The 134411-nt window shown below is 62.9% G+C and overlaps 6 protein-coding genes and 1 long non-coding RNA gene across 25 annotated transcripts in view; 2 read left to right on the top strand and 5 right to left on the bottom strand.

Annotated features, from left to right (window-relative positions):
* The window catches only part of GPR35 (G protein-coupled receptor 35), a 6410-nt gene extending 1517 nt beyond the window's left edge, over window positions 1-4893 (bottom strand). For 2 of the 4 annotated variants that reach the window (XM_086720136.1, XM_086720137.1), the window contains exon 1: window positions 3250-3634. In XM_086720136.1, coding sequence (XP_086576262.1) covers window positions 3250-3506 — 257 coding nt within the window. In that variant the 5' untranslated portion in view covers window positions 3507-3634. Of the gene's footprint in view, window positions 1-2837; window positions 2990-3249; window positions 3635-3758; window positions 3915-4071 lie in introns of those variants that run through there. The other 2 variants (XM_086720138.1, XM_086720139.1) reach the window with 2 other exon arrangements.
* Window positions 4894-18095: 13202 nt separating this feature from the next.
* CAPN10 (calpain 10) lies at window positions 18096-29840 on the bottom strand. Of its 3 annotated transcripts, XM_086720134.1 has the most exons (13): window positions 29501-29840; window positions 28004-28056; window positions 27146-27277; window positions 25843-26039; window positions 24835-25052; window positions 23097-23238; window positions 22228-22394; window positions 21606-21886; window positions 20920-21122; window positions 20516-20771; window positions 19025-19224; window positions 18762-18807; window positions 18096-18490 (listed from the first exon to the last, which is right to left on the bottom strand). In XM_086720134.1, exons 1-13 carry the CDS (start codon window positions 29823-29825, stop codon window positions 18461-18463), a joined length of 2250 nt encoding a protein of 749 aa, XP_086576260.1. In that variant the 5' UTR covers window positions 29826-29840; the 3' UTR covers window positions 18096-18460. The 3 variants fall into 3 exon arrangements, with proteins under 3 accessions (XP_086576260.1, XP_025768154.1, XP_086576261.1); XM_025912369.2 differs by lacking the exon at window positions 28004-28056 and having other exon boundaries at window positions 29501-29715; XM_086720135.1 differs by lacking the exons at window positions 18096-18490; window positions 18762-18807 and having other exon boundaries at window positions 19089-19224; window positions 20516-20595.
* Window positions 29841-36819: 6979 nt separating this feature from the next.
* On the bottom strand, window positions 36820-46695 carry RNPEPL1 (arginyl aminopeptidase like 1). The gene is made up of 11 exons (XM_086720132.1): window positions 46044-46695; window positions 42551-42691; window positions 42065-42216; window positions 41455-41571; window positions 41041-41276; window positions 40644-40757; window positions 40036-40148; window positions 39651-39759; window positions 38433-38663; window positions 38216-38358; window positions 36820-37755 (listed from the first exon to the last, which is right to left on the bottom strand). The coding sequence occupies exons 1-11, from the start codon at window positions 46584-46586 to the stop codon at window positions 37468-37470; spliced, it is 2187 nt and encodes a 728-aa protein (XP_086576258.1). The 5' UTR covers window positions 46587-46695; the 3' UTR covers window positions 36820-37467.
* A 387-nt stretch (window positions 46696-47082) lies between these two features.
* Window positions 47083-96906, top strand: ANKMY1 (ankyrin repeat and MYND domain containing 1). Of its 14 annotated transcripts, XR_015255663.1 has the most exons (20): window positions 54251-54472; window positions 54918-55071; window positions 57876-58062; window positions 60690-60833; window positions 66640-67112; window positions 68837-69053; window positions 69160-69423; window positions 72045-72508; window positions 73635-73806; window positions 74083-74115; window positions 74939-75079; window positions 75468-75608; window positions 77103-77210; window positions 78632-78763; window positions 81976-82089; window positions 82471-82636; window positions 85737-85815; window positions 86564-86724; window positions 89890-92145; window positions 96370-96479. XR_015255663.1 is itself a non-coding variant. In XM_086720121.1 (19 exons), the coding sequence occupies exons 2-19, from the start codon at window positions 54935-54937 to the stop codon at window positions 96510-96512; spliced, it is 3276 nt and encodes a 1091-aa protein (XP_086576247.1). In that variant the 5' UTR covers window positions 47083-47741; window positions 54918-54934; the 3' UTR covers window positions 96513-96906. The 14 variants fall into 14 exon arrangements, 12 of the variants coding, with proteins under 12 accessions (XP_086576247.1, XP_086576252.1, XP_086576246.1 ...); XM_086720121.1 differs by lacking the exons at window positions 54251-54472; window positions 89890-92145 and adding an exon at window positions 47083-47741 and having other exon boundaries at window positions 96370-96906; XM_086720120.1 differs by lacking the exon at window positions 89890-92145 and having other exon boundaries at window positions 54251-54426; window positions 96370-96906.
* Window positions 49658-51748, bottom strand: DUSP28 (dual specificity phosphatase 28). Its single transcript, XM_025934501.2, has 2 exons — window positions 51251-51748; window positions 49658-50863 (listed from the first exon to the last, which is right to left on the bottom strand). The coding sequence occupies exons 1-2, from the start codon at window positions 51650-51652 to the stop codon at window positions 50708-50710; spliced, it is 558 nt and encodes a 185-aa protein (XP_025790286.2). The 5' UTR covers window positions 51653-51748; the 3' UTR covers window positions 49658-50707.
* On the top strand, window positions 61433-65214 carry LOC147578782 (uncharacterized). Its single transcript, XR_015255665.1, has 2 exons — window positions 61433-63060; window positions 63285-65214. It is a non-coding gene; the product is annotated as an uncharacterized LOC147578782 (long non-coding RNA).
* Window positions 96907-97427: 521 nt separating the features above from the next.
* GPC1 (glypican 1) lies at window positions 97428-125616 on the bottom strand. Its single transcript, XM_086720133.1, has 9 exons — window positions 125179-125616; window positions 104522-104680; window positions 102461-102852; window positions 101485-101650; window positions 100660-100790; window positions 100454-100573; window positions 100217-100350; window positions 99715-99890; window positions 97428-99362 (listed from the first exon to the last, which is right to left on the bottom strand). The coding sequence occupies exons 1-9, from the start codon at window positions 125342-125344 to the stop codon at window positions 99133-99135; spliced, it is 1674 nt and encodes a 557-aa protein (XP_086576259.1). The 5' UTR covers window positions 125345-125616; the 3' UTR covers window positions 97428-99132.
* Window positions 125617-134411: the final 8795 nt, after the last annotated feature.

Here is a 134411-nt window from a genome sequence, read left to right as displayed (position 1 = left end):
AGAGGCCTGAGGGGGGCTCAAGGTCACACAGCAGCGAGCCCGCCCAGGGCTGGGACTAGATCTCCTGGATGGCGAGGAAGGTGGGAGGGGCTCAGGGGCTCGGTCTCCACTGGCCAGCGCCCAAATCCTGAGGGCCCCCCACGGTGCCAGCTCTCAGGACAGGGAGCCCGAAGGGCAGCCAGCCTGGCCCCAGCCCTTGCCGCTCTCAGGTGGCCCCAAAGAGAGACCTGAGGGCCATCCCCTGCCCCCTCCCCCCTCCCCCCACCCAGTCTCTGGCTGCAGGGGTGCTGACGTGCCGTTTAGGCAGCGGGGCTGCGGCTCAGGACAGCCCCCCAGGAAACCCCAGAGCACCCTTGTCCCCCCTCCCTCCCTCCCGTGCCACCCTGGGCACCACCACCTTCCGAGTGCCCGCCCACCCCAGTGCTGTGCCCTGGGGTCCACTTGCAAGGGCCCCTTGAGCCCTCTGTGGTCAGAGGTCCAGACCCACGGTTCAGAACAGGCCTCCGGGTGGCACTGGGGCGTCCCCTGCTCCATCATCATCAAGGCCACTGTTAAGGCCTCACCCTCCACCACCCATACTGTCCCCTCCCTCCCTTGGACAAGCTCCACGACAGGGCCCAGGAGGGCTGGGACCGGTCCCCCAGGGCCGGGGTGGACCTGGTCAGGGGTCTGACACACAGGGCCTGGCCTGTGATGTAGGGATTGGACTCTGGACTCACCCGAGCGCCGGGTGAGCCTTGGCCTCCCGAGCACAAAGGGGTTCTGGTGTCACACATGTGGGGTCATGGAGCACTTGTGTGAGTGACCGGTGTGCCAGTGCCTAGCACAGGGAACACACTACCAAGCCCCCACCTCACTTCCCCCCCGGCTGGAAGGGCCTGGAGGGGCAGGGTGGGCGTGGCCTCCCCGCCCCCAGGAGCACCAGGCCCTGGGGGGAGGGGTGCTCCCTGCGCTTGGGGTGATAAGGAAGGGCGGGTCCTGGGCCAGCTCTACTGCCTTGAGCCCTCCCCACACAGGAAGAGAAGAAATATCTAGAACCATTAGGTTCATTAGTGCCTGCAGCCGGGTGGGAGGGAGGGGGACTCGTTTCCTCAGCCGCAGCCCCCTGGGAACCTCCGGACCACAGGCCTTTAGGGAAGCGGGAGCACAGATTTCAGCTCGAACAGAAATATTCCACCAAATCATCCCATTTTATCTCCGGGATTTTCAAAGGGCGGCCCTGCCAGCAACCAAAGCTTTATGAGCCTTCACCACGGTTTCCGCTCTCCGCGCCCCTGATGAGGGGCTCTCCTTTTTTTGTTGTTTTTAAGGAGGCTGCTCTTCTCTCTGTTCTGTGAGTGACACCCAGGTTCTGAGGCCCCTCAGACCACAAGCCAGCCAGGCTCCACAGGCCCTGAGCCCACCACCAGAACTGACCACGGGGATCCTCCCTCCTTGCCCGCCCCGCCCTCGCGGCCGCAGCTCCCCCCCCCCCAAGCATGTGTGAGCTTCCCAGGGGCTCAGTCAAGGCCCCCCACCAGCCCAGATTCCTCAGAACCTGCTGGGAAGGTACCTCAAGGCCCCACAGAGTCACGGTGCCGCCGTGGGACCCCCCCACCCCCCACCCCAGACGGGTCCAGCAGCGGTGAACGGTTGCTGCCCTTCTGGCTGACCTTGGGGGGGGGGGGGCAGGATGAGATGCCCGGGGCCGCATGCGGTTGGGTGTCTGGGAGTATGACTCAAAGGCTGGCCTCGGTGTGGCCCAAGCTCTCCTCACCATCCCAGACAGGGCTTGGCATGGTTTTGAAGGTACCCGGTGGGGTCCTGAACACTTGGCCAGATCGGGGGGCCCGCATCTGTGTCCTTGGGGCGCCTCCCGTACAAGCCCGGGAAGTCAGGTCGCGGGTCCAGCCCAAGTGGCACGGGGCCGTCCGGAAGCCACCGATGGCACCGCATGTCCTGCCTGTGTCTGGCCCTGGCGTGGGGACCTGTGTCCAGAGCAGGGCCCCTGCTGTCCTAGTGTCCTAGTGGCCCCACTGCCGCACGGCCAGCGCAGAGCGCTGAGTGACACGGGCTGGGAGCTTCCTGCTGGGGGGTGGGGGGGGAGGGGAGCGGCACCTCCCGGGTACCGCTTCCTTCCTGATGGCGCCATCAGTCTGCCTCCTCACGCCAGTGGAAAGGTGTCCTGGATTCTGCACTGAGGCACCTCTGTAATGACCCGACAGGGGCCTGGGGTCGGGTCTGGGAGGCCGGCCCACCCCACGGCCCCGGGGCCCCACAGACGCCTTGAGCGGGACCTGGGGCAGGGACTGGGGTGCAGACCCTGGGGCCTGAGCACCGTAGAGGCCTCTGGAGCCGGGGCCCTGTGCAAGAAATACTCCAGGATCCAGGACGGACGCACGTGGGTGACCGAAGCGTCGCGGAGCCAAGATCCCCGCGGCGGGAATACGGCGCGCAAACATTTTCTGTTCTACTTTCTCAAGTGCCGGTCCCAGCCCACAAAGTGGGTTTCAGGGTCTCGGATGAGGTGCGAGTCCCGGCCCTGGAGGAGACCCCAAGTTGCTTTCCATTTGTTGCCCACGCTGGATGCCCCCCCACACACATGGAGGGCGGATCTCCTTTCCAGATCATCGTCCTCACAAAGCACCTCTGGCAGGATGCTCCCCTGAGCTCCCCCCCTCACCCTTCTGAGACCCCACCACAGCCTCACCCCCTCTGAGACCATCATACCCTCACACCCACCGAGACCCTCCTCACACCCCACCCCTTCCGAGACCCCCCCATTATTTCCTCACCCCCTCTGAGACTCCCCCCACCATACGCTCACTCCCTCTGAGACCCCCCCATCACCCCCTCACCTCCAAGCTTCCCGGCTCCAGATGGGAAAGTGGGGGCAGCCCTGGCCGACTGTCCCCCGACCTTAAGGCAGGCAGGTGGCAGGGTTGGCGGACGACAGAGCGCAGGTGCCGGGACCGCCACCTGTGCCGGCTCAGGGCTGCCGGGGTAGTTTCTGGGAAGGGAAGTGGGGGGTGGCATGGCCTCCCCAGACACGGCTGCGGAGACGGGGCGTCCTAGGAACAACCCGAGAGGGAGCGAGACCGCCCCTCTGACCCCAGCCTCTCTACCCATCCACCCTGCAGAGTGAGGGACCTTTCCGGGGCAGGGCCCCCCGGGGCTGCAGGTCGGTGTCCCCCGCCCCCAGGGCCAGCATCCCCCGGCGGGAAGGCCACACGCGCAGGCACCCTCCAGGGCACACCCGCCGCGACCCACCGACGTGCGTGGGCACAGAGGCTCCTCCGGGCCGGCGGTGCGAGCCCAGACAGGCGACTTCCTGCGGCTCTGCGCGCGCAGGGGCGGCCCTGCTCAAGGGGCCTCCTGGGGCGACCTCCCCACTCTGAGCTCACGCCGAGCCTTCGCGTCTTCCTCCCACTTAGCCCGGCGCGGCACGCACAGCGCGGCAGGGACCCGACTCCCCGTCGTTGCGGCTTCTCTCTCTGCGCCGAGCCATCACCACCACCCCTGCTCATTGGCGGAGGCAGCAACCGAGGCCCCCAGAAGGCAGCGGCTGGGCCGGGCCTCCTGGCCCTGTGACCGGGGCCCCCTCCCCCACCACAGCAGCCCCAGGCACAGCCCTCCAGAGCCCGCCTGCCTCCCCCTCCTCCCCCGCCTCTCTGCCCCTCTCTGGGGGCCCCACCCTCTCCTAGCGCCCCGTTCGGTCTGGTTTTCCTTATAGAATTTCTCATGAATTAGAAGAGCTCTTCCGTGTACTCAGTTCTTGCCTGTGGCTGGGGCCCGCCTGCTGTCGGACACGTCAGTGCCTGGTGTGGAGTGAGGCCTCCCTAAAGCGTTTTAACCAGCGGGCGGCGGCCTCGAAGGGAGAATCCAGCTGGCGACGCGTGCCGAGGAAGAAGCCGGATTCTTGGCTCACGGGCATCCTGTAAACAGTAGTGGCCTCGACTCAGAAAGCGTCTGCCCCGGGTGGGCTGGGGCGTCGGAACCTTCCCTCTGCCAAGCTCCCTCCCTGTGCGGGGCCGGGGCCGGGTCCTTTCCCCCTCAAGCCCCACTGGACCCCGCGGGTTCAAGAGTCCTGACCTCACAGGGCAGGCTCCAGATGCCAGACCAGGCCCGTCCTCTGGCTGCCGGGCCGCCTCGAACCATAGCGACGGGCCTCCGCAAAGCAGCGCTTGCGAGGCCCCGATCGCTGCCCCGAGACCCACCGCGGAGCCCCTGAGAGCCTCCACCAGCCGGGGCACTGGGGCTCAGCGGACCTGCACCCCCTGGCCGCCACCCCTGCCTGGGGTCCCTGTCCCCGCTCCTGCTTTGCACGTGCAGAGCCCACGTGGCAACCCTCGTGTGGTGGATCCTTCTTGCCCCTTCCTCCTGGCCCTCGCCCCTCCGAATGGTTGGGGTTGGAGGCAAAAGGGCCACTCGGCTGTCAAGATGACACGTCACTGCCCTGCTGAGAGCCGGGAGCCTCCAAGGGAAGTGAGCCCGGGAGTCTGAGTCACTCCGCAGGAGGCTGCTGGATGGGGCCCAGGGGCGGGCCCAGGAAATGCTGAGCCCCTGCCTCCGGGGGGGGCTTCCCTCCTTGGGTGGGAAGCGCGCCCCTGCCCACCTGGGTCACGTGGAAACCAAGTGCTGAGAATGGGGGCATTCAGGACCCTCACCTAGGAAGAGCGCAAAGGATCCTGAGGACACTGGGCAATGCGGCCGCCCAGGGTCGACTCCCTGAGCCAAAATGTGCGTCCACTCTGACCTAAAATGACCGTCTACTCTTGGTCTGCTCCCTCTTCCGCACCCACGCTTGGGCCCTGCCTGGGCACCACGCTGGGCACAACGCTGAGGCAGGCGCCCCAGGAGCGGGACCCTGCACTCACATCGCCTCCGACTCCTGGGGGTTCACAGAGGGCAGGACCGGAGGCTTCTAGGAGGAGGTGGCCAGGGGCAGGGAGGGAGCAAGCTGCAGGAGGAGCAGGAAGGGAGCCTCAGGCGGACAGTGGGCAGGGGCGTGGCTTGACTGTCTGCACGGAGCCACGGCCCTTTCCTCTGGTTTCGGGGGTGGGGGGGGGGCGGGGGGAGCCTGAGCGGAGCCCCGAGAAGCAGAGCCGAAAGCTGGCCAGGGGGCCGCCTTCCGAGCCACACTGGGGGTTCGGGTGCGTCTTTCACGACCTCCTGGTCCCCCCACGTTGGAACCTGAAGCCGACGCACGCCAGGCCCCCCAGCCTGCCTTCACCGGCCGCGCTCACCCTTTGCTCGGTGGGTTTGCGCATCAGCCTCCGAGTACGAAAACGTGGCACCAGAGCATGGTTAATCCTCACGCCCGAGTTGTCGGCAGCCCCTTGGATGCTGTGCCAGAGGCCAGCGCCTCACCCCTGCCCGGCCTAACCCCAGGCACCTGGGGGTGGAACCAGCCGGGCCTCTGGCACGGAAGCCGTTGCCACCGCTGACACTTTCTGTTCCCCTGTCCCCAGCAACTGTCTCTGGGAACCTCCTCCCCCTCCCCCGGTCTGGCCCAGAGCCAGATGAGGACGCCAAGGGGCTGGAGGGGTCCTGGGAGGGGTCAGCTGCCCCCAGCACCCCTGCACCCGAGTCCCCCTCCCCTCCTCAGCTGGGGGGCCCGGCCTTGGGCCCCCCCCCCCACTCTTCTTCACAGACCCTTCCAGCCCTGTCCCCTCCTCAGGCCCCTCGGGCCCCTCCTCCACTTGGCAGCCAGGGTCCCTCTGCCTCCTGGGAAAATGAGGGCCTGTCACTTGCTAACACTCTCGAACCGCATGGGCCTGTCCCTAGGTCACCCCCAGGCACTGTCTCCCATTAAGAGGGCTTCTTCTTTCCCAGTGTCCTCAGCCCGGGGTCTTCCCTTGGCATTCAGAAACCAGCCTCGACTCCCCAGGGGGAGGAAGTGGGGGGGGGCGGTGACACCTTCCTGGCCACACTGCCCCCTTGACATCCCTCCCTCTGCTCCCTCTGGCATCCACCCTGTACCACAGGAAGTGGCCGGGGTGCAGGGAAGGTCAAGGATAAGAGCCTCCCACCCCCCCGGCCTCCAGCCAAAACCCCAGGCCCAGGCCCGCGGGGACAGGCCGTGAGGGGGCACCGGAGGATGGCCACCCTGTTCCCAGGGACCCGCAGGCACATCTGGGGTGGCAGAACAGCCTTACGGGCCTTGGGCCGGACAGCCGGCGCTCAGGACACAACTCGGCCTCCGGCCTCTCGCGCTGCCGATGACCAGTCGGCACACGCCGACACCCCACGGACAGAGGCCCCGCCTCCGGGATGCGCACCCCGGAGCCCTGGGCGGGCAGCCCTGGCTGTGCCCGGCGCGGTGCTCCTGGTCTTGTTCCCTGCGTTTCTCCTCGGCGTCCCCTTGTGAACCCTCCGTGCCCCAGACAGACCCTGCCTTCAGCCACATTTGCCCCTGGAGCCCCTTTCCCAACCCTTGGCCCTGGGCCCAGGAAGCGCCTCTGCTCGGCCTCCCTGGGACAGAGGGTCAGGGCCAAGTCAGGCGCTCAGACAGCACGTCCACAGCCCTTCCTGGACAGAGATTTGGCCCAAGCAAGGAGGGGAGTCAGACAGGAGAAGGCACCACAGCACAAGGGACACTGTGGCAACTTGGGGAATGTGAGGGCATCTTGAGAGAGTTCTCAGGGGGGCCTGAGGGCCTGAGGGGTTCCTGGGGGGATCCTGAGAGAGTCCTGGGGGGGTCCTGAGGGGGTCCTGAGGTCTGCTGACCTTGGCTGGGCTGTTCCCGCCGGTGACATCCTAGGGCCTGTCCCTGGCTGGGCAGCAGGGGCACAGGGTCCCCAGGGGTCGAGGCAGGCTGCTCTCCTGCCCCCACCCCCACCCCACAGCCTCACAGATGCACAGGCTCGGCGAGGAGCACAGTGGGTGCCGCCCTCCCTGCCCGTCCTCCTGCCTACCCCACCCCTTCAACAGCAGCGGTGGGCAGCCTCCCCCGACCTGTGCCCTTGGACACTCAGGGACCAGGGACCCGGGGCACCTCCCGCCACCTCTGCTTGTTTTGCCCCGAGGTGGAAGATGCCTCGGGACATCTGGACACTCGAAGATGACAAAAGTGCCCCATCGGCAGGCCGGCCACTGCACGCACGGGGCGTGGGGGATGGGGGTGAGCGGGGACCCGGGCAGGTGTCGGCCTCCAGCTGCCCGGGACAGCTTGCTCACTCCGACAGCTCCTGCTCCCCTCCTCCTGGGCTGGCTCCTTGAGGAGCCCCTGGGGGACCCGGGGGTGGGGTGAGTGGTGGCACGCTGCAGGTTCCTCTCCGCCTCTTCCTGCCCATGCTGACCCCTGATGTGCTCCTCTGCCTTCCCAGGCACCTTCCCCTTTCTCAGCCCCAGACGGCTCTGAAGGCAAGGCTGGTGGCTGCCCCCTCCCCCAGGTTCCACGCCTGGGGCTGCGGTCTCCCTGCACCCCACCCCCCCCAGCCGACCTGGGCCCTGCGCTCCCTGCCCTGCCTGGGGAGTCCTCCCCACTCCCTGCGGCCATCCTCCAGGGGATGGCTCCGTTTTCAGTCAGTGCTGCTGGGGCGCAGGTGGGGGGGTGGGGGGGCTCCATGCCTGTGGACCCCAGGCTGAGGATTGAGATGGGCGGAGAGCAGCGGCTCACCCCTGCCCGAGAGTCAGCTGTGAAGGTGCAGCGCCGGCCGCCGAGCCGGGGAAGGGCCACCTCCCTTGAAAGCGGCTTGTCTGGAGGGCTTTTCCCTGCCTCCCCTCCTCCAAGGGCAGATGGCCTCCGGCTTGGGTTCGCCTGAGCCAGTCTGTCTGGGGCGGGCCAAGAAGCGCCCGCTTTACCAGCGCCAGGTGATGCCGGGGCAGGGAGCCGCCCCTCCCCCCCCCCCCCCCCCCCCCCCGCAGCGCTCTGCCCAGCATTCTGTGTCAGCCCCTGTCCTTGTCTCCGCCCAGGACCTCTGCCTTTGGAGGTCGGCGAGATGCCAACAAGAGACAGGAACAGACTCACAGAAAAGGAGATGTGAGATGCAGAGGACTCACTGGAGATCTAAAAGGGGCCCACGCACTCATCAAATGAGAAACGTGAACTCAAAGTGCACGGCAATTCTGCTTCTCCCCGTCAGATAAGCTAAGTCCCAGCACTCGGCAGCGATCGAAGGCGGGGAACATCATCAGATACGGCCCACTGATCTTCCCCGTGGAGAGGGCCTGGCAATCCTGCAACGTTGGAGATGCCCTGCCCTTTGACCCGGCGACCACACTTCCGGGCATCTGTCCCACGACAGAGCCGTGGGGTTCTGAAAAGGATACTCGAGGGTCTACCCTCGCGGTGCTGTAGTGAAGCGGGGCCTGGAAACCACCCGGACGTCAGTCCATCAAGCCCTGGAGGCATGAGATGCTTGCCGTCCGCACCACGGGGCACCAGGAAGTCGTAGAAAAGGAAGGAGAAATATTTCTATCCATTACTCAGTGGTTTTCTCCAGGATCGATTGAAGAACGAAAAATAGTGTTGATGCACATTTATTATAGCACACCAACAGCTTATATTTTACAAATGGAAGGATAAGCCAATACATTTGTTTAAAATTAAATCATTACCTTTGAGGAACAGGTGGGGGGGAGGGGAAGGGAGCCAGGAATAGAAGCTCGACCTCGAGGGGCCCCGGGGTGGCTCAGTCAGTCGAGCGTCCGACTTCGGCTCGGGTCATGATCTCGCGGTCCGTGAGTTCGAGCCCTGCGTCGGGCTCCGTGCTGGCGGCTCGGGGCCTGGAGCCTGCTTCGGATTCTGTGTCTCCCTCTCTCTCTCTCTGCCCCTCCCCTGCTCACGCTCTGTCTCCGTCTCTCAAAAATAAATAAAGGTTAACAGAAGTTTTTAGGTACGTAGCTCTGAATTTGAGTGAAAGGTATCAGTATATCCTTGCACTGTGTTCTATCTTAAAAAGAAAAGTTAGTATCTTAATTCTGTCCGTTGACAAGACCTAAAAGCAAGCACCTTAAACATCCAGATGTTGGTCTGTAGGTGTCATTTCTCCTGAAGAGAAAGAGGGGCTCCTGAGGGCAGCGGACGCTCTCAGGCCTGGGTCAGAACGTGTATAAAATGAGCCTGGAATTGTGTTTCGCCCCACAGAACGAAGCAGATCCAGACTCTTGGCCACTGTCTAGAGGACTCAGGAGTGACCTCGAGTTCGCTCCCACTGGCCAAAGATAAGATGATCTGAATATCAATAGGAGGGTCATTTCCATGAATTGGAACTCAAAAAAAAATCGCTTAAATCCATGAATTTGCACTTAAACTTAAAAACAAACGACCTGTCACGTCACGTGTCAAGTAGCTTGCCAAAAACAAACATCACACCTGAACTTGAAGAAGCGCCTGGAGCTCGCCACCTGTGACGAGAGCCACAGAGGGCGTGGGACACAGTAAGTGACACCCCAGGGGTGCGAGCAGCAAACCCCGGTGTGGGGCCGCTCTGCAGGGCAGGGCATCAAAGGCGAGAGTCTGGAGGGGAGTCCGGAGGGGGGCCGGGCTGCCTCCATCACCCACCTGGGCACCAGCCTCCGCAGCCCCGGCTCCGAACCTGCACCGCCCAGGTGGGAAACTGAGGCCCAGGTGGGGCAGGGACTGGCCTGAGGGTGCCGGGGTGAGCAGAGGAGAGGACCGGAACGCCCAGCCCGGGCTCTTGCCCAGCACGGACTTGAGGATGCGGCACGCACCTGGGGCGACGGCCAGGGAAGCAGCAGCGAGGGCGCTGAGCTGACCCTCGGACACGGGTGGGCCGTGGGGGGCGGGAGGGCCACAGAGGTGGGGAGGGGGCGCACGGTCGGGGTGTGAGGGTGACGGGGACTGGGGAAAGGGAGGAGAGTGGGCCCCTCCAAGGTTGAGGTCGGGCCTAGGGCCGGAGCGAGGGGGAGGTCAGAGGGCGGTCAGGGTCAGGGTTAGGACTGTGTTAGGGCAGGGTTGGAGCCGAGCATTAAGGAGTCGTGAAGTAAGCCTTGAGTTTTTACTTGATACTCGCTTATTCTAAAAGTCTGGAGTCCGAGATTCTCTTTCCAGAATTTTGTGTTGGTTTTTTGTTTTGTTTTTAAATGTTCGTTTATTTTGAGACAGTGAGCACGGGTGCGTGAGCAGGGGTGGGGCCGAGAGAGAGAGGGCAAGAGAGAATCTCAAGCAGACTCCGTGCTCGGCACAGAGCCCAACACGGGGCTGGGTCCCACGGACCATAAGATCACGACTTGGGCTGAGATCAGGAGTCAGACACTTAACCGCCTGCACCACCCAGGTGCCCCGTGTGTGTGTTTTGACGAGAGACAAACTCTTTAAAGGCCTGATATACAAGCGAAGCCATTTTAGATTTCTTCTTAGAAAGAGATCAAGCTTTGGTTCACACCAAAAAGCCTGGCTTGTGGCCCATGTTGTGCACTTGCCTTGTGAGCAAGTACCTGCAGGAAAACCGTCTCGTCCCTCACGCATGGACCGATGCTGCTACCTCCCGCATCTCTCGATGGTAAAACTCAGGATTCCTGCTACGCGCTAATCTCCAATCTTTGGAGCTTTTACAAGATGTGAAAAGTATATAACCCTGTAAAACCGTTCATTCTCTAGACAACTTTCTTCCCTGCGAAGGCGTGTTGCCCGGCAGTTGTTCTAACTTGGGTTCAAGCAAAACTCTTCTTTTAGAGACTCCAAAAGGTTTGTTCATTTTGCACCTCTCTCTCTCTCTCTCTCACACACACACACACACACACGCACACGCACGCGCACAGTTTCATGGGCCCTGCTCTCAGATCTGCTCACCCTCACCTGGAGCACCCCACCTCTGCTCTCCCCTCCCTGCCTGCCCATCCTGCAAGTCCGCCCATAGCAGGCTGCTCCTTGCCAGCCCCACCCGTGCCCACCCGTCCACTTTAACTTCCTCCAGCACGTATGTGCTGAGTGGGGTCCGGCCTCCTCTTCCAGGCCAGCTCCCGCCACGGTGGGGCTTGTACTCCCGGCAGCCAGGTTGCAGGCTTGTGGAAAGCCACCCCGTGTGGCAGCCAGAGGTGCAGTCTAGATGAGAGACCGGACCTCCGCCGTGGTCCCAGCTGTCTGCCAAGCCCTGCCAGAGGACCGTGTGATGGCGCAGGTCAGATCCTCCTGAAGGAGGCGTCCTCATGCACAATCTAGCTCCTCGAACCCCTGCGATGCTCAGACACTGAGGTCCGGACCCCACCGTGGGCAGTCCGCACCCCGGCAGGCACCTAACGGGCACCGTCTTGACTCCCAGCGACATTTGGCAGAGTGCTTCATTGTTCAGTGTTTTAACAAAGTATTGAATAGATTTAAATGTACAGTCGCGTGCACGTTCACAAATTAAGAAACGGAGCTTCCAATGACCTTCAAGCACCCCTGCATCCTGCCCCAGTTCTGAAACCCTCTCACAGCGCCCCCCAGGGGCAACTGGAGCTGCCGCCTTCTTTGGTTCCAAGGTGGCACGCTAGACGGTTCTGCTCCTTCCTCTCCGGACTCTCCCCTCACGCCTCTGTCCCAAAATTGGAGTGCATGGGGCTTGGTCCTGGACCCTTTTCTTGCCCCATCACACACTCTCCATAAGCAGATTCACCCGCTGCCATTGGTTCACCAATTACCAAATGCCCGACTCCAGCTGCCAGCTCCAGCCCAGACTCCTGGACCACACGTGGAACTGCCCCTCAGGCATCTTCCCTTGGATGCCCTAGAAGCACCTCCAGTGCAACTTGTTCAAAACCGACAGGACCCCCCTTCACCTCCTGCTCTAACACTAATCTTCCTTCAAAGTTCCCCATCTCAGAGAATGATCCCCCCCCCCTTGCTTCCCAGGCCAGATATTTGACTACCATTCTTGACACTCAATTTCCTTCCCTTCTTCCCCCCCTCCCTTCTATATCCCATCAGTCATCAATAAGTTAAATATGCATACTGTAAACCTAATATCACCCATTGAAAAAAATAAAAGTTATAATAAATAAGCCAATAGAGGAGATAAATGGAATACAAAACAGAACATTTGATCCCAAAGAAAGGAGGAAACAGGTACAAAGAACAGATGAGATAAATAGTACACAAATGTCAGGGGGTAGATTTAACCCAACTGTATCAACACTCACATTAAATGTAATTGGTCTGCTGTTCCAATTAAAAGGTAAAGATTTTCAAACTGGATGAAAGAAGCAAAAGATGATAATATACTGTCTGAATGACACTTTATTATTGTTTTTTTTAAGAGACAGAGAGAGAGAGCTCAAGAGAGACAGCTCACATGTGAGCAGGGGAGGGGCAGAGAGAGAAGAAGAGAGAATCCCAAGCAGACTCAGCGCTGTCATCACAGAATCTGATGCAGGGCTGGATCCCACGAACTGTGAGATCAGAACCAAGCCAAAATTAAGAGTTAGACACTCAACTGACTGAGCCACCCAGGTGCCCAGAACACACACTTCAAATATAAAGTTAGGTTAAAAGTTAAAAAAAAAAAAAAAAAAAGTAAAATGAAAGAATGGAGAAAGAAAACGCCAATGCTAATCTCAAGAATGCTGGAATGAGTAAATTAATATCAAAGTTGACTTCAATACTGGGAATATTACCAGAGATTAAAAGGGACATTTCATACCAATAAGAGGATCAACTCATCAAGCATGTCTAACAGTTCTAAATGCGTATTACCCAATTTCGGAGGTTCAAAATATGGGAAGTAAATTAACAGAACTAGCAGGATAAATAGAAAAATCCACAACTGCAATGGGTTATCCTGACACTTTTCTCTCAGTAACTGAGAGAAAACGAACAAGGATATAGCTGACTTGAACAACAATCGGCTTGTCCAAGCTGATACTTAGAGAACGGTGTGCCCAAAAAGAGTATGTAATCCTTTCATGTGCACATATGAACATTCTCTAAAATAGGCCAAACACTAGGCCACAACATATGTCTCATTACAATTAAAAGGAATTAAATCATATAGAGTATGTTCTCTGAATATGATGCAATTAGAAATAACAAAAAGATAGAAGATATCTGAAGAATGCCCAAATATATGGAACTTAAACAACATAATTAACTCAAGGGCCAAATAAATAATCAAAGGGAAATTAGGAAATATTTTGAACTAAATGGCAATGAAAACACAATTTACCAATATTTATGAGACAAAGCTAAGGCCATGTTTAGAGGAAAATGTGTAGCTTTGAGGGCTTATATTAGAAAAGAGAAAAGGCCTAAAATCGTTGATCTAAGATTCCACTTTGGGAACCTAGGATAAAAACAACAAATTAAAATGAAGTGAGAAGAAAGGAAATTAAAAAAGTAGAAATTTAATATAATACAAAAATAACAGATAAAATCAATAAACTGAAAGTTGGTTTTCTTGAGAAGATCAATGAAGTTGATAAACCTAGGGCTACACTGATCAAGGTAAAAAACACCCCACAAATTACTAATATCAGAAATGAAAGAGAAAGCATCAATTCAGATCCTACCGACATTAGAATAATAAAAGAACGTCATTAATAATGTCATGCAAATATATTTGACAACTCAGTTGAAATGCACAAATTTATTTTTTTAAGTGTATTTATTTATTTTAAGAGAGAGAGAAAGCAGGAGAGGGGCAGCGAGACGAGAGAGAGAGAATCCTAAGCAGGTTCCCTCCTGTCAGTGCAGAGTGGGGCTCAGTCCCACTCACGGTGAGATCATGACCTGAGGTGAAATCAACTGAGTCACTCAGGTGCTCTGAAATGCACAAATTTCTTAAAAGTCACAGCTTGTCAAAATTTGTACAAGAAATAGAAAATTTGAATAGTCTATATTTATTAAAGTTGTTGAATTCATAATCTAAAACTTTCCCACAAAGAAACCCCCAACCCCGATGGTGTCACTGGTGAATTCTACCAAACATTTAAGAATAAAATAATATCAATCCTTAGCACTTTCAGAACATAAAGAAGGAGAACACTTCTTAAAACTCGTTTTCAAAAGCAAGGCATACCCTCATTCTAAACCTGAACAAAGATATTACAAGAAAACAAAAATACAGAACAATATCATGTATGAACACAGATATAAAAATTCTTTAAAATACATTAACTGAATCCAGCAATGTATAAAACAAATAATACATTGCACACAAGTATCCTGAGGACATAAGGTTTGTTTTAACATCACAATGCCAACCAATATAATTGACTACATTAATAAAGGGGAACATTTATATAGTCATCTCCTCCGATCTTCCTTGCATTTATATAATGGAAGAAAATCACTTGATAAAATTCAACATCTGTTTCTGATAGAAACTCTCAAAAACTAGGAATAGGGGGAAATTCCCTCAGTCTGATAAAGAACATCTACAAAAAAAAAAAAAAAATCATACCTAATGGTGAAAGACTGAGTGCTTTCCTACTGTGATCAGGAACAAGGAAGGTGGCTCTCATCACTTTTACTCAAAATGGTATTGGAGGTCCGAGTCTCCAGAAATAAAGCAAGAAAAAAAAATGAATTCAGGTAAGAAAGGAAGAAACAGAGCTTTCTGTTTTCACATGTGACGTAATTCTGTATGTAGAAAATCCTAAGACATTTACAAATCAAAACCAAAACCCAACAAAAACCAACAACCCAACCCCCAAACTATGAATAAGTGAATTAATAAGGCTATAGGACACAAAATAATGTACAAAAAATGTATTCCTATATACTAGCAAAAAAAAAAAAATTAGAAAAATGAAACCTAACATACAATATCATTTGCAAGTGTTGGAAAACAAAGTAGGTAAGAATAAGTGCAAAATATCTATGCTCCAGGACACACAATATTGCTGAGAGAAATTAAGGAAGACCTCAAAAAATGGGTAGGTATACCATGTTCATGGATTTGAAGGTATCAATTCTCTTCATGTTGCTCTAGGCGATCAATCTAATTAAACATCAAGCATCATGTTCTGCTGCTTTTGCTTTCTAAATGTACCTCAACAGTGACCTCTTCTCTCTGCCTCTCCTACCTCCCTTCTGGACAGGACACCATCATCTGTCTCTTGATGTCTGCAACAGCCTTCTATTTGGTCCCCTCCCCATCTAGAGACTTCGACCAGAGAGAGAAGTCACATATACACCTATCAGGTCCTGCTTAAAAACTGTGTAGTGGCTCCTTACTACCCAGGATGTAAGACCCAAGCTCCTTAAATGGACCTCAAGACCCTTACCTACTTTTCCAGCCTTAGCTCCTGCCACAGGTGCTGAGCCTACTTGCCACACTGCAGGCACAGAGAGCTTCTTTCCATTTCCTGAGGCTGCTCAACTCCTCTGCCAGCCCCTGCTTGCCCTGCACTGCTGACCCCAGGCTGATCAAGGGCCACCCCTACACATCAATGCATCATCTATCCCTCATCATCAGGACCGTCCAGATGATCTGTGTGCAGACAGTCCTCAAGGGCAGGGTACTGGGCATCTGAGCCCCATCCACAGCACCCCACACACACTCACAGAGGGACTTCAGAATGAAGGGACAGGGGATCAGGGTAGTGGAGAGGGATGTGTTGGTGCTGGTGGGTCTTCTCAATAGGCCTTGGGGGATGAGGGATGAGACCACATCAGTCAGATCGCCCGCGCGCGTGCGCACACACACACACACACACACACACACACACGTCATGGTGCCCCAGCGTCACACCTGCCCAGGCACCAGGAACCCACAAGGGACTAGGACTGGCCCCTGATAGAGCAGCCAGCCCAGTCCAAGCCAAAGCTGTTTCCTGATCCATCAGCCTCCCCTCTTGGGTGATTTGTGAAGGGACAGGCAGCTGAGGATGTGTATGGCCTGAGCCCCAGCCCTGGAGGGGAGGTGCTTTAGGGAACCAAGCATAAGCATGGTCCTGACTAAAACTCCATGGTCTGAGTTCCCCAGGACGCTGAGTGAGCCGGCTCCCAGGCCAGACTGTCCTGTCTGTGCAGAAACAGCCTGTGCTTGCTGGGAACCAGAGGAACAGCCAGAGGGTCCCAGCCAGTGCCCTGCATCTGAGGTCCCCTGGGGAGGGACGGGGCCCCAGAGCCGCTGAGTTGAGTACTCCTGGGTGCTGGAAGGCCCAGCCTGCCCCTTAAAGTTCATCCTCAAAACCAGCAACGACCCTCTCCTTGATGGAGCAGCCACGTCCAAGGCCTTGTGTTGGGGTCCAAAAAGCCCCCAGAGTGTCCCTAGGGAAAAATGACTCTCCCATTCCTTTCAAAAGGCAGCATCTCTAGCTTAAATCTGTTAAATATTACAGGAGAAAAAAAAATCTAGTAAAACCAAATGATGCAGACATGGGACACTGAGTGAGAAAAAAATGATTATTAATGGAGACAGAGACAGAGAGGAAAGAGGCTGGAGCATCTGACAACCTTGGCCCCGTCTGGCTGGCCCTGTCCCGTTCACTCCAGCTCTGTCCTTCCTCTCACCCCGGAAGCCCAGACCCAGCCAGGCCCTCTCCCTGACTACCGCTCTGAGGACACCAGGATCTTGATACTCACCCCAGGTCCCCTGCGGCCCCCAAGGCTGACCCAGGCCCAGGGGAAGGAGGGCAGGCGAGGACAACGAGGGCAGACCCAGGGCCAGGACTGGGTAGGACACGGCTCCCATGGAGAAGGCACGGTCCACCTGCCCCAAGCAGGAAGTGGAAACGAGAAACCAAACAGGTGGTGTGGGGCAAAGTCTGCTGGGAAGGCCCGAAAAGGTGGCGTTCCCACATGCACACACCCAGACCTGCCCGTCAGGGGTCTGCCAGGGCCCCCGGACACAGGAGGGAGGCCCTTCACCCGGGTAGTCCCCCACCGGCCCGTCCACAGAACCAGGCCTCCAGGGCGTGGCTGGTTGCTGCTGCCCAGCTCCCCGGGGCCACAGGCTGGGTCCGAGGCGGGGCTCAGGTCAATACAGAGGACGGGTGAGACAGCAGCGCACCGGCCCGGACCCCGTGGGGTCTGTGGTCTGCAGCCCCCCCAGCTCACACCGGGCTGGGTGGGGGGCCAACGTCAGGTGGCTGACGGAGACTGGAAGTCGCCCGTGCATCGGGTCCTCCTGTGGGGTGGGAGCGGGTAAGAGCCCTCTTTCAGTCACTCTTGTCCTCAGCAGAATGAGCCCCGCTGGTGCCCACCCCACAGGCCCTTCCAGGCCAAGGACTCCAGGGCAGACACGGGGGCACACTGAGTATGGCCAGGGCTCAGACACGTGTTCAGCAAGGACATCGAAGCCCAGAGAACACAAGCTACTTCTGGAGCTCACTCGGTCAGAGGGAGGCGGCCACGCCCAGGACAGCCGGGCCTGCCTGCCTGTTGAGGATGCCCTGGGGGTGAGGTCTCCTTCAGCTCTGCCTCCCACGAAGGAACCATGCGAAGGAACCACAAGCTGGCACAGGCCCAGGGGGCTGGCGGCCAGGAGGGCGTGAGCCTCCTCTGGTGCGGGGGCCACGGCCCGTGCCCCACAGGCCCAGCCGTGTCCTGGAAGTCCAGTTAGTGTCTGGCTGCCTCTGCCAGGCTGCCTCTCCATCCGTGGCACCTCCAGATCCTGGAGCCCCTCCGTCCTCCACTCGACCCCAGAGAACTGGTCACCGCGAGGGGTCTTGCTCACACGTGAAGGGGCGTGGGGCAGCGAGGTCTTCCTCGGGCCTGTGTTGCGGCCCCCAGCCCTCCTTTGGAAGGTGAGGACGGCGACGCCACGGCGCTGGCCAGTCAGGGAAGCAGCGGGGGTGGGGAGAGAGGCCCGGCCTAGACCAGGGCTGACTGCGTCCAACCGGTCAGAGGCCCGGGGCCCCAGGGGACGCCTCCTCCCACGTCAAGAGCGAACGACTGCATCTGGCACCTCCAAACGGAAGGGAGGCCGAGGCCGAGAGTCCCTCCGGACGCCCAGGTGGGGTAAGGCCCAGCAGGGACAGGGCGGACGACGTGGCCGGCACCAAGGTGCTGCCCTGGGCTGCTCCCTCCTGCTCACGTCACGGGGCGGGCACCCACGGCCCCTCCACGACCCTCCAGGCTCCCACCACCCACTGCGTCCTCAAGCAGCCTGCCCGCCTCACAGGCCAGCAGGGCCCCGAGGGAGCGCAGGGCCCGGGTCTTCCCCTGCTCCTCAGGGAGAGCGGACTCGGCCTGCGGCTCCCCGAGACGAGGCTCCGCAAACCGCTCAGTACTCACGTTTATTCATAAAGTTTCTTCCTAAAAACGTCTGCCGTAATAACTAGTTCTAAACAAGATTTGTCCTGATACGCTCTTGTCCCCTGTGAGGCCTCTCTCCGGAGCCAGGGACAGATGCCGCCGAGGGTCTCTGGGAGGCTCTCCGGCCTCAGCGCCATGGAACAAGGACGCCCGATGCAGCGGTTTTTGCTTTTCCGAGGCACCTGCTTCGCCCCACGGCCACCTCCCTGCAGGACCCGCGGGCACGTGCAGCCATCCGACTCGGGGCTGTGAGCCACAGCACGGAGGCTGGTGGCACCGTGGGAGGGGGCCTCTCACCCCCCAGTCACCGGAGCCGACACGGGGGTCACCCAGTTAGGTTTTCATAACTGCCATGAAGGAGGCCTGCAGGACGAGAGACGGCGAGGTCTGAGCAGGGCCGCCCTCCTCCGAGCAGCACTGCCAGGGGCTGGGACTGCAGCCCCGGGCTCTCGGTTGCTGAGGGGCTCTGCCTGGTGGCCCCCATGTTCACACACCGGTGTGCCGGTGTCCCCGGGCACAGCCTGGCCTGCAGCCTGGCCTCCGGGAGGAAGCTGGGGTAATTCAGACCCCAGGGCGCCAGGCGGCCTCAAGGCAGAGTAATGGGGTGGCCCTCTGCCCTAGGCCCCACACGTACCTCCTGGAGAAGCTGCCCCAGCCTTTCCTGGCTGTGAATGGAGCGCCTGCGGGAGAGAAGACACGGTCGGCCTCCTGGCCCCCAGCTCGAGAGCAGCCACGCTCCCCCCCAGACTCCCAGGCAAGGAGGGGTCCCAAGGCTCACGCCCTGCCCGCTGCTGCTCTGCGGGGACAGACAAGCGCTGGGGCGAGCAGGGCAGGCGGGAGAGAACAGGCAGGTGAATACTAAGACACCGAGGGCCACCCCCAGCCCCGGAGCCCCACCTGTCTATTCTGGTGGCGATGGTCACCGTGAAGGCCCCTTCTGTGTCTGGCAGGTAGGTGGAGGGCACAATCCTGTAGGTCCCCGCCGACAGGTGGCAGAGCCGGCTCACTTCCTGGGCGTAGCAGTGTGGCACACAGCTTAGCAGAGGGTCCTGGAGCAGCAGGCGGGACGCGCCCTGGCTCCCGCCATCCACCGGAACCTGGCGGAGGCGTGGGCTCAGACGGGGTCGAGGGGTGGGGCTGTCCGCTGGGCTGCCACGGCCACCAAGTCCTTCCCAGTCTCGGGACTGCACTCCCTTTCCGAGGCCGGGGTGTCCAGGGTGGGGAGGCGCCCGGTGCAGTCTGCCCGGATCTCACATCTCCCACGTCACACTCCCTTTTCCAGGGAAGAAGGGCCACCAAGCTGGAGAAGCTGGGCTCACACTCACCGAGGCCCCACCGCCCTTGTCAGGCGGGCGGCCCCATCAGGCGTGGGGGACCGCCATGACCACCACTGCCCAGGCCTCTGTCCTGAGGGTCGTCTGACCGGCTCCTGGCACTGGCACTTGTATCGAAGCTCCTGGGTGCCCCGGCTGGCAGCCCGGGGGCAGCGAAGCTCCAGAATGAGCCCTCAGCTCTTGGGGAGCACAGTGTCCTCCCAAGGGTACAGAAGCTTCTCAACCAGAGAAATTCCCACCCTTCCTTCACATCATCTGCACCCCGGGCTCTGTGTGCCCACCCCACGACGGCGCCCAGGGCACGGCTCCAGGCTGCCCTCCTGGCCCATGCCCTCCTCGGCACCCAGCATGAAGCGGGGCCCCCAGGAGGGGCACAAATGTGAGCTGGGAGCCACTTCATCCCCGTGGAGTCTGGGCTTACGACCCCTGACCTCCGGCATCGCACTTGTCCCCCTTCCTCCAACTACAGGTCTGCTGGGCTTGTCCCGGCTGCGTTACAACACAGGGCGGGCAGACTGAGGTGGAGGGAGGTTTGGGGTGGCGTCTGTGACGTGCTGGCCCTACTCCGGCCTCAACACAGCCTCCTCTCCTCCCGCGGGGGGACAGCTCTCTGCTCTGAGAATCACCTGAGCAACTGCGATCGGGGGCATCTGTCTGCCAGGCCCTCACGCTGGCTCTGTGGGCGGGTGGGCTCCCTTTCCTGTTCTTCCCCGCGAACCTGTGCCATGAACTGCGTCATGGCTTCGGGGCGGCTCCTGGCGGACCGCCTTTCCTGGGGCACGCCGTCGGGTCTCCTGGGCGGGAGGCACGGTTCTAGGGAGCAGACCTGACCTCGTGACGCTTGTTCTGAGCCAGGGTTCTAAGCTGACCTACGACCCCAGTGAATTACAGACTTCACGAAACCCAGAAACGGATCTTGTACGGGACCAGCCAGCCTGGCTGTGCCCACGTGACCGCGTCCGGGCCTCTCTGTCCGGCCTGGCCGCCTGTGTGGACCAGCCCCCCCCGAGGGCCGCCCTGTGCCCGCCTACCCCCAGGGACAGGAAGGGCTTGCCTGGAAGACGTGGAAGCCGATGGGGTGGCACTCGCTGTCACGGCAGTGTTGGCGCAGAGTGATTCGGATGCAGCGGGGCCCTGTGCCCTCGGGGACCGAGAGGGGGAAGCAAGGGTTGGTAGGGTAGGAGGCGAAGTTCCTGCTGCCCCCCGCCGTCTGGCCGATTCTCCAAGAGCCCCGCAGCTGCACGGTCTCCCACTCCCCTGCGGGCAGGGCCTCCCCGGAGGCAGGGCTCGCGGTCGCCGGCTTGATGGCACTGCCCGGGGGAGACACACAGGAGGACCCGGCTGTCACGGGCCGCAGACGCACACAGACCGCCAGGAAGCTGCCTGGGCCGCTCTCCCCCTTCCTCCACTGAGGCCCTCGAGGGAGCGCGGCCTGGAGACCCCACTTGCCCCTCTCACCTGAGGGAGACTCTCCCACTGGAAAAGACCCGGAGCAGAAACTGCCCCGGCACGTCCTTCAGGAAGGTGCTGGGGACGGCCAGGTAGTAGCCGGGGCCGAGTTCACAGCGGAGGTGGACCTCCCGGTCGTAGGCGTGGCACACAGTGCCAGCCACGGGGGGCGTGGACAGGACCCTGGGCAGGCTGACCCGCCGCTTCTCCACCTGCAGAGAGGGGGCCCGCGTGCCAACGTCCCGAGACCGGCCTGCCGCCTTCACCCGGCACAAAGAAACCGCCCGGACCTGTGGGCCCCGCCCCAGCACGGCAGGGGACGGCTCAAAGCGCCCACCAACCCAGGGCTCTCACTCGGCCCCAGGGGTCAGGGGCCCCGTCCCAGATGTCAAGCCCTCCCGCTCTGGGGAGAGCAGAGGGGATCGAGACAGGGCTCTGGGGAGAGCAGAGGGGATCGAGACAGGGCTGTGCCCTGGTCCCTCCGGCCGGTTCCGCCACCGGCTGCTTTTCTTTTCGTTTCCCTTTGTCTGACGGATGCCGGCTGGGTTAGGCGGGGCCGGGTCTGTGGGAGCGCCAGCTGGTGTATGACCCTGGGGTAGGCGGGGGACACCTGAGGCTCCTGGCGGTCACCGGTGTCACTCTTGTCCTAGCGCCCCTAGGCCCTGAGCAGGGAGCCGGGACCAAGGTAGAATTACCTTCCAGATATGCAGGCCCACGGCCTGGTAGTCCTTGCCCAGGAGGCTGGCCGGGGTCCATGAGGCGCGGTCGTCCCTCAACGGTGCCCGAGCCCGGCCTGCCCAGTTTGCCGTGCGCACCCTGGGTCTCTGCAGGACGGTAACATACACCTCACTTGGTTCCGAGACCCGCAGCCAGAATTTGGGGTTGCTGGGAAAGCCGCTGTTGTTCCGACAGCCTCCTGCAGACTGCCCCTTGACCCAGGCCCCCGGTAGCTCCTGAGTGTGGCACAGCTCCTTTTCTAGACGGAGAACCAAGCATCGGCTCCAGGAAAGGGCTCCCACGCCTCCTTTCCTGCCCCTCTCACCAACACCAGCCACGGCACCCTATAGGAGGGAGCCCCGTGTCTCCCAGCACCTTGAGCTGCCAGGGACGGGAGGAAGTGGAACCATCTCTCTGCACTGAAGGAAGTAGATTGGGGCCTGTAGCCAGGCTGGTGCCCAGGGGCCCCCAGAGGGACGCGGGCTCCGCTCAGCCCTGACTTCCGAAGGCAGAGCCCATGCGGCTTGCCCCCCCCCCCCCCACCAGGCCTCCCCCAGGGTGAGCGTGCGGGCTTCCCCCAGCGTGCGGGCCTCCCCTTACCTGAGTAGAGGCTCTGTAGGTGTCCAGCCTCCGTGATCGGGAAGCCCACGGTGACCTCATCAAACTCCTGGAGGAACTCCTCCTCTTCCACCCAGAACTCCCCTTCCTGCAGCTGGGACAGCAGTGTAGCCTCATCCGCCGGGTCCACCCGGCTCCACCCTTCGCCCCTGGAAGACACTGCACTTCAGAGGGGCCTCTCATCCGAGAGCGGACGACACTGACCGAGGAGCCCTGTGCCCTGCCAGCTCGGGTGGCTCCACGCTGGCCCTTCCGCAGCCAGTCACCTCTGTCCTTCCCCGAGGGCCCCCGTCTCTAGACACATCTCCCCAGAGCGGTGTCCTCGAGCAGGTGAACGAGAGATGTGCTTGATCGACTCGGGTGGAGCTGCCACCAGCCTGGGCTCGGGGGCAAGCGTCGGATCTGCTGACCGGCCACGGCCGGCCACGGGGAGCGGGTCCAGCACCCTCATTCAATCCAGGTTCCCAGCACCAGTGAAGGTCAGAAAGCTGAGCACTCACATGTCCCTGTCACCCGCAGCCCGATGGGGCACCTACCATTCCACGGGCACCCTCGAGACGGGACCCCAGGGTCTAGGGTTGCCTTGGTCCCGGCACCATGCACGACACTGGCCTCCTAAGGTTGTCTGGGGCCGAGCACAGGACTCAGGGGACCAGAGGTGGTGCCAGGAGGGCCTTGCTGGAGACCAACCATGCACCGTCCTGACCAGCTACGAACGGTCTGCCACGAGCCACGGCACCAGAGCCCGGGACACACACGGTTGTGACACACACAGCTCTGAGTTGCCACTCGGGGCCCCACCCTCCCGGCCTGCCTGACGGCAGTACAGTTCTGGCCTCGCCCATACTCACCCCTCTCTCCAGGGCCCCTGCCAGCACCGCCGGCCCCAGGGGTTCTGAATGCGCAGCAGCAGGATGGCCTGGCCAGTCCGCCCCCGGAGCTCTCGCAGATCCGACACAATGAAGGCATGAAACTCCCCCAACTCCCTGGCACCTGGGAGAGACACAGCTGGGATGTGGGCAGGGAGTCCCCAAGCCGAGCAGACCCACGGGTCTGTCTCCTTCCCCGCGGGCTGCTCCAGCCCACCCTGCTGCGGCCACACCAGCACCCAGATCCCCACGGACTAGTGGGGCTCCTTTCCCGACCCTGTGGACAAGCGAGCTTAGGAGTGGCCTTCGCCACGGCAGAGCCACGGCGAAGGACCCAGGTCTGGACTCTGGCTCCGCGGCCACAGGCCCGGCAGCTCATTCCCTTCTCGGTGGCTCGGTCCTTGCCTGGGCGGACGAGAGAGGATGGCCGGCCGGCCGACCGACAAGGGGCACAGGGCCCCTGGTGCCGCCACCAGCACTGTCAGTGGCAGGTCTGTGACCTCCCGGCGAGGCTGGCTCGGGTGGCATCGCACAGCAGGTACTGCTGGAGGAAACACGTGGTGTGGGGCGGGGGGACCGGAGGCTCCAGAGAGGAAACCACCCCATTTGCCCAGAGCCCTTGGGACAAACAGACATGCAAAAGGAGGGGCCGAAGAGTGAAGGAACTCCAACCTGGGAAGGGGGGTGGCAGTCCAGAAAGGAGAAGAAACCCCAGGAATGTCTTGAAAAGCTTTATTTACAACGGCATTATAGCCTCCACTCTCGGGGTCTGCCTCAGTCCTCAGCCCTGAGACGCTCCAGGGGATCCCGATGACCTCCCACAGCCCCCTCTTTGCCTAGGGGCTTCTGCAAAGCCTGGAGCGCCAAGAACTGACCCCGCCCACCCTGGGGGCAGCTGATGCCAAGACTCAGGGAAGGTTCTAACGCTGTGTCACGCGCAGGCTTCCGCGGGCTTCCCTCATTTCCTGCACGCGGCGGGGGGGCGGGGGGGGGGGGCAGACCCAGCCCTCAGCACAGGCCGGGCAACTGAATTGTCCACACGTGTCCATTTATTTCAATGTCCCTATTCTGGGGTCATTATGATTTTCATAGTGAAGTTCATCCCGGACGCTCTCAAATACGAACACGTTCAGTAATGCCGTCTATAACGCGAGAAACCGAAAAGACCTTAAAGGTCTGACGTTAAGGGAAAGAGTAAGAAAACCACAGCAGATCTGCGAACGGAACTGACACTGACAGTTTACGCGGCACCTGAGAAAATGGCATACGGTGCAAAGTGCAAAACACACACGTGTTGGTGGGAAAGACCTACTAAAGTCCGCGAAAAACTCAAAGGAGCTCTGGTTGCGTGTTGTTTTTCTTTCAACAAGCTTTCTCTGACGAGTGCGAGGACCCCCAAGGCGGAAGCCTCAGTGCTGACTCCGCCAGGTCGCCAGCCAGCCCCAGATGCTGCCGCCACCCATCTCCTACGAAGTCTCCACACGGCGGCCGCCCACAGGGCTCCGGCCTCACCCTAGCGGTGAGTCGGGGAGCAAGGGACACCTCCCTCCAGAGAAGGACGGGTGGCGGGGACAGTCACACACCAGACACCAGCTTTCAGGCACAAACGTCTTGCTTTCCACTCGGCCCTGACGGGGCCGCAAGAAGATGACGCACGTGTGTGCGGGCCTCTCGCGCTGCTCCCCCCCCCCCCCCCACCAACCCCCCGCTTGCTTCTCACCTGCTCTGGGACTGAGCACCGAGCAGCTTATCAGGCACCGGTCCTTGAGGCTGAGTAGCTGCCGACAAGTCCTGTGCTCTGAGCCGTCAGGCCTGTCCCGTCGGCCGCCGGTCCTTGCCAAGTCCTTCAAGCTCCACCTTTCCGCCAGGCCACCGGTGAGGTCCACCAGGGCATCCGCCACCTGCCCGGCCCACAGGTGCTCATAGGACCCATAGACCCTAGGGAGACAACCGCAGCCAGTGAGCCTCTGGCCCAGGTACCCTGCCCCTTCCATCCCCACACCCAACACCCCCAGATCACCTCGCCCACCACTTCAATTGCTTCTCTTTACTCCTGCCTCATTCTCATCAAGTCCAGGCATCACCTGACCCTCAAAGGCTGTAACGCACAGCAGCCCAGCAATGTCCTGCCGCCTCCAGGGCAGATATCAGCATGAGGCGGTGCGGGGCGCAAGCCTGTGAACACCCGCTCCTTGCCTCGCGAGATCAAACCCCACACTGGCCAGGGGATGGAGGGACTCACTCGCACCAATATCACTGCAGGCCTTCCTCGCTCCCTTAGGGCTAAGGCCTATCGGTGCAGCCTCTTTGGGCAAGCTGATGTGTGCATCCTAAGAGGAGGCTTCTTCGATTCAGACCCCGGGTGAGGGTCGTGGTCTCAGGCAGGACCAGGCTAAACAAGCAGTGCGACCTGGGTGGCCTCCCACCTCCCACCATTTCCAGGGGAGGGAAACGCACACCCTCTCCCTCTGGAGGCGATGCCTTCGTGCCCGACTTTGAGATGAGTGTGGAGAAAGGGGGAGCGGGCCGGGGATGGGGCAAACCACAGGCCGAGTCTCAGAGTTTCTGTCTCTGGACAAGTCAGTCCCCACGCCATCCTGGCTGTCAGGTCCCTGGAACGGAGGAGGACACTGCAGCCCAGGGAGAGCGGGGGCGTGCTTCCCGGGGGCGGACTCAGGCCGCTGTGGCTCCCTGCCCACCCCGACCCTCCAGCCTCCGGCACGCGTACTTGGCGTAGACCTTCTCCAGTAAGGGAAGCCAGAACACATCCTCTCTCTGGCACCGGGAGAAGCAGAGTCTCCCTGCAAGACAAGGCAGACGGTCATCTATGGTCACCTCCACCCAGCGTCCAAACCGCCAAACTCGACAGGTAAAGGAGCCGCGGTACGTTGGGTCGAGCCAGCTCGGCTGTCCTGGAGGAATGACCTACCGTGCACAGGGAAAGGCAAAAGGAGACCGTGAGAGGCAACGCACGCAGCGCCCTCCAAGCACCTTCATGAGAGCCATTCCAGGGGACCCTGCCGGTCTGCGGAAACCTAATCATCCCACGGAAAGCTAACCGACTTTTCAATGTACATATCTCGGGGCCACACTGAGGGAGCCGAGTGTCTCCAGAAGCTTAAAGCCAACCATTATGTCCTATTGTCCCAAATAAGCACTCGACCTGAATCCAAAACAAACGTGACTTTTACAGGCACGAGTGACCCAATTTTCAGCACAGCCGGTGGCAGACGGCAGGTCACCGTGGGCACAGCAACCCCCCGGCTGGAGGCTGGTGCCTCGGGATCCGGGCCAGCCCGTCCACTGCTGGCTCTGGTGCTGGGACCCCACAGGTGTGGGCTTTGCCCCCGACACACTTGTCTGGTCCTGGCTCTGCCCCTCAGCGGCTACAAACACGAAAGCAGTGGTTTTCGCGCTCTCACTTATGAACCGGGGTCAAAGCCAGAGAGGCCCGGAGAACAAATGCCAGCAACTGTGGTGTGCTTAGCAAGGCCTGGGGACCCGGGAGGAGCTCTGGATGGGTCACCACTGTCAGCCTTGCTGCATTAATCAGTAACATTCTAGCGACGAGCCAAACAAAGAGCTGTGGTGCTCCTGGGGGAGCACTCTGAGCAGCCCTCCTACACCTGTGCTAGCCGCCCAGCCTCGGAAACCACTTTAATCACCTTTTGCCAATTTACATTCAAAGCTTGTTTAAAAAACAACAACAGCAACCAGCTAGAAAAACTTACTCCAAACCCGGGGCATTCCTACTCTGGGCTGGCCTGCTCATCTGTGCATCCCTCCAAGGGTGTCGGAGGGCAGAGCAGGGCAGAAAGCACCGGGGAGCCCTGGTGAGAGGGGGACACGGTGTCTGTGCCTTGGAGCCCCTGGGGCCTGTGAGCAGAGCCCTCCCTTTCCACCAGCCATGCTGGGCGACCTCAGCAGAGCCCCGTAGAACAGGAGGTTCGGCTGCCTCGCCTCCCGCTTCCTTCCTGTGCGCAGCAGACAGGAAGACAGAGCAGAAGAGAAACACGCTCGGACGCAGGTACCTGGTCCAGGAGGCGCCGGCTCTTCTGCAGGGCAGCACAGGCGCACAGGAGCCAGCAGTCTCCCAGCAGCCCTTGCTTCACCTGTCCTTCCTGTGGGTTATCTGCAAACAGCCGGGGTGTGGCACAGATCTCCTGAAATAAAGAGTTCACCTCGTCTGAAGGCTAGTCTTTAAAACGAAGAACACGGGATCTAGGCGACAGGCGCTGGGGAGGAGCTCTTCTGGTCATCCGCATTGCCCAAGAGGGGAGGGGAAGCAGCTGGCCTCCGCGGCCTCCATCTGTCAGCCCTCCTGGCTTCACATCATCCCATCTGGCTTAGGTTCTAGGGTCCTCTTCTCTGTCTACCTTTGTTAAGTGGCAAAACCCCAGCTCGGGATGGATCCCACGTCCCCCTTCTCCAAACAGCTAACTGTTGGCCTAGAAAACGGTTTCACTTAAGTCCACACTGGCAGATCGCAAATGGGTCCTCCATACTGCTGGAAACCGAAACCCTTCTCTCCAAGGCTTAATTGCCCACTCCCCAGACTACTTTATTCCCTCTTCTCAACACTGCTACACTGCCCCCCTCTTGCCTGCGCCCCTCTGAGCTGATGACCTTGCCGGAAGCTTCATCAGAAGCAACCTGACCTGACCCCCTCTTGTCTTCAGAGCCTGGGTTCCTCCCATGACCCCCCCCTTTCACCCCTACAGGCAGAATCCCACCAGCAGAAGATGGAGAGAGAACCCCCGTCCTCTCTAACAGACCATCCCCCCTGCATTAGCTCCCCTTGAGGCTTCCCTTCACTGGCAGACTTCTTGAAACAGATCATTACTTCCTCCTCCCTCAGCATAGGCCCCTCTAGCCTCTGAGCCGGTCACCTCTGTGTGGTCAAATCCAGCAGGCATCTCTCTGTTCTCATCTTTCCTGGCACCTGCAGGCATCAGAACAGTGGCTGAGCCCCTGCACTTCCCCACAGTCCCCTCTTGGCTCCCAGGGTTCCATGTGTCCCCGCTTGTCCTTTTCTCTCACTGCCGGCTGCTTCTCGTGGCTACCTGCCAGGGCACCTGCTTGGACACCCCCGGAAGTGTGAGGGTCCCTCAGGGCTCAGTTCCAAGCCCTCTCTTTTTCTCCAGCCCCACTTTCTCCTGAGACACTCTTCAGGGCCCTGAGCCCTGGGACAGTGCCCATTCCCAGAGGGAACCTCTAGCCCAGAACTTCCTGCGTGCCCGACTCTCATGCCCACCTGCCTCTGACAGCTCTGTTTGCACCTGAGAGAGCAAAACCCAACCCGAGAGTTCCATCCCTAGCTCTCCCCCACCTCCCCGTGTCGCCTAGCACATCACCCAGGTGCTCAGTCTCGAAGTCTAGAAGTCATTCCTGAGCTTGGCTTTATCCTCACCCTCCACTTCCAGTTGGTCAGTAAAACCTGTTAATCCCCCTCCAAAGTACTTCTCAAACCCACCCACTCTGAAGCCATCCTAGGTGGCCATGCTACCAGGAGCATCACTACTGAGATGGCCGCCTGCTTGCTTGCCGGGTCAATCCACCGCCCGGCCAGCAGTAAAAGTGAGCTTCTTCAAACATAAACCCACTCAAATCGCTCCTCTGCTAAAACCCCCAATGGCCTTCCAAGGTGCCTAGAATCCATTTTTAACCCGAATTCCATTGGGATGGCCTGTAAGGCTCTTCATGCTTTGGCCCTCCCGTCCTTCCACACCAAACGGGCACTTTCCGTGTTGCCCAAATGCCTCAGTCGCCAGACCCAAGCTGCTCTGGCTTTGAGGGCTGCTGGCCATGCAGGCTGTGTCTGTGCAGACGGGGGAGGGTCGTACCTGAGAAGTCTTACTGGGCAGATACACTGTTTCTAAGGATTATCAACAGAGCACTGGGCCGGAGCATCCCCGCAAACTGCCACCTTAAAGCGTTTACATCTGAAAATGCAGGTGCGTGAAGCCCTAAACAACTTTGCTTCGTAGGCTCAGTCTGGCCCTTCCAGAAGACCACAGGCGTAGCAGATACCAGCAAACACAAGTAACGGGGCAGGCCCGCTGGCGGCCAGGAGGGCCGTGCACACCAGAAGCTAAGTGCGGTCAGGCGCCCGTCGGGGCAGAAGCGGGGATGGGTTTGTGGGCCCCGTCGCCGGGCCCCGAGCCTCCTCCGGAACCAAGTTCTCACAGGCGCGGGCCAGGCGCTGGTCCTCCCGCACAGCCGGGACGGGCCTGGCACGGAGCTACGAGGGGCTCCCTCCCGACGGACCACCCTCCCCGTTTCTGGGACAGACGCGGCAGACGCGGCCACCCCTCCCGCCGCGCACGGCGCGGGAGGCTGCGCCCGGGGCCCGGCCCTCGGCTCGAGAGCCGCGCCAGGGGCCGCACCTGGGGCCTCCTCCACGTGATGTCCTCCCGGAACTGGGCCAGCGGCGTGGAGAAGCTGGAAAACAGTGAGGAGTCCGAGGCGGGGAAGTCGGCGTCTCGGAACAGCTCCCTGGCCGGCGCCCGCATCCTGGGCGCTCGGGGCTCCCACTGACAGCCCGGAAGGTGGGCGAGGCCCGGCGCGCGCCCGTCCGGTCGCCGCGGTAACCGCCGGGCCACGTGACACAGCGGCCCAATCGCACTCGAGCGGCGGAAGTCCAAACGGATTCCCAGTAGCCCACCCTCGGGGGCGTGGCTCCCGAGCTCGGCTCTCGCGAGACTGTGCCATCGCCGTGCGGCACTTTTCTTTCCCCGGGAGGTGTGTGCGAACTCGCCCGGCGGAGACTCACGGGAGGCTGACGGGCTTCGTGTCCTCTGGCCGGTGCAGCTCGGGCTGGGGCGTCGGGGCCGCTTGGACTCGCGGGCGTTCGGGGCTTAAGGGACCGGAGAGGCCTCTTGGGCCGAGGTCCGGGCCGCGGACTACAGATCCCAGAATGCAGCACCGCCTCCCAGAATGCGCCGCTCGTCCCGGCGCTCGGCGGCAGGTCGGGCCGCCTGCTGGCGGAAGGATCCGGGAAGCGAGCGCAGCGGCTCCCTTGGGAAGGCAGCGGTGGGCCGCGGTGGGCCGCGGTGGTGTGCTCCCGGCGCCAAGCCGGCCCGTGGAGCGGGGGGACGGGGGTCCTCCGAGCCTAGGAGGCCGTCTCGAGGCCGTCTGGGATCGGACGCGCTGGATCCTGAGCGGGACAGGGGATGGGACTGCGGCAGATGACCGGGCATCTGGTCCTGGTGGGCTGGACAGTGAGTGACCTGCTGGACGTGCGGTTATAGCTCCTGGCCGCTCGGTGCTGCGGGGAGGCGAGGACGGCGATTCAGGGACCTGCCTAAGCATTCACCTTTGCTGCAGGTGCCTGTACTTCCCCATTCCCGGGAAGGAGGGAGAGCGGCCAGAGGCTTGTTGTCTGCCTGCCCCTCCAAGCCTGCTTCACTGTGTCTGGCGCCTTCGCAGAGGGTCGGGCAGGGGAGGAGAAGGCGGCCTGAGCCCTTCTCGTGGCAGCTCTGTGCCACCTCCTAGGGTTAGTCAGATCTTGCATTCCCAGACTCTCTCCCAGCCCCCTGGACATGAACGGTGGTCAGATTGAAGCCCTTCTGCAGACCTGGAAAGTCCCTACTGCCCGAGAACAAACCGAACCTGGTCCCGGAGCCTCTGCCCCAGGTTCCTCTGACAGCTGCAGCTCCTCCCTCTGAGAGGCCAAGAAGGGCCTGCATGAGTGGCAGCTGCTGGTGGTAGTGTGACATTGTGTTAGCCCTAGCCCCCAGGCTATTTGGGGGGGCCTCGGATATTCCTGTTGCGGTTCTGGAAGAAAACTACATAGCCCAACACCTGCCTCTGGGATGCTAGGACTTATGGCATGGCCATTCAGCATCCCTGTGGCAGTAACTCCCCCAGAAGATGCTAATGACTCCTTGGCAGGCTGGTGGCTGCTGTGGCTGGAGGGAATCCGTAAAGGCCCCGGGCTCTGCTTCTTGTAGGGATCCTGAAGGAGGAAGAGACAGATTTCCTACCTGCCCTAGGGTGCCGGACAACTCCTCTCCCCAGGTAACACATGGGGGTGGTTAGCGGCAGAACCGAGGCCAGCCCAGGATCTGGACTCTACGTAGCGGCCTTTGCTGTGTCACTCACCCTGGCTCGTGAGGCCTGGAGAGCAGGCGGCCTCCTACAGACGTGTCATCGCCCAGGGGTGGGCCTGTGCCCAGAGAAGTGGCCCGGAGACAGGTGGTGCTGGGTAGGCATTAGCCCAGGCCCGGAGTGACAGGTGAGTGGCCAGTACCGAGATGGTCTGAGGCCTGCCTGCCGCGGCTCCTACACCACCGTTACCCCGTGTGTCCCGTGTTCCCCTCTGCCGCTTGGGCCCACCCGCAGCCCTGTGCAGAGTGGGGCCTGTGGCTCCTGGAGTATTAATAGGAGTTGGAGGCAGCCTGAGGGGTGTGACAAGAAGGTGTTCTGGAGGCAGCTAGTTCATGACCCCCAGTTCCCACAACCACAGGCCCTACGACAGACAGTTAGTTATTTGAAGTGTGGGCCTCGGGGTTGTCACTGTCAGGTGGGAATGCCACCCTATGTCACAGTGCTGTTTGGAGGTTACAGGAGAATGAAGGTAAAGGTCCCCCAGCCGTCAGGCAGGACCAGCCTCCCTGCTGACCACCTCCCAGCCCCGTGGACGGCGCACGTCTAGCCATTTCCTTTCCCAAGCCTGTGGGTGTTCACGGGTTCTGTGGAACCTGAAACCTGCCTGCTCCCCTCCACCCTCCCCGGGTTATCACTGCTCTGGAGTGTTTGTGCTCCGTGGCTTTGCTCACACTTGTGCCTGGATGACCGTCCTTGTTGTTTTTCAAGGGACGTTCCCTGGCTTCGCAGCTGGGGTTGGGGGTTGTCTCTTCGAACCCCCGCAGCTCTTCTGGTCAGCGGGCAACAACCGGGCACTGCATTCTCATGTGGACACAGAGATTAAAACCAGTGTCCTGCCCACACTTCACCCAGGGTGGGGGAGGGCAGGCCGAGGTGTCCCAGGGGAAGGGACAGCTGGTGACAGCTGGGCCGAGGCTGCAGCCCTGGGCTGGCAACGTGCCACATCCCGTCAGTATCCACCGTGTGGCTGACCCTGCCTCACCAGCAGGAGGCCAGCTCACTTGCTGTTGAAGTCATCCAGGGACTCAGGGTCAGAAGTTAGAAAGGGGTGTGCGCCCCAACTCAGGGCAACGGGACATGGGGAACAACCCTGTGGGGGGACGCTGGAGCTGTCTCCAAGCTTCCCAAGGGCACACGATGGCATGTTCTCCTGTAACCCGCCTTGGATGCCCGAGTGTGGGAATGTGGGAACAGAAACTGCTGCGGCCAGCTGGTGACCACAAGGGACAAGCCGGAAGACAAAGGCCAGCGTTACGGAGACTCCAGAGCAGAAGGATGAAGGACCTGCTGACGTCCCTGAGCTCCTGAACTTGTTGGTGCTAGAATGGTCCACTTTGGGATTTCTGGTCATAGGTTGTAAATGCAGTTTTATTGTTTGAGTAAATTTTGAATCGGATCTTTTGTTGAAGCATAACTGACCTTGTGCAGAGACCTCTGTTAATTATCCACTGCTGTGTGTCCGATGACCCCCAAAAGTTAGGAACTTAAAACGATACGTATTATGTCACAGTTTCTGTGGGTTAGGAATGTGGCAGCCGCTCCCGTGGGTGGTTCTGGCTGACGGTCTCTGAGGAGATAGCGGTCAAAATATTGGCCAGAACCGAAGTCCTCTGGAGGTTGGCTGGGCCTGGAGGCCTCAGTTCCTCGTGTGGACCTTCACGAAGCTACTTGGGTGTCCTCACATCATGGCGGCTGGGTTCTCCCAGAGCAAGCGACCCAAGGGAAAGGAGGGTGGAAGCTGCGGTGTTTCACGACCCAGCTCAGGTGTCCTGCTCCATCGCTCCCACAACACTCCTTTCGCTGGGAGCGAGTCACCCAGTGCAGCCCATACACCAGGGGAGGAGCATCAGAGAGTCTGCGGACGAGAGTTAAGCCCCCCGAGGGGTGAGATGAGAGTGGGGCGTGCGTGGGAAACGGATGAGCAGTTGGGGAGCCCGGGCCCTGGCGTGGTCCAGAGGCACTTTAAGGGATCGTGCCCTGTGCAGTGGGCCCAGGAGGAGGTCCTCGAGGCTAGGGTGGGAGAGTGAGCCCGGAGGCCCAGGGTTTGAACCAGCGATGGAGAAGGAGATTTAGTTTCTTTGAAGGTGCTTGGTGACTAGTCACATGAGTCAGAAAGAGGGAGGGTGCCCCGGGCCCTGTGGAATCGGAGGGACTAGCTTCATGCCCTGCCGGTTTAGGAAGCTCCTGGAACTCCCAGCAAAAGAACAGTCTTTGTTCAGGGACCAGCCTTGACGCGGACTTGGGCCAGGCACGTTCTCAGTTACACTGGCGGGTCTGAATGGCAGGGCAGTTTCTGGCCCACAGAACTGTGGGCCCTGCTTCCCACCCCCAGCAGCCAGAGAGGGGCCTAAGGTCCTGATCCTGTGGGCAACTCTTTCTCTCCGGGAGTCTCCAAATGAGGGAGGGCGTAGGGGCGAGGTCCCCCAGCCTGCAGGGGCCGCCTCCACCGTGCTTGTCCCAGAGCCACCTGCCCTCAGAACACTGCGGGATGGCAGGGGCCCGGGCCACCATCCCAGCAGGTCCAGGGGCCCAGAGCCTGGACCCCTCTGGAGTCACCTGGGCAAGGATTCTCCTCGCTGCTCTTGGCCACAAACCCTGTGGTACAGAGGGCCCCGGGTGGTTGTGGGGATTAGGTGAGGAAACGCAAAGTGCGTGGCTGGTTCCGGGTTAAGGGGGGGTGGTCAGTGAGGGTCACGGTCCCGGGCTGTGGGGGTGGTCAGCGGGGGCCACAAATACGGGCTGCTTCTTTGGGCACGTCCAGGGTGGTGTGGGCGTCGGCCCCTAGAAGCCCAAGTCTCTCCCAGGCCAGGCTGGAACAGGGCCGCTCTGCCTTGCCCGGCTCGCGGTCAGTTCTCCAAGAGGAGTGGGTTCCGCCTCCAAGGGCTCGAAGGGTCCAACTCCTTTGAAACACTCTGTGTTGAGCTTGCGTGGTCCTCGCACACCCCAAAGGGAGAAGGCGACAGCCCAGGGGTGCATTGCTATAGCGGGGACACCGCCAGCACCCCAGACCAGGCCGACCTTGCCCACTGCGCTGTCTGCGACGGAGGAATGGATTCTTTTCAGGTGATGTTTTAGATAACATTTCTAAAATAATAATACAAGGGGTGCCTGGGTGGTTCAGTCGGTTAAGTGTCCGACTTCGGCTCAGGTCATGATCTTGCAGTCCGTGAGTTCAAGCCCCGCGTCCGGCTCGGTGCTGACAACTCAGAGCCTGGAGCCTGTTTCAGATTCTGTGTCGCCCTCTCTCTGACCCTCCCCCATTCATGCTCTGTCTCTCTCTGTCTCAAAAATAAATAAACGTTAAAAAAAAATTTAAAAAAAAATAATAATACAAGCTCCTAATAGGACCCTCCCCCCCCCCAACCTATTGCTCCCAAGTGGCCCTAGGGGTCATGTGCATGATGATCATTTCCACAGTTGATGCTGGTTCTCTGAGGGGAGCCCACCTCTGGCCCTGGCTGTTCTGCGCATCCCGGGTCCTCACCCTCCTACCTGGGGAGCCTGGCTGCTCCCTTGTCTGTCCCGAAAATGCAGCTGTTGCCCAGCGTTCTGCCCCCAGCCCTGTGTGGTCACTACTGCCACTTGTCACCCCCCCTTCCGTGCACGTGGTGGCAGTGGCCAGTGTGAGCCCCTCCCCAGCTCTCCCGTATCTCTGGCAAGGTGCCTGGAGTGCTCCAGATGTCCTCTCCCTCGTCAGCATGGGTGGGTCCCTGAGGAGTGATGGTGACGGGAAGGCCACCCAACTGCTAGCCTGTAGCTGAATGAGAAACACGCCTTGTTGAAAACGTGGGTATCTCAGAGGTGTTTGTTGCTGGAGTGTGACTTAGCTTGTGGCCTAGAAACCAGCCCCTAGAAGAGGGTGCCATTCTATCAGAACACAGGACACATGTGCCATGGGCGTGGGGCCGGCGGGGCCGCTCCGGAAGTGGAAGCGTTGGCAGGTGGGGTTCCGTGGTGGCTGGCGCAACACGGTCAGCACCCAGCTGGGGTGACTCACAAGGCAGGTGGCGTGTGATGTGCTCGAGAGCCTGGTGGGAGAGCAGCAGCATGTGTTGGTCACAGGCAGCGTTGGGCAAGAGACTACAAGGAGGAGATGGGCCAAGAAAGTGTTGCCTGGGCTGCGAGCTGGGAGGGTCCCCGGGCTGCAAGCTGGGAGGGAAAGGAATGTTGAAACGCCAGGAACGCAGGGCCTCACAGGGCCGGGAGTGCTCCGGCTCGCCCCAGAGGGTCGCTCAGAGCCAGGACTGTGACAAGGACTGTGACAAGGACATTATCAAGGAGATGGGCGTCATCCTGCTAGCTGTGACAGCTGGGAGTTGCTTCTGAGCTTTGCAAAGTCAGGAGAGAGCGGGCAGGTGGAGCGGCAGGCAGGGAGCAAAGTGCACCCAGCAGCATCCGGGAAGGCACCGTGGCCGTGGAGCTGCGGGCAAGTCCGCGGCAAGACCGGCATCGTGAGAGCGCCGAACTGCCAATGAGACCAAGAGCCCGGGACTGAAAAGGGTGTGATTAGAGACTTGAAATTAACCTCCCCTCTTGCAGGGAAGAGGCCGAGAGAGCGGCTCAGCCCCAATAGGGCTTCTCGTTGGCACCTGGTTTGGGAAGAGAACGGATCCTCCTGAGGGGCCACAGAGAGCCCAGGACGAGGCCTCTTGCAGGGCACCAGGATTGCTGTGGGGCGGGGGCTGCCAGACGCCTCCTGTGTTCTCCCTTCCGCAAGGACGTTGCTGCAGTGGCCCTGTCTGTCCCCTGCAGGGTGGGTGACCAGCCTTCTGGTTCCCAGGTTTCTGGGCTGAGCGGAACCCCACTCAGCCCTAATGCACAAACCCACGCTAATGGAGACCACCCGAGATGCTGGGTGCGTGGGGACCAGGCCGTCCCCCGGGGCAGAGGGGTCTAGAGAGCAGAAAAGTCCACAGGATACTGGTGACCTGGCGGCTGGGCGAGACGCTGCAGTCCTCTCAAGTCCCAGCCCCCTGTGCAGAGCGCGGCTCTGTGCCCGGGGCTGGCCTGTGGCCCAGGTGATGTGTCCTTTCTGGGCCTGGCGTGAGGCTCTGCAGGAGACTGAGCCCGTGGGCGATCGTAAGCAGAACCCGGCTCAGCCCTTGGCCTCAGCGGGTGCGTCACACCCCCCCCTTCCACCGCTCAGCCAGTCGCCTTCCGTGGCGGACACCCAAGTGGAGTCCCCGACCTCCTTCTTCTCTGAGCCCCACTCGCACCTGTAGCGTCTGCTACGGTGGTGCCGGTGGCTGTTGGCCCTTGGCCATCCAAGATCAGACTTGCCCCCACCTCGCACCCCTGCCTTTACTCCAGCTAGGGATGGGGGCCGCCCCTGAGAAAGGCCCAGAGGGAGGGTGGTGACAAGTGGCCTCCTCCGCTTTGGTGTTCGAGGGCCTGGGCGGGGAGGGCGGGGCTGGCCTGCTGCTGGTCCTCAGAACCCCAGGCTGCAGGGCAGGATCTGGGGCCTCTGAGGGCAGAGCCAGGAGTGGCTGGAGTGCAAAGGAAGCCCCTTCCGCCCCATCAGCAGCCCCCTGCCCGAGCACAGGCCAGGGTGGCCAGGTGCACGCGGAAGACGAGCTGGGACGGACAGGCCGGGGGGGCTGTTTGCAGAGTGGAGGTTTAATGGGACGATCACGGTGACCCGGCTGCAGGGCCCCCAGGCCTCTCCCTCACGGTGGGAAAGAGTACCAGCACCAGCACCACCTGCCCTCTTCCCTGTGGGGTGTTACAGCCGCGAGACAGACTGTCCTGGGGCCCGGGACCCCGTGTTCCCTGAGGGGCTAAGGCTTTCTGGGGACCCCTTCCCAGGGAGGTCCACCCTCTCCTCAGTGTCCCCTGACCTTACACTAAGGGCATGTCTGTGTCCTTGTCCTCTGCCAGGGGCCGGCTGAGGCTGCCGACCCCAGCAGCGGGGTGCGGGACTCCGTGGGCAGGAGGCCCGCCGTGAGGACGGCGCGGCCCGGGCTTCCCGGCGGACGTAAGGCACAGTGTGGCAGTCGCCGTGGGACTGCGGGGCTGTCACCCCGGGGGCAGTGCCCGGCGGTCAGTGTTGAGACAGGCATGGCGTGTGCTGGCCTCTCCGGGCCTGCAGTGCAAGAGAGCTGGGGGACCAGGTCCACGGGCCTCGCCGGCCGTGAGGAGGTCCCTGGCAGAGCCCGCGGGAGGGAGCTCACGGCCAGAGGCGAGGCACAGTCACGGCGGGCCCGGGGCTACAGAAGGCACAATCGTGGTGTCTGGGAGGTCAGGGCTAGGCAGACACGTTGACGTCCCTGAGAGAAATGGCGGCGCCGGGGGCCTCGTCCCCGAGCAGCAGGGCCGGTGCTTCTGGGTCCACCTCCGAGTCTGCTCCGGCACCGCCTTGTTCCGCGCTGGGCTCGGCGCCAGGGCCCAGGCCCTGGGACAGGATCTGCTGGATGGTCCTGCGCAGGTTGGGGTGCAGCCGGCCCTGGGTCTGGTAGAACACCTCCAGGGCGAAGGACTTGAGGGCGCCGGTGCAGAGGTCCTCGTACAGCGGGATGGTGTACATGCGGGACATCTGGGGAGGTCGGCACACTGTGGCCCCGGCCCTTCCCTGGCCCGGCCTGCCAGCCCAGCCACCCCGGCCTGCGGTCACGCTGCCGGAGGCCTCTCAGCCCCCACCGCTGCGGGCCTTCCGCAGAGGCCTCGTCTCCAGGGAGCTTGGGTCCAGGGGCAGTGAAGGGGGACAGGCGTGCGGGACGGGGAGGCTGGAGCCTGGGACCCTCGGATACCCCTGGGGCCACAGTCCGGGGGCTGGACTGCCCACGGGCGCAGGACCCGGTGTGCCTCGACCTCCAGCCTCTGCTCCCGGCTTTGACCTCTGGAGGACACGGCCTCCCCTCCCCTCTGGTGTGTGTCCCCAGCGCCAACCCAGACGCCGCATGTCTCCCACCTCCTCCCGGACACCATCCGTCCTCCCGGAGGCCCGGCCTGCTGAGTGAAGCCGTGGGGGCGGGGCCTGGTGCGGGAGGCCATACCTGGCTCTCGAGGAACCGCCGGACCCGGTGGAGGTCGGGGTAGTAGTCGTTGCGGACGACGATCTGCAGCCAGCGGATACGGATCTCGGCGTTCATGGAGTCCAACAGGGACGAGTAGCACTTGGACAGGCGCATCACCACCTCTGCCGGACCACACGCAGGTCAGGGCCGGGCAGGCACCCTCCGCCCCAGCCACCCTGGCGGCCGCAGGACCTACCCTGGGGCAGCGGGGACCCATCCAGGAGCCGGTCCAGGAAGAGCGCCGTCTGGAAGGTCCTCCACTTGGAGATGTCAATGGCACTGGCAGAGGCGGCCGCCTGGTCCAGAGGCTCCGCGGTCCACAGCTGGAAGAGGGCCTCCACGGGCCGGGTCAGGCTGGAGCCCTGGGACAGGTCCGGCTCGGCCAGTGGGGGGCCCGTGGCGTTGAGCCAGCGCTCGAACTCCAGCCCTGCCGGAGAGATGCCGTCCTGGGGTCCCCGCCCGAAGCCAGCTTGCCCCGGCGACCCCGGACTCTCAGAGCGTCCCCGGGTGTGACCGTCCCAGGGAGCCCCAGGGCAGGGGCAGTTAGGGGAGGCCGGGGTCCGCTCTGGCGCCTGCCACCTGGAGCTGCAGGAAGGGCTTCTGTGAAGCAGCGCAGGGAGGCCTGAAGACTGAAGCTGGTGGCTGAGGGCCCCTACCCCCCCCATGCTTCTCATGGGTACAAAGCAGCGAGGCACTTTAAACCCAACCTCAGTGCCCGGGGTGTGTGTGTGGGGGGGGGGGGGGCGGGTGCACCGAGGCCTCAGGGAGGGGTGGGGGAGCAGGGGGTGGGGCAGCGACCTGCTTTAAAGCCTGGGGCAGCTGGGGGGGGGCACACGTGCTGCTGTTCCCCACCCCCAAAGGCCCTCGGTGCTTTTATTAATCCTTCCGAAACCAAGCCACGCTGCCCACGCCTCCCAGCCACGCTTCATTGCTCTCTGGCAAATCTTGGCTCTCCCTAGGCGTCCGACACCTCGAGTCTCTCCTTTGGCCCCAAGCCCTCGGAGCCCCAGAGACACCTCTGTGGGTAAGGCACAGGTGGGCCAGCTGGCCTCAGGCAGCTCTGAGGCAAACCTCCCTCTGCCCAGCCAATCATGCCCCAGGCCTTTTGCACACGGTGCCTACTTTTCAGCCTGCTTGACCTAAGGGCTACCTCCTCAGGGAAGCCGCCTGGGCCCCACGAGGCTGGGAAACACACTGTCCTCTCCGCACCCACGGGGTCCCAACCTGAGGACCGTGCCATCCAGCCAGGGTTGGCTGACGGGGGGCAGACGAACCCAAGGGGGGGCCTTTCTCCAGGCAGGAGCGGCATCCTTTGCAGCAGAGCCTCCCCGCCCCCGCCCCCGCTCACACCCGCTGCGCCCCTGGTGGGCGGAAGGCTAGCCGGACGCGGACATGTGGCCGGCGGTGGCCTCACCTGCCCGGCAGTCCACACTTTGCTCCTTCAGCTCTGGGAAGAAGCTCAGGAAGGAGTCCAGCAGGTCCTGGGCTACCACGCTGGTGAACTTGTACTTCTCCACGTAGGCCTGCGCAGGTGGGGCGGGGCTCAGGAAGGCTGTGGGCTGGGCGCACCAGCCTCCACCAACGCAGGGGTGGGCGCAGAGGCACCCGGTGGCCACGTGGACCTTGCCGAGTGGCCGAGACCCGGAGGAGCCAGAGGGAGGAGGCGGTGCCCTGCACCGCTGCCGTCAGGCCCCCCTGGACTCCACGCCGCCCTCCAGGACAGAAAGCAGCCGCGGGAGCTGGGGAGGGGCTCAGGGCGGGTGGAGGGCAGGGCCCGTCCCGGGGAGAGGGCTGCTCACTCGGAGAAAGTCGTCAAAGCGCTGGGGGTCTCCACACAGCTGGGACAGGTAGTACACGAAGCAGTAGCCCTTCTCGTACGTAAACAGGTTCATCAGGTGGCTGGGATTCACTCCTGCAAGGGGAACAGCCCTGGCTCTGGGCGGTGTCCCGGCCCTCCCACGTCTGGCGGGAAAGGGGGCCGGGGTGGTCGGGCGCTGCGGAGCAGGAAGGGCTCACAGCTCCTGTCCCTCACGTCCCCAGAGCCCTGGGCGCACGCCGATGGGGCCTGCCCTGCCCGCGGGGCCTTGGAGGAAACCGAGGGCCCGCACATCACGGTGGCCAGCGCTCAGAGCCCGTGAGAGGCGGCGGCAGGCTGAGGGAGCCTACGGGAGGCCTTCCTAGGGCTGGGGGCACCCAGCCTGGCCTTTGCAGGGATCCAGCCAGAGACGCCACAGCCAGAGGAAGCAAGGGGTGGGGAGGCCCTTCGGGGCGACGTCTGCAGGGCCCAGGGCAGGGCCTGGCGGGAGTAGCTGGTGAGAGCGGGTGCCTGGCGGGAGCGGGTACCTAGCGGGAGTGGGTACCTGGAGGGAGTACCTGGCGGGAGCAGGTACATGGCAGGAGTGGGTACCTGGCTCCAGCTTGACCTGCAGCTTGCTGACCGGGCTGTCCTCTCCGAGGAGCTTCATCTGCCTGTGCAGGGCATCCAGGCGGAAGGCCGTCTCCAGACAGGTGAAGGCAGCCCCTGGACGGGGACAGGAGGGCAGTGGAGGTGGGAGGGGGCAGGGCCAGCCTGAGCACCCGGGCAGGTTCGAGGCCGCTCCCCGCCCTGAGCCTCGTGGGGCTAACCCAAGACCAGCCCGCCGGACACGCACGCGGCAGGGGACCGCGCACCCCAGGGGCCGGGCTGGGCTCTCAGCCCCTTGCACGGTACCCCGGACGGCCCTGGCCCCGGCCTGCATGAGGCCGCCGTGTGGGGCTCCTACCGTCCCCCCACCCTTCCGCAGCCAGCCAGCCGGCGGCAGTACCGTAGGTCTCAGTGGTGATGCGGCGCTGGGCGTAGGTGGCCAGGCCCTCACTCAACCACATCTCCTCCCACGTGGCGTTGGTGACGGCGTTGCCGAACCAGCTGTGGGCCACCTCGTGGATGACGTCGATGACCAGGAACTCGTCACTCTCCAGGATGGAGGAGATGATGAAGGTGAGGCAGGGGTTCTCCATGGCCACGATGGGGAAGGAGGGCGGCAGGAAGACAATGTCGTACCTGCCCCGGGCGGGAGGGCGGGCGAGCGACCGTGAGAGGCCCGGGGGGCCTTCCTCCCCCGGACATCAGACGGGGCACCCTCCCCGTAGGCCCTCATTTACCCCCCGGGAAGGCAGGACTTGCCCTCTGACCCGCCCGCCGTGTAGCCCACCGGGCTCCCGGGCGCCCCGGGACATACCTGCCCCACATGTACGGCCCATACAGCCGCTCGGCTGCGCTCAGCCACTGCTCCACTGCGCCCGACAGCTTGCTGGTAGCCGTGGGCAGGAGGCACGGCTCGGCCCACACGCGGCTCCTAATACAGGGCGGAGAGGGTGGGCAGAGGCCGAGCGGCCCCCACCCCACTCGCCCGCAGGCCTTCCCTCTCCTTCTGGGCTCAAATACCACCCACGCCTCCGAGAGCAGTCAGCCTGCTGCCCGCCACCCCACCTCACGGGAGGGCCGCCACGCAGGCCCTTCCCGCGGCAGCGGCCGAGCCACACGCCAAGGGGGTGGCTCGGTTCCCCTTGTTGCTGGGTCCAGATAACCCACCCAGGCTCGAGGGTGTGTCGGGCTCTGGTGTGGCCCCAGCAGGAGGACGCTAGGGAGGGGGAGAGCCCCGGCTTCTGGCCGGGGCCGGGGGAGGGTGGGGTAGGAGGAGCCCGGCAGTGCGAAGCAGCGGGAACCACGGTGTGGGGGTCCTCGGCAGGGCAGCCACGGACGCGGGCCTCGTGTCCAGCCCACGGCGGGATTTCCCCCCAGCCTGGGCCCCAGGCAGCAGCAGCTGCTGCAGGAAGCGGTGGCCCTACCTAGGCCCGATGTCTGCCGGCTGGAGGTCCCCGGCCACCAGGGCCACGAGGTAGGCGGGCACGGGGTGCTCCATGTGAAAGCGGTAGACGCCCTCCTCCTCCACGTACGTGCTCTGCGTGGCACTCATCAGCACCTGCACCCCCGACGGGGCCTGCGTGCGGGGAGACCCCACCCATCAGGGCACCCCATGTCCTCGATGGGGAACCCCGCATCCCATCCCCCCGCAGGGCGCCCCACGTCCGCGATGGGAAATCCCACGCCCCCTGTCAGGGTAACCCATGTCTTCAATGGCGGGTCCACAGGGTGGGTCAGGGAGTCCCGTGTCCGGGGTGGGGAGCCCCGCCCCCCTGACGGGCACCTCTCCTCCCAGAGAGCCTCCATGCTACGCTGGGCACCCCGGTCAGGCTGCCCCCCCACCGCCGCCCTGCGCTGGGGCTCCCTCTCGGAGGGTGGCGAGGAGGTGGGCCAGGCTGGCGGATGCTGACCTTGACGACGGCCGAGTAGGTGCACTTGACGGCGGGCGTGTCGAAGCAGGGGAAGAAGGAGCGGTTGCACACCGAGTGGCCCTGGGTGAAGACGAAGGGCTTGGCGTTGCCGTAGGTCAGCTCGGGGTCCAGCCACCAGATCTGCAGGCGGGCAGCGGGCAGGGCATCAGCGCCACCCTCCCCGTCACGGTGGGCCGCGGCCCCTCTCCCCGGCGAGGCGCGAGGGTCCCTGTCCCGCGGAAAGCATCACGTGGACAGGTGGCCGGGACACCTCTGCCAACCACGCCTTATTTCCGGGAAGCTGGGCAGGTTTCCTGGGGAGAGCAGGGCCTCGGGGAAGTGGCCCTTGACCGGTGGTCCCACTCAGGCTTCTCGGCCCCGGGCCTCTGGGGACTGCGGCCAGAGAGGAAGACAGTGAGGGCCTGGGGGGTGGGGGGAGATGGTCCCACTGGGCTCCTCCAGAGCCAACAGCCACTCCTGGTCACTGTCGCTCGCCTGCGCCTCCGGCAGGCAGGGCAGCTGACCCAGAGCTCGGCCTCTACTACGTCACCAGAGCCAGCAGGAGGCCGTGCATCCAGGAGCCAGCCCAGGGAATTGAGCCTCCTGGCCCCTGCTCCTCCTCCCCGCTTCCAGAGGGAAACTGACGCCCAGTCTGAAGCACGCCCAGATTCTCACAGGCCGGCAGCGGGCAAAGCGAGCCAAGAAGGTGCAGATGGGGGGAAACCAGAGCTTCCTGATGAGCCACACACTGGGAGGGAACTCCTGAGCCCAGGGCCGCCCCTGGGAATGCGGTTATCCTCGCCAGGAGGGACCCCATGGGGGGATGGGCTCCGGGCCAGGAGAGGAGGGCCGCTGGTGCACGTGCGCGGCCCCTGAATCTGTTCTTCACACGCTCCCCTCTGTCAGCACACGATCACTGAAGCAAACCGGGTTGTTCCTCGTCCGCTCCAGCGCCCAAGCGCACAAGGATCCTCCCAGGGCGGTTATGAAAGGACCCCAACCCCCCACAGCCTCTGCAAGTGATGGCTTGGTGGAGTCCACAGCTGCGGGCCACCGCGGCTGCGGGCCGGCCATTGACGGCGTTTCACGCTGAAATCACAGAAGCGGTGGACACCAGATCCAGGGGGGCCTCCCTTCCCCGCAGACCACAGACCCCAGACCCAAGTGGATCCCTAGACCCGGGGCAGGGCTGCCTACCCGGCCCCGGCCAGACGCTGGCCAGTGTTCACAGGTGTCTTTAAAACTTCCCTCTGGCTGCTCTGTCTCTGTCCCCTCACTATGGGCAGCCCGTGGTGGCATCTTCTTTTTCTGCTGACCCTCGACGTGCACAAGGCCTGTTTGTGGAGCCTGTTCAACACTGCAGACTCCCAGGCCCCACCCCAGAGCTTTCTGGGGCCAGGACCCAGGAATCTGCATTAAGGAGACTCTGCAGTGGATGGTGTGACCGGTGGTCCTTGGCCCACGCTGGGGACGGGCTCCCGAGGTCCCCCAGACCCCCTTCAACCTTACTTCCCCCTCTCACGCCTGCTCCACCACCACAGCCTCCCCTTCCACTGACTCCTCCCTCCTCTGTGATCCTCCTCAGGCTCCGCCCAGCTCAGCCCCCCACCCCCACCCCCATTTCCCACTCGTCATGTCCACTCCTGGGCCCAGCCAGGGAGGGCGCACCCCGCACTGGTCTCCCCTTAGCCTAGCAGAGACCAATGGGGTCCACAGTCCTCCCTGGGAGTGGGGGGGCTGGGGCAGACCCCCAGACAGGCGGGACCCTGCCCCAGAGGTGAGCCACCAGGTCCAAGGGGCAGAGGCACAGTTGCCGATGGGCTGGTGACGCCTCTAGACATCACAGTGCAGGAAGAAAGCTGTCCTTGACAGGGTGGGTGGGATTCAGGAATGGGACGCAAGAGACATCCCAGAGTCTGCAGCACCCTAAACTGACTCTGGAGGTGGGGGGACCCAGGGGCAGGGCCTCCCAGGAAGCGACAGCCTCACCTGGCACAGGATGGGTTTAGGGATTTAGGCCTGAGTCCTCCAACAAGCCAGGACGAGAAGGGGACTGTGTGCACGGTCCCCGGGCCCTGTGGCCTTCACGCAGGACAGCGGGTGCCTGAGGTCAGACGCCAAACCCTGTGTGCTCTGCAAGTGATCCAGCTCACGTGCCAGGCCCCTGTCACCCCACCCACAGCTGCGCAGTCTGTGTGGGGACCATGGCGCCCCTCCCTGCTCCAAGCACCCGTAGGAAGCCCAGGGACAACGGCCACTCTTGCTGGCAGCCTGCTGAGGGTCCGGGCCCCACCGTTCTGCTACTCATGGCCTTGAGTGGACCGGACACGAGGGTTCCAAGCTCACAGAACAAGTTCAGGGAGAAGCACACCTTCGTTCTCACTGCATGCTGGGAGCGTGTCTGCCACCTGTCAGAGCCCCAGCCTAGCTGAGCAGGCAGCGGAGGGGGGGGGGGCCAGCACACTGGTGGGGGCTCAGGGGAGGAGGTGGGGGCGGGGCCTGCTCAGGGCCCCCAGGAATCGGGCAGGAAGCCCGCAGGTGTGCGTCTGGTGCAGGCTCTTCCCATCCTGACGTCACCTTGGTGGCTCCTGGCCTGATGCCGCTACGCCACCTGTCCCTTTGCAAGCTGCGGGCAGTGACAGACGGAACCTCTCAGGGCCTCCCAGAGCCGCGTGCGTGTGGTGTACATGGGGGAGCGGGGTGTCACGCGTGTGTTGTCCACATGGGGACCCACGGAACCAACCGCGTGCCGCGGGGACGGAAGACCTGCTCCTTCCTGGAAGCCTCACCACGGAGCAGGGGTGCCGCGGACACAGTGCCCCACCTGCGCCACCCAGGCTTCTCGGCAGAGCCTTCGGGCCGGTGGGCGTCCCGGGCCCAGAGCCCGGCAGAGCCTCCGTAAGTAAGTGCCTGTGGGGCCACCCGGCTGCAGCATCCACCAATCCTCGCGCAGGGGGGCCCAGGGCACCAGAGCCAACCCGGCCCTCTCTGTCTCCGCTCTGGCAGGCCTGTCCCTCATGCCACCTCCAGAGAACACATCAGGTACCCCCAAGTCCTCTGAAGACACAGGTCCCACGGAGGCCCTTCCACGTCCGACACCACCCACTGGCCTGCCCCGGTGCCAAGCTCCGGCAGATGTATGGCTTGGCTTGTACCCACCAGAGGCGGCCCTCGTCCCCAAGCAGGGACCATCTCTGCACGACTGAAGGGAGAGGCCTCCCTTGGTGGCATGCAGTCCCCTGCCCCCGCCGGGCCGGCACCAGGACTCTCGCTCAGCCCAAGTCTCCTAAGACTCGGAATCACTGAGGGCACCTGAACGGGGCCCCAGGGCCAGGGGGAGCAGTGCTAGGCCAGAGGCCACGGACCCCTGCAGGTGCCCTCTCTGCAGGTGCCCCAGGCGCAGAGCCCGGGTTAACGCCCTCTAACCTGGCAGCGTGGGGAGAGGCCGCCCAGAGACGGCCCTGAGACCAGCCCACAGCCCCGGCGGACTCACGGCGGGGGCGTCGGTCGAGGTGTAGCGCAGGATGACCTGGAAGGGCTGGTGCGCCTGCAGCTCGGGCGGCAGCGTGACGGTGAGCGAGGAGCCGTAGTCGGTGAACGGGTCCACCCTGAAGGCCAGCGGGCAGCAGTCGGGCTCGGCGCCGGGCGCCTCGGGGAAGGCGGGCAGCGGGGGCGGCGGCGCGGGCCCGGGCCCGGCTGCGGCGAAGGCGAAGGCGCAGGGCGGCTCGGCGGCGGCGGCGGCGGCGGCGGCGGCGGGGGCGCGGCGGAAGGCGGCCGAGTGCAGGCGCAGGGCCGGGTGCGCGTCGAGCACGAGCGCGCGGGGCGCGGGCCGCAGCGCGCACAGCTCGAGCACCAGGCAGCCGGCCAGCTCGCGCGCCTCGGGCCGCAGCTCCAGGCCCAGCTGCAGGTGGCGGAGGCGGAAGAGCTGCGCGCTGGAGGCCGAGGCCACGTCCAGGGCGGGCGGCGGCTCCGGCGGCGGGCGGGCGGGCGCGGCCTCGGCGCCGGGCGCCTTGCAGCAGCAGCACTGCGCCGCCATAGCCGCCCGCGCTAGGTGAAATCCATGGGCGGCGGCCGCGGCGGGCCGCCGGGAGCGGGCGAGGGGCGCCGGGCGGCGGCGGCGGCGGCGGCGGCGGTGGCGGCGGGGCGCGGGCACAACAGGAAGTCGCGCCGGGAGCCGCCCGGCCCGGCCCCGTGCCGTGCACCGCCCCGCTCGGGCTCCGCTCGGCCGCCGCCGGGGGCGCTGTGCGCGGGGCCGGGCCCGGGGAGCCGGGGACGCCGTGCGCACGGGACCGGGGCGGGGCGGCCGAGGGAGCTGGGCGCCGAGGGGGACCGGAGGTCCGGGGCGCTCCTCCGGGGGCCGGGCCGGGGAGCCGGAGGCTCTGGGAGCCGGGGACAGGTCCGGGGGGCAACACGTGAGGGGTTGGGACGCCGTGCGCGAGGCGGGGCTGGGGAGCCGGGAGAGCTGTATGCGGGGGGCCCGGGGACACTGTGCGCGGGGATGGGTACTAGGTGCGGGGCGGGCCAGCAAGCCGGGGAGGGGGGTGTTGTGCACTGGGGGACCGGGGCGCACAGGGGCCTGGGTGCCTCGGGTGACCGAGCGGCATCCCAAGCCCTGTGCGCTTCTCTCCCGGCTTCTCAGGGCTGCTGTGAGCCAGGTTCCTAAGGGTAGTGGCTGCTTAGTGCGGTCTCTGCTTGTGCGAAGCCTGGAAGTGTATACACCCCTCCCCCCGCGCCCCCTCCATCGTGAGGCCAGTAGTCTGTGTTGCGGAGCCTGGGGGCCTTAGGACTGTGGTGTCATATAAGGTAGTAGTAGCCGCTTGTGGCTGTTTAGATTTAGCCAAAATGTTAAGTTTATTCCTCCGTGGCACTAGCCATACCTCAGGGTCTCCAACCAGTGTGTGTAGGGTAGTGTGTGGCTAATGGCAACCGTACTGGATGGAGTAGATGTTCATTCTGTTGGACAGTGCTGCCTAGAGGGCCGGCAGGGCCCCGGAGACGAGATTGTTGTTTAGGAGGTGGTGTTGGGGAGGTAACAGGGATCTGGTCTGCCCCCATGCCACCTTGCAGGGTCCTGTCCCGCGGCCTGGATCCAGAGGAGAGGGCTGCAGACCAGTGAGGAGGTGCGGATGCCCAGTGAGCAAACATCAGGTGGATCTTGAAGCCTTGGAATGTGAGGGGCCACCCTCTGAATGTAAGAATTCAGATCTTTGGGGAGAAGGGGCTTTTTGGCCTGGGAGGGCATCCAGGAACTTCACACACCTCTTTTCTCTGCTCAGTTGTGGTGTGGGACGGAAGTTGCTCCTGACCAAGGCATCATCCCCGAGTAATATTTAACCCTTCTGGACTCTGTCCCCATCTGTAACCCATGTGATGGTGCCCACCGTCCTCCCTGGGGGTGGGGGAGGGATGGGGAAGGATGGTCGGCTGGGAAGGAGGCCCATGTTCGCTGATGTGGAGCATGTGCACTGAGACGTTGCTTTAATTTTCCCATGGGTCCTCGGGTCCCCATGTGTCCTCTTAGCAGGGGTAACACAACCTCCCTGTTGGGGCACCTGGCTCAAACTCACCAGGAGCCCCGGGCTCACACAGCCACCTGAAGGAGGAGGTCAGTCCTATGTCTGAGACTCGAGAGAGGAGAGCGGGGGTCTGATTGGTCCTCACCAAGTTCAGGTGGCCCAGTTCCCGCCCAGGTGGCAGTGGCCCCAAAGTGCCAAGGGTGGAGGGTTTTAGATGGCACTCCCAGCTTTATGAGCTTCTCAGAGCCCCTTCCCCCAGGCCAGTTGGTCGGGGCTGGAAGGACATCATCAGGACTGCACTTGGATGCCCACACTAGCCTGCCCCAGCCCCCCCCTCAGGCGGGTCGACCAACCATCTGTGCCCTCAGAAGCCATCAGGGGCTTCTTGCCCTCCTGGTCCCCTGGACTTGGGGGAGAAGCAGTTACATCTCATCCCTTCCCAGCTGGAGGGCCCTGGGCATCTCCCCAAGGTGAGTTCTGCACACAGGGTGGAGGGAGGAGAGGTTACAAGCAGTTGACGCCCTGCCTGTGCCCCAGCCTTCCAAGCCTAATGCTCACGGATGGGCACCACTGTTCAAGTGTGGCATGCTAGGGAGGGGAGTAGGTCCCCGGCCTCTCCTGCCAGGCGGATGTGCAGGCAGGCGGAGGTCCTCGGGAGAGCTGATCTCTGCCAAGAGCCGCAGTGAGATGGTTCTCAAACAGAGCTGGTGGGATAAAACACTGACGGGACCCACAGAGGTCTTTCAATCTGGCCCAGCTCTTGCACCTTTGGTACCTGGAGCCAGGGCAGCCCGCCAGGGGGTGTCCCATGAGAGGTACATGGACGTGGGGGGGTCCCATCCCAAGTGCCATGGACATGGTGGCTAAGAAGCTGGGCGCAGGTCCTGGCGAACTGCTCAGCTCACCTGCCAAGCGGAGACGTGGCAACAGCTTCCTCACAGCGAGGGGTTGACGGAAAGGCGACACGAGGTGCGAGGCACTTGGAGGGAGTCACGGCAGCAGGCAAGCCCTTTATAAAGGTGGTAGAAAGCGGCTTGGCTGCAGGGAGCTGCAGAGCCACGTGGAGAGGGGCTGGGCGCCAGCTACCGGGTGTGGTGTATGCGCTGAGCCGGGGCCAACGCAGGGGGTCAGAGCTCAGGTGCAGGTGTAAGCGGGGTGGGGAGGGAGCCCCTTTCACAACCATCTCCATGCCTCCCGGCGTGAGCTTCCCATCGGACAGCTTTGGGCTCTGCTGAGTCAGGGGTTACGTTCCCAGGTAGCATGTTTCCACCAGGGACACGCACGTTCCCCTGGATGGCTGTTCCAGGCTCCCCGGGCCACTGACACAGCGGGCAAATCAGGGGTTGCTCTGCTGGGTGGAGGGACTGATCCTGTCTTGCCGGGAGGAGGACACTGAGCTCAGGACATTCTCCTGATGCGTCCGGTAATCCCGCTCGTGTGGTAGGTGATGGCGGCCACAGCAGTAACACAAGCAGGGCCACTCAGGGCCCTTCAGAGTGAAGGCGTGAGTCATCTCACCGGGAAAGACTAGGACCAGCGAGGTGCTGGCTGAGGAGAAGGGAACATGAAATGACTAGCGGCAAGAGGAAATGTTAAAAACTGATTGTGATATTTTATTAATTACCTTATTATGTATACAGTAGCGTATATTTACCAGGGACTGTATTCTTTGTAACTCACATTATAACCCAGTTTCCCCTTTTTCTTCTTTCCCTTTCCTATTTAAGGAGTGTCGATGGTGATTAATTTTTTTTAAGTTTATTTATCCTGAGCGAGGAGAAAGAGCGAGTGAGCAGGGGAGGGGCAGAAAGAGAGGGAGAGAGAGAATCCCAAGCAGACTCCACACTGTCAGCAGAGAGCCTGACACGGGGTTCAAACTCACAAGCTGCGAGATCTTGACCTCAGCTGAAACCACAAGTCAGACGCTTAACTAAGTCACGCAGGTGCCCTATGGTGATTCATTTTCTACAGTCTTTAGGCCATAGGAACCAGGTGAGGGGTGTCTGAACCAAAAGAGGAATCAACACACTCACATGCACAGGTGGCCAGTGCGTCTTTGAGATGATGGTGGCTGCAGGATGTTAGGCTGTAAGATAGGAGGTGGGCACAGGCGCCCAGAGCCCCAAGGGTGCCCGTGCTAGGCTGTCACGCAGCCTCACATCCTGGCCTGTGTATGGTAGAAACTACAAGTCTGGGTCCCATGCCGGATTCCAAGATGGGACCAGCATGAGGTTTGGGAAAAGCCCCTGTGGCCTTAACAGGTGGCAGGCAGTCAGGACGGGGGTGGGGGGTTGGGTCTCCAGGACTCCTGTACATCCCATCTTCTGACCTTGGCTCCCTGGCCTTGCTCTCTGTATTAAATACCTTCCTGCCTAAAATTTCTCAAGTGGTATTGACTTTCCTGACCAAGCCCTGTTGATAAACCTAAGGAAGGGATGCTCTCAGTCCCTTCCTAAGTGGATACGCTCCTGCAGTACCGTCAAAGGGCACAAGAGCTGCATTTAAGGTGAAATGTAAACTCTGTACGACAACGAGGAAGAAGGGAAGGGAGGAGGAAGATCATCCTCCAGGCAGCGCTTGAACTACCTTCAACTCCATGCGCCCTGCTTTGGGCGCCGGGTCATCTCCAAGGGTTGTAGGACTAGGGCTCATTCTGGAGCTCTTCTCTCGTTCGGGAGCACGGTCCCGAGGGCTCCCCGGGCGGGCAGGACAGGGACTGCAGGACCTCCTCGTACTTCTGAAGCTGAGCCCAGAAACCCGGGTTGGGCTCGGCCACCGGGCGGGCGCTCTTCACCGCCTGAGAACAAGAAGGTTAGGCTGATCCCGGCGCCAAAGGTGCTCCGCACCTCTAACGCCCAGAGGCCCGCCGCACCTGGAAGGCCCGGCCCACCTGGAAGGCCCGCCCCACCGGGCAGGTCCGTCCCACCCGGGGCCCCTCCTGGGAGCCCCGCCCCACCCGGCAAGTCCGTCCTCCCCGAGGCCCCACCTGGAAGGCCCGCCCCACCCGGCAAGTCCGTCCTCCCCGAGGCCCCACCTGGAAGGCCCGCCCCACCCGGCAAGTCCGTCCTCCCCGAGGTCCCACCTGGAAGACCCGCCCCACCTGGAAGGCCCGCCCCACCCGGTAGGTCCGTCCCACCCGGTAGGTCCGTCCCACCCGGGGCCCCTCCTGGGAGCCCCGCCCCACCTGGAAGGCCTGTGCCAGGCTGAGGCCGCGGTGCCGCATGAGGTAGGCGGTGCACACGGCGGCCGAGCGGCTGCGGCCGTTCTTGCAGTAGACTAGGCAGGCGCCGCCGGCGCGCACCGCGGCCTCCATGGCGGCGCAGGTGGGCTCCAGGTGCGTCAGCAGGTCTTCGGCCGGGTCGTCGAACACGGGCACGCGCAGCTCGGCCACGCCGGGCGCGCTCGGGCCGGGCTGCTGACGCGAGACGTTGACGCACAGGCTGACGCCCGCGCGCTCCAGCAGCTCTGGCGCGGCCGCGGTGCGCGCACTCCCGAGGAAAAGTGACGGGGCGATGCGCGCGAACGGTGGCGGCGCGGGCGAGGCGGCCCCGGGGGCCCCGCAGCGGACGGGTCCTCCCGGGTCCATAACCGGCGCTCAGGCACCCGGCCCGCGGATCTAGTTTGGGCGGCCGGGCGGACCGCCGGGCACCCCCGGGTCCTAAAGGGCTCCCGGGGACCCGCCCGCAGGGCCTTGGCTGCCTCCCTATTGGCCGGCCGGAGCGGGGCTCCTTCCCCGATTGGCTGCGGGTAGGGATGGCGGCCATTGGCTGGCCTCGTGGTTGGGAGGACGAGTGGGATTGGCCGCAGTGGGGTGGGCGGGGCCGGGACGCTGGGATGAATGGGCGGTCCCTGGGGGACGCGGAGGTTTCAGGAGCTGCGATCCTTCGCGCAAGGGCGGTGTTTTCGGTCAGCTGGCCTGCGACACTGCCCGACGCTGCGACCGCTGCGGCGCCTGTCCCTGCGAGGGGTGGGGGTATGGTTCACACACGCGGGCACCTGCCCAGAACGGGTCCGGTCGGGCCGGGGCCGCAGGGCCGGAGGGCCGCAGCAGGGCTCCGGGAGGTGGGCTTCTCCTCAAGCTGTGCTGTAGTGCGCAGGACTGGGGTCCGGTCCGGTAGCCTCCCGGTCGTTTTGTTGGTAGGCTGCTTGGCTTCGAGTACGCTTAGTAACTACGCATGATTGCATTGCCGCCTGATGTGCCTTTTAGAAAGCTCTATGTTCCTTTTTACCTGCTTCCTAATTGCTCTTTGTAATTTCTGTATCTTAGTTTCACTTTAATTGTAAAACATGGTTCGTATGAAATAAAGCTGTCTGCCCTTTTCATCATTTCTTCGTACACCCATATTTATTTTTTATTTTTAGTAACTTCTGGTTCATCGCTGTAACTTTTAAAAACTGAGATCATTTATTGCCCAACATTTACTATGTAAGAAGACTTCTTCCGTAGGTTTTTTCCCCCTTTTTAAACAATTGTTTCAAACGTTTATTTTTGAGAGACAGGGTGCGAGCAAGGTAGGGGCAGAGAGACGCAGAATCCGAAGCAGCTCCAGGTGCTGAGCTGTCAGCACAGAGCCTGACGTGGGGCTCTATCCCACCAGCCTCGAGATCATGACCTGAGCCAAAGTCAGACACTTAACTGACTGAGCCACCCAGGCGCCCCCAGTAGCTTTTTCTGATGTCCCGTGTCATTCAGGGATGTGTTTCAGGGATCCTTTTCGGTGAAAAGCTGTCCTGCAGTGAAGAGCTGTCCTGCAGCCCTGCATACATTGATATTGTGGTTTGTTTTATTAATCATGGCACAATTTTGGTTCATCTATAACAGAGTATCACAAACTAGATGGCTTACAACAAGTTTATTTTTCCCTGGGTTTGCGGTTTCCAAGCCTCTGTCTCCTTATAAGGACACTAGTCATCTGGTTTAGCGAATACTCTAATCCAGTATGACCTCTTGATTATTTGCAAAGACCCTATTTCCATATAAGGTCATTCACCGGTACCCGGAGTTGGGATTTAAACTTAATCTTTTGGGGGGATGTCATTCAACTTACAACAGATGGTACGGTTTGATAAGTTTGTAGGATATTTTGAAGTCGATCACTTCTTTCTCTTTTCATAACAGGAATTTTAAAGACAGTTTGGTTTGTGCTCTAATGCCCAGGCTGCAGCTGGAGGGAGCAGGGCAGAGAGAGGGGACCTGAAGGTGAAGGGTAAGAAGTAAAGAGAGGGGGGATCCAGGAACCAAGGTGGATATGAAGGGAGAAGAGGAATTGGGAGATAGAGGGGTGGAGGAAGCACCCCAGAGCCTTAGCCTGAATCTAGCCACTGGGGGCTGGTGTGGGAGGCGGCTAGGCTTCTTTGCATGTCTCTTTCCCCTCTTTCTAAGGGGCAGTCTGGGTTGAGAACCCCAGGCCCTGCGCCTGCAGAGAGCCCCGCCCTCTCTCCTAGAGGCCCCAGTTGCTTCCTTTGCAGAAAGTCCTTGTGCTGTTTCCCACCACTGTGCCTCTCTGCACATTTAGCCCAGTTCCCTGGACTGCGCTTGCTTTGCTCTTTGGAGAACTCCTGCGCATCCCCTGAAACCCTATTCAGGTCTCCTCTCTCCATAGTCTTCCCTAGAGACTCCTCGGTCCCCACAGCTAATCCTTTTTCTCTCCGTGACTTCAGTCCCCTTTGTCGACTCGTCCCGAACCAGGCCAGGAGCTCCCGCTCCGTGCCTTCCACAAACTTGCACGGAACCGCCAAAAACCGGCTTTGGAGTCCGGCAGAGCTTGAGGAGATCTTGGCTGTACTGCGTCCTGGCGCGCGGCGGTGGACGATTAACCCCATTGTCCCTCGGTTTCCGCAGGTGTCTCCCGGGCAAACCCCACCATGCTCTCTTCCCGGGGTGCGGGTGGCGGGGGGGAGCGTAGGGGGCTTAGTGCTCTCCCCACGCTCTCCCTAGGACCTTGGCCCAGAGCCGGCTCACCGGCCTCTGCTGGACGTGGAGGTCGGTGCCCGTAGCGGACACAGGCGGCCGGGTTCCCGCGTCTCGCGGGGCTCAGGCGCAAGGCCCGCTAGCGCCGGGGCGCGGGGGGCTCGGCGGCCGCGGGCAGGCGGGGGCCCTGTGAGGTCACAGAGGGGCGCCCCCTGTTCCGCCAAGGACGCCCGGGGGCGGGGCGTGGTCTGGGGAGGGGCCGGGCGCGGGGATTGGTGGAGGCAGGGAGCGTCCGGCGCTGGGGCGGTGGGCAGGTCTCCAGGGAAACCCGACGCTCTGGGGCTCCGGGCGCTGAGCCGAGCGGGACGAGACTTGCGAGTGGGGCTGCGCTGCGCTGGCCGCCGCCCTGGGCGGACCGGGTGCAGTAGGTGTGAGCTCTCCGACCCTCGGTGCGGCCCGCGGCAGGGGCGCAGTCGGGATCCCGGCGGGAGCGCGGTGAGATGGAAAGAGGCGTGTCCCGGGGCTCTGCGCGTGGTCCCGACGCCCCCTGGGCCCGGCCCTCTGTCCTCTCGCGTCTGGGACAGGCAGGAAACTTGGGAGCCGACGTGCTTGTGTGAGGTCGGGTGAGGGCCGTCTCCCTGCCCTTGGTCTGGCCGCCCTCGCGGGCTGGCATCAGAGACCCTGGGGGAGGGGACGCCTGCTGTTCGGGGAGGAATATTGACTCCAACGTAGGGCCCTAAGGAGGTTGTGGGAGGGTGGCCCAGATGGCTCTTAATGTGTGGTTCCTGCCCCCACAGGAGGGACGCTGGCGGAGTTTCCAACAGGATGGGGGCATCGACCGGGTTAGGGGAGGGGGACTTTGTTTCTCTGAGGCGGGTGGGGCTGTGGGCACGTCCCCGGGGCTTTGAGGGCGGATGTGGGTCCCTGGCTTTGCTTTCAGGTTCGAAGACGAGAGGCATGGAAAGTGGGTGTCCCTCAGCCTTGTATTATAAAGTCCCAGATGATGACATCTCTGAAAATCAGCTGGCAGGGAGGGACGGCCAGCCTGCTGCCACTGACTTCCTGGGGACCCTGGAGATGCTCTCTACCAAAAGGTGTGGGGGCCCTCCTACCGGGGGGGGGGGTGTTCCCAGCCCCACCCTGGGGACCAGACTTAGCTGGGATCCAGCGTTGGGGCAGGTGCTAAAAAACCCTAAAAGTTATTTTACCCCTCAAAAAGTAGTCTCTGGAGAGAGAGGAAGACCTGAGCGTCGTATCAGCAACCACTGAGGAAAATTACAACATGGGGTAGATGGAACACCCCCCCCCGCCCCGGCCAGATGTCCACACTCCCTTCTAGCTAGGCCACTCTGCCTTGGCCTAGCCTCGCCACGAGGGTTCCCAAGCCGGGCGGCTTCACACTATGGTGTTAACAGTGAGAGCCCACACCTCCCAGGCCTACTCTGGGCCAGGGGGCTGGCTGCCGTCCCGGCCTAACCGGGGCATCTTGTGAAACCCACCCTGTAGTCCCATTGTATTTGTCCCTGTTGGTGGACTGCACTGTGCCTCCCTTCCCCCACTCACACTCCCGAAATTCGTGTTGAAGCCCTAACCCCCAACGTGCTGCTGGCTGGTGCTCCTCCACAGGCTCAGCGCAGGCTCGGGCCCTAGCCGTCCTGGCCCCTGCCCCGGTCACCGTCACGTGAGGTCTGTTGGCTCAGGGGTGGGGGGCTCAGAAGCTCTGCCCTGCCTGCAGCTGCGCCTGCCCCCGCTGCCCCTGTCCCCCCTGCCCCTCCCCAGGCTCCAGCCCGAGACCCCGGTTGTCAGGCCGCCCTGCTCTCCTCTGGCAAGCACACCATCCTCCACGCACTGACACACGCAGCCCTGGAGGTGGGGCTTTTGGGGAGTGATTAGGCTTAGAGTTGTGGGGCCCCATGATGACATTAGTGCCCTTCTAAGAAGAGGAAGAAGCCGACACTTTCTTTCTCTGCCACATGAGGACACAGGTGCCATCTATGAACTAGGAGCCTGGCCTTGTCTGGGAACCGAGTCTGCAGGCACCCTTGATGTCTGGTGTCCCCCTCCAGAACTGTGAGAATGGATGTTTGTGGCTCAAGCTCCCTGCCTGTGGGACTTTGCAATAGCCTGAGCGGACTGATAGAGTCCCTGTTTTACAGAGGAGAAAGGTCTCTGAGCCCCATGGGGGACAGGGAGCCTGCCTGGTGGCAGAACCACATGGCCACCCTGCTCACCTGGCCAGCCAGCTGGGCATTTCCAATGACTCAACAGTGGGCCTTACGGTTGATTGCTTGTGTTGGTAATTTTCTTGCTTTGCTTTAAAATCATTTCCTTTGGCTTTTTGAGGAAATTTTCCATTTGTTCATGTTTTTATAGTCCATTACCTTTTCCTCTTAATAATTCAAAAAAAGGTGTTTTTTTTTTTTTTTTTTTTTAATTTTAAATTAAGCATGTAGTGTGTGTGCCCTGTGGCAAAGCAAGAAAAGTGGCACGTTAGTCTGCTGGGGCTGCGACAAAGTGCCACCCACAGGGTGCCTTAAACAATAGAGATGTATTGTCTTTCAGGCTGGAGGCTGGAGCCCAAGGTCAAGGTGTGGGCAGGGTGGTTTCTTCTGAGGGTGCGAGGGAGAATCTGTTCCAGATCTCCCTCCTTGCCTTGTAGACGGCTGTCTTCTCCCTGTGTCCACACATCATCTTCTCTCTGTGTGTTCCTCTGTGTCCAAACTTCTTTCCCTTGTCATAGTACAACAGTCACATTGGACTAGGCCCCCACTGATGACCTCCCTTTAACTTGGTTACCTTGTAAATGCAGTCCCAGGTAAAGTCCTGGGATGTAGGCTCTAACGTAGGAGTGTGTGTGTGTGTGTGTGTGTGTGTGTGTGTGTGTGCGCGCGCGCGCGCGCGTGTGTGTTGGGGGCTGGGGGGAAACACAATTCAACCCATAAGCACAGGTAAGCCAAAGAAGAAACAAACCAAAGCGCAGCCCTCAGATTTTTTCATTGCTGCATGTGTGTATCTGTTTTTCCTGGCTTCTTTCTTCAAATGCATAACAAAGTGGCAAATGGAGATTTTTGTGTTCACAGCAGCTATATCCCTTCTTTGGGCAAAGCTTTGTGAAGCCTCTGTGACTCAGGGCTGGCATTTGAGGGCTGGCTGGTGGAGGGGGCTCAAGGTCCGGGGGTTTCCATGCTTTCAGCAGCCCAGCTAGACCATCAGCCCGACAGTGGCACAGGTCTGTAGACCAGAGACATCGAGATACAGCATCCCCAGAGAGCCCTTAAGTTGAGAGGGAGGCAGAGAGGGGGGCCGTGTGTGTGACGGGGGCTGGGGGTAGGTCCCCCTTTAGGTCAGGATTTGTACTCTTAGCAAGAGCAGAAAAGAAGCCAGCTCACCCTCGTGAACATTTTCTGCCCCTTGCTGTGCACCCGCCCATCCCTGCGGTCTCTCTTAGTAGGCAGCTGGCTGCTGCTCTTGGACCAAAGCTCCCTCTCCTTGTTCAGACACCCACTGGTCCATGCGTGCCTGCCAGGTGTCTGCCTCCTGCCCAGCTGTGGGCCAGGCTGCCGGCCCCCGGGGGGAAGACCCTGCCGCGGTGCTCTGGGCTGCTGGTGGACACAAGGCTGGCCCCGCAAACAGCTGGAGCTGGAACCCATCAGCTTCCAGGACACCGGCAGCCCTTTACCCATGTTAGAGACTCGGGGTTGCACACTTCCTGTGTGACCCTGGGCAGTCACTGCATGCCCGTGCCTCAGTTTCCTGCTCTGCAAAATGGGAGTGGCAAGAGCATCTGCCTCAGGGTTGCTGGAGGAAGGGATGAGACAGTGTGTGTTCTTTGCACGTGGTCCTCCCCTCAGGCCGGTTCCAGCATTGATCTTCCTCGCCCCCCGCTTCGCCTTCCTAGGGACATCCTAGAGGCCCCGGAGGAGGAAGAGGAGTCCGAGGGTCCCCCCAGGGAGCAGGACCTGAAGGAGGCCTACATCCAGCTGGTCCGAGGCGTGCAGGAGTGGCAGGATGGCTGTGTGTACCAAGGGGACTTCGGGCTGGACATGAAGCTGGGATACGGTGAATTCTCTTGGCCCACGGGCGAGGTAGGTGGCTTCCGCGGCTGTCCCCCGCCAGGGCCTGGCTGTCTCTTTTCTTCTAAGAGGGGTGTGAGGCAGACTTGCCCGTCTCCGGCAGGAAGGGTGCTGGGCTTGTGTCTTTTCTACCTTCCAGAGAGAAACCTTCCAGAAACTTCCAGAGAGAAACATTCTCACAGATGTCCAGGGTCACACATGCAGTTGGCCTGGGCGTTCCCGGGCTGCGGCTTGGGAAGGGTTACTTACGATAAATTCTCATTCTGGGCAACTGTTCAAAAACTTCAAATTACTGCATGGAGCTGTATGTACGTCGGTGAAATTGCATCGTATTTAGGGTTAAAGAGAAGGGAAGGATCTTTTTAGCAATCAGATGGGAGCAGGCTCCAGAGCCCACGCAGTAGGCCGCGTCCAGGACCCCAGTGGAGACTCCCGGAGACCCGTGGGAGCTCCGCAGGTGCCTGGGGGAGGGCACAGCGGCCTGGCCTGTGGCAGGACCGCGGCCGACACCTGTAGCCGCGGCTGCCTGCTTGTCCAGTGGGGAGATTTCCAGAGCGTGGGTTCTACTGCGAGCTGGGGAGACGGCCCCGTAGGGTACTTTCGTTCAGATCCAGGCCCAGTGGGGTCCAGGCTCAGAAGAGCAGCCGGGGCTGGGTGTGTCAGTGCGTGGAGGATGGCGTGCTTGCCAGAGGAGAGCAGGGCGGCCTGATAACCGTGGTCTCGGGCCGGAGCCTGGGAGCGGCAGGGGCAGGGGAGGCAGGCGCAGCTGCAGGCAGGGGCGAACCTTCCCCCGCACCCCCGCCGATCCCTCTCCCAGAACGCACCTCAAGCTCAGACGAGCCTCCGGACCTCGGGTGACCGGGAGGCCGGGGCCGAAGCCTGTGTTGAGTGCAAGCCACCGTGACACTGGTGGTTCAAGCGCTGACTCCCGTGGCTCCGGGACTGGCACTGAAACCAGTCCTCGGCTAGTTTCTTTCTTTTACCCAATGCCGTGGTGTCCCGTGCCCTCGTTTGTGGCTGTGGGAGCTTGGGCGTGCCGGCCTGTCCCGCGGAGCCCGGGTTCCACCGTGAGGGAGACCACGGGGGGCGGGTGTGGTGGCGGGGCCTCGGCCTCATTACTGCCTGGCGGGACCTCCGGGTCGGCGGAGCAGCTGCTTGTGCAGTCGAGACAGCTCACAGGCCGGAGAGGCCAGGGGGACGAGAGGGTGTGCCACCCACCAGCGGTGACCCTACACGCGTTAATGGCCCGAGCACATCAGCCCTGGCCGGTCAGACGCAGCTCGTGGTGTGAGTGCCGGGGTGGGGACGGATGGGGTGGCTGTGGAAGGGCCTCCCTCCAATGCTGCTTTCTCCTGGGGTGGGGGGGGAGCAGAGAGCCTTCTCCTGCGTACGGACCGACACTCGTACACAGTTGTTTTCGAGTCGGGTGGACTCCGTTTTCCCCCACAAAGTGGTGCGGGTGTTGGCAGGAGCGGGCAGCCCCTGGCCTCGTGCCCCTCTGCTCCGCGTGTCCTCGTGCTCGACATTCTCTTCAGAAGTGCTGGCGGAGCCCACGTTCAACCCAGGCAGCGCTGAAAAGGGCCTTCGTTGGCTCTTACGATGGGAAAGCCTATCAGCGGGGCTCTGCAGCCCGAGGCCTGGCTGGTCCGGGGACTCTGATGACCTTGTCGGGCCCCCTCTCTCCCCGTCTCTGTGTTGGCGCCCAGACTAACCTTCCGCCATCTGGCGAGCCTGTGGGAGCTACGCCTGACACTTCTGGGGGAGAGGAGGGGCCCTGGGGACACTGGTCTGGCCCCGGGCATGGGTCCCGTGGCCAAACCCAAATTGAGGCCGGGGCCGGGGGTCGGGCGTCGTCTGGTCGGACAGACCTGGTCACTGGTGCCTGGTCCGTCAGCCACCAGCCCCACGGGGAGTCCTCTCCGTTACCAGAGGACAGAGGAGGGCACGAAAGCAGCCACACCGGGGGTCCCGTTCCTACAGAGCCGTCTCCGAGCGTCGCAGGACCGGCCTGTGGCTGGCTGGCACGGGAAGAGCTCGCAATGGGCGTCACATTGTTTGACCCTCCTGAGGCCCCAGCAGGGAGGCGGCCGGCACAGACCCGCCACCGGCATTTGTGGGGCTTGGGCCACGAGCGGAGGCCGGCGTCCGTGGCTCAGTGTAGCCACACCAGTGTTCCCGCGCAGGCCCATAGCTTGCCCCTGGGGTCACACGTGGGGCCGCGCGGGCGAGCCCGAGGCTGGTGGCACCCCCCCCCCCGCCCCCGCCAGCCTGCTGCCTATAAACCCAGGCAGGCGTGGAGCTGAGCCCGGGTTGGGGCTCCGGCCCAAACCCAGGCGTCGCTCCGCAGTGGTGGCCATTCCGGCACCTCTCCAGATTCCCCTACCGGAGCTGGGGCAGGCGACACGGGGGCCACCGGGGCCCGACCGCCTGGCACCCGCTCTGTGTGACATAGGTGACGTCTCTCATAGACTCGTTCGGCCCCCGAACTTGAAGGGGCCCCGTGGCCAGGTGCCCCTGTGGTCCGCCTCACTGACAGCCTGGCGGGCTGCCTCCACCTGGGGGGCTTCCTGGAAGGCCGGGGCCGGGGCTGGCCAGGAGCAGCTTCTCGGACACAGCCTGTCACTGAGCGCTCTTCACAGTCGTACCGCGGGCAGTTTTACCGGGACCACCGCCACGGGCTGGGCACCTACCAGTGGCCCGACGGCTCCAGCTTCACTGGCATGTTTTACCTCAGCTACCGAGAGGGCTATGGCACCATGTACCTGAAGACCAGGCTCTTCCAGGTGAGGGGGCGGGGCCGCAGGGGAGAGGGGGCGGGGCCGCCCTGTGGGGGTGAGGGGGCAGGACTACCCCAGGTGCAGGTGAGGGGGCAGGGCCACGGGGTGTGAGGGGCGGGGCCACCAGGGGAGGGGGAGGGGCCGCCAGGGGGTGAGGAGGTGGGGCAGCCCCTGGTGGGGGGGGGAGGAAGGGTGAAGGAGCGGCCCCCCGCCAAGGGGTGTGTGAGTGTGAAGGAGGGTGAGGGGGCGGGGTGCCCCTGGTGAGGGGAGGTGTGGGGGTGTGAGGGGGCAAGGCTGCCCCAGATGTGGGTGACAGGTGAGGCCGCCCTGGAGTTGGGGGTGAGGGGGGAGGGTCACCCCGGGTGCAGATGATGGGGCGGGGCCACCCCTGATGCAGATGACGGGCGGGGCTCTGTGTGCTCAGGCCACTGGACAGAAAGATACTTAGGTCCTGGGGAAGTTTATTTGTGTAACAAGTGGTAACTTCTTTACTTTTAAAGATCGTTAAGGGTACCAATAATAAGGTTCGTGAAAAGAAAAGGAACAGGAATGAGAAGACGGGATGCTTCATGATCCCATTTTCCAGAGCAGGGACTTGTGTATCCTTTAGATTAAGCTGCAAATGCACCGTAATATTTACTTTTTTATACGTGAGCTGGATCATTCCACATAGGTTGTCTTGAAGCTTGTCTTTAAAAAAAAAAAAATTTGTTTTTAATGTTTATTTATTTTTGAGACTGAGAGAGACAGGGCATGAACGAGGGAGGGTCAGAGAGAGAGGGAGACACAAATTCCGAAGCAGGCTCCAGGCTCTGAGCTGTCACCACAGAGCCGGACGTGGGGCTTGAACTCACGAGCTGTGAGATCAGGACCTGAGCCGAAGTCGGCCGCTCAACTGACTGAGCCACCCAGGCGCCCCTTGAAGCTTGTCTTTATTTGTGGAGGACATTCCTGGTTTTGCAGAAACAGTTGCCTTTCCTCCTTTTATTTCCGGACGGCGTAACTTAGGGTACAGTCCACCCCCTTGAGTGTGCAGTTGTGAAGGTTTTCACGAGCGTGGAGTTATGTGACTACTACCGCCTTCAATGTACAGGACGGCTCCTTCTCCGCTCCTGCTGGTGCCCCTTTGGGACCGGTCTCTCCTCCCACCCCAGCCCTGGCCAGTTGCTTTGCAGATGATTTGCCTTTGCAAGAATACCAGGCTAGTGAAATACAGTAGGTAGACTTTTGAGGCTGGTGCCTTTCACTTAGCGATCGTATTGAAGATTCATCTGCCTTGTGGTGAGTCCGCAGCTCCTTCCTTAGCGCGGAGCACTGTTCCGAGTGCACGGCGCCGTTCTCCATTCCCAGCTGACAGACGCTCGTTTCCAGCTTTTGTTGATTATGAATCAAGCTGCTGTAAACATTTATATATGGTGTTTTGTGTGCGTGTTCGTGTGCAAGCATTGTACCCCGTCCGAGCCCCTAATGTATACTGGACGCCATCTCCAGCCCCACCCCCTCAGCTCTCGGTGACGCTGCTCTGCTTTTCATCACAACGTCCCCTTTTCCGTTGTTTCAGATCAGTGGAATGGGTGTTCCTGCGTGTTCGATTTCTCTGGCTTAGGGCGTGATTCTTTTGAGATTCGTACGTATTTGCATATGGCAGCAATTTGTTTCTTTTGCGGGGAGCTAGTATTCCGTTGTGTGGATTCAAGACACGTGTTTTACTGATTCGCCAATAGCTACACGTTTGAGTTCTTTCAAGTTTTTGGTTATTTTGAGTAAAACTGCTAAAAACGTTTGATTCCAAGTCTTCACGTGCACACACGTCTGTCTTTTCATTTGGGTAAATACTGCGAGCAGGATCGCTGGCTGTAGGTGACGTGTATGGCAAGTTTCATAAGAAACCTCCGAAGGGTTTTCCAAAGTGGTTGTGCTGTTTTCCATTTCAGCCACCAAATACAAAGGTAGTAGTTGCTCCACACCTTTGTCAGCACTTGGCGTTGTCTATTATTTTCATTTCAGCCACTCGTGGGGCGCCTGGGCAGCTCAGTCAGGTAAGCAGCTGACTTCAGCTCAGGTCATGATCTCTTGGTTTGTGGGTTCGAGCCCCACATCGGGGCTGTGCTGACAGCTCAGTCTGAAGCCTGATTTGTATTGTCTCCCTCTCTTTCTGCCCCTCTGCTCATGCTGTATCTCTGTCTCTCAAGAATAAATAAACATTAAAAAAATTAATTTTAGGGGCGCCTGGGTGGCGCAGTCGGTTAAGCGTCTGACTTCAGCCAGGTCACGATCTCGCGGTCCGTGAGTTCGAGCCCCGCGTCGGGCTCTGGGCTGATGGCTCAGAGCCTGGAGCCTGTTTCCGATTCTGTGTCTCCCTCTCTCTCTACCCCTCCCCCGTTCATGCTCTGTCTCTCTCTGTCCCAAAAATAAATAAAAAACGTTGAAAAAAAAATTAATTTTAGCCACTCGTAGGCTTATCGATTTTTCTTTCCCTGGTTCTTGCTTTTTTATGTCCTAGTTACGCAATTTTAGCTTAATCCAAGTTTCCTAAGATTTTAGTCTGTGTTCTCTTCTGCATGTCATGGTTTTGGCTCTGACATTTAGGTCTGGGATCCGTTCTGAGTTAATGTTTGCACTGCACGTGAAGCAGCGGTTGGCTGGGCCTCCTCCCCTCCCCCGCCTCCACCTGTAGGCGGCCGGCTGATCCGGTGCCATCGGTCGAGAAGACTGTCATTTCTCTACTGCTGCTTTCGTACCTTTGTTAAAAACCACACTCGGAGACACGTGTCTGGCCGCCTTTCTTCATGTGATGTCGGGACTGATCCGTGGGTGCCGGTGTCTGCAGTCCTTTTCCGTCGGTTCCGACGGCCTCCTCACCTTACTTGTTGTGATTTTGGACAATATCGCTGGACCGATTTTGGACAATATCGCCGGACCGTCATTTCATTAGAGGGCGCAAGTTGGTGACACTCTAAATCTACGATCCCTCCTTCATTTATTAACTAGAGTTCTTTTGTCTACGACAGCCTTCATCAACCGTTTGGTTACTTTGAGGTAGTTTTATGGGGAAGGCGAAATGACACTTGATTTTTTCCTTTTTTGCCCCTCGTCAGGGTAATAAGTGGATGACTACCTAACACTCTTCAATGGTGATCGGTGGAGCTTACTCGGGTTTTTTTTGTTTGTTTGTTTCTCGGATCTGTAGAAACTCACGGATTTTAGTCTCTTTGGTGTATCTCAGTACATTGTGGTTGTTACGCTTTTGGATGCCCAAATTGTCATTCTTTGGTCAGGGGAGTTTGGTTTTTGCTTTAGTTTGGTTCTTGACGTAGGCATAGCTCCACCAGGTGCTGGTGGTTTTCTTGCCTTTTGTTGGGGCAAGGAGACCCCAGCTCATCCATACACTTCCTGCCCTGGTCCCAGGATTGACTGTTGATCTGGCCTGGTTCCTAGATGGGGCACAGTGTGGAGAAACCACCGTTTGGGTACTTATTTGGGTGTTGGCTGGTTTTCATTTGTAGGCTTTTTCAGTAGCAGATCTAGATTTTTTTTTTTTTTCTCTCTAAATGAGAAAAGACACCGTCAGTTCATACGGAAGTTTCCAGCTCCAGTTTGGGAGTACGGGGCTTTTTACTCAACAGCCATGGTGTCGTATTTGCACGTCTTTCCAATTAGTCTTCAAAATCTTTGTTTCTAACGTTAGCAAATTTCCGATTTATTTCCCCCCGTGAAATATGTATGACAGTTTCAGAATGACGGCATAGCATTAGCTCCAGCGCCGTGGCTCCTAAAACAATTCAGGGCTCCTTTCCTGCCTTTTGTCCCTGGGACCCATCCCACTGGGAAGGTGGAATCCAATCACGTGAGCTACTGTCCGTCCGTGCTGCCTGGAGGTAGAGCTAGGTTCACTTGTGTTGCTTTCATTGTTTAGGATTTGATTTTTACCGTCTTGCTTTAATTTAGTTTGGTAATTCAGTAAAAAACGGATATTTTTCTGAAGGCAAATCTAGCAAACAGGGTCCCCCCACAGGAGTCCAAATTCCACGGTTTCTATCCGGAGTTCTCTCTCGTCACCGGGGATTGTTTGTACAGCTTCCTCTTTGCATTTACACACCAGGAGCACACGTGCACACACGTTCCTCCCCGCATAGGCAGTGGGACGTGCACCCTGCACGCTTCCCTGGGCCGCCTGTGGTTGCCCTTCCTCCCGACAGCCCAGACCCCCTCCTCGCTGCTCAGGAAGGGCCAACCACGCATGCACTTTCCTCCGGCCTTTGTGGTGCCGAGGGGCGCCCTGGTGACGGTCTCGCCGGTTAATGGTTCCACGCTTTTGTCGGTGATCTTTGGGATACGTTCCTAGAGGGGGATTGTTTGGTCACAAAGTAAATGATATCAAAGGCAATTTTTTAAGCCTGTGGCGTGTAGCGTCCTGGAGACACATTCTCCTTTCTTTAACCGTCGACATTACTGCCATTATATTTTACTAGTAACGTAACCGTTAGCGTTATTAAGAGCTAGCTGCTAGACGTACTGTTGTGAACGTATGTGTGACTATAGCTTTGATCATGTTGGGATTGTTTCCTTACGATGTTAAGGAGATTATGTCCTTATGATAGCATCCTAGAAATGGAGCTCTTGGGTCAGCTCTTGGGGCATGAACACCTTTGGTCTCCGCACAGACCCCCAGCAGCTGCCTTTCCGACCGCCTGCCTCCCTGCACCCCCTTTCCTTGCCCCGTCCGCAGTCTTCCTTCTCGGCCCATCCATCCTGTGGCGTCCGCCGCCTCGGTGACGCTCCGGCGCTGCCAGGATGAATGCGCATCGCCTCCCCCCGGCCCCCGACCCTCGACCCTTTCACAGACCGCGGCGGCACCCGGTGCCCTGCTGCCACTCGGCAGATTCTCCCGGAAGTGCCTCTGCCGTCCCCACCCAGCTGCTTTGCACGATGAAGTCCTCCGTGGCGTGTCTTACTGTTCCTTTCATGTTCTTTCCTCTGCTCTAGACTGTGAACTTCTTGTGGGGGACTGTGTAGCTCAGAGATTTACACCCCAAGTAAGTCTGCAAGCCCGGGGCTCTGAGATAGAGGCCCGGTCCCAGGGTCCCAGGCGAGGGCGTGGCACCAGGGAGTGACACGGAGGTCCCCGCTGCGGCTCCCAGTGACCTCCAGATGCCCTTCAGAGCCAGCTCTCCTGGGAAGCCGGGCCCCTCTCCGAGCTTCCCGTCCCTTTTTGTGGGCCCAGCATTACCTTTCATCCAAGGCCCTCTTGGCCCTCCCCTCGCCACACATCCCCCACCCAGCACAGACCGCCCCACCCAGCGGAAGGGCCTCGAGAGGCCCAGAAATCACTGCACTCTGCTGGGTTCATGGGAAGCGGGGGGGTTAGCTCCCTTTCCCCCCTCCCTCCGCCTGTCTCCTCAGGTCACACCTGCCAGAGTCTCTCTGACCCAGGGCCCCGCATCTCCGCTGCCCCGGGTGGCTGGGCTGGGCCCACAATGTCACTGCTACAAGGGGTTCCCTGAAATGAGCCCACACGCGGTATCCCTGACACGCTTCCGCCTTGAGACTCCCGGTGATGTCCCCACCTTACCGGTAAGGCCACTGCTGACCACCCCGGGTCCGAAGCACCTTTCTCCCCCAATGCATTCCATATTTACACGTTTGCTCTGGAACACCACGCCGGGTGCATACTCGGCCTCCGTGAGTATTTGTTGACTGAATGAAGACGTTTCTCCTGGAATTTTGTTTTTCTTTGATTTTGAGAAAACGGTTGCAAAGCTTAGGGCCCTGCTGAACGACGTCTCTTGCCCTGGTGACTTTCGTTTCGCAGGGGCTGTACAAAGCGGACCAACGGTTTGGGCCAGGCGTGGAGACCTACCCGGACGGCAGGCAGGACGTCGGGCTGTGGGTCCGGGAGCACCTCATCAAGCTGTGCACGGAGGTTCCCCGCAGCTTCTCCATCCACAGCTACCCCGAGTACTCGGGCTTCCTCACTCACTCTCCTGCTAGACTCAGCCTCTCGGATGAGGAGAAGGTGGACCGGGACCAGCCGGAGGGACAGGACCCCTTTTGCTACGACTATAAGCGGTTTCTTCTGAACGATGACCTGACTCTGCCTCCAGAAATGCACATTTACTCGACCGACAACAGCCACCTGCCCATGACCTGCTCTTTCCGCAAAGAATTAGATGCCCAAATCTTCCTTAATGACATTCCTCCATTTGCTGAGGATGAAGAGCCCTGGTTTATAAAAAATGAGACCCCTCTGATGGTCAAAATCCAGAAGCAAACCTACAAATACAGGTAACTTGCCCCATCTTTCTTTCCCTCCCATGACGGGCCCGTGCTCGGGGCTGGGCTCCTGGGGGACCTCTGGCACCTGGCTGAGTGACTCGCAGGGTTATTTCTCGGGTTCACGTAAAGGTGGTTCTCCTGTTTGAGGCAGTGCAACGACGAAGGGGGAGGGAGAGCCGTGCGGGGCCGGTGAGCTGGGACACACGCCCTGGGTTGCGAGCACAGACCCCCAGCAGCTGCCTTTCCGACCGCCTGCCTCCCGGCACCCCCTGCACCAGGTGCAGGCGGGTGCTGTGGCATCGACGTCTGCACAGGGGCCCGGGATCCTGCTCACCTGCTCTCGGGAGAAGGAGTGGTCTGGAGGTTGCTGGGGAGCACGGAGTGAGGGCAGTCCCTAGAATAGTGTAGAGCCTTGGGAGGAGCTGTGGAATAGGGTCAGCCGGGTTGATGGAGCCGAGTTCAAATCCTGGCTCTGAGACCTTGCGTGTGTTTGCTCTGTGCAGGTCGGAGCCCGTGCTCCAGCCTCTGTGGGTCATGTCTGCACACGAGGTGCACACGAAGAGATGTATGAGAGCGGGGCTGAGCAGAGAGCCGAGGGTGGGAGAGCCGGGTAGGGGTGGGCTGGGGGCTGGCTGAGCCTCTGGCTTCTCGACGTCTGGGAAGGCGTGGAGCTGCTCCGTTGGTCTTCAAAGACCAACCCAGTCTCCAAACCCCCAACCCAGTCCTGCCCTGGAAAAGTAGGCAGCCACCTGATGAAAACTGATTTTTTTAAGTTAAAAATTTTAAGAATATTTTCATTTATTAAACTTTGTCCTCAGATATAACTAAAGTATTTTAGAATCCAGGTTTTGTAAGCATAAGTGGTTACTTATGCATTCATATACCCACCCATCCATTTACCACCCCTCCATCCACCCACCCACCTGCCCATCCACCCACCCACCCCTCCATCCGTCCATCCACCCACCCACCCCTCCATCTGTCCATCCACCCACCCACCCATCTATCCATCTACCCCCACCCATCCATCCATCCATCCATCCATCCATCCACCCACCCCTCCATCCACCCCTCCATCCCTCCATCCCTCCATCCCTCCACCCCTTCACCCCTCCACCCCTTCACCCCTCTACCCATCTACCCACCCCTCCATCTTCCCATCCACCCACCCACCCACCCATCCATCCATCCCTCCATCCCTCCACCCCTTCACCCCTCCACCCCTCCACCCATCCACCCATCCCTGTATCCACCCATCCATCCACTCACCTGCCCATCCACCCATCCAGCCATCTATACCTCTGTCCACTCATCCACCCATCCATCCATCCATCCATCCATCCATCCATCCATCCATCTCTCCACCCCTCCATCCCTCCATCTATCCACCCATCCACCCATCCATCATTCAGACATCAACTGAGCCAGTAATTGTTGATAAGTGTTGGGTACAGAAGCTGCCATAAATCTATAGGTTCTTGACCATGAAGGAGGTTATGTGTGCACAGGAGGCTGAAGTACGTGGTGGTGAATGGGCCATGGGACTTGCATACTCTCTACTCAAATAGCAGAGTGAGTGAGAAGTGGATGTGAGTGCTTGGTGCTGAGTGCCGGACCCATGTGTATCCCTGGCCTCCTTCCCGCCCAGGGTACCTCCCTTGAGAACCCCTTTCCCAGCACAAATGGAGAGACTGATGAACCAGGGATGCCCAGGGTCCCCGCTGTGTCTCCAGGAACAAGAAGGCCCACACCAGCTGGAACATGGGTGCCATCTTGGAGGGGGACCGGAGCGGCTTTGCACACCATGGGCCCAAGGAGCAGCTTTCCAAGGAGATGATCCTGCGGGCTGAGGAAGGGGACTACGATTGGGTCTACAGGATCCTCAGGGATGACCTCGCCAGTGCCGATGTGGCCGATGCCAAGGGCTACACTGTGCTCGCTGCGGCCACCGTGAGTCCCAGTGCCGGGTCGCCTCCCCTCAGTGGGGCCACCGTCCTCCAGCAGGGGCCTTGCCGGGATGCCTGCCGTCCTCGTGAGGCTGGCCTTCTCCCTCCAGGTTCACTGTCACACTGACATTGTCAGCCTTCTGCTGGACAGCGGGGCCGACGTGAACAAGTACACGGACGAGGGCCTCACGCCGCTCAGCATGTGCTTCCTCCTCTACTACCCGTCCACGTCCTTTAAGCCCAACATCGCTGAGAGGATGGCGCCCAAGTCCCACGTCAGCCCCGTGGGCCTGCGGCTCCCAGCACCGTGCCCCGTCTGCTATCCGCCTGTCCGTCTCTCCACCCAGCAGTGCGCCTCCCCCTGCCTCGCACAGGTCAGGTTCAGATGGGGTGAGCAGACACTGAGGCCTGCGGGCAGGGAGTCGGAGGGGGGGACGGGGCCGGCATGACATCTAGGGATGTGTGTCCCACGTGAGCCCCGTGCGCAGTGGTTGGGGCTCTGAGACCCCTCCTGCGGGCTTCAGGGAAGGAATCACAGGGTCGGGGAGTGAGGGAAGGAGTGAGGCCCGCCTTTGCCCATCGTGAACAATGTCGCCTGGAGCTTCCCCAGGCAGGCATCGGTGTGAGCTGCTCCCCGTGGTTTTGGGTATAGGCCCAGCAACAGGATTGCTGATCACACGGAGGTCCCGTGTCTCATTCACTGAGGAACCACTCTGTCGCCACGGTGGCATCTCTTGGCGCTTGGTTCCAGTGCGGACTGGGGGCCTCCCAGCCCGGGGCGGGCGATGCCCAGGGGCTGGCTCCCTACAGCACAGGGTACCCTGGTGTCTGTCTTCTGAGCACCGGCCTGAGGGGCAGTGCCTGCAGGGGGCACGCTTCCGCCCCTCAGGAAACCCTGGACCCTAACTGTCAGCCCCGCGAGGCCGCCCGGCCTTGACAGCTGCCAAGAAAGCCTTCGGAGGGGCTGGGGCCTTCTCTGAGCGTGGTCGGGGCCCCTGCCGGGTGGGTGAGGGGACGGCACTGGACAGTGTCCCCTTGGTGGGGTCCTTCCCTCACCTCATCACGGGCTCCTGAATCTCTTCCTTGGGGAAAGGCTCTTACTGCACCCCGGCCTGTGCCCGTGGTGCACAGCCTCCCTCAGCTGCCAGACGCTTCCTGAACCTCTGCCTCTCCAGGGCCCCGGCTCTCCCCGGCCTGTGGTTCTTGACGTGTGGCCGCACCAGGTCATCAGAGTCCAGGGTGGGTGGGGGCGCACCGGCCGGGGCCCCCGCGTGTGGTGAGCAGGTGCACGCGGGGAGCCCGCCGGAGGCCCTGCTGCCCTGGATGGTCCTGTGTGCGGGAGGCGGGGCGGGGGGGGGGGGGGTGGTCCCTGGGAGGAGGGAGGCGACATCCCTGCAGGAAGACTGCGGTGGAGGGTTTGTTTTCATAGCAGCGTTAACGCGTGCCTTGTGAGTGCCCTCTCCTTCCTGGTCAGAGGTTGTTACCTCAGAGTCACGACCAGCTTTCAGTTTCAACGTGATCATAGGAACGGGGACGGGGGGAGACTGTGTCGGTCCTTGTGTTGCCCCTCGGCCGGGAGCTTCTGGGGACAGGGGCTGACTTTGTCGCCACAGCCCCTCCAAGCCCAGAGCATCCTCCGGGGGGGACCCTGGCCGCAGGGGAAGCCTCAGTCATTATTGGTGAAGGCAGCGAGAGCCCCAGAAAGGGTTTTATTTGTACACTGAAAACACTGGTAAAAATCGCTCCTCTCCTCTTCTTTGGAACTTCTTATTCTGGAAAACATGGCACGCACACAGAATAAGCGAAGACGGTGGCATGTGTGGGAGCTTGCGTGGACCCGTCACCGAGACTAAGCAGCTGCCAGCACGCGGCTCGCGCACCGCGCCCACACCCCCGCCTCCCCCGCCAGCTGCGCTCATCTCAGCGTGGACTCCCCATCGGCCCGCTTCAGCCAGAGACGACGGCTGGAGACACACTCTTCTCTCTCCCTCTCAACACACCGCAGACACTAGCATCTCACCTGAAAACTTTGTTAAGTCCTGTGGGGTCCCACCCAGGCAATTTTCCCGGGCTCCCACGTAACCTTCCTTTTAGACTGGGGATAAATGAATCCAGACCCAAACAAGTTCACACACCGCACATGCTTGAGGAGAATTACTCTCTCCCAGCCCAGGGCAGGCTGCCCGCCCTTTCCCGAGTCCAAGGAACCGGGTGGCTTTCCCGTGCCGGGCCTCACCGGCCGCCTCCGGGTGGGCAGCACACTCCTCTGCCACCTGCACCCTGTGCGCGCCATCCCGGCAGAGGGCCCCGGCCCGCGGAGCCGCCTCTGTCTGCCATCTGGCCCTTTACAGATGTGGGTCGCAGGGGGTAGGGCCCCACTGCCAGGGATCCTGCCTCCCGGCTCTGGGACGGGGCCCAGGATCTGCATCCCTGGCCACGAGGATGCTGCTGGTCCCGGGACCACACCGGGGACGCAGAGGCTGTGCGTCGGGCTTGCGGGGCGGCCTCCGCGGGCAGGACCGTAGTGAGCCGCGCTGCTGGTCGTGAGTGTCGCGCGGATGCCTCTAGGAACCACAGTAAAAAGAGGTGGAACAGGTGGAATTAATTTTGACGCATTTTATTTCACTGGTGTCTCCACAATTTACCATTTCATTGGGTCATTAGTGTAAAGACGGGAGGGCAGTCTGCATTCTTTCTCTGGCCACGCACACACCGGTTTGGGATGGGCCTCACGCCGAAAGCTCGGTTGCCACGTGTGGCTGGGGGCTGCCATGTGGCTCAGGTTTCTGTGTGAGGCCCCTGAGATGCGTGCTTCCCTCTCTCGGTTTTTGCAGAGTGCTTTAGCATGGTCAGCTAGAGGCCTTGAAGGTCACTGCCAGCCTTTAGGGCTGGTTCATTGGTTAGATAGGATTGTCACTCTGATTTCTTTTCTTCTTTCTTCTAATTTTCTCTCTCTCTCTCTCTCTGTCCCTCTCTCTTTTGGTACTTTCCAAAGGAAGCTCCAAATATGCCAGTAAATCCCAACCTTGCCTTCTCATTCCCTGAAATGGCCATGGAGTCCATCTATTTCAAGGACCTGGCGCCCACCCCAGGCAGCCAGGAGCAGATGTCCGTTGTGTGGGGCAGTGAGGAGGACCGTCTCTCCCTGGGTGCCCGGCTGTCTCAGGAGTCCCCCGACCTGGGGAGCAGCCCTCGGAAGCAGGACTTGTCACCGTGGGACAGTTCCAGTGACCTGGAGAAGGGGCCGGATGGCACGGAGGGGAGTCTGGACAGGTGCGCGCTGGGCAGCCAGGAGACGGACTTCGAGTCCGCCGTCTGTGTGCGCAACTTCTCCTTCGGGCTGTCCCGGGACCTCCTGGAGAGGAGCGCCCAGGCCCACAGCATGCTGAAGCCCCCCTGCTTCAGTGCCACCGGCTTCGACAAGGGCACCATGAGGAAGATGGCACTGGCCGCGGTGGAGTAGGTCGCCGGGGTGTGGGCGGCGGGGCCGAGGGTCACTTCTACGGGTGGATCTCCCGCTCGGTGGGCCAGCATCACCTCCCTGGCCACCAGGAGGAGGTGTTTCCAGAGGTGTGTGTCCCACACCCCCCGAGCCTACAGGGGTGCCGTGGCGCCCGTCCTGCGCGCTGCCTCCAGGGTCTTAGCGTGGGCATTCTGTGCATGGCTCAGGGTTGGGGCCTGGGTGTGACCTTAGGGGAACGGTGGCAGTGAGAGGCTAGGAGATGTGCCCTGTGGCTTCCAAGGTGCAGGTGCTCATATACATGTGCCCCCCCCACACACACCTGAACACCCGCACACACTTACATGCACCTGCACACGCCCACGGACACGCACTCTCCCAACCCGCACCTGTACAGCCATGTACACTCATATATACCCGCACACATATGTGCCCAGTGTGTGTGTATACGTGTGTGCATGTGGATGCGTGTGGTAGCCATGTATGGGTGTGTGTGTGTGTGTGTGAGTGTGCTGTGTGCGTATATGTGCATACGTGTGTTCTCTGTGTGGCACGTGCCCGTGTGTACACACGTGTGTGTGTGGTGTGCACACGTGTGGTCGTGCGCGTCGTGTGTGACGTGCGTGTGTGTACGTGTGTGTGCTGTGTGTGTGGTACCTGTGTCCCTGTGCAGTGTGCGTGTTGTGTGTGGGCGTGCGTGCCTGCGTGTCTGGGTACAGTGTTGTGCCCTACGTGTGCTGGGCGCTCTGTGTCATCCGTTTACAGCCACCCCAGGAGGGAGGGCTGGTCCCCACCTCACGCCCCGTGTGGCGGATGACCTGAGCAAGGCCGAGTGAGCACGGGACACTGGGGTGGGACGGGGCTGCGTCTGGACTCCAGCCCAGCGGGGGCCGGCTCAGGTGTGGCGACGGCGGGAGCAGCCCTGGTCCAGGGCGGGGGCCAGTGGCCTCGGGGAGGCAGGGTCCTGGGTGGTTCCGGGAGAGGCCGTGGATGCTGGGGCTCAGGTGCCACACGTTCAGCGCCCTCCCGAGCCCCCTTTACCGGGGAGCGTCGGTCCCAACTGGGACCGGGGTGCTGTCCCGTGCCTGTCCCCAGCCTGTGACTGTGTCGCCCTGGTCCTTTCAGACGCAGAACCAGGTGGCTGACCATCGAGCTGCTGCTGCACCGAGGCGCGGACCCCAACCTGTGCCGCGTGCCCATGCAGGCCCTTTTTTTTGCCGTGAAGGCTGGGGACGTGGCCGGGGTGAGGCTGCTGCTGGAGAACGGGGCCAGGACCGACATCCAGCTCCCGGCTGAGGTAGGACCCGCAGGCTGGGGGTGGGGACCAGGGGGCAGGGCCGGGCTGGCGGGGGGCCCGTGAGGCGAGCGGTCAGAGGGTGCGGCGCGGCCAAGGCTGGCGGGTTCTTTTGGCTTCAGCCGCCTCCCGGTGTCCCTGTTCAGGGGCAGGTGGGTCTCGTGTGGCCAGCCCCTCGGCCGGACCGCGCACCCCTTCTTTTCTGAGCATCTGGGAACGTGAGTGCGGGACAGCGGCATGTCCGTGGGAGACCCAGGGAACCGTGTGATAAACTTTCAGGTTTACCGATTGGACTCTGCTTTGGGAACTAAGGTCGTAACCTCTCAACATGGCTCCGAAACGGTTCACTTATTCTTGCCTTCGTTCACTCCCAGTCAAGCACCTGTTACTTACACAGTCCTCCTTCGGGGGCATTGGGCTTTAGTAAACTGTAGGGGTAGATGGTAGGGGGAGGAGGAGGAGGGTGCCTGTGCCAGGAGAGCGCCTGTGCGCCGTGGACTGATGTCCTCCCGACTCTTCTCCAAGGGCGCCTCCTGTTTCCCCGAGACCCTGCTTTGCGGGTTCCGGTTGCGGGACACGGACGGCCCTGTGCCTCCGCCCCCTCGCGCTGCGTGCTCCTGGCCGGGCTCTCTCCCCCAGTCGGCTGTGCTCCCTCCAGGCTGGCCCGGGGTGTGCGCCTCTGTGTGGCCACCCCGACCAAGCACGGCCCAGCAGCCCGTGGCTCTCCCAGGGGTGGCTGGAGGGTTGCTGTGGGCGGAGAAGGACAGGCCTGGGTGGGGACCGGAGTCAGGAGCCGCATGACCATCCACCGGTGGCATCCATCCCGTGGAGGCCCGGCAGGAAGGGCGGGGCTTTCTCGCGGGAAGGGCGGGACAGCCAGGCTGTAGTGAGGCTGGCCCACCGGGGCCCCTCTGCGTCTGCAGGACTGGTAGATGGAATTGGAGGGTGCCTGTCCGTGGTCCCGTGCGGGCGGGCCTCGATGTCCTGAACGTCACGATGAGGCCCGGATGGTGCCCTGGGGTCTCCGAGAGGTGTGGCGCGGGCGGCCGTGCTCCTACCCTGGACGGGGCTCTCAGCCTGGGGGTTTTGCTCACCTGGGAGCCCGGCCTCACCCCTGCCCGTGTGGCCTCTGCAGCTGGGGGCCCTGACCCCCCTGCACATCGCAGCCGCCCTTCCCGGGGAGGAGGGCGTCAGGATAACGGAGCTGCTCCTGCACACTGTCACCGACGTGGACGCCAGGGTGGCCGACGAGGATGACGTGTACAAGCGGAGCAAGGTGCCCTGTCCTGCCGCGGGGAGCGGGGGGTGCCGCGGGCCCCAGGAGGTGCCCCTGCACACGGTGGTACCTTTATTGCCTTTGCTCTGAACGGGGTCGGCTACTGCTCCGTGTGCCCCAAAGCCAGCGGGGCCCGCCCCAGCGTGTGCGCCCCGCCGACCCTCTCCGGGGCGCGTGGGGGATGCACTGTCGCGCTCAAGAGGGTTTCGCGGGACGGTGCTGGGCCTTGCGGTCTGGGGAGGGATGCTCTTGCTGGCCTGTGGGAACCCGTCTACGTGTGAGTCTGCACCCGCCGGGTCTCCGGCCCAGCCTGGCCGGGCGGGAGCTGAGTGTCCGGGCCCTGGGGGGCGAGGCTCGGGGCCAGCGCTGGTCCCCCCTGTCTGCACAGCTGGACCTGTTGCCTTCAAGCCTGAAGCTCAACAATGAAGCGGGCCCGGCCGGCATCTACCACAGCAGGCCTACGTGTGTGCCGGATGAGGGGGGCAGGACGGCCCTGCACGTGGCCTGTGAGCGTGAGGACAGCTACAAGGTGAGCCGGGCCTTTCCGGGGCCGGGCGGCGTGCGTGTGTGGTGTGTGTGCGCACGCGCATCTGAACGTGCGCATGCACGAGTGCGTGGACGTGGGCGTGTGCACGTGCGTTCCGTGTGCGAGCTCGTCCTTGTAGGCCGGTCTGCTTGTGTCTCCGTGTGCACGTGTGAGCAGGCTCTGCCTGTGGTGCTTCGGGGACGCCGGCCCGTGTGTCTGTATGTGGTGGGGGCGGGGCAGGGCAGCGAGCCCACGGCCCCTGTCGGTCACCGTCTCTGACTCGGGACCCCAAGGCTGGGCCTGTCCTGCGGAGCCCTGGGCTTTGACCCTCCGGTGCGGGAGCCTCTCAGAGGAGGCCGAGAGGTGGGCCTGGGTGGGGGGAGCCGGGAACCAAACTTCACTCTGTGCTGTAGTGGCCAGTGCAGCCCGGGCCGCTAGGCCTCGGAGCTCGTAGTAAACTGAGCCTCCGTTTACGCAGCCACAAGGTGAAAATCACAGCCGGCTTCTCGGGTCTGTGGCACGGGTGGTTTGCCCCCGCGCAGCGTGGTGATGAGTCATGCTGCCTGTTGCAAGGGAGTGAGGGCCTGCGTGAGGGTGGGCGGGGGGCGAGGGAGCGGAGGTGGGAGGCACCCAGACCCCCCCTGCTTCGTGGCGTCCCTGGTCCGTGCTCCTCGGGCTCCGGCCACTGGGCTGAGCAGAGACGGCTCGGCCCCGGGAGGGCAGGCTGACCCGGGCCCGGGCCGCGCGTGCCAGGCCTGGGCTGTGAGTACAGAGCTTCCCACCCCACACGCCTGCATCTTTGCACTGGTTACAGATTTGGAAGCGTTACGGGGAAACAAAGCCGGGAGACAGTAGAGGCACCGTCACCATTAGGTCCAGGGTCATTGGGTCGTCGGTAGGCCAAGGGCAGATGGCAGCTTCGCGCCCCTGTTGAGAGATGGGGGCTGCCGCCGTCCAGCCGTGCAGTGTTCTGGGGGGAGGAGGGGAGGGAGAGCCCCTCAGCAGGTTTGGGCTGGCACCTACTTGGCCTGGCCAGGGCGGGAGGGGGAAGGGGCCGGTGCACGGGGTCCACACACCTGCAGGGGGAGTTGGGCCCTCAAAGAGCGCTCACTCGGGAGTTGAAGCTGCAAGGGCCACTCCTCTCAAGCGCTGCCCTGCGCGGTCCCTGAGCCCTGGAGCCGGGCCAGCCCTGCTGGGTCGTGCGGTCCCGACTCTCCCCTTCCTCTGAAAACAAGCTTCAGGGCAATTTGCGCGCCCGCGTGCCCTTCCCGTTTTGCATCAGAAACAATGTGTGTTTGGAAAGCCCCTTCCCAGTTCGAGGATCCACCCCCGTCCGTTCATCCGTCCCAGATTTGGAAGAGGCAAGGTGCTGGTGTGGAGGAGATAGCAACCAAGCGGCAGACCTGATTTTGTGGTGTTTGAGTTCGCGCTCAATGTCCGGTGCTCCTGGGAGTCCGGGCACCTCTGACCTGCCGTCCTGCCTTTCTCCTCACCCAGTGTGCCAGGGACATAGTCCGGCTCCTCCTCTCCCACAGAGCGAACCCCAACGTGCTGTGGAGCGGCCATTCCCCGCTCTCCTTGTCCATCGCCAGTGGCAACGACCTGGTGAGCATGTTCCAAACCCGCTGGCGGTTCACCTGCGACGTTTGTGCCGCTCAGGGGCCCCCGCCCTGGTCAGTGTTTGGGATTTGCTGTTGTCGTGGTGGCTTGGAGACGGCACGGGGTAAGGGGCGTGGGGGATCCCCTCTCCAGTGGATGGAGCTCCTCAGAGAAGGGTATAGGAAGGAAGGTGAGCAGTGAGGATGGGGGTTCACCTGGTGGCCGCTCCCTCAGGGTGGGTGGACCCAGTGTCCCAGGCATTGACTCCTCAGTGCACCGGGAAGGGCACCTTGGCCAATGCCCATCTCCTGCTGCTGCCGAGAATGTGTCTGTCCGCCATTAATCCATCCACCTGTCCGTCCGTCCATTCACCTACCCCCACCCATCTGCTACACATCTCTCCATCTACTCACCCTCACCCACTCGTCCATCTGCCAACCATCCATCATCCATCCTGCCTCCCTCCCTCCCTTCCTTTCCTTCCTTCCCTCCCTTCCTTTGATCTATAATCCATCCATCCGTTCATCCTTTCGCTTCACTGTTATTTTTGAGCAGCCACTGTGTGCCGGGCGGGCACCATTCTAGGCATTAGGTGTCAAATATGACAAGGTCTTTGCTCTCAAGGATCCTGTATTCTAGTTGCAGGAGACAGACCACAATCCGGTGTGTCACAGCATTTCAGGCAGTGATGAACGCTACGAAGACAGTAACAGCTGGATAAGGGATAGAGAATGATGAAGGGTTTCCCTGGGGAGGTGACCTGTCAGCAGAGGCCTGGAGGAGACAAAGGCGTTGTTGATGAGGGCTGGTGCACCTGCTCTGTGCCTGGGTGGGTAGGTGGGGCGCGGAAGCGTAGAGAGCTGCCCTCTGGGGCAAGGAAGCTCTTGAGAGAGCCCCACGGTGTGTGTCACGTCCAGCCAAGCCGCTCTCGCTCCTGGCTTCCTGGTGGCACTCGGGCCAGTGGCTGGGGACCCGGCAGGGAGCGAGTGAGATGTGCCCCACTCTGCGTCTGGTCAGGTGAGTGCAGTGGCTCAGGTGCCCGGAGGGCAAAGGCACACGGGTTTCAGGGACGAGGGCTTCCGGGAGGTGCACCAGGCGCCACACTGGCCCCTGGGCCAGAGAGCAGGACACGAGCCAGGAGCACTTTGGAGCAAGCGGACAGCGTGCAGAGAAAGTGCCAGGCCTGGGCTGCCCCGGCGTGTGTTGCAGCCCTCCCTGGGGGCCCCCCGCGTGCCCTCTCCATGCCCCAGCGTTGCGCTCTGAGCCGGGCAGCAGTGAGAGGCACAGCAAGTGCCCAGGTGGCGGCCCCCGTGAGGCCCAGGTGTGGCCGTCTCTGTGCTCAGAACTGTGGGATCCTTACTCCGGGGACGATCTCCACATGTGAGGGAGGGGACCTGGCGGGGGCTCACGAGCCTGTCTGTGTCCAGATCGTGAAGGAGCTTCTGTCCCATGGAGCTGACCCCAACCTGCTGCTGACCAGAGGCTTGGGCAACGCCTTGTGTGTCGCCTGTGACCTCACCTATGAGCACCAGAGGAGCATGGACAGCAAGCTGGCCCTGGTGAGGAGTGAGGGGCGAGGTGTGATGGTGTAGGGGTGGCCGTGGAGGGCGGCGGGCCCTAGGGTGTAGGGTCGGGGGGCCGTGTCAGAACCCTCGTTCTAGCCTTCATTCCTCTGTGATGTTCAGATCCTTGAGAAACAGTACAGAGTTCTTGCCTTTTGTGTTCTCTCGGCCTAAAAAATGTGAAGTACAAACCCACTCAGCAGGCCAGACAGAAGTCCTCTGGCTTAACTCAAGAAAGTCGCAGGCCATCACTCTGGCTGGGCTGCGGATCGTAGACCTTCCATGCGGAGCGGGCACCGGCCGGGGGTCCTGGTCAGGGACCTGCCGGAAAGGCATCTGGGGGGCCGTGTCCGGTCCACAGACGCGGCTCGTTGGTGTCGGCCCTGTTCTTCTAGGTGGGCTCAGTGTGCCCAGGAGGCGCTCTGTGCTCTGTAGGTCCCGGACGGCCCGCTGTTCCCTCCGAGTCCCTTCCTGCCTTGCCAGCTGGTTCTGCCGGCGACGAGGCATGTCCCCTGCTGCCTCCCCCTCCCCTCCCCGGGCCTTCCACGGCCCTTCCCAGAGAAGTCCCTCCCCACCGCCGCGCGGCGCGGCTCTCGGTGGGCTCCTCCCTGCCCTGGCTCCACCGAGGGTCGCAGCGTGGTTCCCTGCGAGCTGTGAGCGCCAGAGCGGGAAGCCGGAGGCGGAACGAGACCCTGACTTTCTGGAGGCCGTCGCACTTGACAGAGGCATAACTCTATGTAGAGAGAACCAAGACTCCTTTCCTTTCTTCTCGAACGTTTTCATTTAAATTCTAGTTAACGTACAGCGTGAGATTGGCTTCGGGAGGGGAACTCGGTGATTTGTCCCTCGCGTACGACGCCCAGGGCTCATTCCAACAGGTGCCCTCCTCAACGCCCCTCCCCCATCTGGCCCCGCCCCCACCCCACGTTCTCTATCCTTGAGAGTCTCTGGTGGTTTCTCTCCCTCTCTCCCCCCTTCCCATATGCTCCGCCGTTCTGTTTAAATTCCACAGATCAGTGAAATCATATGTTTATTTTTCTCTGACTTATTTCATTTAGCGTAACACCCTCCAGTTCCGTCTCCGTTGTTGCAAAAGGCGAGATTTCCTTCTTCTTGATGGCCGAGTAATATTCCGTTGCATACGACACCGCCCTCTTTATCCGTTCATTTAGCCGAAGGACACTTGCGCTCTTTCCCTGGCTTGGCTCTCGTTGATAGGGCCGCTGTACACACTGGGGTGCACGTACCCCTTTGAATCAGTATTTTTGTATCCTTTGGGTAAATACCTAGTAGTGCAATTGCTGGGTAGTTTCTTGAGGACCCTCCTCACCGTTCTCCAGAGCGGCTGCACCAGTTTGCATTCCCACCAACAGTACAAGAGGTTCCCCTCTCTCCGCATCCTTACCAACACCCGTTGTTTCTTGGGTTGTTACTTTTAGCCACTCTGACCGGTGTTTGGATTTGTATTTCCCCGACGATGAGTGATGCGGGGTATCTTGTGTCGGCCCTCTGTCTTCTTTGGAAAAGTAAGACTCCTTTTCTTGAGATCCTATTTCCAGATCCCATTTTGAAGACCCTGTTTTGTCCCGAGATTGTCCTCTGAGCACCTGGAAATGCCTGCAGATGTGCTTCTGGGGCCTCTCCGTGCTGCGTCCCGGATTCGGGGCTGGGTATTTCCGCTTGGCCCCAACTGTGCTATCTGCTTCCGTGATTGTTTGGCGGGTGGAAGGACTCTCTTTCTTCACCCTTGAATTGTCTCCTCTTTGACCTCGGAGCCTTCCCCTGGTCCCCTCAGCCTCTGATGTCTGCCTTGCTCTCTGGTGCCTCAAGGGGACCCAACACCCCTGTGGGTTCTTGCCCCTGGCCCCAAATCAGCCAACTCAGTCGGTTTTTCAATGACTTAATTACTTAAAATGTATTCACTTAATACTGCCATTGGCAGGCCTTCCTTCCCCTCTGGGTCAGTCCACGTTGCGACTGCATCCTTCACCTTCTCCTGCCCTGACCCGAGCCTGCAGCCGGCTTTAGAAACCACTGCATTTCCTCCTCCTCGACCCCTGAGCAAGTCCTTTAAGCCAGCTTCTTGCCCTTGCGACCGCAAGGTGTGTCTGTGAGGTGTGAAAAGCCCAGGTACAGCAGGGACGACGCAGAGGGCTGGCTTCCTCTCTGTGCTTCACCAGTGAAAGGCACCCCCCCCCCCCCGGTCCCAGTGTCCGCAGCTAAATGCATGCGTCAGTGGGGGAACGTGGGGCTGTCAGGGCTCTGGAACGAGAGAGTCCTTTGGTGCCTCTGGTTCTGGCTGCAAACGCGGTCAGCACATTTGAGGACAGGCTTGGGACCTCCCACCCGCTGGCACTGTGCTCTGCTGGCTGTTTGGGGACCGCTGCGCATCTCCGACCGGCGGCCCCACTCGGCTAGGAAGCGGACCATACGCAGTACGGGCGGTGTCGGCCGATGACGGCCCGGTTCGCATCGGGTCATACTGGGCTGCCCTGGGCCCAGTGGTTTTGCGGTTTTGTTAAGATGCCGCGCCGAAACTGTAACGCCACGAGACCTCTTCACGGAACTCGCCCCCTCCCTCCTCGGCGTGAGCGGGGGCACCTCTGTTGGGTGCCATTCGCTATGAATGGAACGTGGTAAGTCTCCAGCCTGAGACCTTGCTGTGGTGGGCGCCAGAGGTCCCTCACGCACGCCTACGAACCGACGCACTGCGTTTGCACGGGTGCGCCCACGCGCCCACAGTCACTGCGTGCCCGGGCCGCGTCGGGATGGGGTGGTGAGCGGGACCGGCCTGGCGTTCGCTCTCCCGTCGCTTCCAGTCTGGGGACCGGGACAGTAACAGACTCAAGTTACAGACCTGCGGCGGCTCCACGTGGGGTGTCCGGGGGGCTCCCCGAGGGGTGGCCCAGCCTGTGCTCCGCGCTGACTTCCCAGCCATGAGGTCGGCAGGTGTCTCCGGTCCGTCTGCTGACTCTCCACACGCCCGGGAGGGTGGCCCCTGGATAATGTGAGCGACAGTCCTCCTTGCTGGTGGCACCTGCTCTCCTGCTTGGGGCCCTGTCCTCGGGGCCACCCTCCCGCCGTCCAGTGAGTGAGCCTCGGAAGCCTCAGGTGACCTGGGTCACAGCACCGGGCACCCTGGTTCCGAATCCTGCTTTCTGCTGGCTGGGGCATCCATGCCCACGTGACACAGGCTCTGTTCTCCACAGATTGACCGGCTCATTGATCACGGGGCTGACATCCTGAACCCTGTGACGCTCACACAGGGGGACAAGGTGGCTGTGGGCACGGCTGTCGATTACGGGTACTTCAGATTCTACCAGGTACGGCTTTACACGCCTGTTGGCGATAGGGGTAGAGGACCTGGGGCCGTCGAAGGCTCTCGGGCAAGGCTGGGCCACAGGCCCCTCACGCCTGACGGAAGCCCCCCCCGGCCTTCCGGAAGGGAAGACGTGGGCTCCCCCAGTGCATCCTGCTGGCGTGGCTGCTGGTGTGGCTGCCTGCGCGCCAGCGTTCTGAGCGCTGTTCCGCTTTGCCCCCACCGTTAGGACATGTGCTCTCCGCCAGTGTCCCCCCCCCCCCCCCCGTGGTGGCCGGCCAGGGCGGGGGCTGGGGCCCTGTGGGGTGTCCCCTCCTGTGGTGGCCGGCCAGGGCGGGGGCTGGGGCCCTGCGGTCCCTGGCGGTAACCTGGCGCTGGGCCGCAGGACCGGAAGATCGCCCACTCTCCTTTCTATGCGCTGACGCCGGTGGACCGGGAGGTCCTCCTGGCCCGGAAGCAGATCCTGGAACACATGGGCTTCCAGCTGCGCCGCGCTGTCTTCGCCAAGGAGAGCCAGTGGGACCCGAAGGTGCTGTACCTGAGCAAAAGAGGTGGGTGTCGGCGGGCACGGCCGTGCGGGCGCAGAACCATCAGCTGAGAGCCGAGCCTGCTTCCCCGGAGCGTGGGGAGCAGTGCGGGGCCGGCCCCTCAGCTCACCGGCCGGCCAGCCACGTCTCCTCTGCGTGACGGAGCGTCCCCAGAAAGGATAGAGTCACATACCCGGGATGGTGGCCTTTGTACCCGTGTCACCGAGGGCTTGGGGTCGTGACCCGCCAGGAGCAGCACAGGTCGCTGCTCTGGCTGCAGTCCGGTAGGAGATGCTCCCCTCTGGATGGCAGCTGCTGCTGGCCATATGCTGCCCTGGCCACCAGGCCTCTGTGCCCCAGCACGGCCTGTCCTCTGTGCCCCAGAAAGGCCTGACCTCTGTGCCCCAGAAAGGCCTGTCCTCTGTGCCCCAGCACGGCCTGACCTCTCTGCCCCAGCATGGCCTGACCTCTGTGCCCCAGCACAGCCTGACCTCTGTGCCCCAGAAAGGCCTGACCTCTGTGGCCCAACACAGATTGACTTCTGTGTCCCAGTCACCCAACCTCTGTACCCAGGCTGCCTGACCCCTGCAGCCCGAGATTTAAAAAACAGTTTCATTTACGACATCAGTAAGAATAAAATACTTATTAATACACTTAACAAAAGCAGTGCGAAACTTATACTCTGAACACTACATTACTGAAATTAAAGGAGGCCTCGATAAATGGAAAGACGTCTCCGTATCAGAATCCCATTGTCTACTTTGTACAAACCGAGAAGCTAATTTAAAAACTCACATGGAATTACAAAGGTCCCAGAGTAGCTATAGCAATCTCGAAAGAAAAGAACAAAGTTGAAGGACTCGCTTCCTAAATTCAAAATGACAAACTTACTGCAAAACAACAATACAAACAGTGTGGCGGCACAAAGGCACACACGGAACAATGGATGGGATACAGGTCCCGGAAGGAAGCCCACATGTATGTCCGTTAATTTTCAGCAAGGGTGCCAAGGCTTTTTAGTGAGGGTAAGAACACACTTTTTAATAAATAGTACTGGGACAGCTGGTTATCCCGACACAAGAGAATGAAGTTTGACCCTACCTCACACCATATACCAAATTTAATTCAATTTGCATCGAAGACCTAAATGTGAGAGCTTAGACTGCAAGTCTCATGAAAGAAAACATAGGGACAGGGGCACCTGGGTGGCTCAGGCGGTGAAGCGTCTGACTTCGGCTCAGGTCACGATCTCATGGTTCATGAGTTTGAACCCCGTGTCGGGCTCTGTGCTGACAGCTCAGAGCCTGGAGCCTGCTTCGGATCCTGTGTCTCCCCACTCTCTGTCCTCCCCCACTTGTCCTCTGTCTCTCTCTCAAAAGTAAATATTAAAAAAATTTTTTAAAAATGGACAAAGAGTATGAATAGAAATTTCTCCAAAGAAAGATACACAAATGGGCATGAAGCACATGAAAAGATGCTCAACATCATTAGTCATTGGTGACGGACAAATCAAACTGCACGGAGAGAATCCCTTCGCACCCACCGGGAGGACTGTAATCAAAAAGCAATGCGTGTTGGCGAGGATGTGGAGGAAGCCGTCGTTCGGGGCTGGTGGGAACGTACCACGGTGTAGCATCTTGGGAGAGCAGTCCAGCTTCCCTCGAATGTTAGTCGTGGAGTTGCCGTATGACCCAGCGATTCCACTCCCAGGAAGAAAGGCGAGAGAAAGGAGAATATAAGTCCACCCAAAACTTGTGCTCCACTTTCTACAGCAGCAGCATTTACACAAGTCAGAGGATGGGAAGAACCCCAATATCCGTCAACTGATGGATGGATGAGCAAATCGTGGCACATCCACATGATGGAATGTGACTCACCCGGAAAAAGGAGTGAAGTGCTGCTACGTGCTGCAACGTGTATGCGCCTCAAAAACGTTATTTTAAGCAGAAGAATCTGGTCCCCAGAGACCACACACACACACACACACACACACACACACACACACTCACACTCTGAGCTCATTCACGTGAAACGTCCAAACTGGGCAGATGAGCAGAGACGGAGTGGATCGGCGGCTGCCTGGGACTGGACGGCCGGAGAATCACAGCGTGGTGGTTATCGGGCAGGGTTCCAGTTTGGAGTGATGAGCACGTTGGACAGTTGGTCACGGCGATGGCTGCGCACCTGTGGATGTGCTAAGGGCCATTAAACCGTGCACTTGAACGCGTGAATTGGATGGAACGTGGAGGGCATGTCACCGAAGCCGTTAAAGAGCCCCAGCACTCTAACAAAGAGATGCTCTCTTTTCTCTGCCCGTGTCCTTTGACACGAGTGGCCGTGATGCTGCGGCACCACGAGATCCCGCATCCAGCTCGGTTTTGCCATCACCTCTCCTGGTGCCACGTGGTGTTCACCACAGTGGCTTTGACTCTGTGTGCACGGTCACGGAGCTGGCTCCCCGGGCCCACGCTCTAGCCCCTGTAGCGGCTGGGGTGCAGCCCTGGCTGCCGGTGGGCACGGGAGGGACAGGGGAGGAAGGGGGGCCCCCACCTTCTCTGTTCTCGTGGCCGGCAGGTGTCTGTGGGGTTCCTGCCTAATTAGAGGTCAGGCGGCCTTCCTGGGGAGGATGACGTGCCGTGTAAGGAGAGGAAGGCGGAGAGGTGCAGCGGACCCCCGGTAGTAACTAGGGGGGCTCACCGGCCTCTGGCCCCCCGGCTCAGGTGTGTCCCGTTGCCAGCTGCCAGACGGCAGAGCCAGGAGTGTCCGCTCCAGAGAGTATCGTGAGCTGGCCAAGGGCAAAGAAGCCTGGTGGCAGAGGGGCAGGGTGGCCAGGAGGCTGCAGGTGCGAGGCCAAGGATGCAGGAGCAGAGGGGGGCCGAGGGGTGAAGCCCCCCTCCCCAGAGGTCGTGGACTCCTCAACGGCCCCAGGCTCCGCCCTGTCTCCTCAGACTTGCCTTGGGCTGTGAAAGGCTCCGGGTCCCCCACCCAGTTCCCTGCAGGGCTGGGCGTGGTCTCCCGGCAGGAGGGTGGTTGAGGTGGGCAGCTCAGAGCTCCTTACACCCGAGGGCACCACGGCGCGACTAGGCGGGCCCGCGGGGACTGACACGGTTCTCTGTCCGTGCAGCGGAGCTGACCCCCTACCGCAGGCTGAAGCAGAAAAGCACCGGCCTGTCCAGGGAGCTCCCCTCGGAGGAGCAGGAGCCGTAAGTGGCTGAGGGTGGCCGTGGGCCGGACGGTGTGACCGGCCTGACCCCCTGCCCAGGACCGCGTTGCTCCGTCTGAGCCCTGAGCAACACGGGCCGTGGCTGGGGTCACGGGTGCCCTCTTGGAGCGGCCCGGTGGGGTCTGAGCCTGGGCTCCGCTTCTCAGAGACATCTCTGCTGGTGCTGCCCTGCGCCCCTGCGTCCCTCCCAGCCCCTCCCCCACCCGCTCCTCCTCGAGGTCATGGCTCTGCAACCACCCGGCCTTTCCAGAACAATCTCTTTATAGACGTACCCCTGTGGGCGTCCTGGAAGGTGCCTGCCCAGTGAAGCCTGCTGGGTGAGGTGCGGGTGAGGAGCGGGGACGGGCCGGGGGTGCGTCCACCCCGGGGCTCGCCTGGCTCCCGAGGCAGACGGCGTGGGGGTGCCAGGCTCACTCACAGTCGCACGGGGTGCCCGCGGGAGTGTGCTCCCCTCGTGCCGTGGCGCGTCAGGGTCTCTGACGCCACGGCATCGTCTCCTCCGGGCCCTGGTGGCGGGCTTTCAGGCGGCAGGGTGTGTTTCCCGCTCTAACCGGCCCCGTGCCGGACGTCCCTGGACGGGGACTTGGGGTCTTCTGTCCGCATGTGAGTGGCCATCCCGTGAGGGGGACGGCAGCTCCGGCGGGGACGGCCGGGAAGGTCCCGGGGCTCGGGGTCGGGCGGGCACGGACGGCGGGCCCTGCCCCACTGCCCGTGTGGCTCCTTTGCAGGATCCCCTTCTTCAAGTTCTGCTACCAGTGCGGCCGCTCCGTCGGGGTGCGCCTCTTGCCCTGCACCCGCTGCTACGGGATCCTGACCTGTAGCAAGGCCTGTAAGACCAGGGCCTGGGGTGACTTCCACAAGAGGGACTGTGGCAGCCTGTTGGCCATCGGTGAGTCCGGCCGCCGGGCAGGCTGCGTGGGGCCAGCTGTGTGTGAGGACACGGGCACCGGCCCGTGGGGTGGCTGAGCGAGGGGGTCGGTCATTCCCTGAAATCTCTCAGATTCAAGCCGCTTCCCACAATCCCCAGACGGGCCTGTTGTGTAGACATTGAGCCTACCTGGTCCTTCTCCCGGCGTCACGTGACCGTGGCTCCCCGGAGGTGGGCGTGGCCTGGGCTCCACAGAACTGGCACGTGATCCGGGGGCTCCATGGGACACGAGAGGGGCGTTGCTGGACACGTGGGGCTCTGCTGGGCACGTGGGGGCTCCGCTGGACACGTGAGGGCTCTTGTGGATGGCGGGGGATCCTTCTGGACACACGGGGGCTCCACTGGACACGTGGGGGCCCTGGTGGGCACTGGTTTCCCTGGATCACGGGGCACTTGGCCTTGGCGCTGCTTCTGGAAGCTTCCTGCTAGCCCACCCTCCCCGCCTCCCCTCCTTTGGGATGACCTGAGGAGGAGCTACGGGCTCGTGGGTGGCGACGCCACACCAGGGCTCCACGGCCCGAGGGTGCCAGTGCTGAGCACGGCTGTGTGCAGAGTTGTCCCCTGGCACTTGACCAGGCGGAGGGAGGGCCAGGTGTTGGCTGCCCTTTCTCGGAGCCTGTCTTTGGTGTGGTCGGACAGAGAGGCTGGGCTGATCCCGCCCTTGGGTCCGTGGCTCTCTGAGCTCTGACTCTCCGTCCTCCACGTTCACCCTCGGTAGAGTGGGGATTTTACTGGCGGGCTCCCGTGGGGTGCGCCTGGATTGGGCAAGGCGTGCAGACCCCGGGCTGGGAAGCCCCCCTCTGAAGAGCCGTCACGGCTCACGCTCCGTCCTTGCCACGCGTGCCACACGTGTGCGAGCGTGAAGCCAGGCGTGGCATGGTGGGGTGGGGGGGCTCTCGTCACCCCGTGTGCGGCGGGAAGCGCCGTGTCCCAGGTGGTATAGCAAGCTGGCAGGGCCCACCGGGGGTGGCCCTTCTGCGCTCCTGCCTCCCGGGGGCAGCCCGGGCCCTCACCTCCGTGCTCCCTGCCAGTTCCCGGTCCAGAGGCCCACCTGGAGGAACCGCACCTGCTGGAAGAATCCCAGTAATGGCGTGATGCCCGAGGCCCGGGAGGGCCCTGCGCGGCGGCTGGCGGGCGGCAGGCGGTCTGCACCCATGGGGCTGTGCGTGGCAATGTATCCCTCCTGGGATACCTCGCAATAAAGTGGCCCCACTGGGGATGTTTTTAACCCCTTCTGCCTTGCTCCGCCCCTACCCTAGGGTCTCCCTGGCCGTTCCTGCCCGGCGTCTGTCAGGAGACGGGCACGCTGGGTGGATGAGGGTCACGGCTGGAGCGCAGTCCAGAGATGACTGTGGGGAGGTCACTCCTGCGCCCGGGGGGATGTTTGGGGCCCCTTTCCAGGGGCTCCCAGCCCTGGGTCTCCATCGGTTCGGTTCCTGCTCAGAGACTCCAGGCTCCCTGCTCCCTACTGGTGTCCTGGGCGTTCATTTCTTCCATGTGCATTTGCTGAGTGTCTGTGTGGGTCAGGCACGCTCTAGAGGGCACGGTGCATGTGGAATTCACCTGTGACTGAGATGGAGGTGACCGTGGGGGTGCCTGTGGGTCGTCGGCGTGGTTGCAGCGATGCTGGGCCGTGGGTGGTGGGTCTGCTTTCCTGGAGGGGTGGGAGGAAAGGGGCAGTGAGGTCTGAGGACTGGGGTGTGACTGCTCAGAGCACTAGGTGGTGGGCGTGTGCAGGGGGCGGGGAGTGGGGCGGGCAGGTGGGAGGGATGGTTGGGAAAGGGGGGCACTGAGCCCGTGTGGGGACCCCAACAAGGCCGGCTTTTGGCTGGTCAAGGCAGCCCTGCCTGGGGCTGTTGTTTTGCCTGATTTCCTTGGTCTCTTGTCAGAGCTGGGGCTCCTTGGTGGCAAGCTGGCCGGGGGGCTCCCAGGCGATGCTCCCGTAAGGGGGTGAGGAAGGCGGCTGGGCAGGAGGAGAAAGGGCCGTGAGTGGAGCTGTGCGGCTTTGTATCAGCCCCGGAGAGGCACACGACCCCCCGCCCCCCCCACGTATCTGAAAGTGGGGGCTCGGTCGATAGGTTCTAAACGTAGCCACAGACATCTTTCTGTGCTATTAAAAGTTTTTCTGCAACATAATTTTCCCCAAACGAAGATGATTTTTATTGTGATGATGCACGTGTTTATACACCTGTTGTTTAAAAAAGAACACAACAGGGGCGCTTGGGGGGCTCAGTCGGTTAAGCGTCCGACTTGGCTCAGGTCTTGATCTCACGGCTCCTGAGTTCGAGCCCCGCGTGGGGCTCTGTGCTGACGGCTTGAGCCCGGAGCCTGCTTCGGATTCGGTCTCCCTCTCTCTCTGCCCCTTAGGGAGCAAATACAAAACAAATGTGAAACCACAGTAAAATAAACCGTTGGAAATCGTCCTGGTCTTACTACTCGAGGATACCCTGAACATACCAGGTTCTAATCTGTCATTGTGCGTGTGCGCACACAGGTTTTTTCACGTGTCCTTCCATTTGTTTTTAATTAAACGACCCATTTTGTGACCTCGACCTGCCTTTCTGATGCGCCAGGCGCGTCGCACCATCTCTGCGAGGGAGCGGAGGCAGGTGTGGCGCCCGGTGGCTTCAGGGCTCACCGGTGGCACAATGCTGCGCGCACACACCCTCCACCTCGGTTCGCAGAGGTGGTGTTTTCGGGTTTTCGGTGCGCTCTCGTCTTCCGCCGCCTCCTCTCAGCCTGCTTGTGAGGCTGGTGAGCGAGTCTACGCCCGGTCGCCCAGTGCCTAGCAAGCGTCGGCAGTAAGTTCGATGTCCCACCTCCCAGGGAGCGCGTGTACGCGGGGAAGTCCTCTGCACACGTGATCCTGTGTTTGGGCTTTTCCTCGTGTTACTGGAGATGCTCGCCCTTCCTGCCTCAGGAGCGCTCCCCCCCGGCCTCTTGTGCGGACCATCTTCTCCCAGTTCGAGTTTAGCTGCACGGGGTTTCTCACTCTGTCATGAAATCCGGTCCTTCTGGGTCGGGTTTGGTGGCAGGTCTAGGAAGCCGTCCCCACATGGAGAGGTTACAGGGCCCAGATTTGACAAGCGATCTTCACACGTTATTGTTTCACCTGTAATTTCGCAGTCAGCCTAGAGTGAATTGTCGTGGAAGATCTGCGAGCCGCCCGGCAAGAACTGTCCCGGAGGCCGAGTGATGACGGGACCCCGGGAACCCTTCGCTTGCCGGCCGTGTGTGCCCAGGGTGCCTGAGTCCCGGACTGTCCAGGCTGAGGCCCCTGCGGCATTTCTGTTTACCTGTGACGGGTGCCGGCCGCTACTGCACGCGGACGGGGTCTGCCGGGTCAGAAGGCGCCTTGTTGTCCTCGTGTAACTGTTCTGACGGTCCAGTGTGACTGGGAGGGCGCGGCGTCTGCGCTGGGGGGGGGCCTCCAGGCGGGGATGTGCCCTCCAGGCCCAGCTTCATAGTTTCCTGTGCAGAGGAGTCACCCCGGCTGCTCTCGGACCTTTCTCTCCCCCACCCACTCCTGTGGCAAGTCTGCTCAGCTCTGCCTTCGAAGTTGGCCCCAATCAGGCCACTTCCGGAACCTCCTGCCCCCACTGACCCTTCCCTCCTCTCTGTCCCTGCAGCCACCGAGGCTCCGCGCAGCCACAGGGCCCCCACGTTGCTCCCGCATCCACTTGGTGTCTGTCAGAGTCCTTTGCTTGGCTTGCTCCCTGCTCCCGTCGCTCACAGTCCCCCTTACGGCTGCTCCGGCCCCAGTGCCCTGCCCTCTTTCAAACATCCCTGTGGCTCCTCCTTTCCCGTTCCTCTGGAGTGGAGTCCTCTCTGCTTCTGGGTCGACCTGTGCCTTGAGCACTTCCTCTCTGGTGGCCATGCTCTGGGCACCTCAATATCGTAGGGGACAAGATAACCGGGTCCCTGGCCCCCGGGAGTCTGTTCTAGAAGGGAGAGCTCTCGTGTGGGAGATACGCCGTGTCTGCCAGACCCCGGGACAGGAACGGTGTTCCCGGGAGAACCTCAGCCGCTGTGAGGCCACCAGCCGGTTCGGACCCCGGCCGCACTGATAGCGGGCCCAGCCGGCCGCTGCACAGGCCCACCTCCCTTGGCGCCGGGGCTTTCCCGCTTCCCGTCCTGTCGGGAACAGCCTCTGGGCTGGTGGCAGGGTCTGCGGGTGCCAATGGAGTGGAGGATCCAGCGGGGGATCCCGTTCCTTTTTCGTGTCCGCGGCTCGCTCTTTATCCCCTCCGGGGCTCACACGAGCTGGCAGCGTGGCGGCCTTGTGTCGCCAGGGGAAAGCTTTGCCACCACCAGTTTCTTAAAAGGATGGAGATGCGTCTTACGGAAAGGTACGCCGAAGTTAGTCACTCCAGCTTGAGTCTTTGCCTCCGGACGTCACTTAACCCATTCATCTGTCTGTCCAGTCCCCCGTGCTGCCTGCGTGTGTTTTCACGTATGTGTGAGGCGCCCCCGCCTCGCCCAGTCTCCCCACCACCGGCGACGCTCAGGCCTGCCTCTGTCACCCAGACATCCTGCTCATCAGGAATCCGGTGCCTTCCGTCTTCAGAAAATGCTGAAGCAGCCGCCTCTCACCTCGCTCTTCTTTGCTGGGCACCGAGGCATGGGCGGGGCGGGGCGGGGCGGGGCGGGGGCATGCCTGCTCGGCGCCGGCTCTGTACCAGTTCCGTGCGGGGGCTGTGGAGACGCTGGCCCCGGCGGACATGCAGTGCGTCCTCTGACCCCTCCCAGAGCAGGTGCGTCCCAGCCAGCAGCCGCCCGTCACGTCCTGAGTGCCGTGGGCCGCCGGGCTGGTCTTCTCTCAGGGACAGCTCGGACCTTCGCTGTGCCTGCGGTCGGCTTTCCCCGCTATCGGCCGAGCTGTTTCTGCTCCACATCAAGTAGAAGCTGGACACTGCCAGAGTGTGGAGCGAGGAGGGGCCCCCCCTGGTCGCCTGTCCTGGGGGGTCCTGCAGAGTTCAGCTCCCTCCTCGGAAAGTTCTGTGATGTCGCTGAGCTGCTCTACCTGCTTCCCTCTGAGCACGAGGTGCCCCGGATGCCCGGCTGCCGTGGGTGGACCCGCCTCCCCTCTCCTCTGGCTGCAGTGTGCACGCCCTTTGGCTCTCTGCGAACGTGGGAGTTCTGGTCACTCAGGCCCTGTTGCAGCGTGCACGTCCCAGGAGGACGAGGAGGCCTGTACCCAGGCCAGGCCCCGCGCCGAGCCACCACCCGTCTCCCTGCTGGCCTGCGCCCAAGGACCTTTGAGGCCCCTGCTTTGTGGACTCCTCTGTCATTGGGGGTCTGGCGCCCCTGGGACTGTCAGTCACATGCTGAAGGCGGAGAAGAGGTGCGCGTGCCCAAGTCACACAGGGGAGGAACACTCAGGTCTTCTGTGCTTCAGGGCGCTGCTGGGCGTGGGAGGAACGTGGTGGGGGTGCGCGGTCAGCGGGGACAGCGTGCGGGGCCTGGTGACTCGTGAGGACCTAGACACCGTGGAGGAGGCGGCCTTGGAAGGCCCGGCTGGAGTCCGTCTGGGGGCTCCGCCGAGCGTCAGGGCCGTGAGGGCAGGAGTGGAGGCCAGCGGGCGGTGGGCGTGGGAGGGACGGGTGCTCAGGGGAAGGGCCTGGTGGGACAGGGGCAGAGCTCGGCACAGAAATGCCCGGCACGTGGGGGGCACCCGCGGGAACCGGGCCACAGAGAGTGCCCACGGTGGCTCACGGGAGATGCGGCAGAGCCCTTGGGGTGGACGTGGCCCGTGATGGACGATCACCGGGACACGAGCTTGCGCTGGGGGCGGGGAGTGGTCTCGGGGCTCTGCCGTGGGAAGAGGGCTTGCCCCCAGGACTGGGGAGGGGGAGCCCGGAGCGTGGGACTTTCTCCTGCCCTGCTGGACTGTGGAGGGTGCGTGTCTCTGTGCGTGGATGTGTGTAGACGGCTGCTTGCTGAGTAGGCAGAGCGCTGGACTTGACAGGCAGCTGACTCAGGCAGCTCTCGGGGGGCCAGTTTGCTGAGAGCGGTCAGGGGCTAGCCCACCTGCCCCGCCCTCCGGTCCTCCAGCTTGTGTGTGCTCACCCGTCCCCGCCCCTTGCTCCTGTCTTCCCGCCCCTCCAGGCTCTACTCAGCCACCCCCCTGGACCCTTGGGGTCCTCTCTCAGGCTGGGAAACAGGTGGCCTGCCCCAGCCCCGGCGGGCCGCACTGGGAATCGAGGTGGGGCAGGTGGGGGCAGGACAGCAGAGGTGCGGGCTGTCACAGGGTGACCAGATGGCAGCCTCAGGGCGAGCTTGGAGGCGCCTGTGGCTCTAGACGGAGTTGGGCTGTGGCAGAGCCCAGATCAGGTTTAAGAGACGGTCAGGAAGACAGTGGGTGAGGGAGGGAGGCTCAGGCTGGGGAGCTGGCCAGCAGGACGGGGGGCGAACGGTGGCTGCAGCAGGTGTGCTCTGGGGGAGGTAGGGTCCAGGAGGGGACCCTGCACCAGGGGACGGGTGCAGGGGGGTGCTGGGCCTCACTTATCAAGGGAGCCGATGGAGCCGGGCAAAGATGATGGTCTTCAGGGTGCGGGGAGGGGCAGAGGTGCAGTGGGAGGGCCAGTGCTGGGGAGGTGGAGGGACTAGCCCGGTCGCCACCGCCCCCTCCCCAGGCCTTCCATACCTGGGCTCTTGGGAGAGCGGGCAGAGCCCCGAGGGGCAGCCGGGTAAGGTCAAGGGAGCCTTGGGAGGAGACCCCCAGGAAGCCGGGAACAGGGGTGGTTCGGGGAGCCTGAGAGGGGAGAGGCCAGAGATGAGCTCGGGACGGAGAGGGACGGTCGGTCCGGAATGTTGGCGATGGACACAGAAGGCCTGGAACCCGTGTTTGTCAGGGTTCCGCCCGGAACCCAGCGTTCTGTGACTGCTGCAGAGATGGCGTTGGGGTGGCCAGGTGCATCCTGGGAAGGACACCGAAAACCCAGGGCCGGGAGCCTGGGTTCCTTCCCAGCCACAGAGCGGAGGCACCGCTCCCCCCGTCCCTTGGAGCCTGGCGAGCCAGCACCTGCCCCTGTCCCCTTCCTCTGGCCGTGTCCGCAGACTGACCACAGGCCAGGGTGGCCAGCTTCGTTTTGTTTGTGGTTTGGGCCCTTTTATTTTAAAGAGCCGCCCCTCCTTCCCAAAGTGTCAAGGCTCTGCAAAACCTGGCTCTGACCTGGCTCAACACTGCGCATCTTAAAAAATCAACAAAATAACGAGAGGAGCCCCTGACGCACCACCCCCCGCCCAGACGTCCACACGGACCTCTGCTCATCTGATGTCTGGTTTTTCCAGAAGGGAACCGAGGTGCAGTGAGGCCTTCCGTCTTCTCCCTCGTGAGGTTCTCTTTTCATTCCTGCGTCCCTAACAGACTCATGGGATTGCTTTCCACTGTGAGACTTTTCACATGTATTCAATTTTTAGTTATCCTGTGTATTATTTATTGGCCATTTGGAGTCCCCTGTCTGTGATTTAGCTCTGTGTGTGTGTATCTTTGCCCACCGTTTTCTACGCGATTGCTTTTTCCCTTGATGGTGGAAGGTTCTTACATATTCCACGGCCTGCATTTCCGCATCTGGTCTTTCTGGTGCAGGACTGAAGGCTGACGCGGCCGCGGCCGGCCACATCTTTGCGTGTCTGGGAAAGGTCGCTTCACCCTCAGCTCACGCTGTCCTGTTGTCTTGCCCGTGTTCCGAAGCGTCGCTTTCCACATTTTTGTCCGTATTCCTTCCCGATAGATTTGTTGTTGCCAGTGTGACGTAGGGGCCCTGTTTTCTCTTTCCCCCTGTGGCTGGTCCGTGGCCCAGCACCATTTATTTCGTGCCCTCTTCTCCCCCAGCCCCTGGCAGCTGCTCGTGTGCTCCCTCCCTACAGACTCGCCTTTTCCAGAATTTCATCCTGAGGGACTCAAACCGCAAGGTCTTCCGTAGCCTGGGGGCCGCAGTCAGGCTGACAGCCAGGGGACCGGTGCAGTGGGGCTTTATCTCTATGGGGGGGGGGGGCTGAGCCCCCCCCCCCACCCACCTGGAGGCCTGGAATTACTGCCAACCCACCTCCTGGGGGGTCCCTGCCTCTTGTGGGGGGAGTCCCTGCCTCCTGGGGGGTGCCCGCCTCCTGTGGGGAGGTCTCCACCTCCTGTAGGGGGTTCCTAGCCTCCTGTAGAGTCTTGCCTTCTGTGGGGGGGGGGGTCCTCACCTCCTGTGGGCGTCCCTACCTCTTGTGGGTGGTTCCCTGCTTTCGCAGGGGTCCTGTGGGGGGTCCCTAGCCTCCTGTGGGGTCCTGCCTGCTGTGGGGGGTCCCCACCTCAGCTTCTGTTGGTGCTTTCCCCAGCCTTTTGTTTTCTTTTAAACAATGGACGCGTTCTAACCTGACGATTTCCATCTCTTTCTCTGGGATACCACACAACACCGAATTTGTAGACCGCTTGTCCTCTTACCCATGTTCTCAGGCTATGGCTCTGGGCACTGGGTGTTCTTGGCATGTTGTAGTTTTTCATTTGAGTTCCCATCACGGGGCATTTGTCACTCCCTCTCCCGTGATCGGAGGGAGCCCCGTTTCTGGGCGGAGCCCTGGCAGCACAGCTCTCTCGGCCCGTCTGGCCAGCAGAGAGCTGCTGTTCCTGTGTCCAGGCTGCCCGGGGTCGGCTCCAGCACCCCCCCCATCCCCCAGGGGCATTTCTGTGTCTGCCCCACCCCCACACTCCGTGTGGCCTACAGGGACCCTCACTCAGGTGACCTCAGACGGCTCCTGACTCTGTAAATGTCCTTGACTCGTCCAGCATCCTGAGGTTCTGTGGAGTGGGGGGTGGGGGTGGGGGGGGTCATTGCAGTCGAGCCACCGTGCGGCTGTGACATTTCAACGCCAGACATTTCCCAGTATTTTCTCCCGCTTGTCACTCTTGCTTGGGACAGTGGCTGACGTGGCTGTGTATTTTGAGGTTCCTTAGAGGGTCCTGGCTGGCTGGTTTCTCTGCTTTCCCAGGTGGGGCCCCGCAGTGCGGGTAAGCTAGAAACGTCTCCCAGCCTCAGGGCCACGTGAGGGGTGGAGGGATGTGCTTAGAGCCACCACTGCCGCCCTTCACAGGCCGCGGCACCTGCCCTGGCCTCGGCCCGCACTCTCGACGGCTCCGACTTGTGACTTGCCACCTGGCTTGTTTCCAGAAGGAACGTAGCCCCTGGTTCCAGTCTTTCCACGTTCAGTAGGGTATGGGGTGAGAGAATCTGTTCTCTATCCTGAACGAGAGAGCTAGCACTTTGATTATAAATGTGATTTCTGTCTCCAGGTGAAGGAAGGCTGGTGTCACCTGGACGGGAGCAGAGCGTGTGCCCCGTGTGTCCCCTGCAGAGCCCCACTCTGGCCTGCCCGGGCCGCCACGAGGGGCTACGCAGCAGCTGGCCGCTCTCTGCCAGCGGTGGGGGTGGGGGTTGGTCCGGATGCCGGTGGCTTCCTGGATTCCCCAGAGGAATGAATTGGGACCAAGAGCCAGGGAGGGCCCTCTCCTCGACCATCACCTGGCCGGCTGTGGGCGGGGTGGACCCTCCCCACCTGCCCCCCCGCCGTCAGCTGTCCTGTGGTGACGTCCACCTCACTTGGGTCCTCTCTCCCCAGCAAGGAAAACGCATCCGGCTGGGCGCACACCCAACTTCCAGAAGACCTCGAAGCATCTGGGCAAGGAGGCGAGCCAGAAGCCGGAGGCTCAGAAGCCACCACGCCAGTTAAAAGGCTTCTATTCCACGTACAGCCACGAATGACTGTCTAGAGAGACCCACCTGCCCCCTCAGGGAGGGAGGCCTTCGCCCCCACCCTCACCTCCTGGGAGGAGCTAGACCAGGGGCCACCCCGGGACCCCCGGGAGGCGGGCGACTGAGCCCGAAGCCTCTGCTCTGTAGGGGAGGCTGGCGTATGGCCCAGGGGCCATCGAGGAGCCGCAGGCCCTGGAGAGGCCCCCCCCGGCCCCCCCCCCCCCGCGCCAGGGCCGTGTCTTCCCTCCCAGGACACACTGCCCGGCTAAGCAGAGTCCCGGGCCGGGGCCGGGTCGCTGGTTCCTCAGCACTCCAGGCCCGTGGGGACAGAGAGGCTGTGCTGAATGCCTGCCAGGCCCACCAGTGTGGCCGCAGTTCCCAAATAAAGTGGCCCTTTAAGGCAGCTCCAGCTTCCGTGTTGGCCTCCAGGCTCTGGCCGAGGAGCTGGTCACGAGGTCCCGTGCTGCCTGTGGTACCGGGTCGCAGGGCACCCCGTGGGGGTGGTGATGGGGCCTGGCAGCTGTGCCCCAGCGATGACGCAGGACTCCGCTTGGTGGGGTCTGGTGAGGTGGCAACAGACTGGACCGTCAGGATGTCCAGCCAGACCCGGCCTCACAAAGCTGGTCCCCACTTGGCGGGAGCTGGAACCTTCCTGGGACACGCATCAGGATGTGTGTCCAGGGCAGGGGAGGAGCAGACAGCAGGTGGGTCCAGGCCTCTTCCGTCTCACTGGCACTGAGCGGGCACAGGGCAGGCCGCTGAGACGCGGACCCTGCAGCCTGGGGGCTATGCCGCCCGACGCGGTCTGTGTCCAAGCCCTCCCCCACCCCCCAAGACGCCGCCCCGAGTCACGTCTGCTGTGCACAGCCCACGGACACATGCTCACCCCCGAGCTGGGCAGGATGGGGCCACCACAGCCACACGAGCTCTCCAACCTTTTATTCGTACAAGGACTCAAGAGCATGTGACGCCAGGTGACACCGTGCAGGGGGACACAGCAGGCCTGGCTACGGCCCGGCCAGCAACTGTGCTGGGGCCACCCCCTCCAGAGAGGCACACAGGGTGGGGATGCCCACGCGCGGCCAAGGCTGCCATACGGGCACGTGGGCGGCCGCTGCCCCAGAGCCCCCGAGAGTCCAGCTGGCCTTTGCCTGCTGGGAAGGAGGCCCCAAGCCCAGCCCTCTGGGGTGGCAGGAGCAGAGTTATCACGAGGTGGGGGTGCCCGTGGGGGAGCGCTACCCGGCGGGGCACAGGCTGGGGGCCCTGACCAGTGCAGGACGCAAGGCAAAGCAGCTCGAAATGGCCTTTGTCGGGTCCCGGTGCTGGCTAGGACTGCTGTGCCCGGCCACGGGGCTCAGCATCCGACAGACCCGTGAGGGTCCCCTTGCCTGAGCCCCTCTCTGGCAGGGCCCAGCCCCCTCCCCAGGACCCACAGCAGCTAGGGCCCAGGAGGGAGGGAGGATGGCAGGGTCCCGGGCCCGGACAGCCTGAGTGAGCAGAGGTGCGCCCAGGTCCGGGAAGCCCAGGTGCCTCCAAGCTCTGGGAGTAGCTGAAAAGCAGCTCTGGGTGAACAGGTGGAAAGCGTCTGTGAATGTATGTAAGTTTGGAAAAGCCCTTAACTGTCAAAGCCCCCTCCCGGGCCCCCTGCAGCTGGTGGGGTCAGGAAGGGCCAGGCCTCCTGGCCGGGCTGAAGTTTCACTGGCCTCCCTGCGTCCTGTGGCCATGTGTCCCCTCCAGCCCTGCCTGCCCCACCTCGAGCTGGGGGCTGCAGGCCTGGGGGCGGTGAGAGGCAGGGCTCGGGCAGGCAGCTCCCGCACGCGGCCGCAAGTCCCCGTGCAGGCGTGGGGCCCGTGTTTGAAGGGGGCACCCAGCCTGCTCTCCCGGGATGGCCAGGACCGGCACCCCCAGCCTCACGTGAAGGTCAACCAAGGGCGGGGCCCGGAAGTGGCGAGGCCGTGCCCATAGCGGCCCACCTGTGTGCCCCAGACCCTCGTAGCCAGTCCTTGGCGAGAATAAAGTCCAGACAGACTCATCGGCAAGGGTGCCTTCCCAGTCAGAAGTCGCCCTGACACTGAGGGCCTCGGGGGGCGGGGTTGGGGGGGGGCACGGCATCACGGGGGCCTGGCGGAGTCAGAAGGGTTCATGCATAATCTCAAAGCCCCTGCTAGACCCTGGATGGCAGAAACCCTGATGCCCTCCCAGGGATTCTTAGGCATCCAGGGGTGGGCTTTGCTTTCTGACACACGGAGCCCGGAAGTTCTCGGCAGGAGGAGGCAGGAGAGGAAGGCACAGGCTCGCACTCTCCAGCGGGACGCTGCTCGGGGAGCTGGGGGAGAGGTGCGGGCAGGCAGGCGGGAGGTGGCCACCGGCATCCCCCAGGTCCCTGAAATACATGGCTTTTGGGGACATTGTTCCCGGCTGACCTGAGGCCCGCATACAAAATTAAAAGCCAGGGTGGCCGGCAGGACCAGGGCCCCCTGCCCCACCCCAGCACAGTCCCAGAGCCGGGGCCCCTCACTGTCCCTCCCTGTCCTGCCCCCGGGCCTCTAGGCCCAGCAGAATTAAATATCGTCTGTTTTGCGTTTTGGCAAAGTCAGTTCTTGGCCTCGGTCCCTGGGGCCTGCGGCAGTTACCGCCACGTGGGCCTGGCGGCCGAGAGGACCAGGGAGAGGAGCAGCATTAGGGACACGCAGGGCCGGGGGCAGCCGGAGGCGGAGGTCTTCTGGCCCTCCCGCTCTGACAGGCCCGGGAGGGCGTGGGTCAGGGTCGTCCGTGGGCTGGAGCTTTTCTTGCTGACTCTCCGGCCACAGAGGTCGTCGGGGCAGCTATCCCCGCTGCCCGAGCCACTGCTGTCGTCACCTGGGGAGGAGAGGAGGCTCCAGCAGGCCCGCCCCACCGTGAGGGGATCCCGGGCACAGCAACCGTCCACACAGGCCTCCCTCGGTCGGCTGTGCCAGTGCCAGCTCCACCCTGAGCTCCCTGACCTGCCCGGGCCTGCCGGGTCCGTATGGACATCCTGGCCAGGCCCAGCTGTGCTTGGGGACACACGGGTGGGGCCTGCTTGGTGTCTGTGTCCAGACAGCAGCAGCATCTCCCTGCCACCGTGGGGGCCTGGGGGCTGGAAGGGTCTCTCCAGGGCACCCTTGCCCGGCCCCGCCCCCGCCCCCAGGGCCCCGCCCCCAGGGCCCCGTCCCCAGGGCCCCGCCCGCACTGGCGTCCTGGAAGTCCACGTCGTTGCCATTGTAGGCGCTGCGAAGCCGGTTGGTCATGACCTTCAACTGCATGATCTGTTGGCGGACCGTCATGTCGGGCTTGGTGATGTCCACCTCCACCTCAGGGTTGTTGATCTGATTGGCCAGGCCATCACCCATCACTTCCGGGAGGTACCTGCGGGCCAAGGGCAGGCCCTGGGTCACGGCCTGGTCCCTGCCAAGGGGCAATACCCTGGCACGCCCTCCCACACCCCTCTTCTCCTGCCCAGGTGCTGGCAAGCTCGAGACCCCCAGTGGCCTTTCAGGGGCCGATGGGAGCCCACAGTCGCGGGGCGCGGGCACACGGAGCACGGTACACGCTGCCGGGAGCTGGCCCGGGTGAGGGTTTCCTGTGTCCTACTGCGTGTCTGCGCACACAGCACTTGGTGCCACAGGCCACACAGGCCCAGGTGAGACCGCGAAGGGGGGCCGGCCTGTGGCCAGCCAGGTGGCAGCACCTACCGGCCCTTGGCCATGCCGTTCCAGCAGCGGTCGTCACTGGCGGTGCTCATGGCCATCTTCTCGCTGCACAGCATCCCCGGGAGGCTGATCCAGAAGTCCTGGGCATCTCGGAGCTGTGCCTTGGCCTCGGAGACCTGCAGGGCGGGAGTCAGACCACGGGGCGCCCTGCTCGGCCTGCCCTCCCCTCCCCTCCCCTCCCCTGTCCACCCAGGGCCCGGCGGGCTGAGGACCACTCACCAGCTTCTCCAGTGAGCCCGTGGGGGGCCTCTCCTGTAGCACCAGCTTGCCCCGGCGCTGCTTCTGCTCAGGCCCAGAGCTCTGGGGGTTCACCTTGGGGTTCCCGCAGCCCTGGATGACCTGGGGGAAGACCGTAGGGGTCCTGCGGGGGCACAAGGCCACATCCAGGATGCCACTCCACGCCCACCGCACCCTCCTGCCCGCACCTTGGCTGTGAGCGTATCCCTGTTGTCCTGGAGGGCGTTGATGGCTTCTGCGAGCCACAAATGCACACTGCCGATGACACTTTCCGCACCCGATGGGCCCCAGAACTTGTCGGTGATGAGCACCATGGAGTCTGGGACAGGCATGGGCACACGCACAGAAGGCATTTGGTAAGTATGCACGCCAGCCAGGCCGTGTCCACACGCGAGCTCACGCGTGTGCTGATACGCACGCGTGCCGGCCGGCCAGGGGTCCGTGGGTGAACGTGTTAGTTCCTGTGTGTCGGCATGCACGCGTGTTGGGCACACGCGTGTGGAAGCTCACGTGTGCTGGCACATACTGAACTGGCCCACCGTGGGCGGGTGCTAGTTCACACGTGTGGGTGAGTCTCACGCATCAGCACATGTGAGCGTGTACACGGGTCAGCCTGCGGGGTCAGCACAGTTAGGACTTACCGGTGCCGGAGCGCGGGCACGCTGGCCCACCTGACGTCAGCAGCGTCAGCTCACATGTATTGATGTGGATGCGTGTGGGCCCCCCACGTGTCGGCACGTGCACAGGCCGGCTGGCCCACCGCATGCGGTGGCCCGCCTTAGGTCACGTTCATGTGGGCACGTATGCGTGAGGGGGCCCTTGCTCAGCGGGGAAGGGCGAGGAACTAGGACCCCGCAGGGCTCCATCCCAGGCAGCAGCCTGCACTCAGAATGGCCTCCCTGTCTCTTGACCCCGGGTCACCCTCCTCCCAGGGCCTCTGGCCAGGCACTCCCGAGGACAGGACTGGCTTTGTCCCTGCTCTGCTCTGGTGCGTGGTGGCAGCGAGGGCTCACCCAGAAGGTTCCTCCACTCGGCGTCGAGGTCGGCCTGGTTGGCCAGGCAGCCTTTGAGCACATTGCGGCAGTAATCAGGGCAGGGCCGGGCGCCGGGGACCCCCAGGCAGTGCGCGCAGTAGACCAGCTTCATGACGGCCCTCGAGCACTCCGGGCCCAGGGGCACCTGCGGAGCCAAGGCAGCCTGAGCCCAGCCCCGCAGCTGGGCGTGCCCAGCCCCCCAAGGAGCCCCGGGCTGGAAGGCTCTGGACAGAAGTCAGGAGGCCTCAGTTCTGCCCCACCCACAGTGGGACCTCCGCCTGGCCCCGGCCCTTCTTGGGGAGCCCCTCTCTTCTCAGATGATCAAGCAGGCCCACGGGTCGTGGGACCACTCATCCTAATGACTGCTACCGTCCTAGTGAGAGACTCCCTGGAACACTGCCGTCACCAAGCCTCACGGGGGAGCGTGAATAGGTCTGTGTGCCATGCGCACGAGGGGACTGAGGCTCAGGGCTGGGAGGAGGACCCCCTAAAGGACGCCAGCTGGAGGCAGAGAGACGGCTCACACCCAGGGCTGTGTGGCTCGGAGGCCGATGCCCTCCCCCTCCCTGGTTTGTCACCAGGGGGTCTGACTCCAGCTGCCTCTTTGGGGACAGGCCTGCTGGCCCTCGAGGCCTCAGGCCCCGGCCAGAGGCCTCCGAGCCAGTTACCCTTTCGACTCCCGGCCCCTGACCCCACAGTCGACTCGGCATCTAGCTCCACACCTTCTCCCTTCTGGTCCTGCATGGGACCCAGGCTGGCTGAGGATGGGACCGCCCGGCTGCCCCCACCGGAGCTCAGGAGCTCAGTCGCGGGACATTGGGCGTGCTGTAGGCGGGGCAGGGAGCCGGGCCAGGAGACCCCGGGGCACGGGGCGGGGCCGAGATGCAAAGCAGCGGGGGCGGGGGGCGGGGCCGAAGGGTCCCCGAGGTGGGGGGAGGGGGGCCGCCAAGCGCACCTGGGCCACCTTCCGGACCACGTCACTGGCCACGCCCAGGCCCTGCACGAAGGCGCGAGCTGCCACGAAGGCGCGGGTGGCGCGCAGGCGCAGCTCGCGCGGGGCCTCCCCGAAGGGCCGCAGCGCCTCGGCCTGCTTGCCCAGACAGTCCAGGTAGTCGTCGGGCAGCAGCAGCTGCGGGTGCAGCTGCCTGAAGAGGCGCTCCAGCAGGCGGGCCCAGAACTCGGCCAGCGTCTCCTCCAGGTGCAGGTTTGCGCCGCGGTAGTAGAGGCGCAGCTCGGAGTACAGGTCCCGGAAGGCCCTGGCGCTCTGCGTGTACAGCTCCCCGAAGGCGCCGGGGAAGGTGTCCTGCAGCGCCCGCTCCGACTCGTTCAGCAGGTGCTGGAAGTGATCTGGGCCAGTGGGGGGGGGGGGGGGGGGGGGTGCGGTGAGGCCTCCCGGGGGGGTGCGGTGAGGCCTCCCGGGGGGGTGCGGTGAGGCCTCCCGGGGCCTCCTGTCCCCCCCACCCGCACACCCCCTTCGCTGTGGAGGCCAGGCCGGGATTCAGGGGGCTCTGGCCCAGACCCCCGATGCCCCTAGGACTTCTAAGACCTCCCCCCCACCTCCCCCCTCCGTGGCCTGGGGTGCAAAAGCCTGGGTGGGGGTCCCCTCTCGGGTCTCAGGGCCTCCAATGGACACTTCTGAGCTGGGGGCAGGCTCAGGGTGCCCTCAGGGACTCATTGGGATCACCTGCAAGGGGGGCAGGAGGGTCCTCTGAGTCAGGAGGTGGGGCCGCCTCCTTCCTGCTCCCTGCGTTGCCTCCCCCACCCCCCAGCCCCGTGTCCGGCCCTCCCTCTCATGCCTCCCAGAAGCTGGCCTGCCTGAGGGTCCGGGTTGGATCTCCTGTAGCCCTTGGGACCTGCCCAGAGCCCCAGACAGATGTGCTGCAGCCTTCCGGGAGACAGGGCGTGGGCGTGGTTCCGGGGAGATACCCTGCACCCCGTATGCCCAGAACGGGGTCCCGGACAGCACCCACCCCCTTTAGCAGCAAGACTGCAGACTGTAACCACACGGCCCCTGCACTCGGACTCGGCCCCCAGAGCCGTGGCCACCCTCCCCGCACAGGCCCCTGGACCCTGGGCCCCCAGGGGTTTTCAGGCTCCTCCACATCTACCCCACCCAAGGCCCTGGGCTGTAGGGCTCAGGACACCCTGTGCAGCACCCCAGGTGGGAGCCGGGCAGCTCCTGGCCAGGCTGTCGGATGGTGGGAAGGAGGCGGGGGGCTGAGGTCACAGGCCCCCAAGGACAGCCACTGCTACAGGTGTTTCCAGGCTGGGCCTCAAAGCCACTCAGGGCTGTCTGCCAGCTGCAGGCTCACACTCTCCCTCCTGTCTCAGCTCAGAGGTCACTTCCTGGGGGCCCCCCACCCCAGCGCCCACACCGTCCCCCTGGGGTGGCCACCGTGGACGTCGTTACGCCAGCCCACTCTTCACTGTCCAGGGCGTTCGCTCTCTGCCCAGACACGGTGTGAGACTCCGGGTGTGAGACCCACGAATGCCACACACAGCAGCTGCCCCGGAGATGTGAGGGCCACGCCCGGGGCCCCAAACTCCTCCTGCCCCCGCACCAGCGCAGACCCGGCCCTCCGAAGCCCCATCCTCAGTGCCCCGCCTGGAGCTCAGCCCTCACGCTGCGGTTCCTGGCTCCGGGCCACCTGGTGGCCAGTGCAAGGCCTGTTCCTGCCTCTAGGGATAAGGAGCCACCTTGAGAGCAAGAGGGACCCTCTGAAGGGCCGACGGAGGGATGGGCCTGATCTCCCCAAACGTGCACGTGTATTGCCGTGCACACCACGGGGTGGACAAAGTCGCCTGCAGACCACCCCATACTCACGGGTCCCCTGCTTGGGCCCCTGCATGTGGGCAGCTTTCTGCTACCGGGACACCCCAAATCTCAGCTCCCAGCCTCAGAGCGCTAATAACCCCACCCATCCTGTGACCCTGCCTCACCGGCAGAGGTGCCCTCGTGCCCAGCTCCCCACCGTGTCAGCGTCTGGTGGTCCCCAAACCCCAGTGGCCTGCTCACCATCGAAGTTCTGCAGCTGGGTGGTGAGTGTGGCCTGCAGGGCGCGGCCGCTGTCCAGGAGGGCTGTCTCCAGTTCAGCCCGGCTGCGGTTGGCCAGGTTCTCCTCCATGTGGCTGGTGCAGCAGGTGTAGCCCTGGGGGCAGATCCGCAGGTGCTCACCTGTGGGGAGGGGCCGGCGTGAGGGGAGGAGGGGCGGGGAGGCTGCTGGGGCATGGGTCCGGGGGCAGGCACAGCTTTGGGGACCAGGAGAACTGGCCCTGGGGCTTGGCGGGGTCTCCTGGGCAGGGTGGGCATGAACAGCGGACCCTGGGAGGGGCACAGCTCCAGTGGGGGTCCCGGGGTAGGCGGTGCAGTCCCCAGCGTGGGACACAGGAGCAGGGCTTCCTCCGCAGGCCACCCTCCAGGCCGTCTGGGACAAACGCAGCCGGGCTGGTCATAAAGTGAGGGTGCAGGGATGTCGGAGGTCCCCCCGGCCCCTCAGTCCCCCTGCTGCCACCATGCAGGTGAGGAGGGCCATCCCAGGGGCTCTGGAGCAGCTCAGGTCACAAATGTGACCCAGCACGGAACTGCCTCAGGGCCCTGTGTATGCGCGGAGGGGTGGGCTCCCAGACTCAAGGCTCCCCAGGGTAAGCCTCCAGGCCTGCATGGTGCCCCCTGCCTGGGCTCTGGCTGAGAACGGGCAGGGAGGAAGGGGTTGCTGACAGGCAGGGCCAGACAACCAGAGCCTCCTTACCCCCCTGCCCCCCACCCCCCACCCCATGCCAGAGCACGTGGGGGGGCAGCCTAACCCAGCCAGGACACGGCCTGGACACAGATCTGCCGGGGGCGGGCAAGAGGACACACAGGTGTCTCCGGATGTCCCTTCCGCTGCGTCCCCAAAGCCCCCATCACTCCTCACGCCACGGCCTTGGCCCTTGGCTCCAGGGCAGCACCACTATCCGTGTTCCCACCTTGGGGTCAAGGACAGGTGCTAAGTCACACAGCCCTGTGGTTACACCGCTGTGCCGGCCGCAGGTCCCAGTATTACGATCACAGCAGTTCGGAGGTGGGTGCCGTGACCCCACTTTACAGACCAGAGACACCGAGCTCAAAGAGACTAGTTTCCCGTCCAGTCCATGCTGCACAGTGAGAAGCCAAGGCTACCTGCTTTCAGGCCTCCACGCCCTCCAGGCCTTCCCACCCTCCCCACCCACCCCTACCCCACCCTGCAGGCCATACTTCGTGCCTCTAAGCTGTGGGAGCGGTCCCTCCTGGGGCCCCCTGGGCAGCAAGGGTCTGACGGGGGAGGGGGGGCAGGGGCTGTGTGGGGGCGGGGTCATCCTGTGCACAGTTGTGGGGTGGGGGTGCGGCGGCCTGGGCAGAGCTCTCTGGGTCCTGAGGGCTGGGGGCTGGCTCCAAGGTGAGCCGCGGGGGAGAATCAGCAGCCCTGGGTGCAGGCAGCCTCTAGGAGAGGCCTCGGGTGGAGGGGAGAGAGAAGTTATTATCCTGAGGCTGAACTGCCCCGAAGTGCCTCTCGGGACCACCAGGTCACAGCACGTTGGACTGTGTTCATCTGCTGCCGTGTCTGGCCTCCGTGCCCATTGGCGGGACAGGTGCCGCCGAGGCCTGCAGGTGCGGTGGGAGGGGCCGCAGGTGCCTGGGGGGCACTCAGGCAGTGTCTGGTCTCAGACACCTGCTCCCCCCGGGGGCTGCATGCCTGGCGGACTGCCGCCCCTTCTCCCAGGGCCTGGAGGTGATGCTAGCATGTCCGTCTGAGGGGGGCTGGGGCCCCCATCTTGGGGCAGGGCTGACCTCGGGGTAACAGACTGGAGCTGGGGACCACTTGTGACCACCCCCAGGGGAGCCCCAGGTCTGCGGGGGGGTGTGGCCGTTGGGGACCTGAGGCCTGACCCTCTGGGTGAGCCAGACCTTTCCGGGCCTTGTGGGGACCAGCTGGGGTTGAGGGTCGGAGCCCGGGCCTGGTGGTGGTGGGGGGGGGGCACCCACCAACATCCCTGTGCCCCTTCTCCTGAGGGGTGGCATGCCCAGGTGCCTCCAGGCAGGGAGGGCTGGGCCAGACAACAGCTACCATGCTTCCCTCTCGGGTGCCTTTGCCAGCAGGAGGCAGGACGCTGGGCAAGATGAGGGTCCTCTCCATGGGGTCCCCGGGCCCCAACCAGGAGAAACCTGAGCTCCCCTCCTCAGTGGGGGCCCGGAAAGCGCCCACTGCACACCGGGGTCCCAGTGGTGCTGGGGGGTGGGGGTGGGGGTGGGGAGGGCGAACCGGGGTTGTGGCCTGGGCCAGGGGGCAGGTGCCAGCCGGGCTTCAGGTGGGCCTGGGGCCGCCCAATCCTGAGTATCTGCAGGCTGTGGGGGCGGACTGCATCCCTGGCCGGCTGCCCTCCCTCCTGAACCCTCCCGGTCCCCCAGTGGCCCAGACCCCCTCCCCGAGCCTGCCATTCACACAGACAGCGGAGAGGCTGGGCAGAGGAGGGGGACGCCGAGAGATGCAGGGAGCTCCGTTGTGGGCGGCTGCTGCGTGGGCTCCCTGGCACGGTCCCCACAGCCTCCCCAGCCCTGCCCGGCCACCTCGTCCAGCCGCCCGGTGGCCTGCGCTGTTCCGGCTGCCCCGGCACAGCCCCCGGCCCTCCCTCCCTCCGCGGACACACGGGAGTGAAGACACGGAGCCAGAGCCCGGGCGCCGGCCTGAGGCCCCGGGCAGGCTGGGCCGAGGCGGCCGCGAGCCGGCCGCGGGGCAGACGCAGGGGCTGCAGCGCCTGGCGCTCGCCCTCCGCCCACCCTGGCCCGGCCCGGCCCGGTCCGCTCCGCACATCGTCTGACGGCTCTGGACGCCGGCCGGAGGCGGGCTCAGCATCGCACGCCCGCGCCTCCGGGAGAGTGGGCCTGCCCCTCCCGGTCGGAGTCACAGCGCCGGGCGGGGGTCTGCGGGAGAGAAGGGGACCCCCCACCCCGGGCAGTGTGCACGTCAGACTGATGGAATCGCACCCTGTCGCTTCGAACCTCTCCGGCCCCGAACCCCCCCCACCTCTCAACACCTGCCGAGAAACGAAGACTCGCCCGCGCCGGCAGGCGCCGGCCCCTCTTCCCAAGGACGCTTCCACCGGCCGGCTGGTGACCGTCCCTCCTTCCTCCCTCGGTCCCTTTGCGGTTTTTGCAACAGCGGGCCGGCCACATCCAGGACTTCCCTTGGCCTGTGGGACACTTCCTCCCTGTGGCGATCCCCGGGGGGGTTCTGGGGAAACGGGAGGGAGGTCCGATTCACCGATTCCCGGTGGGATGTATGGCCCGGCCTGCGATCCCTGCGGCTCCTTCCCTTAGGCTCCGCCCCCAAATTCCCAGATTCCCTCCCTTCCTGCTCCTCAGGTTAAAGTGCTGCACCCACTCCCCTCACCCCATCAGCGGCTGCTTCTCTTTCTGGGTGGCAGACCAGAGGTCCACCTTTTCCCTCCAGATTCAGATCTCTCGGGGTCACCCCAGACCCCCGGTTTCTCTTCACTGAGCCCGTACCAGTCTACGACTTAAACATCTTTAAGGCTCACACCCTTCCGCCACCTGCTGAGCGCTGGTCCCAGATGTCCCGTCTTAGCAGCCTCCGGATGGCGTTCCCCACCCAGCAGCCACCCCCACCAGCACTATCACCCTGATGCTTTAGCCCAAGACCCCCTTCCCAACAGTGGTCACCGGCTCCAATGCCGGTCACGGACCTCATGTGTCCAGGCCCAGCCCAGCAGCCACCTGTGTCTGGTGGCGCTAGAGCCCTCCCAAGGAGACTGCAGAGGGAAGATGGCGCCATGCCAAGCCCACGTCTCCAGAAGCTTCTAGTGCTCACACGGGAGTATGCAGACTATCTGCCTGACCTGTCTTTAAAGCCACAGCACCGATGCTCTGCACCACCTGGCCCAGCGACCCCTAGATCACTCTAAGTCACTGTCGACAATCAGCCTGCGCTAGCCTCCCTGGATGGGCTGACGCGGGGCCGTGTGCCCAGCTCCAGGCACCAAAACCCAGCAAGGGAGAGGCCCGGGTCTGGAAGGGCAGGAAGGGGGCGGCTTCCCCACCCCTCTCCTTTACTCAATTCTGGACCCTACCCGGGGCTTTGCCTGCAGACTGGGGGTGAGCGGCTGTCCAAGGCTTTCCCCTGGACAAGTGTCCCCGCCCACTCCTGCTCCTGGACCCTATGTAGCTCCAGTGGCCACAGGATCCCCCTGGCATGTCTACCAGCCGACTGGGGGTGGGAGACACGGAGCAAACAGAGGGAGCTTCCCTGGCCACTGGCCACAGCGGAGCTCCAGACCTTCCTTTCTCAACAGCCCCCCCCACCCCCCAGAAGCATCTGCCCCTGACTAGTCCCTGTTGGAGGGTCACACTTGATCACCTAGAGTCCGTCCAGAAGGGTGGCCTCGGATGCACCTTGCAAAGGACATTTCAACCACGATCTCCAATCCCCCTTACACACCAACAACACCCATAACCCCTCCTGCTTCCGACCCAACCTGCTTCCCTACCCCTCACCGACCACCCAAAGCCCCCTCCCACCCCACCCCCACCATTTCAGGCAAATGACAGCGTCACCAAGCGGCCCTCTGCCAGTGCTGCCGCAGAGCCTCCGCCAGGCACTGGGACCCGAAACCGAGGGGCATCGGTGCGGACAACTCCTCGCTCGGTGGGTGGGAGGGGTGGGCCCCCCAGGCCTGTGAGGGGCTGCGTCGCCGGGGCCGCGGAACAAAGGCTGGGCGCCCCGGTGCCCTCGCCAGTCGCTGCGGGCCAGGACGCGCGCCGCGGGGCGGGAGCCGGGGAGCCAGCGCGCGGTCTGGAGATGCGGCGGCGGTGCTCCTGGCGCGGAGGGGACCGGGCGCTGGTGCAGTGGGCGCGGCGGGCGCCCAGGGGCTGCGGGGGCTGCGGCAGGCGGGCGGGGAGGCGGCGAGCAGGGGGGCCGCGCGGGGGGCTGCGGCAGGCGGGGCGGGCGTGGGGGAGGAGGGCCACGCGATTGGCGGGGAAGGGGCTTGCCGCAGTGGGCGCGGCAGGCATGGGGAGGGGGTGGCAGCAGCGGGGACTCGCGGGGGCTGCGGCAGGCGAAGGGGAGGGGACGGGTCTGACGGAAGAGGAAGGGGGGCTCGCTGCAGGAAGGGGGCTGCGGCAGGCGGTGGGAGGCACTGGAGGGGGTGGGGGGTGGGGGGTGGGGAGGGTGGCGGGACGCTGCGGGATTGCCGGCGGAGAGGGGCCGGGGGAAGGGGAGAGGTGGGGAACGGCAGGAGGGGACGGGGTGGGGTGGCGATGGGGTGCGGCGAGAACGGGGACCCACGATCCACGGGGTGGACGCTGGGGCACCTGCTGCGAAGCGGTGGAGAAGCGGAGCGAAGATGCGCCTGTGGGGGGTGAGGGCAGCGCAGGGCAGGGCGGACAGAACATGGGGCCGAGGCGGAGGTGACGGGGGACAGGGGTGGGGATGAGGCGGCGAGGCGGAGGGAGTGAAGGGAGGGGTGGCAAGCCTGGGGACGGGGGCGCTGGGGGACCGGGGAGATGGAGATGGCTTGGGGTGGACGGCTGGCTGGATCCCAGGCGGGGTCGCCCAGCTTGGATCCCGGCCCCGCAGACGCCACCCGCGCCGTGGCCCCGAGAACCCTGCGCGGCGGCGGCGGCGGCGGCGGCTCCAGCGGCGGCGTCCCAGGCTGCGGTGGCGGTGACGCTCCGGGTGGCGCGCGACTCCGGCTGCGGGCGCGTGGGGGTGGGGGGGCGCCTGGGGACCCGGCCGGGGGCCGGCGGAGGAGCAGGACCCGGCCGGAGGGCTCGGAGGCGGCGCAGGCGGCCAGGAGCCGGAGAGGAGCAGCTGCCACCGCCGCCCCGGCAGCCCCGCGGCCGCACTGGCGCGCACGGCGAGGGCGCGGCTCCCGGCAGCGGGGACGCGCCTCCTCCCGCAGCCCCCGCCCCGCCGCGCTGGCACCGCCCCGTCTCCCAGGAACCCGCGGGCGGCCTCCCCGCGCCCCCTCCGGTCCGGCCCCTCTCCCGGCGGGGACCCAGGCCCTCCTCCGCTGTCCCCCCGCAGCACAGCCCCGAGGCGCAGGCCCGGAGCGCGCTCGGGAGCCGGGAGCCGGGGGCCGGGGGCGGGGGCCCATCCTGGATGCTGACCTGAGGCTGGGGGGGCGGGGGGTGGCAGGGAGGGGATGGGGGTGTCGGGTTTCTCCTGGGGACGGAGAATGGCAGCTCCCCACCTGGGAGCCCCCTCTCCTGCTGACGACGACCAGACCCCCACTGCTGTCTGGGGCCCTCAAAGCCACCACAGCCACTACCTGTCCCCTCCAGGCCTCCAGCCTCTCAGCTAGGCGACCTGGGCCTGTGTGCCAACTGCTGATCTCCTTCCCCTGGGAATTGGCCAACGCCACCTGGCCACAGGCTCCCCGGGCACCCTCCCACACTGGTGTCTCTCCCTTCCCTCCCAGGACACCGGGACAGCCCTCACCAATACCTTGTACTTCCCGGAGCCCTGGCCCTGGCCTCACCTGGCTGCCACCCCACAGGAGAAAACCACCCACTCAGGCCACCCTCCTCGCGGCCAGCCTGCACTTGGAGAGACCTACCTGGCAGGCAGCGCTTGATCAAAGACCCCTCACCAAAGCCACAACACCTAAGACTCCTGAAGAAGGGGGTTTCACCAGGTAACCACAAGGCTGCTCTCTGTGCCGTCCGGTTCCTGCTCGGGACCTCCTGGGCAGGCCACCCTGCCAGTGAGCACCAGGTTTGGGGGCGCCTCGGTGAGGCAGTGGGCCTGGCCTCATCAGTCTGGCCAGAGCTCTGGCCAAGAGACCGAGCCCTCTCCAACGGGCCTCCCCTGGGTTGCTTCAGGGTTCACAGCTCACTCTATGACCTCAGAACAAGTCAGGGATAAAGGGGACCCTGGGTTTGTGCCTGCTGCACCTGAGACCTCAGGTCTTGGCTGCAGGGCAGGGAGCAGCACTCTCTTGGGGCCCAGGGGTAAGTGCTCCCCGGAATCTCTCCCATCAGGCCGAGCTTGGCCCAAGCTGAGCTGAGGAGAGCACCCCCTTGGGCTCATCCGCATGCCAGCCGGCTGGGCATCGGTGGGGCGTGAATGCCTGAGGCTCTGCACAGCCCTCCCATCCACCCTCCCCTGGGGCCTGGGGCAGCTGAGGGGGCCTCTCCAGTGTCCACAGGGAACGACCTGGAACAGCACGAGGGGGTACAGCTCAGGGACCCTCTCTGCTGTGTTCCCTGCAAAGACACGCCTCAGGTCTGCCCATCCTCCCCCCTGGGACCCCCCCCCCCCCCAGGCAACTCCTAGCTGGGCTGGAACATCGGGCAGGACCCTCCAACTGAGCGAGCCCACGGGGGCTCACAGTGACCCGGGCCCAGTCTCAGCTCAGGCCCCATAAATCCTGGGGCTGAAAAGACAGAATGGGAAGGGGCAGAGGGCTCGGCTGACGCCCCCTGACCCAGCCACTTCCCGCCAAGCCTGGTAGCCATGTCCAAAGTCACGGGCGCCATCGGCCTGGCATCCCAGCTCCTCAGTCCCCCTCCAGCTTGTGGCCCGCCACTTGCAGTAACTCTGGGTCCCAGCGCCCTTCCCCCTGGCCCCACCCTCTTTCAAGGCCAACTCAGGCCTCCCTCCAGGAAGCGTTCCCAGGCCCCCCTCCCCCCCCGCCGGGGGCACAACACCCACTCAGCACAGGCAGTCCACCCTCCCTGGTGGCAGGAAGGCCACTCTGCCTGCTGGTGGGGCCTCCACTTCCCTTCTCTTGTCTCCCTGCCCAGCACCCAAGCCGGACCCGGGTCAGTAAACAAATATGCCTGAAGACACCGCACAGAGAGACTCTTTGGTGTCGGCATTCAAGGAAACGCAGCTTCATGCCATCACGGCCCCAGAGTGGTGGCCTCAGACCTTCCTGACCCGACCCCTCCCACAGGCAGCAGGACAGCGGGCAGCGTCCACGAGGGGGTTTTCGGGGCGAGTCTGCTCCCCACAAGGGCGCCCTTGTTCTCGCAGAGGCCCGGCGGCCTCCGCGGGAGACGGGAGTACTCGCTGCTCGCTGTGCAAGGTGTTAGACGCGATCTGCACAGCAGCCCCTCTTTCCCTCGCCGCGGCGGGCGGTGTAGGCGCTGACATGAATGCCCGCGGTCACTCGGCGGGAAGTGGCTGAGCAGTGCTGGCCTCCGGCTCCCCCCCCCCCCCCCGCCTCTCCCACTGTGAGACCTCCCCCCACGCCAGCCCCGGGGTGGGGGGGGCATCCTGAACAGGACGGGGACGCGGAAGCAGGGGCAGGGGCAGGCACGCCCGGCCGCCCAGCAAGCCCAAGGTGAAAACAGCCCGTGTCCGTCCACGGAGAGGTGGGTCACAAAACGTGGCAGAGCCACAGGACGGAATATTATTCAGCCTCAACAAGTAATGAAGTGCGACACCTGCTACGACGTGGAGGCACCCGACCTTGCCAACGCCGTGCGGAGTGAAAGAAACCAGACTTGAAGCAACAAATACCGTGTGACTCCCTGTACGCGGAGGCCCCCACGGTCGTCAGAGTCACAGTGACAGAGCGGAGGGTGGGCGCCGGGGCCAGGGCGGGGCTGGGGAGTCCGTGTCCACTGGGGAGAGAGGTCCAGTGGGGGAAGATGAGAAAATTCTGGAGACGGATGGTGTGGACGCTGCGTATGTGCTTAATGACCCTGACCTGTACACAAAAATGGTTAAAATGCTAAACCTTTTTTTATGCGTATTTTATCACCAAAAAAGCCAGACCCCCCGCCCCCCACTATCTGCAACGTACGTACGCTAAACATCTAGCACGTAGTTTCACCAAAAACTTACACCGCTTTACTTTAAATTATTCAGGACATACCTAAACTACAAACTTTTTCGCCATCTGGATTACCAATTTAAGAAGATATACTGCAGTTTTATTTCCAGCCCTTCGTGGGGTGTGGACAGAAGCCTGACTGAAGTCACACAGGTTCCCTCCCTGCAACACTCAGGCACAACCCCAGCTGAGGTCCTCAGACCCACAGCCCCAACCCCCTCAGAGCAGGCTGAGTACCAGGAACATAGAATCGTACCCATCTTACAGATGGGCAGACTGAGGCTGGGAGACGTTCCGTGACTCGCTCAATGTCTCAGGTCTGCTGCCCCACGCCACTGGCTTGTGTGCCTCCCTGTCTTCGCTGAAGGGGAAGAAATAAGAGCACGGCGGCACCTGGGGCCCACCAGCAGCTTGGAAGTCCCGCGTATGGAGAGGAGACCCCTCTCCCGGAAGCTGAGCCAGGCCTGGCCACTTCCATTGGCCTGCGCCATCCTCTCCGTGGCCAGGGGCCCCAGGGCCAGCAGGCCGCCTCCACCTGGGGGGTGGGACACCTGCCTAGACGCTCCTGCCAACCCTCCACCGGAGGCAGCGCCCACCAGGCCCCGCTGGGCACACAGAGGGTCACGTGAGCTCAGCGTCTGCCCGCTGCCGGCTCCCCAGAGGTGGAGCCCTGATCTTGTTTGGGTTCGCGGAGCAGGTGGGAATGTTGGGGACCATCCTATTCCCTGGCTTCTCCAGATCAGTTTCTCAGGGTCCGGTGAAGCTGGAAGCACGTCAGAGAAGGGCCAGGCCCCTCAGGAGGTGGGCAATTCTGCTCCCCTAGGCACCCAGTGTCCCAACCCCGGCCTCGTCCAGCCATGCCCAGCAGGCAGGAGGGCACACAGGCACACAGCCCTGGATGGGGGGTGGCATGGTCCCGCTCAGGGAAATCCTGGAGCAGATGGTCAAGGGGACAGAACCAGCCCCGTCCCCAGAGAGGGGCCACGGGGATGTTGATAAGGCCCCACGTGACCCGGGCGACGAGAGGCCCCCCCCGATGCAGGCTGCCAGACTCCAGGCCCGGCTACGGATTGAGGGTGTGTGTGGGTCCTTCCGGCACCATCTCCTATCCCCCTCCAACTTCTACACAGGATCTGTGGTTACTTCTGGTGCCTCCATCTGTGGCTCTCTTGTAAACACCAGCTGCCACCCTCCAAGGCCACACGGAGTCCTTCCTAGGTGTGGGCATGGCCCTATGCTGGGGCAGTGCTCCCTCACCAAGGGCTGTCCTCCAGGACCAGCTCTTCCCGCAGCGCTGGGGGAGTGCTCCCTCACCGAGGGCTGTCCTCCAGGACCAGCTCTTCCCGCAGCGCTGGGGGAGTGCTCCCTCACCGAGGGCTGTCCTCCAGGACCAGCTCTTCCCGCAGCGCTGGGGGAGTGCTCCCTCACCGAGGGCTGTCCTCCAGGACCAGCTCTTCCCGCAGCGCTGGGGCAGTGCTCCCTCACCGAGGGCTGTCCTCCAGGACCAGCTCTTCCCGCAGCGCTGGGGCAGTGCTCCCTCACCGAGGGCTGTCCTCCAGGACCAGCTCTTCCCGCAGTGCTCAACTACCAGAGACCAGGGCCAGCGGGCGGGAGCATGGAGGCCACACCCAGCACTGGCCGGTAAGCAGAAGTGGGGGACTGACCAAGGGGAGAATCCTCCCCTCCAGCCTAGATCTCTGACCCCCGGCCGTGTGGCTGCTCAGCCTCCCACCAGGGGCCCTCCCCCACGGCGCCTCCAGAAGGCAGGACCTGGAGACGGAGGGCCCGTGTCCCCAGCAGGCCCCGCGGCATGGACTCTGGCTGTGCACACGGGCGCACTGATGACCACGGACACTCCGTGCAGCAGGCACTGCTACCATCCCCACTTAATGGAACAGCCCTCTGAGGCTCAGAGAGGTTCAGTAATTGGCCCAAGGTCACACAGCAAGTGAATGTGGAGCTGGCACTTGAACCCCAGTTGGGAAGGGTCTTTGCTCTACAGCCCTGGCGGGGGGGGGGGGGGGGCGGCGGTGTGACTGCAAACCTCACCTCAACATGCGCATGTCTGGATTCACGTGTTAGCTCTCTTTACTTCCGACTTCCTACATAACACGTGGTCACCGTGGCCAGCAGAGCCACAGCTCACAGGACACGACCGACGCTCGTCCTGTCCTCGTGCCACTGGCTCTGCTGGTGGCTGCGTTTCAGCGGGAGAACAGCCCCAGCATGCGGGAGGAGCTCAGGTAACACCCACTGAGTGATGCAGAGAGACTGTCACCTCTGAATGTCCCCGTCACCTCCGGGTGCCCGTAGACACCCCTGCTCCGTGGTCCGGCCCCACCCCCAGCCCCTGCAGGCCCTCCTGGGTGCATACACTGGCCGGAGCACTGGCCCCGCTGGACCGTCTGCTGAGGCCCGCTGACCCCTTCCCGGGGCGCTGACGAGTCGAAGAATTACGCGGAGGACCACGAAGGACGCCAGGCGAGGCGCAACGGTCCTCAGAAAACCACACAGCACACGCATGACGTGGTGCCTCGCCCGCTCTCCTAGGAGCGCGCTCTGCGTGAGCTGACGGCAGGTCTAGAACCAGCCGAGACGTCAAGGTCGTGGAGAGTGTGAGAGGGATTGCCGGCCACCCGCTGCAAACGAAAGGGGACAGAGTGCACCGGCGGCTTCCACGGCAACCACGCCCCAGATACCCCACCGCTGCCTCGTTCGTAGTAACAGGAGACGCTCAAGTCCACTTAGAGGTTAGCAAAAACAGAAACGCGATTTCTTCCTCGGCCGTGCTCGCCAATTGCCCGAATTCCTTCCCCGGGCCTCGCCATGCACCCCAGCTGAGGACCCCGGCCTCCCGCGCCCTGCCTTCACACCTGTCGGTCCGCCACAGTTCGCCCTCCTCCAGAGACGACTCCGCCACCCACCCCTGCGAGGCCATCCTGGCCCCAATGCAGAAGGGTGCCCCTCCCCCGTGCTCCCGGCCGCTGGTCCCACCCCGCCCAGAGCTTTGGTTCAAGGTGCTTCGCATGAGGCGCTACCGGCATTTCTGGAAGCCACCTCCTGGCTGTTCAAGAGTGCCCAGCACTTCACAGGGTCCCTGGCCCTGACCGAAAATGCCCCCAGCGCACAGCTCCTACTTGGGAACCACACCAGACCTGGGGATGGGGCTTTAGCTGTGTGTGTCTGACCTGTCCCCCAAACCCCCAAATGCGCAGTGATGGGGACGTGCCAGTCCCTGGGTCACTTGAGGGCAGGATGCCAAGATGCCCGGACTCTCCGTGGTGTGGGCAGCCCGTGCCACGCCGGGGGAGGAGGTCAGGACGGCAGAGCGGAATTAAGAGCCTCATCCTTTTAAAATAACTCTGTCGGTCCACTGTGTCCCACACTCCATGACAACGAGATGTGAGTGATCGTGAGCCAACCCAGGCAGTGGGTGGCATCATCTCTGTCCCCAGGGCCTGGAGATGGTCACAGGTGGGTGGGATATACTCCCTTGGCCCCCAGAGCCAGGGACAGGCAGTCGGGGGCCCCGGAGCCTAAGGACACACTCGGTTGTCACCCGTGGCTCACCACGGGGGCCCACATGGTTCGATGTGGCACCAGGCACGTAGGATGCCGTTAGACACAGGGATGGGCCTGGATGGGACTCGCAGGCTCAGAAAGTGGGTCCTCAGTGTTGGGGATACTGTCTGAAGGTATGCACGGGCCACCAACCCCCAGATTCCAGTGCCGATGGGGAGGGAGCCCCAGAGAGGACAGGTGCACCTGTCCAGGGCCTGGCTGTCCACCCTCCAGGTGTTGGTGGCACTGCCACTGTCCTAGGACTGACCAGCTGGGGTGCAGATGAGGCTTGGACAGTCAGTGTAGGCAGGCTCTGGCCCGCTGAGTCCAGGATGGTCCGAAGGCCCCAAGGGAGTTTCTCACTAGACCTTGATCTTCTGGGAGACAGAGACCGTGGCTTTTCACCTCTGTGTTCCAGAAACTGGCAGAGGGCGAGCACACAGTGGATGAAAGGTGGAGACCCTTGCCCCGGCCTGGCCAGCCCTTCCTCATCACAAGGGGCAGGGCAGTGGGGCTCGGACATCTGTTGCCGTCAGGAGCACCGGCTCTGACCTCAGGAGGCCCTCCCGGGGGCGGCTGGCCAGGCGCTCCTGCAGTCGAGTGTCACGAGGGCCTCAACTGGGCCTCACATGGGCCTGAGAGTTTCCTGGCCCCTTCCCGGGCCCCTCTCTCCTCGTGCCTGTGGGTGCTCCGGGGCCTCGAGCCCCAGCTCTCCGTCCTACCGCCGACCTCCCCCTTGCACTCTGGACCACATGCCCAGCACCTATGGGACAGGGACACACAACGTCCCCCTAGTGCCCCCTCCCAGGGTGGGCACTGTTACCCAGTACCCACACCGGACACCGAGGCAATGAGGCAATTTGGAGAAACCCCTCAAGGGACAGGCCTCTGAGCACGGGGGACCCCTTTCTGGGACCCGGCTTCCTCATCCACACGCTACGTGGCCGGACCCACCCTGCAGACACCCATGGAAGCAAGCACCTCCAAGCCAGAGACTGGAGGCAGCCAGCGCGAGGGGCTAAAGGAAGCAGGGCCTCGGTCCTCAGCAGGTGCTAGTGGGGGGCGGGGAGAGGCCCAGAGCGGGGTTCCCGCAGGCCCCCCCGCCGGCCAGCTCTCCTCCTCTCTTCTGGTCCTCGCGTCCACTGCGGGGCCCTGGGGCTCACGGCGCAGTCCCCCGTGCTGTGCTCTGCTGGCTCTCACCCAGCACCACCCGACAGGGCCAGTCCCCAGCTCGGACCGGCCAGTCTCCCCTGTGAGGCGCAGCAGGGGTGGTGGGCGGGGCCCTGGGCCTCCGGGGGCTGAGGTCAGGACAGATGGCAAGGGAGCCGGATTGATGGAGCCCCTCGGGGCTGCCCTGTCACCCAGCCAAGCCTCCAGGACCCAGGGAGCACTTAGCACGAGTGAGCAGCAAGCTTCCTCAGCTGGGCCACCGTACCAGGGGACAGCCGCCCCACGGTGCCACCTTCTGCCTCCCCGTCTCCGAACCATGTGCCCCCTCCTGGCCTCTGGGCCCCCCTCCCTCCCCCAGGCATATTCCAGCACCTGCCCCGAATGCTGGGCCCCCTCCCCTCAGGTGGGGACCTTGAGCCCGTCGAAAGAACACTGGTGTCACTGAGTACCATCCCAGCCAGGTGCCCCCAACCCCACGGAGGTCTTAAGGCCGCCTCACCGCCCGCCCCGCTTCTGGGACGTGACACAAGCCGGATGTGTCGGCGGGTCAGCGGTCAGCAGGCCCCGAACGCTGAAAGGAGTGGCCCCTGACCCTCCCGCCTGGACAGAGATGGAGAAGTTGAGGCTCACAGGGGGCTGGAGACTACTCAAGGACCCGGCGGGGTCAGGGCCTAGACCTCTGAGCCCACCCACACCAGGGCCGTGCCCGGAGAAGCTTGTGGGTGGGAAGGGGCCTGACCCCTCCACACTGTCACCAGGGCCTCGGTACGCATCTGTGCCGGGCTCCCGAGCCTGTGGCGGACACGTGGAGGCACAAGCCTGTCCCGAGGAGCCACGGTCGCGAAACAGCCGGGGCTCGGGACCACCGCGGCCAGACGGAAAGTGTCTCAGGGAGCAGATGGGCTGGGCCACCTGATTCATCCGCTGCAGTCCTGGCCCCAGGAGGTCAGAGGTGCCCTTATTTGAGTAGGGGGTCTGTGAAGGTGAGGTCACACGGGAGTTGGGTGGCCCCTAATCTGATAGGTGTCCTTACTTTTTGAAGGTGAAACCTGGAGGCAGATGAGCCCATGTGGACAACCCACATGAAGCCAGAGACATTCAGGCCCAAAAGGCCAAGGACCCCCAGCGGCTGCCGGAAGCCGGCAGGGCCTGGAACGGGTCCTGCCCCCCAGATCCCAAGGGAGCCAGCCCCGCACACCTTGATCCCGAACTTTCGGCCTTAGAACTGCCAGACGGTAACCTTCTGTTGCATAAGCTGCCCAGCGTGTGCGTCTGACACGCCCCCGGCACCCGGCCCAGGCCTGGCACACGGGAGATGCTTGGAGTATTTACTGCCGAGGCCCGCCCAGACTTGGGGAGAACCCTGGGAAGCAGGGCAAGCCCCAGAGCGTGGGTGCTTGGGGGACGCCTGGCCAGGCCGGTGCCAGCCGTGTGCCAGGGGCGGGCACGGGGAGGACCCACCTGGCAGGAGGGGGTGTGTGTACCAGAAGACGACCCAGCTAGGAGCTGGCAGGAGAGGATGCTGAGGCCACAGGCAGAGGAGGGCACGGGACGAGGCTGGCCTGCCCGCACCCCCCCCCCCCCAGCGGCTCCTAAACCCACCCAGGATTCTAGGGCTCCTGCTGGGAGAACAGGTGTGCACTCCCCCTGCACTCCCCCCACCCAGAGCCTCCCCGGCATCCACAGCCCGTCTGAAGTCAGTGTCTGAAGTCAGTCGAGGAGGCTTGGCCTGGGTCCTGCCCCCCAGCAGGGAGGCCACGCCTGCCCTCACCTCACACCTGGCCGCCATGTGCCCTCACCTGGGAAGGTGGGGAGAGGCCTGGGGCGGGAGGAAGCATCCCCATCCGTGCCACCCCCGCCCCCAGGAGACTTCCAGCAGCGAGGGGCACCTGCCCGGGCCTGTTCCTAGACAAACACCAGCAAGAAAGACTGCCAGCCGCCCTAGCAGCGAGGAGCCGGGCTCCGGGGTGGGTGGCCTCCGGCTGAAGCCCTCACGCTCTGGAGTCTTCTCGTCTTCTCCCCAGTGTGGGCAGTGACCTGGGCCCACAGGGCTCTGCTAATGGTCAGATGTGATCGGGGATGGCCCCCAGCAGAGACGCTGGATAGGCAGGGGCTGCACTGGACAGCAGGGCCCAGTGTCCTCCAGGCGCCTGACAGGGGCCCTGAGCCTTGGTCTGAAATCACCCTGAACTAAGCAGGTCTTGGAAAGAAGAGTCTGCCTTACAAGGGAGGTGCTCCTGCTGCCTGGGCACGTCCAGGCCTGGGCACGGCAGAGGCCGGTCCCATGCCCGACCCGACTCCCAACGGCCTCGGGGCAGGCCCTCTCCTGTCCAGGGCCAGCCAGGCTGACACCCGTGCCTGTGGGTGTGGATGGCCTGGCACGATCATGGGCACCCCCACACAACCGGGCTCTCCTCCCGGTTCTGAACCCAGCCTGCTGCCTGGCCGACGTGTCCCCAGTCCCTCTCCCAAGAGGCTGGGCCACCGTCTGTCAACCTCAGACTTACACTGTTCCTTAATTAGTGCCTGCACGGAGCCGGGCCGACCTGCCTCGTCCCCTAGGCTCTCACCCCTGGAGAAGCACTTGTCCGTGAGTCCTGGGGGACTTGGCCCAGCACGGTGCTGGGGACACGCCGGGGGTTTCTTGCAATGGCCAGGAACACACAGCCAGGCCATCCTGCATGTACCTGGGGCTCATCTGATTCACGCCCCTGGTGCCTGGGAACAGCCCTCCTCGGGCAGGAGCAACAGCCCTCAAGGCCTGCGGAAGAGCTGGCCGCCACCAGACAGGTATGGGGGGGGGGGCGGGCGGGCAGAGGGCAAGGCCCAGCTATGAGGAAGGCCAGTGTATACACGGCCCTGTCCTGACGGAGGGAGGGAGGCCAGGTCATAGGCTCGGGAAGAGTTCCAGTTAAGAGATGTTCTAAGCCAGCCTAGAAAGGAAGCCAGGCCCAGGAGAGCCCACAGGAGAAGGCGGTGGGGGGGACCACCAGGGCCTGGGCCTCGGGCTCCTATCTCAGGCCTCCAGGCCGGGATGGCTCCAAGCCTTCCAGAAAACTCGGAGCCCAGGACTGGGCAGCAGCAAATGCCATAGGCTTTGGGGTCCACAGCTTGAGCTGCACGTGGGCTACGCGTGCTGGGCAAAGTTACGTGGCTCCCCTGGGCCTCGGTTTACTCATCTGTGAAGCAGGTCTACAAAAACCCTTCCTCACCCGAGGCATCAAACAGACAGTAACGCGAAAAGATGTGCACCGAGTCGGGGTCACGTTAAGGGGTCTCAAGACGCTACTGCCCGAGGGGTCTGCGTGGGCCTGCAAAGACCCCAGGGCAGGGGCAGGGGGAGAACGTGGGCCGGGGCCAGCCACACAGTGCACGGTGCCAGCACATCCCTTCCTGGGCACCTTCAGGGGCGGTCGTGACCATTCCCAGTGTTGTGCGTGAAAACCAGGGGCCGCGTGGCGCGGGAGGCTTGCGCAGCAGGACTGACATTTGAAGTAAGGCCCAGGGAGGATGTTGCTCCTCTCGCAGGAACACCGCAGCGTGTCCAGCAGGGGGCTCAGGCCGTTGCATCATGCAGCTGGCCCCGTCGAGTCCTGGCTCCCTCGGGCCTTCCCATCACACGCCTCCCCCCGTCATCTCAGGCTGGGGATGATGAAACCATAGGTCCTCAAACGGCAGAGGGACGGAGCCGTAGCACAACCAGGGGCTGAGGACCACCTGGGGACCCGGGCCAGGCACACGGGGTGTTTTGGCCTTCTGAACAGGGCAGGGTACACAGAACCCCGTGGTCTGGGGCCAGGCCGTGTGCCATGTGGCCTGTGAGAGCCCTATAGGCCACAGGTGATGGACAGATACTGGGTCCAGCCAGGACAGCCCTTTCTGGGATGCGGGCTTCTGAGGACCCTCCCCCAGAGTCTCTCACCACCCAACAGGCGTCGGGGGTCAGAGCCGGCACACGGAAGCAACGGTTTCTGCCGATGGGCCCGGGGGGTGGTCCTTGGTGTGAGCTCCAGGGTACGCTGTCCCCCCCCTTGCCGGCAGGTAGGCTCAACCCCAGGCCAGAGGGGACATCAACCGGTTCTCACTGCACTGACGGCCCCCTCTAACCTCCAACCCCCAGCGCTGGACCTCTAGACCCCTCCTCCTCTGCCCAGGCCCTTCGTCTCTCCCTGCCCACCCTCCATGGCCCGGCACAGAGCAGGGCACAGGTGCGTCCCCAGCAATGTGGACCGAGGACCTACTTGGTGCCGGGAACGGGGCCAGCTTCTGTGGCTACAACACAGATGTGACAGGAGGGGCCCCTGTCCCCAGCACCCCAGCGAAGGGTCAGAGCAGTACAAGGCATGTCACTGGAGTGCCAGGAAGCCAGGCAGGTGCTGGGAAGACAGCTGGGGGCCAGGAGCGACCTCGCAGGCAGAGGCAGAAAGCCTGCGGGCTCCAGCGGGCATGTGTGATTCAGCACGGGGCACTGCACGTCCCCGGCACTGGCTCCCGGCAGAGGGATCCCTCACTTTCTCTGTTGCCTTCTGGCCTTCGGGAGGGTTCCCTGGGCTTTGTGGCCCCCACGGCCTTACCCAGCTGCTGCCTCCCCAGGCCCGCTTCCTCACCTGTAAAATGACAACAGCTGTCATCACCAACTGCCGGGCACGGCCATCCAAAAGAATCACACGAAGTCACGAACTGGAATCTTATGTGGCCTGACACTCCCCACTCTCACGAGCTCACCGTCATTTCTAAGGTCCCTTGGGCAGAGGCCGTAAACACCTCCCTGCTTTCCAACCACTCCACCCGGTCAGGGCCGGCTGAGTCAGGGGGGGCTCTCTCTCCACAGGCGGGGACCCCAGGTCCCCACGCTAGAGAAGTCTGGCCGCCAGGCCTGCAGGAGAGGAGAAGCAGACAGGGTTTCCCCAGAGGCGCGTGCTGTGTGAGGCCGCCAGGGGGCGCCTGGTCCACGGAGGCCAGGCCCCGCGGCAACAGGAGGGGACGGCCCGCCGCTGCCCTGGGAGGTCACCCTGTATCCTCTGCTCCACGTGGCGCTGGCACCGTCTGGGCGCCTGGGCCCTGCAGGGCCCTCCAACGTCCCAGCGTTCATGGGGGCTTCAGCCACAGGCTGAAGGGAGGTGGCCCCTCTGAAGAAGCCCTCGCGCTAGGACGGAGGAGCTGAGGGGCGCCCGCAGAGGGGGCGCCGGCAGAGAGCGCGGCCCCTGGCATTCCAGGCCCGGAGGAGGGTGGCACCCAAGCCCTGGCCAGCACGACGCTGGGACAGCTGCTGGGTAGCCACTGCCCCCCAGCCGGACAGCCAGCACCCCGTCTCCACCCATCACACACAGAGACTGCAATGCACTTTGATCGTCCGGGGCCCCTGATCGACTGCCTCCCCCAACCCGAGGGGAGCAGGAGCTGGGCCCCAGCCCAGCCTCCGCCCTTCCCCAGCTTCCCCAGTTTGCCCCATTCTCTCCCACCCCTTGGCAACTGCCCAAACTCGGCCTCCTGGCCTCTTGGCCTCACCGAGACAGAGGCCTGTGGGTTTGAGCAAGTTTAGGATGGCCCCTGAGGTCACAGTGGCCGAGCGGGAGTGAGTACACGGAGAAGAGGCACAGGCAGAGGCTTCCAGCCAAGATCGGGGGCTGAGTGGGGGCGTCTGGGGTGGGATCCAGAGGGAAGGCTGGGGACACCCAGGCCAAAGTTCTCCTGTTTGTGTGGGAGGAGGGGCAGTGGTGGAGCAGAGGGCGAGCCCAACTGCAGAGGGCCCTGTGCAGCCAGGGAGCCCGGCAAACCCGGCCCGCCGGAGAGGCAGGCCTGACACAGACAGGAACTCTCAGCAGAGGGAGATGCCGGAAGGCCCGCTCCGGGGTATCGAGAGGGGGCCTCTCCAGAGCCTTGGTGGCCGGGTGGGCAGGTATGTCCAAGGGTCTCTCAAGGCAGCCCTGTGTGTGTCTGACCGTCCCGGGGCCCAGGGGGCCAGAACCCGGCTGCCTCCCTCCCGGTCCCCAGCAAGGCAGGGCCATGGACTGCACACGGATAAGCTCCTCTGTCACTCAGAATTCCTGTATTTGTGGTCATTCCCTGTCCCCCATGTCACCGTCTGAGCAGAACCCTTACTCACAGCTCTCCCCCTAGTTTGGGAGAAATCCCTTCCCTAAAAGAAACTAGTCCGCTCTGAGCTTGCCCACCGTGTCCCAGGCGCCCTGCACAGACCTAGTGTGGTTCCCCACACAGTTGCAGTGTGAAGAGCCTGGGGGTCTGGGTGGTCCTTAGGACATTGTACTCCACCCCCCACCCTCCAAAGCTCCTCAGAGGCCGGCAGGGAGGGGGTGGGCAGGACTGCAGGCAGCTGCAGGGCTGAGGATGCCTGGGAGGGTCGATGCTTTTACAAAGAAAAGAAACGGCCCCTGGGCGGGATCCAAAGCGCCGACCACCTGCAGCTCGACTCCCCGCCAGAGGCGGCCCCGAGTGCCAGGCCGGCGAGCCACGAGTCCAAGTTCGCCAGGCAGGAGCCCTTGCTTCGGGCTCCAGGTGGCAGAGGTCAGCGCCTCGCCCCCACCCCCAGGCGCACGGCTGACTCCCTACCTCGCAGGGGCCCACTCCCGCCAAGAATGGGGGACTTGTAATTGAACCCACCCAGGCTGCCGCTGCTGGGGACCCCAAAGGAATCCCCAGGCCCGACCCGCGGCGCCTCCCAGAGAGGCCCGACCAGACAAATGGGAGTCCCTTGCCCGCGGCCGCCGTCAGCTGCGCCCCGACAGCCGGCCCCGCAGTCAGCCCTGCGCGCCCCCGGGCTCGGACCCCCCGCCCCGCCACCGCGCTGGGCCGAGCCGATGGCCGAAGACGCCCAGCCCTAGCTCTGGCCCTGTAGGACTCCCCGCCGGGGACGGCCCGGGCCACAGCCCCACGAGCACAGCTCCGCGGGGAAGGGGCCGGCGTGCGTGCTCGCGGCTGGGGGGCGGCCGAGAGGAGCGCACGAGACCCGGGCGGCACTCGGGGGCGAGGGCCCGAGGGGGTGCAGACGGGCGGGGGCGCAGGCGGCCGGCTCCGGGCTCAGGGCACGCAGGGGAGAGCAGGAGCGCGCAGTAGGGACCCGGGCGCGCCGGGGTCCGGGGCCCCGGGTGCCGCGCCCTCACTTACCCGAGATCTCCGCCTGGGGCACGTCGCTGAGGCTGAAGCCCTTGGCCCCGTAGATCTGGCGGACTTCGCTGCAGCTCCGGCTCTTGCTGGCAGGGTCCCCGCGGGCGCAGGCGGCCAGCGCGGCGGCCGCGCAAAGCAGCCACCAGCCTCGGGCCCGCAGCTCCATGGCGGGGCCGGGGCGCCCCGGCCGCCCGCCCGCCCGCGCCTCTCTCGGATCCCGGCCTGGGCCGCGCAGCCCCCACCCGCGAAGGGCAGAGCCAAGGTCCCGGCGCGTGCGGCTCGCGGTCCGCAGGCAGCGGCGGCCGAGAAGGCGGCGACAACAAAAGCCGGCGGCGCGGGGCGCGCGGGGCGCGAGGTCCGGCCGCTCGGTCGGGCGGCACAGAGCGCGGCGGGCGAGCGCGCAGTCCCGGCTCGGCGCCTCCCCTGCCGGCGGCCCGGCCCCTCGGCTGCCGGGGCGGGGGCGGGGCGGGGCGGGGCGAGCAGGGGCGGGGCGCGCGGGGCGGGCGGGGCGAGCAGGGGCGGGGAGCGGCGCGGCGCGGGGCGCACCGGGCGCTCCTCCCGCTCCCCGAGGCCTGGGGCCGCCGGCTCGCGCCGCGCTGCGGGGCGCTCGCGGGGGGGGGGGGAGGGCGGGGCTACCGGGGAGCGCCGGGGCCGCGACGGGGTCCCCGAGGGCGGGTCCCCCACGCCCAGCGCCCGGGGCGGCGGCGGCGGCGGCGGCACCACCTGTGGGGGCGGGGGCGGGGGTGCTGAGGCAGGGCTTCCCCCGCCGGACGTGACGTCACGCCTCCCGCGCGCCTATCAGGGGCTTCCCCGCCCCCCAGCCGAAATCGGCATCCCTCCTACCTTCGCCTCCCTCGCTCCCGCCCTGCCTCCCTGCACCCTGGCGGCGCGCCCGCGTGTCCGCTCCCGCAGCGCCGCCTTCCCCTCTGCGCGCCGTCCCCCTCCTGGCCTGCACCGCCGTCCCGGCCCCTCGCCCCCCCACGTCCGCCTCAGTGGCCTGTCCCACGGCTCCGGCTCACACCTGAGATTTTGGTGGGGAGGGTCGGGGCGGGGGGCCGTACGCCGGAAACTAGCTGGGACGCCCGACCCCACCCTTTCTCAGCCCTGTAGAGAGGCAGCCAACGACTTAGTTATTGGACATGCTCAGCCGGGTTTTGGTCTCCTCCGCGTGGGTCCTGGAGAATCCAATGTGACCCAAGCAGAACGTCTCTGTAGGCTGGGGTCACTGGGCGGTGGCGGGTAACCTCGGAGCAGGGATGAGTTCGGGGCCAACAACAGGTCAGGTAGCTGGGGGGTGAGCAGGGCGGGCAGGCCAGAGAGCTTGATGGGAGAGGCCGGTGGGGCAGCACGCGAGGTGGTCAGAGTGGGTGGGCCGGCAGTGCCCTAGCTGCAGGGGGGAGTGGGGATGAGGGTCCGTGTTAGGGGAGGTAGGAAGCTGAGGGCGCTGGTATCTGGAGGCCTTCCGGTTCCTTTCCAACCCAGCTGCTGCGCCCCTCCCCTGGCCTCCACTCTCCCCACTGCCCTGGGGCAAAGGCCTCAAAGACCACCAAGGCCACCAGGCCCCCAGGCCATGAACCCACATACCTAACTGGCAGAGATGGGAGGACGGCAAACGAGTCAGTACCCTTGGCAGAGGACCCCGAGATAACTGCCATGTGGCAATAAGAGCCTCAGGGCTGTGGTCTCCCCTCACTGCAGGGAACGGTAGCCCGTGTGTGCAGGGTGTCAGCTGTGTGGGCTGTGAGCGGGGGTGGGGGGCCCTCCCTCCCTTGGGACTCAAGGGAGCAGTTGGCTCTGCAGCCCGAGAAGGGGCCTGGGGTCTCCTGCCCTGCCTCCCAGAGAAGGCTGCTCCCTTCACCCGGAGACACTGAGTCATTGTACCAGAGGGAGGCTTTGGGGACCCGACCCGAGTGTGCAGACCTCCTGCCCTCCCCACGCACCTGCTGCCTCATCATGTTGGTGACTCACGGACCCCCGCACGGCACACACAGACACACGGGCCTGTTCCTTCTTGTCTCCCCCTGGCACAGCTGCCCGGACACCTCCCCCTCCACACCACATGCCCGCCCGGCTTGGCAGGCAGCCCCCGATAGGGTTAGGAACACCGGCCCGGGCACTGGGCACTATAGGAGCTCACCTCTGGCCTCCAGGTCAGGCAAGAGCCTGGACCCGGGCCTAAACTCGAGGCTCTCTCTCTGTCTTGTTGTTATGGTGATCGCTGTTGCCACCTCTTAATCCGACCGCTGGGAAATTCCTCAGGGTGGGGTCAGTGTCCAGTGCATTTCCGGGCCTTCAGACAACAGTGTGGCCGAAATGTCCGTGCACCGCGCGCACAGCTCAGGTCTCCAGGGCCGCCCTGCCCGGGCTCCTCCATCCCATAGAGAAATCCTTCCCACCACCTGCAAGGTCAGTCCCACCACCTGCAAGGTCAACGAATCACTCCAGCATCCCGCAGGGGCAAGACGAGCTGTGATGAGGGCCCCTCCTTGGGGTCGGCACATGGCCAAGGGCGGGGGGTCAGCAAGTGGGACGGTCCTCGTGGCTCTGGATGGGGCTGTACCTGCCGGAGAGCCTTGATGACGAGGGGCCCGGAGGGCACGTGCAGAGGGCAGCTGGCGAGGCAGCAGCAGACCTGGGACGGCTAGATGGTCGCCGCTGGAGGTGGCTCTGCTGAAGGCTGCCAGATGTGGGGGCCAGCTGCACCTCCCTTTCCGTCTTCTCTCTCGCGTCGTCTGGTTGCCATCGCCTTCCTTGCTCCCCCACCCACGGGGCGTGCTTACGTTTTACAGGCTGTGTACACGGGTACTGGGCGCGGACAAGCGCTCCGACCCGGGCCGTAGGCCCCGGAGCAGCTGCTCCAGGTGCCGGCCGAGACCTCCTGCTCCTGAGACACAGGCTGCCTCTGTTGAGCCCGCCCTGCTTCCCGCCGTGGGCCTGGACAGCCCAGGATGAGGGACGCCGGTTGGCCAGGACAGGGCACAGCGTGGCACCAGCAGCCTGGAGGGGCAGGAGCAGGGCCAGGTTACGCTGGGGAGGACCACGTGAGCCTGCCAGGCCAGCCTCACCCTGCGCGCCCCTACGTGCTGTCACCCACGCGTGGGACAGCCATCGGTCGCGTGGGAGCAGCAGGGGGACTGGGTGGGGTCATCGCAGGGAGCTCCGGGGGTGAGGGTGTGGGGCTGACAGAGTCCTCCGTTTGTGCCCCTTGTCCCAGCCCCTGGGATGGGACCGGCCCTTCCTGACTCGGGGAGCTGGCCCGACCACAAACATGACGGCAGGAAGGAAGGCAGGAGTGAAGCAGGTGTGTATGCGCTCGTGGGAAGGGAAATGGTCCTGAGCCAGTGGTGTGTGACAGTCACTGGGTTTGCCCTTTTGGTGGCACCAAGTGAGGAGCTGGGAAGAAAGGGACCATTTAGAGTCAGCTTGGGGGGGGGCGTGTGGGCCCCCCCACATTTCCTCTTCTTTTTTTTTTTTTAATTTTTTTTTCAACGTTTATTTTTTTGGGGGGGACAGAGAGAGACAGAGCATGAACAGGGGAGGGGCAGAGAGAGAGGGAGACACAGAATCAGAAACAGGCTCCAGGGTCTGAGCCATCAGCCCAGAGCCTGACGCGGGGCTCGAACTCACGGACCGCGAGATCGTGACCTGGCTGAAGTCGGACGCTTAACCGACTGTGCCACCCAGGCGCCCCTCACATTTCCTCTTCTTGAGGAGAGACCTGAGTCCTGGAGGGCACTGCTTCTCGGGGTCCCACTGCCCCCCGCCTCTCGCCCCTGGCCAGGAGGAGTCCCGGCATGTGGGGCTCTGATGGCCCAGAAGAGGACAGACCTCAGACTCAGGGCCGCGGACCGCTGGCCTGCACTTCCTCCGGAGAGATGGAAGCTCCCCGGCTACCGGGGAGCAACGGGGGTCTTTTTCTGTTGGGTCTCGTGATGACTTTTGGCAACCCCCAAAAGCGAGTTTCCAAGTAGACTGAACAATTAAAGTCACTTCCATTCACGTGTGCCTGCTCAGAATGTCACCGCCAGCTGTGTCCCCCGATAAGAGCTGAGTCCTGCTGGCAGTCAGAGACCACTGGGCGGGGATGGCTGGGCTGTGACACCCTGACCTACTGGGACCCTGGGAGGTGTCACGATGCCCCGGGGAGAGCAGAGGGTGCTAGGGACCCCTGGGCAGCAGCCTGGTGGAGGAAGTGGGTACCACAGGGCGTGGCTGACGGAGAGGGTGTGACACGGGCCAGGCAGGGGCTTAGCGAGGCAGGGCTCTCTGCAGCGGCAGTCGGGGTCTCCAATGGACAGCAGCTCGGCTGGTGGACTCTGAGTGGCTGTGCAGAACCATGGAGACAGGAAGGGAGCTGCCCTCTGACCTTTGCTGCCTTGAGGATGCACCCACTTACAATGGCTCCCCGCCTCTTGATGGCGACACTTGGGGAAGTCGCTTTGAGTCTCTCACGTCAGCTCAATAAGCTGTTTGTTCTCTTGTCCTACAAAGAACCTGGGCCCAAGACCACCCCCGGGGATTGCTCTAGTATGGAGTGTCTGAAACGCAGCCTCGGTCTGGCTCTGCGGCACGCTCAGTGGGATTCGGGAAGCTTCCCCCCCACCAGCCTAGGCCTGGTTCCCAATCCAGAGCAGCTGGGCTCTGAGTCTCAGCTACAGGGCGCCCTTGCTCCCCACGCCTGGCAGGCTGCCCCTCGGGGCCGGAGCCGGGTAGAGTTCGCAGGACACAGAAAACATGGGTGCCATTATTCTGCAAAGGTGGTCCTAGCCGTGCCCAGCCCCGCCTCTCCCCAAACCCCTGCTGGGGGCAGTGGACTTCAAGGAGAAGCTCCTTGGCAGTGTGCTCCGCTCAGCAAGCCCTTTGATCAGCCAGAGGTCTGGGCATGCCTTTCTTATCCGAGGCCAGGGGCGGGGCAGCCGTGCGAGGAGGCTCGGTCACCCACTCTGGGCTGCGGGCCGCACCTCCAGGAGATGCTGCTGGGGGCGCTTTCCCAGGTCTGAGCACACACCCAGCTGGAGGACGGGGCCCACACACTCAGCTCTGGCCTGGGGCTGGGAGTGGTTTTCCCTGGGCTGCCTTGCTCTCTCTGGCTCCTTGGCCCGGCTCCTGGAGGAAGGGGAAGCCCAGACACAGAGCACCAGGCGCAGTCTGACATGTCGGGACCAAGCGCTCCCGGGGCCCGGTGCGCGGAAACGCGTGCGCAGCCCCCTTGGGCGCCGGAGCCCCGCGAGCTCCGTGCCTTCCTGCTCGGCTGCCTGCTCTCCCTCTCGTGGCTTCGGCCTGCCCCCCTCCCTGCCCCCCTGCCCTCCTGGGCTTCTCAGTCTTTTCCCTCTCCAGTCTGTGTGGCCAGGCCGGCTGCTCCAACGCCAACTTCAGTCAAAAGCCGCAGCGACTTGGCCCGCGGAGCAGATGGAGCAGGAGGGCCCTTAGCCGCTGTGCGTCCGGGCCCGGCCCACTCCCTGCCCCCCCGGCTGAACGGACCGGTCCAATAAACTAACCCAAACTCTTCCCCTTCCCAGGATGTCGCCGGCCTACCCCCAGAACCTTCCTCTAATCTTAGGGCAGGCCTGAGAGGTTCCTTCCAGTTCAAGAGGCTCGGAGCTGAGGGCCTTGTGTGCACGCAGATGTGACTCCTGAGACCTCCCGGGGAAGTCACTCTGCTGGGTGAGGACTTCCACTGTCCCTCTGTCACCCTTCCCAAGGCGTGGACCAGCCTGTCCCCAGGGCGTGCTCAGTGCCCAAGACACAGAGCAGATTCCGGGGCGCAGATGAGCTCAAGGTGCCTGGTGCAGGACTTACTTCTGGATGAGCTGGTTGACGACAGGTGCTGCCCACGCACTGGGCCCTGTCCCCCCGGCACCGTGGTGACCAGGGGTCCACCACGAGGCTGGAAACCTGGTTTCCACTTGTCATTTTAAATTTTTTTTTTCAACGTTTTTTATTTATTTTTGGGACAGAGAGAGACAGAGCATGAACAGGGGAGGGGCAGAGAGAGAGGAAGACACAGAATCGGAAACAGGCTCCAGGCTCTGAGCCATCAGCCCAGAGCCTGACGCGGGGCTCGAACTCACGGACCGCGAGATCGTGACCTGGCTGAAGTCGGACGCTTAACCGACTGCGCCACCCAGGCACCCCCCCACTTGTCATTTTAAAGAAGAAACAAATCCTGCCTTGGTTGGCAGCTCCTGAGCAGGGGCGGGGGTCTGTGCACCCGGCCAAGGAGGCTCCACGCCCGTCTTGGGTCAGGGTCCGGGGTCCGGTGCGGACACGTGGTACTCAGACCCGCCCAGACTGTATGAGGCTGGCTGGGGCAGAGCAGGGCTGGGGTATGGGGAGGAAATCAGGGGCTGCAAGGAAGACACTTCTGCTCAGGGGGGACCCGCCAGAGTCCAAGGGGCAGGGTCTCGCCACCTCGGCAGATGGGGACAAATCCCAACGTGGACCGTGGGGGGCAGGCACCGACAGGTGGGGCTGAGAGAAGATTCCAGCCTCTCTGGCAGCTGAGGGGGAGCACCAGGTCCTCCGGTGTGTTTCTCTGTGCGGCAGTAAAATCCTGCTGCGTGGGAGGGGACATCTGATGGCCCACAACAGCAACCCCACCCCGGGGCAACAGGGCTGAGCTGGGGAGTGGGACCCCGGAGGCCTGCAGGAGGAAGGGCTGGTCTTCTCGAGACGGGGGGCTGGCTGCTGGTCTCAGAGGCAGGGGAGAGTGTGGGGACGGGCTGGCCGGGTGGGTGCAGCCGAAGGCGAGGGAAGGTTCAGGTCCCTGGCACTGCTCGTGGGCAGCTGTGCATCCCCACAGCACAGCAGGAACATCGCCAAGGACGAAGGAGGCACAGAGCTGAGGAACTGAGTGACAGAGGAGAGGCTGGTGACCACAGTCCATTGGGTCAGTTCTAGGGGAGCAGGATAGGGCCACGGCCGGTCCTTGCTGGAGAGGGACAGGCCCTGGAAGTGGAGCGGCCCCTCCCCAGAGGCACCCACCCTTCCGTGAGGGTCTGAGCGCCCTCTGAGCACCCACCCTTCCGTGAGGGTCTGGAAATGGTGTTCCCTGGAAGGGGAGAGACGGGCAGCTCACCCCTCTCGAGGGCCCCCTGAGGCGAGGGCTCAGCCTGGTCTGGCCAGGGAGAGACAGAACCGGAGGAGGGAGCTGGGGGTGCCGGCCCGCTGTGCCCGAAGCGTCGGCCCGGGAACCTCTCAGGGGGCTGGCCTTGCAGGCAGATCAGGTGGCTCAGTGGCAGGTGGAGGGCCTTCCAAGGAGGCACATGGAGCGGGGGGCGGGGTCAGCCAGTGAGGGTGGAACCAGGCTGAGGCCGTGCGTGCAGGTGCTCCTGGCCCTACATATACGGTGCCCTTCCCCGCCTTGGGGCCCACGCCCTGCCTGCCCTCCCGCCTTGCTGCTGCCTGTGCTGGTGATCGGCTGGGCCACCCTGGCAGGCCACTCCGCCTCCTGCTGCCTCTGCCTCCATTTTCTTACAGGGAAGATGGGCAGAAGACAAGGTTGTTCCCTGATTAGCCAAATAATCTTATACAAACAAAGAGAACTGAGGGACTCACACTCCCCAATTTAAGAACTTACTGCGTAGCTACGAAACAAGTCAAAACGGCACGATGCTGGCCTAAGGTTTACCTTGGTCTGTAGGTTTACAGACCCACAGGAAGACGGAAATAAACCCGAATACGTCGGTGGCCAACTGATTCCCAGTAAGGGAGCCCAGACCGTTCAATGACAAAAAGTCCTTCGACAGATGGTGCTGGGCCCCTACCTCACACCACACACAAAAATGAACTCAGAGTGGACCAAAGCCCCACATGGAAGGAGTCAAAACTATGAAGGTCTCAGAAGAAAACGCTGGGGGGGCTCCTCGCCGCCTTGGACTTGGTGAGAGGTTCTTGGCTACGACACCAAGGCACAGGCAGTCAAGAAAAAACTGGATAAATTGGACTCTGTCGACATTAAAAACTTCCGGGCACCGAGAGAGTGTATAGACGGCCCACGCTCGGGAGAGGCCGTCTGCGGATTATATCCCTGATAGAGACCTCGTGTCAGGATATATAATGAACTCTCACAGCTCAGCAACAAAAGGTCAAGAATGGACGGAGGACCCGAACAGGAACTTTTCCCAAGAAAACGTGCAAATGGCCAACAAGCACGTGAAAAGAGGGAAACGCAACTCAAAACCACGCCGAGATGCCCGCGAGGATGCCTAGAATGGGGGGGAGACTAGCGAGTGCTGGCCAGGACGTGGACAACGTGGAACGCCTGGGCACTGCCGGCGGGGGCACGGGACGGGACGGCCACTCTGGAAAACGGGCTGGTGGATCCCGAAGAGTAAAACGTCGAATGCTCATTTGATGAAGCTTCTCCACCCCTACGTACACACCCAGAGAACCGAAACCAGGGCTCCGGACAAACACTTGTACACAAATGTTCACAGCAGCTTTATTCACAGCGGTCGCAAAGAGGAAAGGACCCAAGTGCCCGTCGCCTAAAGCAAAGGTAAGTGAAGTGGGGTCCGTCCCCACAATGGAGTATTATTCAGCCACTAAAAGGAATGATGTTCTGACTCTCTCCGCGGCGGGGTGAACCCTGAGATTGTTATGCTCAGTGAAAGAAACCAGACACAAAAGCCGCATTGTGTGATTCCACTTACAGGAAAAGTCCGGAACAGGCAATCCACGGAGACAGAAGGCAGATCAGTGAGGCCAGGAGCGAGGGGGAGGGAGAAGCAAGGAGCAACCGCTAATGGGCGAGGGCTTTCTTTTTGGGGGGTGAAAATGGTTCACAACCGGACAGAGGTGTCGATGGCACAACACTGTGAACGCGCTAAATGCGCTGAATGGTACGTTTTCAAATGGTTCGTTTTATGTTCTGTGGATTTTACCTCAATAACAAAACGGAGCAAAAGAAAACCAGGTTGTTTGGAAGTGTAAATTGGATTAATTCTTTTTTCTTTCCAGTTTATTTATTTATTTTGAGAGAGAGAGAGAGAGAGAGAGAGCAAACAGGGGAGGGGCAGAGAGAGAGAGAGAATCCCAAGCACGGAGCCTGACTCGGGGCTTGAACTCCCGAATCGTGACATCATGACCTGAGCTGCAATCGAGAGTCAGACGTTTAACCGACAGAGCCACCCGGGGGCCCCTCGACTGGATTAAAATGTTGACGCCCTGCGGGGCCCTGACGTTCTCGCTGCGGTCATGACGAGTGCCGTCCAGAATGCCCACAGCCTGGG

Source organism: Puma concolor, chromosome C1, assembly GCF_028749965.1.
Source record: "Puma concolor isolate L17-30 chromosome C1, mPumCon1.1.hap2, whole genome shotgun sequence".
Taxonomy (NCBI): Eukaryota; Metazoa; Chordata; class Mammalia; order Carnivora; family Felidae; genus Puma; species Puma concolor.
The sequence above is the reverse complement of the archived record's forward strand: the minus strand, read 5'-3'. Positions and strand labels throughout refer to the sequence as shown.

Bases quoted from the DNA above. Each gene is read 5' to 3' on its own strand.
- CAPN10 (XM_086720134.1), bottom strand. From the start codon at position 29,825: ATGGCACAGTCTCGCGAGAGCCGAGCTCGGGAGCCACGCCCCCGAGGG. The intron at 25,053-25,842 runs GTACGCGTGCCG...TTGTCTCCCTAG, and splicing joins CTGGAGAAGGTCTACGCCAA to GGTCTATGGGTCCTATGAGC. The intron at 22,395-23,096 runs GTGAGTATGGGC...AGTGTCTTCCAG, and splicing joins CAGGGGCCCTGGAGAGAGGG to GGGCGAAGGGTGGAGCCGGG.
- RNPEPL1 (XM_086720132.1), bottom strand. From the start codon at position 46,586: ATGGCGGCGCAGTGCTGCTGCTGCAAGGCGCCCGGCGCCGAGGCCGCG. The intron at 42,692-46,043 runs GTGAGTCCGCCG...GCCCGCCTGCAG, and splicing joins CCTCGACCGACGCCCCCGCC to ATCTGGTGGCTGGACCCCGA. The intron at 40,149-40,643 runs GTACCCACTCCT...TTCCCCTTGCAG, and splicing joins GCAGGTCAAGCTGGAGCCAG to GAGTGAATCCCAGCCACCTG.
- DUSP28 (XM_025934501.2), bottom strand. From the start codon at position 51,652: ATGGACCCGGGAGGACCCGTCCGCTGCGGGGCCCCCGGGGCCGCCTCG. The intron at 50,864-51,250 runs GTGGGGCGGGGC...TCTTGTTCTCAG, and splicing joins GCCTGGCACAGGCCTTCCAG to GCGGTGAAGAGCGCCCGCCC.
- ANKMY1 (XM_086720121.1), top strand. From the start codon at position 54,935: ATGGAAAGTGGGTGTCCCTCAGCCTTGTATTATAAAGTCCCAGATGAT. The intron at 69,424-72,044 runs GTCAGGTTCAGA...TACTTTCCAAAG, and splicing joins CCTCCCCCTGCCTCGCACAG to GAAGCTCCAAATATGCCAGT. The intron at 82,090-82,470 runs GTACGGCTTTAC...GCTGGGCCGCAG, and splicing joins GGTACTTCAGATTCTACCAG to GACCGGAAGATCGCCCACTC.
- GPC1 (XM_086720133.1), bottom strand. From the start codon at position 125,344: ATGGAGCTGCGGGCCCGAGGCTGGTGGCTGCTTTGCGCGGCCGCCGCG. The intron at 100,791-101,484 runs GTGAGCCCTCGC...TGCCTGTCCCAG, and splicing joins CGAGTGGAGGAACCTTCTGG to ACTCCATGGTGCTCATCACC. The intron at 100,351-100,453 runs GTGAGTGGTCCT...CCCGCCCTGCAG, and splicing joins CGGGCTCACTGGAGAAGCTG to GTCTCCGAGGCCAAGGCACA.